Genomic DNA, 121896 nt, shown 5'->3' with positions numbered 1-121896 from the left:
GAAGCTGACTGCACGCCCCCCTGCGGGAGGCTTTACCCCTGCGGCATTGGGGTATCTGAGCTGGAGAAGCTGGGTTGCCCACAGCCTGTAGAGCAGCGAGGGGAAGGCGCAGGTTCCCCAACCCCCGTCCTACTTCTTCCAGACTGGAGCGGATCCTCCTGGGACCCCGCTGGGACGAAGGTCGGCTTCCCTTTGGGTGGACGGACGGCCGAGCCGGGTCTCTGGTCCTGGCGCCCGAGCCGGGATGCGCTCGGCAGGGCAGCGCGCGGAGGCGCAGCGGCGTCGGGGTGGGCGGGAGGGGGGGGACAGGCAGGGAGCAACGGTCCCCCCGGGGTTTCTCCCCAGCCAAGAGCGTGGGGCTCAGCGCCAGGGATCTGCCGAACTCCTCCAGTCGCTTGGAGCACGAAGGCGGACCTGGCTCCTGGGTGAGCGAGGTTTTCCTCTCCGTGCGTCCTCAACTCCAAGTTCGTGCAAATTCACAGGGACGCGCCTTTTCCGCGCTCACCTCCAACAAGAACCTCTAAACCAGCTGCGCATAGGCCTCTGGCTCTCTCTCTCTCTCTCTCTCTCTCTCTCCCCCCGGGGGATCCCCAACCCCACCCTGCCCGCTAAGCCCCCCTCTCCGGAGATGGGAAATGGAGGCCATGCTCCAATCACGCCCTCCACCTCCACTTTGCCAGGCCCCTTCTGGTGCACATTTCCCTGCAGGGCCCCCAGATGCGGGACAAATGACAATGCCAGGGAAAGAGGACCCGTTGTGGGTGTGAGACTAATGAAAGATTCCTTTTTCTTTCTCCTATCTTGCCCTCCCCTCAAACAGGCACTTTGGAAAATAATCCAGAATGTTCGAAGAATCAGGAGATTTGCTGAGGCATGGAGACCCAGAAGGGAACAAGCAATCCAACAGCTGGCTTTTTTTTTTTTTTTTCCCTTTCCATAGGAGCCCAGTCCCTCCATCAGATATGAATACAAATATTGTGCATCTTTCCGTGAAATATAAATTTCCCAGCCAGGCTGCAAGGAATATGAATTTTTATAGGTACACTGAGCCCTAAAACCACCCACAGGCCACAAGGGGGTCTATTCAGGCTACCTCCAAATACAACCAAATTACAACATGGAAACCAGAGATCTTGATTCAGATCTTTTATGTTTAAATAAAGAGGGGAAGGGGCGCCCGGGTGGCCCGGTCGGTTGAGCGTCCGACTTCGGCTCAGGTCATGGTCTCACGGTTCACGGGTTCGAGCCCCGCGTCGGGCTCTGTGCTGACAGCTCGGAGCCTGGAGCCTGCTTCGGATTCTGTGCCTCCCTCTCTCTCTGCTCCTCCCCTGCTCACACCCTGTCTCTCTCTCTCCCTCTCAAAAATAAACATTAAAAAAATGTTTTTAAATAAAGAAGGGAAAAACACTTTTGAAGTATCCAAATAATTGAAAATATGCATAAATATATTCATTTCACCGGGCCTCTGTTTGGTTGGTGGGAGTGGCAGACAGAATCAGGGATGTCAACTATTTTTCTGGTCTGAAAACCAAAATATCCTCCCCCCCCCCCACACACACACATACACACCTCCTTTGAGCCTCTGCTTCTCAGCTAGGAAATGGAAAGAACTCACGTCCCATTTAGACTGTGGGAACTGACATCAAGGGGTTCCGGGTGGAAAAGTGGGAACGCAGAGGAAATGGGAAATGCAACAGACGCGTTGTCAGAGGCCCGGAGCCCAAGTCCTGGCTCTGTGCCTTTGATGGCCCCTGGCCTCAGTGTTCTCATCTGCGAGATGGGGATACTACTGATCGCACAGGACCTCTGTGAAGGCTGTACAAAATAATACACGTGAAAAGCTTTATCATTATCAGACTTTTCTTGGCCCCTCCCAAGTTGAAAGGGGATCACGGCAAGGAAAACGAGGATCCAGCTTGGGCCCTCACCCAGAGATGGTATGAACGTCCGCAAGGCTACTTGATGTCCTGACACGTGACCCTGCTGGCTCCGTCTCACCTTCGGCCAGATCCCAGGGGAAGCGAGAGTCCGTCGCGGCAGGCCTGCCTCAGCCCCTGTTTGCTTTGGCCAGGTCGTGATGGCCCTGCTGGGTTTGCCAACAGGATCTGGGTGTTTGCTCTCCCGCCTGGCATGACTGCTGAGGCAGCTGGCATTCTGTTCCCAATTACCCCGCTAACCAGTGTTGCTCACGGCAAGCGGGATCTGTCTCAGCATTGCCTGCCTGACTTCCTGCTGCTTCCACTCCCCCCTTTGCAGATGGACGGGGGGCCCTTCTCATTCCTAAGACTCCTAGACTTGGGAAAGCAGGGTGGTGGAGAGACGGCATAGTCTTACGCCCCCCCCCCTTTTTTTTAAGTTTATTTATTTTTTTTTTTTTTTAATTTTTTTTTTTTTCAACGTTTACTTATTTTTGGGACAGAGAGAGACAGAGCATGAACGGGGGAGGGGCAGAGAGAGAGGGAGACACAGAATCAGAAACAGGCTCCAGGCTCTGAGCCATCAGCCCAGAGCCCGACGCGGGGCTCGAACTCACAGACCGCGAGATCGTGACCTGGCTGAAGTCGGACGCTTAACCGACTGCGCCACCCAGGCGCCCCTAAGTTTATTTTTTAAACTTTAAAGTATATTTGAGAGAGTGAGCAAACAGGGAAGGGGGAGAGGGAGAGGGAGGGAGAGAGAATCCCAAGGTGGCTCCATGCTCCACGCTGAGCGAGACACGGGGCTCGATCTGACGAGCCCCACAGTCTTTCCTTTACAATGGTTGTCTGGTGGGGGGGTGCCTGAGGTGGCTCAGTCAGTGAAGCATCTGACTCTTGATTTCTGCTCACGTCATGATCTCAGGGTTTGTGAGTTCAAGCCCCACGTCAGGCTGTCGCAGAGCCTGCTTGGGATTTCCTCTCCCTCTCTCTCTGCCCCTCCCCTGCTTGCTCACACATACACTCTCGCTCTAGCGCTCTCTCTCTCTCTCTCTCTCCCAAAAATAATAAAATAAAGGGCACCTGAGTGGCTCAGTCGGTTGAGTGTCCAATTCTTGATCTTGGCTCAAGTCACGATCTAATGGTTTGTGAGTTCAAGCCCTGCATCCGGCTCTGTGCTGACAGTGTGGAGCCTGCTTGGAATTCTTTCTCCCTCTCTCTCTGCCCCTACGCTACTCGTGCTCTCTCTCACTCTCTCAAAATAAATAAACTAAGAAAATACAATACAATAAAAACTTCAAATGGCGGCCCAGGAAGTACATTCTCAAGGATTGAGAGGAAATCAGGAAGTAAGCCAGGAAAAGAAATCAGGGGCACCTGGGTGGCTCAGTCGGTGAAATGTCCGACTTCGGCTCAGGTCATGGTCTCTGGGTTCATGGGTTCAAGGCCTGCATTGGGCTCTGTGCTGACAGCTCAGAGCCTGGAGCCTGCTTCCGATTCTGTGTCTCCCTCTCTCTCTGTCCTCCCCCGCTCACGCTCTGTTTCTCTCTCTGTCTCAAAAATAAACATTAAAGAAAGAAAGAAAGGACTTGTTTTGCTTCCCCCCATTCCTTTCCTTGTGTTCTCTGAGGATAGTAGACAGTTCCAGAGTAAAGAGGAAGGGGGACCCTTGCTGAAGGTCACCCGAGACCAGTCAGAGCCTCTGGAGAGTAGCGGCAGATAGCAAGTGGGTAGCAAGTACCTGATGGGGAGAACATCTGCTCAGAGCAGTCCCGATCCTCCCACCGCAAGGCAGCTCCTGGAGCCTCCAGCCACCTCCCCAGCCCGCAGGGCGCACGCAGGAGTCACAAAATAGCCTGGCCACGGGCGCACTGCCTGCTTGGCTTTCCCAGGCTGCTGGTTAATAACGTAGAGTCATGGCTGAAGAATGCAAAGTAATTGAAAGCAATGCTTCGTAAATTGCAGTTCCACGGGCTTCATTGCCTTCCTAACAATTTGCAAAACCCATTTCGTTGCTTTTTGCGATTCCTTGAATTGAAATGCCGCTGTGTGCTGTAATTAAACTAAGCGACACGCCAGCTGTAAAGACAAGGGTTGTGAATGATTACATTCGGCTCATGTAATCATCCAGTGCGGGTGGGGGAGGACGCTTGAGCCAGCTGCCAATCGGCCTGACTTCCAGTCCCTGCTAGGGTGGATGGAGAACTGCAATCTGCGGTTGCCCTCTTAAGGCTACGGAGAGGTTTCCCCGCCTGGCCTGTTGGAGGTGGGCTAGGGGTTGTCCAGTGTGGGGTGACCCAGAGAAGTGGTTCCCAAACACGCCGATGCATTAGAGCCCTCTGAGCGAGTTCTCTAATCCAGGTCAACACCCTCCAGGTCAACTGACTACTCTGGTTTTCGGGGGGGGGGGTGGTGGGAGCACACATATCTTGAAGCTGCCCCGGTGGTTTCTGAGCCTGGACAAGCTGCCCAGTCCAAGATGTCTATTTAAAAAAAAAATTTTTTTTTTAATGTTTATTTTTGAGAGAGAGACAGAGTGCAAGCAAGGGGAGAGAGAGAGAGAGAGAGAGAGAGGGAGACAAAGAATCCGAAGCAGGCTCCAGGCTCCGAGGGGTCAGCACAGAGCCGGACGCGGGGCTCGAACTCGTGGACCGTGAGATCATGACCTGAGCTGATCATGATCGGTTAAGGTCAGACCCTTAACCGACTGAGCCACCCAGGTGGCCCTACCCAGGATAACATTTTAGACCCTCAATATTCACCCATTCGACAAATATTTACTGAATTTTTAGTATGTCCTAGGCACTAGGCTAAAAGTATAAAGATGTAAAGATATGTAATCCCTTGGAGAGACAGCCATGGACACAAGTTCACTATCATGAGGAGAGTGATGCTAGTGATGGAAACAAGAGCCCCTGGATCTCCAATCTGGTCTCATAAACGATCTTTCCATTGTCACCTCCCACTTTCCCTTTCTGATGCAGCCAGATTGAACTAGACTTTACTTCTTTTTTTTTTTTTATTTTTTTTAACGTTTATTTATTTTTGAGACAGAGAGAGACAGAGCATGAACAGGGGAAGGGCAGAGAGAGAAGGAGACACAGAATCGGAAACAGGCTCCAGGCTCTGAGCTGTCAGCCCAGAGCCCGACGCGGGGCTCGAACTCACGGACTGCGAGATCATGACCTGAGCCGAAGTCGGACGCTCAACCGACTGAGCCACCCGGGCGCTCCTCAGCTCCACTTTTAAAAATTGTATTTATCTTCCCCCCCCCCTTAATTTTTTTTCTTTTTTTTTTTTCCCCTTAATTTTAAGTAGGCTCCACACTCACCGCGGGGCTTGAACTCACGACCCTGAGATGAAGAGTCGCATACTCTACCGACTGAGCCAGCCAGGCGCCCCAAAAACATCTTCATCTTTTCCTGCCATTTCAAATATCACCTCTTCCAAAGAAGGGGACTTGATCCTCCCTGCTGGGTGGGAGGGCATTTCCCCCTCTCATGTAACGACACTCTTTATTAGTGGCACTTAAGTCAGGCTAGCTATCTGTGGGCTTGTCTTCTTCCACTGCACACTCCACGGGGGCAACCTCTGCCACGAGCATTTTTTTTTGTCCCGCAGGAGCATTTGGCGGAAGGCTGTTCGGCAGGGGCCCTATGGGTGAACCGGCAGGAGTGGGTGGGGCCTGCCATTCTGCCTTCTCTTTGGATAACCCAGAGCTGTTGAAGTCTCTTAAGCAGGACTGGCTACATAACGTGGTGGGTGCAAAATGAAAATGCGGGCCTCCTTGTTCAAAAATATTCAGGGGCGTCTGGGTGGCTCCGGCGGTTAAGCGTCCAGCTCTTGATTTCAGCTTAGGTCACGATCTCACGGGTCATGGGTTTGAACCCCGCATTAGGCTCTGCATTGTTAGTGCGGAGCCTGTCTGAGGTTCTCTGTCTACCTCTCTCTCTGCCTCTCCCCTGCTCACTCTCTCTCTCTCTCAAAATAAATAAGCATTTTTTAAAAATAGAATTTCAGGGGCGCCTGGGTGGCTCAGTCGGTTGGGCGGCCGACTTTGGCTCAGGTCATGATCTCGAAGTCCGTGAGTTCGAGCCCCGCGTCAGGCTCTGTGCTGACAGCTCAGAGCCTGGAGCCTGTTTCGGATTCTGTGTCTCCCTCTCTCTGACCCTCCCCCGTTCGTGCTTTGTCTCTCCCTGTCTCAAAAATAAATAAAACGTTAAAAAAATTTAAAAAAAAATAGAATTTCAGGGGCACCTGGGTGGCTCAGTCTGTTAAGCGGCCGACTTCGGCTCAGGTCACGATCTCGCGGTCCGTGAGTTCGAGCCCCGCGTCGGGCTCTGGGCTGATGGCTCGGAGCCTGGAGCCTGCTTCCGATGCTGTGTCTCCCTCTCTCTCTGCCCCTCCCCCATTCATGCTCTGTCTCAAAAATAAATAAACGTTAAAAAAATTAAAAAAAAAATAGAATTTCAAGAGGGTGACAACAGAGCATCTAACCAAGTGCAAGGCCACGTGAGACAACACAGACTGCACGCCCATGAAGCTGAGCCCGTTTCTGGGATCAAAGGTGTGGGCACCAAATCGTCCCCTAGAAAGACAAATCGTTCTGACTTCACCTCATTAAAAGGCTTCCTTTTTATCAGCTCAGGAACCTTGACTGGCTGGGGCTGGTGACTAGGGAGAAAAGGGGAGAGATTGTAGACGTTCCAGAAAGCCCTATTTCAGCAGGCTTACATCTTCTGTGTGGGCCAGGCTATGATCCGTATAGCCTGAAAATTGACAATGGAAAAATTGGCCTTGAGTCCGTCTACTTGGAGGGTCCTCAATGGGATTGGGGAAGGGCAGGCCAAGGGGGTTTAATCTTTTTTTCAATATCTCTGTGCCCAGTGTGGGGCTCAAACTCACAACCTCGAGATCAAGAGTCGCATGCTCTTCTGAGTGAGCCCGCCAGGCGCCTAGGCGGGGATGGAGGTGTTGTGTATGTGTGTCCTTCACAGCCGGACCCAAATGGCTTCTCCATTCACTCCTTTGGGTAACTGAGTGAGGAGAGCTGTGTGTGCTTCAAGTATCCCAGAACCCCCTGGCATCCTTGAGGCCAGAAATTCGTGCCAGTAGGAATTCAAAAAGCAAAGCTGCATCAACATTGGGAGGCAGGTTCTTGACTTGGGACCTCACCCTTCTTCCACCGTTGCCCCAACCCCCCACCCCCGCCCCCCCTCCAAAGCTCCTCATTCCTGGGCTCTCACTCAGGAAAAACTTGGATCACATTCCTGGAGAGGGTAGAGAATGAACCGGCAGAATGAAATGTTACACCCGGAGTCTAGCCAGAACTGATGCTGGACAGGCACACGGCAGCCACCGTGACCCCCGCCCCCTGCGCAAAGGGCCACCTTGGGCACTAGCCTCCCAGCAAGGAGGGCAGGGCCTACCATTCATCCAAAGAGATTCTTCAAAGGCTCCTGATGCATTTTCAGTGAATTTGGAGCTTTCTTACCAAGGAGTTGCTTGCGAGAACGATCTCTCACCCTTCCCCCTTCCCATCCCCCCTCTGGATCAGGCTCACTACCCTGGCATTGAGCGTGGCAATTTATTAATGTACACTTGAGGGGAAGATGTGTCATTTCTGCAGGTTGACGGAAGAAACATTGCACGCTGGGCACTCTCGCCTCACTTCTTTCTCCATCAGCAGGGTCGATGTGGGCCGGTGAGGGAGGTGGCACAAAGGTGTTTGGGCACAGAGGTGGCTGGGGTGGGAGGAGGTCTGGTCTCAGGGCTCAGAATTCTCCATTCAGGCCTGGCCCTTTCTCTGTCTTTTCTCTTCGAGGTCGAAAGCCAACTGACACAGGCCTGTTGGTGGACTGGGGGCTTTGCATCCCTGGAAGCTTTGAGTCCTTCCCTGAAACATGCCTCCCTTCACACTGCTCTACCTGGGGGGGGGGGGGTGGGGTGGGGGGGTAGTGTTCTGGATGACGATGCCATCTGAGGGACCCGTAGGAATGCCACTGGTGGGGCAGCTGGGGTGGATCCTGGGGCAGCTCCAATACTTCTCATAAGTCACGGTCCTTCAGCACCGGAAGCTAACTGGGAGGGCACAAAAGGCAAGGCTGTTGGCCCAGTGATGTTAATGGGAGGCAGTTGTAAGACCAGGATATCTAGATGAGGAAATAAAACTTTCAGTTGATCCTATGGACGTTGTAGACACTTTAAGAAAAGATAAATCATTTCCTGGGAATACGACGTGGAAAGGGAAACAATGGCAGAGATCCGGTCTGATTCTGAAAAAAAAAAAAAAGATATATATATATATTTCCTTTAACTTTTTTTTTTTTTGAGACAGAGAGTGAGCAGGGGAGGGTGAGAGAGAGAGGGAGGGAGACACAGAATCGGAAAGGGGCTCCAGGCTCTGAGCTGTCAGCACAGAGCCCGATGCAGGGCTTGAACTCATGGACCACGAGATCATGACCTGAGCCGAAGTCGGATGCTCAACCGACTGAGCCACCCGGGTGCCCCTATGTGTTTCCTTTAAAATGGCCTCTAAAATATTCAAGTCAATTAACTCATCATCACCACGCCTACCCAGTAGCAGGTGAGTCACAGCCACAGTCACCAGAAACTGATTTCACCTGCACAACATTAAGCGTCCTGACAGCCCCACACATTTGATACGGGTCATTAAAGAGCAGCCAACGTGGCCGGTCAGAGAGACCGGTGGCTAAGCGCCCAGGCGTGGGAGCTCTGAGTGCCCTTGTGTAAGTTATTTAACCTCTCTGAACCTTGGCTTTCTCCTTTGAGAAAAGAGAGCCACGATGGTACTCACCACGGAGAGTTGCTTTGGCGATTGAGAAAATGTTTGCAAAGCAGTTAGTGCATCAGAGGCACGTGTGTCTTGGGCCTCGTCCCCATCAGCACGGTGTCATCATCATAATCCTACTCATGTCACCATCGTCGCTGCAGCCACCATTTATTCAGCGGGGTGCCGGGCACCCCAGGCTAGCAAGCTCTTAATCATCTTTTTTTTAAATTTTTTTTTTCAACGTTTATTTATTTTTGGGACAGAGAGAGACAGAGCATGAACGGGGCAGGGGCAGAGAGAGAGGGAGACACAGAATCGGAAACAGGCTCCAGGCTCTGAGCCATCAGCCCAGAGCCCGACGCGGGGCTCGAACTCACGGACCGTGAGATCGTGACCCGGCTGAAGTCGGACGCTTAACCGACTGCGCCACCCAGGCGCCCCGTTAATCATCTTTTTTTTTTTAATTTTTTTCTTAACGTTTTATTTATTTTTGAGACAGGGAGAGACAGAGCATGAACGGGGGAGGGTCAGAGAGAGGGAGACACAGAATCTGAAACAGGCTCCAGGCTCTGAGCTGTCAGCCCAGAGCCCGACGCGGGGCTCGAACTCACAGACTGCGAGATCATGACCTGAGCCGAAGTCGGACGCTCAACCGACTGAGCCACCCAGGCGCCCCGCTCATAATCATCTTAAAATCTACACAAGGGGCTACGTATCTCCCAAAAACTCAATGGTTGACACCTCTGAAGGCCTCGACTCAGTGACCCATCCACCGTGAAAGTGGCTCCAGAGGCAGGATGATGAGATCATAGTGATTTAAGTAGAAACACGGCAGGGCTCCTTTCTTCCCATGGGTCAAGATGGGCTCTACGTTCACAGCAGAGCGGTAGAGAGGAAGAAACAAGGGGTTATTTGTCCAGAACCCATCACTTGTGTGAGGTTGGGCGAGTCGTCTAATGTCCCCAAACCTTGATTCTCTTCATCTGCAAGTTGAGGACAAAGTAATGATGTCTTCGTGCCAACCTCGCAGCATGTGACCTGAGGATCACGTGAGATATGGTACATCGCCTTGACGTGTGGAAGGTATGACACTGACCAAAGAAAGCCCCAGAACTCGGACCTCTGCTCTAGTACGTATGTCTTTTATCACTCCGGCCGTCCACCTGCCCATCCGACATTCCAGAAATACGTACGTGTGGTGCCCGCCAATCAGCAAGCAAGCGAAGGGAATATGGGCGGACCTACCTAGTTCCGCTCACATCCTCTTGGGCCAGCGATCGGGCAGTGACTGTACGCTTCCCCCGTGGCTTCGGCCAGGCCTCGGATCCAGTCGGGCTGGGGTGGCGACCACCAGCAGATCCTTCAGAGAAACATTGTAGCTCGGACGATGGTGCAGGAGGACAAGGGAGGACACGTGCAGCCGCCTCTTCCTGCCAGAGCTTTGGCCGCCCCAGCAGCACTCCCAGGGCAGGGAGTGGTTTTCTGGAAAGGCAAAGTCATTGGCATCATCAACGTGTGCCGCTGGACTCGGCACACCTCCCACTAGGGTCCCCTGGCCTCAAACCGCCTGAGGTTCCTCAATCCGAATCAGCCACTGCTTCTCTCCTCCAAGTAGTTTCTCTTCCTGTTGCCAGACTGAATGCCCCTCACCCAATACCCTGTGACTCAGCTGGATGCAACTCACTTGAATGAGAAGCAGGAAATTGAACAGGGTACTTGTCAAAAGCATTCTATTGGTGGGGGGAGGGGGGAGCGGGGCACCTGGGTGGCTCAGTGGGTTGAGCATCCGGCTTCAGCTCAGGTCATGAGCTCTCGGTTCACGAGTTCGAGCCCCCTCATCGAGCTCGTTGCTGTCAGCCCAGACAGATCCTTGGTCTCCTTCTCTCTCTGCCCCTCCCCCGCTTGCTCTCTCTCTCTCTCTCTCTCTCTCTCTCTCTCAAAAATAAATAAGACATTAAAAGGAGAAAAAAAGATCTCAGGGCACTGGGTGGCTCAGTCGGTTAAGCATCAGACTCTTGATTTCAGCTCAGGTCATGATCTCACAGTTCATGGGGGTCTCTCTCTCTCTTCTCTCTCTTCCCCTCCCCCGCTCGCATTCTCCCTCCCTCTCTGTCCCTCTCTCAAAATAAATAAATGAACATTTAAAAGCAAAATTTTTTTTTTTTTTTTTTTTTTTTTTTTTGCTTTTTTTGTGTTTCTGGTAAGACTAGAGACTCCTTAAGGACATGGCTTATGTCTCCACCATCAGGCTGGGGTCTCCCATCTGCCTGAGGGCAGGGGCTGCATCCCCCACCCCAGAATGGCCACTCCTCAAAGATGAGGACTGGTTCCCTTGGTGGCTCCACCCCCTAGGCACATGCCATGCGCGCTGGCACTCACGTGACTTGTTACTCAGCACCAGCTTTGGGTTGTCGTGAGCTGGGAACAGGGAGAGCTTCTCCCTCAGGGGAACCTTGGTGAATAGCTCAGACATCAGACTCTGCTTCCTCGCGTCACTCTTCGGCGAAGCCCAGCTCTGGTTCAGATTTCCTAAGAAGCTCTGGGAATTTGTCGGCAGAGAAATTTTCGAGATTTTCCCCTGGAGGAGGTGCTGGGAGATGTGGTGCTGCCTGTATTTCAAGGAGACCGTCTTGGGGCTACTGCACTCAGAGCTGGTTTTCGCGGTCATGCTAGGCAGAGACTCTGGGGAGTCTGAGTCCTGGGTGGTGGAATCTGGGGAGGTTTCCACTGAGGTTAAGGGCTGGAAGAGAAAATAGCCCGAAATGAGACTGTTGAAGCCTAGGGCTCCTTCCTATGCCTTCTGGATTCCAACAAAGTAAGCCAAGCTCATCAGCAGCAAGAAAGATTAAGTCAAATGGTTTCCTCACCAGGAATTGGTTAAACAAACATTAGGGCAGAGGATCGGGGAGGGGGGGTGTCCACAGAACTTTCTTTGTTGTTGTTGTTTTTAATACAAGAGAGATTTTAAACACTCGAGATTGCTCATCCGAAAAATAGGTATTCAGGGACACTCAGGCACTGCCGATGAGAAGGTAGGCTGGTACGGCCATTTTGGTGAACCATCTAGAAACAGTTAATAAGGTTACAAATGCACTACGACTCAGCATTTCTGCTTCTAGGTATGCATACCGAATGAGTTATTAGAAAGCTCCTTTTCAAAAAAAGTGTATACGCCAATGTTCCCAGCAACATTATTCACACTAGCCAAAAGGTGGACATAACCCATTTGTCCACCAACAGAGGAAAGAAGAAACAGAATGTGGCACATGCATCCAATGGAATACGATTCGGCCTTAAAAAGGAAAGAAATTCTGATATATGTTGCAACATGCGCGGACTTTGAAAATGTGATGCGAAGTAAATAAGCCCAACACAACAGTATAAACGTTGTATGATTCTTCTTCTCTGAGGTACCTAGAGTGGTCATAGAGGCAGTAAAATAGAGAGGAATGAAATAAGGCAGAAGAAACATTTGAAGAACTAGTAGCCATAAACTTCTCGAACCTGGTGAAAGACAGCAATTTACAAGACCAATAAGCTCAAGACTCCTAAGTAGAACGAATACGAATAAAATGGCACCCAGATGGGGGCGCCTGGCTGGCTCAGTCAGAAGAGCACGCGACTCTTGATCTCGAGGTTGTGAGTTCAAGCCCCACACTGGGGGTGGAGATTTCTTTAAAAAAAAAAAGAAAAAAAAGAAACTCTTCCAAAAGGAAATGATACCCATAGACATCACAAAGAGCTGAAATCTGGAGATAAAGGGAACAGCCAGAGAAAAATGTATATACATTATATACAGCAGACAATATTATGGATACCGTTGACCTCTCATTAAAAAAAGAAAAAGAAGATGGGAAGATAATGGAACTTTGTTATTTAAGTCTTTCCTCTTAATTCTTTTAAATATTATGACTGTTTAAAGCAAAATTTAGGGGCGCTTGGCTGGCTCAGTCAGTGGATCATGGAACTCTTTTTTTTTTAATTTTTAAACGTTTATTTATTTAAAAAAATTTTTTTTAATGTTTATTTTTGAGACAGAGAGAGAGAAAGCATGAACGGGGAGGGTGGGGTCAGAGAGAGAGGGAGACACAGAATCTGAAACAGGCTCCAGGCTCTGAGCGGTCAGCACAGAGCCCGACGCGGGGCTCAAACTCACGGACCGCGAGATCATGACCTGAGCCGAAGTCGGCCGCCTAATGGACTGAGCCACCCAGGAGCCCCTAAACGTTTATTTTTTAGTGAGAGACACAGAGACACAGAGAATGAGCAGGGGAGGGGTAGTGAGATGGGGAGACACAGAATCTGAAGCAGGCTCCAGGTTCTGAGCTGTCAGCTCAGAGCCCAATGCAGGGCTCGAACTCACAAACCATGAGATCATGACCTGAGGTGAAGTCAGACACTTAACCAACTGAGCCACCCAGGTGATCGGAGCATGGAACTCTTAATCTCAGGGTTGAGTTCAAGCCCCACAGTGGGGGTAGGGATTACTTAAAAATAAAGTTTAGGGGCACCTGGGTGGCTCAGTCAGTTAAGCATCTGACTTCGGCTCAGGTCATGATCTCGCGGTTTGTGAGTTTGAGCCCCGCATCGGGCTCTGTGCTGACAGCTCAGAGCCTGGAGCCTGCTTCAGATTCTGTGTCTCCCTCTCTCTCTGCCCCTCCACTGCTCACATTGTCTTTCTCTCTCTCTCTCTCTCTCTCTCTCAAAAATAAGCAAAAACATAAAAAAAGTAAATAAACATTAAAAAATAATAAAAAATAATAAAAAATTAATTAAAAAAGTAAAGCTAAAAAAAGCAAAATTTATAACACCGTGTTGTGGGATTTATAATGTACATTAGCACAAAAGAGGGAATAATTTTCCTATATTCAGAATGAAATCCATTACCTCTTAAGTAGATTCTGACAGGCTGGAGATGCATTTTGCAATCCTTAGAACAACCACTAAAAAAATGCAAAAATTATCACTAACTAAATGAATGAATTAAAACTAACAAATATTCAGGGTTTTAATTTTAATTTTTTTTTTTTTGATGTTTCTTTTTGAAAGGGAGAGAGAGCACAAGCTGGGGAGGGGCAAAGTGAGAATGAGACACAGAATCCAAAGCAGCCTCCAGGCTCTGAGCAGTCAGCACAGAGCCCGACGCGGGGCTTGAACTCACAAACCGCGAAATCATGACCTGAGCGGAAGTCGGACGCTTAACCGACTGAGCCGCCCAGGCGCCCCATAAATATTCAGTTTTTTAAAGAAAACCTTTATTTGTTTTAAGTTTATTTGTTTTTGAGAGAGAGAGAAAGCATGATGGAGCAGCAGAAAGAGAGGGGGAGAGAGAGAGAGAGAGAGAGAGAGAGAGAGAGAGAGAATCCCAAGCAGGCTCCATGCTGTCAGCACAAAGCTTGACACAGGGCTCCAACTCACAAACCATGAGATCATGACCTGAGCCAAAACCAAGAGTAGGATGTCCAACTGACTGAGTCACCCAGGCAGCCCACAGAAATTCAATTTTCGACTAGCCCAAAAGAAGGCAGAAAAGGAGGAACACAAGGAAAAAAAGCAAAAACAGAAGAGATGAATAGGAAACAAACAACAAAAATTCAGCTCTAAATTCAATGGTACTAATAGCTGTATTAAATGAAAATGGAGTAAATGCCCTAATTAGAAAGCAGAGGTTATTATACCGGATAAAAAAAAAAAAAAAAAAAACGAGATCCGGGGCGCCTGGGTAGCTCAGTCAGTTAAACGTCTGACTTCAGCTCAGGTCATGATCTCATGGTCCGTGAGTTCGAGCCCAGCACAGGGCTCTGTACTTACAGCTCAGACCCTGCTTCAGATTCTGTCTCCCTCTCTCTCTCTGCCCCTCCCCCACTCACAGTATGTCTCTGTCTCTGAAAAATGAATAAACCTTAAAAAATTAAAAAAAGCAAGATCCACTTATGTCTGCCTATAAGAGATCCTCTTTAAATATAATGAGAAAAAAAAATGTTGAAAATAAGAAGATATACCATGCAAATACTAACCATAATCAGCTGAAGTGGTTATATTAATGTCAAACAAAATAGATCCTTACACAAGGAGTATTATCTGGGATAAGGAGGATTTTATCATTTCATGATTGAAAAAAGGGTCAGTATACCAAAAAGACAAAACAATTGCAAACGTGTGCCTAATAAAAGAGCACAGAGCCTGACACGGGGCTCGAATCCACAAATGGGGAAATCATGACCTGAGCCGAAGTCAGGTGCTTAACCGACTGAGCCACCCAGCCGCCCCACAGCAAAGTCTTTTCAATAAACAGTGTTAGAGGGGTGCCTGAGTGGTTCAGTTGGTTAAGTGTCTGACTCTTGATTTCGGCTCAGGTCATGATCTCACGGTCATGAGATCAAGTCCCACATCAGGCTGCACATTGGGCATGGAGGGTGCTTAAGATTCTCTCTCTCCTTCTTCCTCTGTCCTTCCCCTGCCTCCTCTCTTTCTCTCTCAAAAAAAAAAAAAAAAAAAAGTCTTTAAAAAAAATTTTTTTTTCAACGTTTATTTATTTTTTTTGGGACAGAGAGAGACAGAGCATGAACGGGGGAGGGGCAGAGAGAGAGGGAGACACAGAATCGGAAACAGGCTCCAGGCTCTGAGCCATCAGCCCAGAGCCTGACGCGGGGCTCGAACTCACGGACCGCGAGATCGTGACCTGGCTGAAGTCGGACGCTTAACCGACTGTGCCACCCAGGCGCCCCTAAAAATTTTTTGAAAATAGTGTTCAAAATAGCAACACATATGGGAAAAACAAACCCTGGTTCCCATCACCAAGCATACCCAAAAATTAATTTGAAATGGATCATGGACCTATACACAAAGCTAAAGCTGTAAAGCTTTTAGGAAAAAACTAAGAGAACATCTTTATGACCTGGAAGTACATGAAATTTCTTAAATAGGACACAGAAAGCAATAAGAGAAAAATTGATAAACTTCATCAAAATTAAAATTTTTCACTAATCAAAGGCACTAGTAAGAAAAAGAAGCCATGGAGCCCCTGGGGGGCTCAGTCAGCTAAGTGTCCGACTTTGGCTCAGGTTATGATATCGCAGTTCGTGAGTTTGAGCCCCGAGTCGGGCTCTGTGCTGACAGCTCAGAGCCTGGAGCCTGCTTCGGATTCTGTGTCTCCCTCTCTCTCTGACCCTCCCCCGTTCATGTTGTCTCTCTCTGTCTCAAACATAAAAATAAAACAAAATTTAAGGGGCGCCTGAGTGGCTCAGTCAGTTGAGCGTCCGACTTCGGCTCAGGTCATGATCTCACAGTCTGTGAGTTCGAGCCCCGCGTCGGGCTCTGTGCTGACAGCTTGGAACCTGGAGCCTGCTTCGGATTCTGTGTCTCCCTCTCTCTCTGCCCCTCCCCTGCTCGTGCTCTGTCCCTCTCTCTCTCTCAAAAATAAAGATTAAGGAAAAAAAAAACTTAAAAAAAAAAGGAAAGAAAAAGAATAAGCAGGTTTCCAGGATATACAAAGAATTCCTACAAGTCAATAAGAAAGAGATAAAAAATCCTAACTTTTAAAAGAGAGGGAAGCAAAAACTTGACAGACTCTTCACAAAGAAAGATAACACGAATGACCAACATGCACCTGACAAAGTCTCAAAACCGTTAACGACCAGGGAACTGCAAATTAAAACTACAAAGTGAAATCACAAATAGCCAGTAGAGTAGCTGAAATTTAAAAAGCAGATAACCCCAAACGTGGACAGAGGAACAAATGGAACTCTCATTCATTGTCAGTGGAAATGTACAAATGATACAATCACTTTAAATAAAGATTTTGGAGTTTCTTATAAAGTTCGACACAGATCTACCCTTTGACCTAGCAAACTTCTTCTAGGTAGTTACCCAAGGGAAATGAAAACATATGTCCACAAAGACTTGTACAGCAATGTTCATAGAAACTTTAATCACAGTAGCAATAAAAAAATAAAAACTGGGAACAACCCACATGTCCATCAACAGGAGAATGATAAACTGCAGTAGATTTGTACAATAGATTATAATTCAGCAATGAAGAACCAACTATTGATAGACCCAACAACATGAACGCACCTCAGATATAATATTCAGCTAAAGAAGACAGACACTGGGGCGCCTGGGTGGCTCACTCGGTTGAGCGTCCTACTTGAGCCCAGGTCATGATCTCACGGTCCGTGGGTTCGAGCCCCGCATCGGGCTCTGTGCTGACAGCTCAGAGCCCGGAGCCTGTTTCAGATTCTGTGTCCCCCTCTCTCTCTGACCCTCCCCTGTTCATGCTGTGTCTCCCTCTGTCTCAAAAATAAATAAACATTTAAAAAAATTAAAAAAAAAAAAAAGAAGACAGACACAAAGAGTATGTACTATTTTATTCCATTTATATAAGATTCTAGAATAGGCAAAATAGTCCAAGGTCAAAAAAGCCAGGGTCAGGATCCCTTGTCCTTGAATGATGGACACAGGGAACCGGGGGGGGGGGGTGAGGGGGACAATTGCCAGGAAAAGGGCAGGAGGGAATTTTCTGGAGATGTCAGAAACTTCTACACTGTGACAGGGATAGAGGTTACATAGATGTGTTTATTTGTCAGAATCGTACAGTTAAGATTTGAGCATTTCAGGGTGGCTGGCTGGCTCAGTCAGAACAGCATGTGACTCTGGATTCAAGTTCAAGCCTCACATTGGGTGGAGAGATTACTGAAGTACATAAACTTTTCAAAAAATTTTGAGCATTTCAATGCACCCAAATTTAATCTTAAAAAAAGAAAAGAAAAGAAAAAAAAAAAAAAACAGGGCTCAACAAGAAAAAGACTGGGTCATAGAATGAGATACATAACCCAATCACATTTAAATAAAGTTTAAGTGCATGCATTAAAAAAAAAAAAAAAAAATCTCTACTGGGGCATCTGGGTGGCTCAGTGGGTTAAGCATTGACTTCAGCTCAGGTCGTGATCTCGCGGTTCACGGGTTCGAGCCCTGCGTCGGGCTCTCTGCTGACCGCTCAGAGCCTGGAGCCTGCTTCAGATTCTGCGTCTCCCTCTCTCTTTGTCCCTCACCTGCTCACACTCTGTCTGTCTCTCTCTCAAAAATAAACATTAAAAAAATCTCTACTTTGCCAGGAAACACACTAACCAAACATGGTGGATAAGCATAGAGATAAAAGGAAAAAAATAAGTAAATGAAAGGCACAAAGGCTTTGAATGAACCAAGGATTTTTACTAATCAGCCCTCTGCATATGAAATCCAAAAAAGAAAAAAAAAGACAATAAAATGTTGTTGCCTTATTTTTTGAAAACCTCTTTAGAGTTAAGCAGTACCGCTTTAAGTCTTAATTAATTAATGAGTCATTAATTAATTAATGAGAAGAGAACAGAGGCAGTCTTAAGAAGTCACAGGAATATTGAAATAACAGCTAATGCTTCCGGAGTCCTGTGCAACAGGCACCACTCTAAACCTCTTTTTCCTTTTTTTTTTTTTTAAGTTTATTTATTTTGAGAGAGAGAACATGCACGCAAGAGCACTCGTGCGAGTTGGCGAGGGACAGAAAGAGAGGGAGGGAAAAGAGAGAATCCCAAGCAGGGACCGTGCGGTCAGCTCAGAGCCCGACGTGGGGCTGGATCCTATGAACCACGAGATCATGACCCGAGCCCAAATCAAGAGCCGGACACTTAACTGACTGAGCCACCCAGGTGCCCCTAAACATTTTCGTCAATCCTTTCATTTAACACTCAAAGTAATCCTCTGTAGTTATTATTATTAAATGACCATTTTTCTCAATGAGTAATCTAAGGCTTAGGGAGATAAGAGTGACTAGACAAAAGTCATATAGGAGACTCTAGGATCCAAGTATCCAAACAGAGGCAGCCAGATCCCAATGCATACTCTTTATTCTTTTTTTTTTTTTATTGCAGTAAAATAAACACACACACACACACACACACACACACACACACACACACAGATTTACCATCTTAACCTTTAAAAAAAATTTTTTTTTTTTTTAAATATTTTTTTCAATGTTTATTTATTTTTGGGACAGAGAGAGACAGAGCATGAACGGGGGAGGGGCAGAGAGAGAGGGAGATACAGAATCGGAAACAGGCTCCAGGCTCTGAGCCATCAGCCCAGAGCCCGACGCGGGGCTCGAACTCACGGACCGCGAGATCGTGACCTGGCTGAAGTCGGACGCTTAACCGACTGCGCCACCCAGGCGCCCCTAAAAAAATTTTTTTAACTTTTTAAAATTTTTTTTCTTAACATTTATTTATTTTTGAGACAGAGAGAGACAGAGCATGAACAGGGGAGGGTCAGACAGAGAGAGGGAGACACAGAATGTGAAACAGGCTCCAGGCTTTGAGCTGTCGGCACAGAGCCTGACGCGGGGCTCGAACTCACGGACCTCGAGATCATGACCTGAGCCGAAGTCGGACGCTCAACCGGCTGAGCCACCAGGCGCCCCTTTAATGTTTATTTTTGAGAGAGAGACAGAGCATGCACAAGGGAGGGGCGGAGGGAGGGAGACACAGAATCCGAAGCAGGCTCCAGGCTCTGAGCTGTCAGCACAGAGCCCGACGCGGGCCTCGAACTCACAAACTGCGAGATCATGACCTGAGACAAAGTCAGACGCCCAACCGACAGAGCCACCCAGGCGCCCCTTAAGATTTTACTTTTAAGTGATCTCTCCACCCAACGTGGGGCTCGAACTTACAACCCCAAGATCAAGAGTCGCTTGCTCCCCCGACTTAGCCAGCCAGGAGCCCCCCCCAAGCACTTTTCTGGAAAGTTTTTTTTCAGTGTGTGTCTACGTACGGATGAAATAAAATGGATTTCTACTGTGGGCTATGGTTAGAAACTTGAAAAACACTTACACCGCTCTATACTGCACTTGGACCGAGCCGAGGCCCAACAACGCTGAAGCTTTTCCAGTAGTTAGAGTACAGTCGTGACCCAGCACTTGGTGGGCCTGTGATTAACATTTGAAAAGCCCTAGAAGTAAGGGTCCGTTCTCCTAGCAGGTGTGCCATTCCACAACTCGGGCTTCCCAGGTGGGGAAATCGAGGCTTGAGCGGCTCACTCAGAGACGGACAGTGAAGACTCAGGGGTAGAGAAGGCACCAGAAAGCAAGACTCCTCCTACCACCGCCCCCTGAGCTCAGCCCTCTGGGGAGGTAGAGGACTCTACTCACCTCAGTGCTGGTGAATATGTTCACTGCGGAGGCGGACTTGACCTCCTTGATTCTGGAGAGGGGGTTACCGAGCTCCAGCCCCGGGCAGCCGAGAAGGCTCGAGTGCCTCAGGTCAGGTGCAGAGGTGTGCCGCCGTGCAGGGCCGGCCTCTTTTGTGGGGGCCTCCGGGGCGAGGCTGCTGTCTGTCTCATTTGTCTTTGCATCTCTGACACTCAAGAGCAACTCAGGTGTGCAGGACACTAACGTCAATGGCTGGAGATTCTGGGAAGGGAGGAAACCAAACACGGCCCGTGGGAACCCAGCTGTGTCCATTTCCAGATGCATCTGCACCCAGGGTAGGTGCCAAGGAGAAGAGAAGGAAAGCAGTTGGTCCCAAAGTGTCTCTAATCCGTGGTTCTAGAGGGCTCATGGATGGTTTCATGACATCTTCGAGCCACTTAAGACTGTAGTTTTTTTGTTTTAATTTTTTTTTAACGTTTATTTATTTTTGAGACAGGGAGAGACAGAGCATGAACGGGGGAGGGTCGGAGAGAGAGGGAGACACAGAATCTGAAACAGGCTCCAAGCTCTGAGCGGTCAGCACAGAGCCCGACGCGGGGCTCGAACTCACGGACCGCGAGATCATGACCTGAGCCGAAGTCGGCCGCTTAACCGACTGAGCCACCCAGGCGCCCCAAAGACTGCAGTTTTAAAACTGTACCTTTGTATACTTTCTGGCAAGAGGTTCCATAGCTTTTATCAGATTCTCGAAGGGCCTACGACCCTAACAAAGTTATAAAAAACACAGAAAAAAAAAAAAAAAAAAAAAAGATCCTGCTCTAATCTTGCCCCTTCAGGCGAGTGTTGGAGAAAAAGGAGATGGTCCAAAAAGCCAGCGTGAGTCCTTCCACCGAGCCAGAAGAGACAGTGTGGCAGAGGGGGGAATCCAAAGATTCAGACGATAGGACAACGGGACAGCTGGCCCACAGGCCGGGGCTGGGCCACACACTCTGAGCAGCGGGCAGGCTGGAAGGACCCAGCTGTGGTCAGTCACCCCATGTAATGGGGAGGGTCCTGCGTCCCTAATGTTCTTCTCTGCGCCCCACCCCCACCCCCACCCCAGCTGTGCCCCTGGCCTGCTGGAGGCGAGCATTCCAACCCAAGCTGGAGGTGGGACCTATGAGTACAAGTGGGCCCGGAGCCCGCGGCCTACATGGGGACCGTGCCTGGCCTCCTAGCTACTTTCACTCCCACTGGAGGGCTGGTGAGCGTCTGAAGGACGCCGGGCTCCTTGTGACTTCCAGGCCCCCCTCCCCTCCTGGGGCCCAGCCCTCCGTGCAGCCCCCCCGTTCCTTCAGTGCGTCAGGGCTCTGGGCAGGGGCCTCCTCAGCAGCCCCCCACGGACCGGCCCCAGCCGAGGAAGGGTGCTGGGCACACGGGCGCCCCTCCCCGCCGGGTTTACTTGTCTGGAGACGGGGGCCGTGGCCTTGTGTTCCTGCTGTGGTTTCTGTGGCCAGCTCCTCGCGCTCTTGCCCCTCGCTCGCTCGCCGGCCGACTCCCCCTGCGTCTCTGCCTTCTTCTCTTTCGTTTGGAAGGATTTTTTCTCCTGTTTGAGTCTCAGCTCCTGGATCAGCTGCCTGTCCGTGAGGAACAGCGAGCGTCAGGGAGGTGAGGGGTGGGCTGCAAATGCGGGCTATTGTCCCCCGAGGGGGGGGGATGAGACACGGCAAAAGAAGGGCAATGCTCCACATGTCCTTCCCCCAGCGTGTCCGGCCTGCATCCATGACATTGCAGGGCACAGAGCAGGAGGTGGGGGGAGGGGGGAGGCATTCCTCCCACCAGACCATTCCCAGCCTGGGGAACAGCATCAAGGGAGACACGCAAAGCAAGCGGCTCTACAGGGCTCCACCCCCTTGTCTCTGTCTCCACTTCCCAGCGGGCCAAAGGCCACGCGTGGCAGGTGCCGGGAAGAGGGTCGGGGTAGGCGGCCAAACCAAGGGGCCCCCGTGTTGGACCACTACACCTCTCTGGCCAATGACGTAGTGGGACTAACTCGGTCACCCGGGTCAGGAGACAGAGATTCCGATTTCTCTTTTGCCATCACCTGCTATGTGACCCCTTCTGGGCTCTGACCTCCCCTTCCATAAAATGAGTGATGGGTAGGGATTAGACGGGACAGGATGAGTCCCTTCCAGCTCTTAGGTTTCCTACCTGTGGGGATTCAGGAGTTCTGAGGGACTGGGGTTTCTGGAGAGGGGTGAGGGTGCCTCTCTCAGGGACGAGTTTCTAGAAACAGCCACATATCCACTTAAAGCCCCACACCGGGGTATCTTAGCATTCCTGGTCCTTGTGAGACCAAAGCGAATATATCCCTGGCAACTCCCAGGTTGGGGACTGAAGCTCAAAGACCCTTCTCGTGGGGCGCCTGGGTGGCTAAGTCAGTTAAGCGTCCAACTCTTGATTCCGGCTCAGGTCGTGATCTCGCAGTCTGTGGGCTGGAGCCCCGCATGGGGCTCCATGTGTGGACAGCGCAGAGCCTGCTTGGGATTCTCTCTCCCTCTCTCTCTGCCCCTCCTCCACTCGCTCTCTTACTCTCTCTCAAAAATAGATAAACTTTATAAAAAAAGGGGGGGGCTCCTGGGTGGCTCAGTCAGTTAAGCGTCCAACTTCAGCTCAGGTCATGATCTCACAGTCTGTGGGTTCGAGCCCCACATCGGGCTCTGGGCTGACAGCTCAGAGCCTGGAGCCTGCTTTGGATTCTGTGTCTCCCTCTCTCTCTCTGCCCCTCCCCTGCTCACGCTGTCTCTCTCTCTCTCAAAAATAAATAAACATTAAACAATTAAAAAAGTAAATAAATAAAAGACCCTCCTCGCTGTGCTAGGCCAGTCACCCTAAAGGTCAAGTATAATGTCCCCCCCACCCCGACACCCACCCACCTCACCCAGAGCCTTCCTACCGGGCATACACCTCCCGAGCCCTGGAGGCAACAGTATTCTGGAAGAGAGAGTTGTTTCCCTGGAAAAACTTCTCATACTTCTCCGCATTCAGAGTAGGATAAATCAGGCGGAACCCTCCACAGTTTTCCTTCTCGTACTTCTCAGTTTTCTCTAACCACACAGCCTGGAAACCCTTGACCTCCTCGATCCTGTTGGGGAACAGAATGCAAGGCTGCTGTAGATTTTCTAGGAAGGGACGTGCCAAGCTGGATGTTACCTGGGGCCAGGCGGAGGCCTCGCACACAACGGCGGTCAACCCGTATTTGCTAAATAAATGTGCAGGACTGATTCTAGCCCTCTCGGGACAGCCGTTGTCATGAGGCACTAAACGCTGGTTGGGACAGTCTTTCCGGCTGCTCACCAAGGTCTCTCGTCATACAAGATCCCAGTTTCCCCTTGGCTCGGGTCGGAGGAGGCGGACTGTGGCCACCTCCCCCTTTGCAGCCCTGATTTCCCTCCTCTGGAGAGGTTGCTAAATGTGAGAGCTTCTTTGGCTGAGCTTTTATGAGCTGCGATGATCTCATTCTCCCTCACAGCCCCTCGGGGAGCTGGAGGTCAGAGAGGGAGGAATGATGAGTCCCTTTTACAGCAGGGAAACCGGGAGCACGGAGCTTATCCGGGGGCCAAGCCATGACCAAGAGGATGATTCAGGGGAGACCCCGGCTCCTCCCTAAGGGAGGCTGCCTCCTCCTGGAGAAGTTGAGACAGAGCCGGCTCAGTGGAAGGCAGCCCGGAGCAGTCCCAAGCGGCACCCTCCCTGGGTTCTTGGCTCCAGACCTGTCACTTCCTGGCGGGGTGACCTCGTGCAAGTCAGTTCCCCTCCCAGACGCTTGGTCTCCTTAGCTCCAATGACAGGACCATATAACACCCCCCACTACCCACCTGTCTTCACAGGGAAGACGGGGCACCCGCAAAAGTGCCCTGAGAAACACAGTGCTGTCACAAAGTAGATGCTATTGCCTCCACGTCAGAAGCCCAACCCCCCCCCCGCCAAGGGTTGGTTCTGCTCATGGGAGGAGAGGGGCTTCAGGGGGATCTGAAAAGCCACAAAGGCATTTCTTCCACCAAGTTCAGGCTCTTCAGACACGAGAATCGCTCCACAGAATGAAGGCCCCTGTTTATTTTTTTTTTAATTTTTTTTTTTAACGTTTATTTATTTTCGAGACAGAGAGAGACAGAGCATGAACGGGGGAGGGGCAGAGAGAGAGGGAGACACAGAATCTGAAACAGGCTCCAGGCTCTGAGCTGTCAGCACAGGGCCGGACGTGGGACTCGAACTCACGAACTGTGAGATCATGACCTGAGCCGAAGTCGGGCGCCTAACCGACTGAGCCACCCAGGTGCCCCAATCTCCTATTTTTAAGTACAAAAAAAAAAAAAAAGAATGCTCACAGTAAAACAGTTCAAAAGGCCCCTTTCTGCACATATAAGCTAATTTTCCAAATAGGATTATCATTTGTTAGAATTGACTTCCCTCCCCACCAACTCGGGACAAGATTCTTTTTTTAAATGCAATTACTTGCTTTAATTGAGGTATCATTGACATATACCACCCTGTTAGTTTCTCGGGTGTACAACACAATTCGATATTGTTATATATCATGAAACGATCCCCACGATAAGTCTACTTAACATTTATCACCATACAGTTAACAAAAATGTTTTTCTTGTGATGAGAACATTTAAGATCTACTCTCTTAGCAACTTCCTTTATTTTTTTAACTTAAAAAAATGTTTATTTATTTTTGAGAGACAGAGCATGAGCAGGGGAGGGGCAGAGAGAGAGAGAGAGAGAGGGAAACACAGAATCGGAAGCAGGCTCCAGGCTCTGAGCTGTCAGCACAGAGCCCGACGTGGGGCTTGAACTCACAAACCGTGAGATCACGACCTGAGCCAAAGTCGGATGCTTAACCGACTGAGCCACCCAGGCGCTTCTCTTTGCAATTTTCAAACACGCAATACAGTCTTACTAACTATAGTCGCCATGCCCTACATCATATCCCCATGACTTATTTATTTGATAAGTGGAAGTTTGTAGCTTTTAACCCCCTTCACTCATTTTGCCTGCCCCCAGCAGGCAAGACTCCTCGCGGTCTCTAACACACCCTATCATGCCAGGCACTGTGATGAACCTTTATCTCATTTAATTCCACTTAGGTATCACTGGCTCCATTTCACAGAAAGAACACTGAGGCTCAGAGAAGTGACATGAAGACCACATAACCAGTAGGCTCGTTGACAACCAGGCCAGGCCAGTGTTACTGGGAGCAGGGAAGTCACAGAGAGTGGGGTCTCCAGGGTCTCGGGGCACCTCTGTACCTGGTCTGCCGAGAACGACATTTTTGCAGGAACTGCCCCCGTTGTCTCTCCTCCTCCAAGACTTTCTTTTTGTCACAGCTTCCCAGGTTGATCAGGACCAAAGTGTCATATAGCAGACTGTCTTTCACCTCTTTATCCAGCCAGGAGTCGGTGGAGAAGCTCGGAGAATGGTTGACCTGTGAAGGAACCGGGGGGAGGGGGAGGGCTGGGCTGTCCAGAGCGGAGGCAGGGAGTGAGGCCAAAATGCCACCTCCAGGGAGCAGCCTCAGCCCAGCTTGGGGCCCTGGCTACCAGGTGAGGGGGGAGAGACAGGGAGGGGGAGTCCGCACTGCAGCCAGAGTGAGAAACGGAGGAAGGAGAATATCCTCTGGTTTAACCAGCGTATATTTCAGCCCTTTCCTCTTTTTTTTTCTTTTATGATTTTTTAGAAGTTTATTTATTCTGAGGGGGGAGGGGAGGGACAGAGAGAGGAGAGAGAATCCCAAGCAGGCTCCTCACTGACTGTGCCTAGCCTGGTGCAGGGCTCCGTCCCCCGAACCCCGACCACAAGATCGCAACCTGAGCAGAAGTCTGACGCTGAACTGACTGAGCCACCCAGGCGCCCGTCACATCAGGCCTTTCCTCTCGAGAAGCATCAGGGGTGCCCCGTCTTTGGTCTCCCCTCCCCCTGGTGTGCGTGCTCTCTCAGGTACATGCCATCCCATAGGACAGATGGAAGGGTCTGGCTGGGAGACCAGCCAGAGGGTCTGGCTGACCCAGACCCAGTCCAAAGGGTCAGGCTGGGAGGTGGGGAAGAAACCAGAGCAATGCATTCGGGACCCTGAGCAGGACTGAGGGGGACAGAACTCATTCCTGCTCACGGAAAAGTCCGTCCTGTTTAGACGCCCTACGTAACGTGCTGCGGGGCACCCTGCCATGCGTCTGGGGGAGACAGGAAACTCGTTGAGCGGCTCTCCACCCACTCCCACGGCCACAGACACCAGCCCACTCTCTGTTGGTGCTTGGAACCGAGTGGCCCAACCCCCCGACAGCCAGGCCCGGCAGCTCCTGTCTGATCTCGAATATCATCACCCAGTTCTGATGAACCACACCCCCTCTCTGGGAGATGATTCTATTACAAAAGACAAAGCTGTCTTTGGAAGCTTTCTGCGCCTGAGATCAACGGTTTCCCCACCCCCGCTCTGGGTGGACTTCAAGAAGGCACAAGGAATTCGCTAATCCCTGGCCGTCTACCCCCTCTGGTGGCCACTTCTCAGCCCCAGGCAGCAAGCCCCGGGCAGATGAACTGGCTTGGCCGGGAGGTTGATTGCAAGGATCTGGCTGAGCGGAGGGGGGGATAACGGCATGAGCCTGACCCCCGCCGGCCCCAGTAAGAGCGGCCAGTGTTCGCCCCTCGCCCCAACCCCTCTACCTCCAGCAGCCAGGGCTTGAGTTTGTGGTCCAGCAAAATGTCAAAGCCCAGGATTTCAAAGCAGGCGCTGTTGAGTGTGTGGTTGGGGAAGCAGGTGTGGTAGTTATGCTTGATGATGGGGTGGGCGGAGATGATCGTCTTGATGATGACGTCCTCGATATCTCTCCAGACCTGCTCCGTGTTGTAGCCGTGGCTCTCCATGTACACACTGAAGGTGGAGAGCTTCCTGGAAGGAAACCACAGGCCGTGAGGCAAAAGCGGCCCCCCTCTGGTCAGCTTAGGCCATCTCACGCTGGCACCGAGAAACTTCTGGAGAGGTCCCGGGAGTTAACGGGGATGGACGCCCGGGGTGCAGGGCGACAACAGGGCTGTGTCAGCTCAGAAGGGGCCTGCAGGAGATATAGGGCCACAGTCCTCAAGCCTCTGCGGCCCTGAAGTGGGTGCAGGTAAAATGACACATAAGACCTGGCTTGGGCACTTTCACTGTGACCCAGAAAACACCCGTGAGGCCGGGGCAGGGACAAGGTATTCTGGGTGGAAAGCTTAATGGGTGCAAAAAAAAAAAAAAAAAAAAAAAGAAACCACCCAACATCCTACATTATGGTTTGGCTTTGATGGCAAATGGTTTCTCAGCCTTTGGTGTTCATTAGAAACACGTAGGGAGCCTTCTAAGAACACCAATACTTGGGTCCCACGCCAGCCATCTGAGGGGCTTCTGGGGACACTAGATTCACAGAAATTTTGCTTTAGGACTATCCACAGGGAAAAGGAAGCCCCAGGGCACCGCCACAGGGAGGGTTACCAACTGTCCCAGGCAAACTAGGACAGTCCTGATTCTAGAACTGAGAGTCTCACATCCCAGAAAACCCCTCAGTCACCCGCTGGTCACCCTATTACACAGATCAGAGGACATCTACCCCGTGTGGAGAGGTTCGTGAGGAAACGTCTGAAGGGGTGCTCTGGTCAGCTCTGAGCTGGGTAGTCCAGAGAAAGGGCACAGCTGACAGGTCTAAGAGGCGGCGGTGGGGACACACAGCCACCAGCTCACATGCACACGCATGCGCACACGGAGCTGACGTGGGAATGTGTGAGGGAGAGACACAGGGGCGGGAAGAGCAGAGGGGAAGACAAGACAAGAGACAGGGGCTCACAAGGCAGTGCAAAGAGCTCACGGGATCCCAGCCAATGGGGCCAAAAAGGAGGAAGCGGGGGCAGTCAGTCAACGCACATTTGCTGAGGGTCTGCTGAACATGCGAAACTCACGATCCCGCGGCCATGGGAAGCTAAGGACCATCTGGGGAGTCAACCCACATATGGAAACGACCAACCAAGGATGCATTCATGTAAAGACAGATTAGCAAAGGCCACTGAACACAGAAACCCACCTCCCCCCTGCCCCCGCCATTGTCAGGGTATAAAGTGTTGCCCATAAATGAATTTTCCAGATCGCTTGAAGCCAATCCATTCAAGTGCAAAAAAAAAAAAAAAAAAAAATGTATTTAATTTGCCTAATTGGGAAATAAATCTTCCCCAAATAGATTATACACTTCTTATAACAGACATTGCAAATCATGGCATAACCTCTTCTTGATGACTCAGGCACATCACAATGAATATCCATTATCGTGTAATTTCATAATGCCCAGTGGTTAGCCAATTCAATTTAACACACCAGCTATGTGCCAGGCACCTCGAAAGATGAAGAGGGCCTGGTCTCTGCGCCCCCCCAAGCCCTGCCAGGTTTCCCATTGTTCTGTCTTCCCCTCCACTGTTCCTGCTGAGTGTGCACCTGGTGGGGGACTTACCGGGGGTGCAGTTGGCCTCAAGCTGGGGACAGGGGAATTGGGGGCGGGTAAGGCAGTCAGCGTCAGAAGCAGATCACCTCAGAAGGCGGGGAAGAGGAAGAAGAGCGAAGGACAAAGGAGGGACAGAAGGAAAGAAGGACTCTGCCTGGCAACATGGGAGGTGCCCAGAAGGCCAGGGCATCGCTCTAACCCTCAGGGAACTTAAGTACAAGCAAGGACACAAGACAGACATGTGCACCAAACCCAGAGCAGTTACGGGCTATGGCTGATGTTGACCAGAGGGTTGTGGGGGTCCAGAAACGGAAAGGTGGGTGGCTTGACTCAGATCCCGTAGCACTGACAGTTGTGGGGCCTCCTCAGAGATGGAACCCAATCCTCTCATCTGATTAAATGAGGAAACAGAGGCCCATAGAGACGACTGATTTCACAGTGGTTAGTTATATGGCTGCACCAGAACCTAGAACCAGATCGGAGAAGGCAGTATGGAAGCTTAGCGAGCCCGAAGGGCCTTCGAGGATGTTCGCCCATGGTTTTGGTTGGAGCTGAGCAAAGATGGAGAAGTGGGAACGGGCAAGGCCTATATACGGAATATGAGCCAAAGAGCGTCCTGGTAGAACCCCATGGAGCGAATAGCACAGACCAGGGCCTAGGGGTTCAGGGTAGACACAGGAGTTTTACTCTGGCTCTACCATTTTCCAGTAATGAGTAGAGAAGTCCCCCCCCCCGCCACCCCGTTATCCACAGGGGATACATTCCCAGACCCCCAGGGGGTGCCTGAACCCGTGGAGAGCACCAGACCCTGCAGGTACTATGTTCTCCCCTCTGCAGACACATCCGTGATGAGGCTTAATTTCTAAATTAGGCACAGTGAGAGATGAACAACAACAAGGAAAAATAAAAGAGAACGATGATAACAATATACCATAATAAAAGTTGTGTGACTGTGGTCTCTCCTGCACGCTCTCAAAACACCTTCCTGCGCTCACCCGGCTTACGAAGCTGATGTGAGATACGATGCCTACCCCGATGAGACAAATGAGGTGAGTGACGCGGACGTTGTGACGCAACATTAGGCTGACCATCCTCCATCAGGAGGATCATCTGCTCCCAGGGCCACAGTTAACCGCGGGTAACTGAAACCGCGGAAAGGGAAACCACAGATAAGGGGGAGTACTGTATACAGAATACAGAATAACAGCACCCACCTGCGTGGGGGTTATTGTTTTTGAAGCTTATTCACATAGGTCATCTCAATAGGTCCTTGACGGCATATCTGAGGCTGGCCAGCCAGTATTCGTAGTTTCTATGTCGTTTTCTTTTTTATTTATTTATTTATTTATTTATTTATTTATTTATTTATTTTTAACGTTTATTTATTTTTGAGACAGAGAGAGAGAGAGCATGAACAGGGGAGGGTCAGAGAAAGAGGGAGACACAGAATCTGAAATAGGCTCCAGGCTCTGAGCTGTCAGCAGAGCCCGACGCGGGGCTCAAACCCACGGACTGCGAGATCATGACCTGAGCCGAAGTCAGCCGCTTAACCGACTGAGCCACCCAGGCGCCCCTATTTTTTATTTTTTTTAATGTGTATTTATTTTTGATACAGAGAGAGACAGAGTGCGAGCTGGGGAGGGGCAGAGAGAGGGAGGGGGAGTCACAGAATCGGAAGCAGGCTCCAGGCTCTGAGCTGTCTGCCCAGAGCCTGATGTGGGGCTCGAACCCGTGAACGTGGAGATCATGCCCTGAGCCGAAGTCGGACGCTCAATCAACTGAGCCAGCCAGGCGCCCTGATTACTAAATTATCTTAGAGATGAGAAAATGGAGGTACAGAGAGGTTAAAGTCTGGATTTAGGGTGAAGAGCCAGGGGGCTGAGCAGCCCTTGGGTCTAAGGTCTGGGTCTGGTGGAAAGGAAGGGACACAGGGACCTCTGAAGGAGGAATCTTCGGGATTCAAGGACACCAAGCTCCCTAATCCTGCAGGTCAGGAGGGAGAGATGGGGAAGCTGGGCAGGGGAACCATTCTGGAACGCTGGGGTGGGAGCGAGGGGTGAGGAAATGCTGAGTCGTAGGCAACAGGACATGTCCAGGTGCACTGGGGAGGGATGAGCCCGGAACTCAGGGAGAGAGGGCAGGGGGGAGGGCGGGGGAGCAGAGCAGAGGGGCGAGGCCTGGCTTGGGGGAAAGAGAGTTGAGGAAGCAGAGGAGGAAGGAGGAAGGGGGGTGCAAGGTGGCAGAACCATACCACACACTCTCCCCTTAGTCCCGGCACCCCCTGCCACCCCTCCGTCATGGCCCGAGGGCGCAAAGCCTATTGCCTTCTCATAAGAGGAGGGAAATGAGGGCCCTTAGGGAAAGTCACGGTGACCCTGAGCACTGTCCCACAGGTCATTTGAGTCTCATGGGGCATCTCCCTGCCCACATCTTACACGCCACGAAGCCGAGGCTCAAAGATCGCTGCCCACGCTGACTGAGCTGGCAAGACTCAGAGCCAGGACTGAAAGCCAGGCCTCACTGAGCACCGTCACTCAACCTGCAAGGGCGCCCAAGGCTGAGCTGACGTCCACGGTCAAGGTGGGGAGTGGGGGGGGGGGGGGAGCGCCCTCGGAAACAGGGGAGGCCTCCCCTTCGAGCAGGCTTCAGCTAGTGATTTTCCGTTTGCTTTTTGGAACTCTGCCACCAAGGGAGTTGTGAAATCTCACGTGCCTCCCTGAGGCTCCAAAGCCAAACAGATTGCGTGTTTATCAGCCCTTGGAAGCCTCAGGCAGGGGGCAGAGCACGCGCCTTGGAATCTCATCCTGTTCTAGCACTGACAGTTGTGGGGCCTTGGGCGGCTTAACCTCTCAGAGACCTCAGTTTCCTTGTCTGTAAAATGGACATAGTACCTAACTCATAGTTCTCCACCTACAAAGGGCAGATTATAACGCCTCTGTCGTAGTGCTCTGAAGATGCGTGGGGGGGGAAAACTGTAAACAAAGCCCCCCCCTGCCCGGCACGGCCCCCACCACACAGGAGGCACCACTCTCCCTTCCCCTTGTGCCTGGCAGGCTCCCTTCCTTCAGCTCCCCCTTTCTCCTAAAACTCCAATGAGACAGGATTAGCCGATCACATGAATGTAGTAACTGGGCATATACTCAGGCATTCCTCTCATTTCCCCGCTCCTGGGAGGTAGGGTGGGGAGGGGGGGGTTCTCAAAGCTGGCCAGCCACAGTCATGTCAACACATGCCACACACATCGTGACTTATCATTTGAGAATCTCTGTTGGAACAACACCCCAGGAAACCACAGGCCCAAGGACCATCTGCCTGACCTGTCCTTCTAGCGTGGCAGACCAGCGATCGATAAATATCTATTGGTTTGGAAATCTCAGAAGGGCCCAACGTACCAGGCGTATGTTTTGGCGTGCACGCGTGCATACGTGTGTGTGTGTGTGTGTGTGTGCGTGTGTGTGCATCCTGCTGGGGAAACAGTACGCGTTTCTCTCTCCTCCTCCCAACCTCCTAGGGTTTACGAGGTAGCCTGCTTTTAATGATTAACAGCCAGAGGGCAGAGACTACGGAGGCCAAGAAATAGCTTCTGAGACCATGTGACCCAAGATGGAACCACCAAGGGGGACTGACGGGGTTTGGGTAGAATCGCAGACTGTGGCTCCGAGCCTGGTGGGGCAAGACGAGAGAAGTGAAGGGGCTTCCTTACCTCTTGCTCCCGGCCTGAGCATCTCGAACAAAATTGGAGCTGTGCTTATTGATGGAATAGTTAGTCAGGTGCATGCAGATGTCATCCTGGGGAGAGAGAGAGAGAGAGAGAGAGAGACATGCAACTCTGTGGGGTCTCCCACTTCCTCTCCTTGCCCTCCCGGGGCCCCTAGGTCTTAAAGAAGAGACAGGGGAGGCCTTGGGCTTGCTTCAAGTGGCAAAACAGAGGAAGTCAAGTGGTATCCTGCAGCCTAGGGCAGAAGAGAGTCCAACCCCTCCTGCGTTTGGGTGGCTCACTGCCTGAGGGACATTTCAGGAGTCCTGGGGGGGGGGGGGGTCCTGAAGGTGTGGGCGGAGGCTCTCCCGCAGATCTGGAGCGCTAGCTTTGAAGCAGGGCAGCTCTGGCCACGGGTCCCAGCCTCCTCTCTTCCTCGTTCTGTGACCTCCGCCAAGTCCCTTACAACCCGAGTTTTCATTTCTGCGTTTGTGAAATGGAGAGATGGTAATCCCTTTTCCGAGGGCTCCTAACAGGGCCAGGTGAAGGGACGGATGCAACCCGGCACGTAGTAGGTGTTCAACAAATGACAGCCCGTAGCCACAGCGTCTTGAGGACGTGGGTTTAACTGGGGGCTTTTCGTCCCCCTAAGGAGGAGCGGGGGAGGAGGCACATCCCCTGAGCTCACCAGGTTGTCTGCGCAGGGGTGGGAGTAGGAAGTGGTGGCGAAGCGCGCTAGCCCTTCGTTGTACGCAAAAATCCGGAGGGGGTCACAGGACGTCATCAGCACGTAAATCCGCAGGTCAAACTTGAACCCATCAATGATAAAGGGCTGTGAGGAGGGAACAGGAGTCACACAGGCTTCAGAGGAGAGATGCAGACTTGAAGATCATCGCCAGGCACTAGGGAGTGCAGGCTTGGCCCGAGTTGGGGAGGAGGATGGGGGGGGGGGGGGGGGGGGGGGGAGGGGAGGGGGACTCGCCCTGTGGAAGTCACTAAACCACGCTGTGCCTCCGTTTTCTACAGCACAACTCACCACCTCCCGGAGATCTCCAGGCAACCAGACAAAGTGCCATTATAAAGTCCTGTGATGAGGGACATGCTGTCACCAATGTCACTTCTGCAAGAGTGCTTCCTGCACGGCTGGCCGGGCCTTCCCAATCCGCGCCCGCTCCCAGAGGGCTCCCTCCCTGCGGCGGGCTATACCACTGTGACCTCTGACCTCCAGCCATGGAGTAAAGCCGGTCACCATGATCTCTCCAGGACGATTCCCCTCTCCCAAATGAAGCGGGGCACCCACAGACCAAAGGTGCCCTCCAGCTGCCATCGGTTGGAGGACAAGGGCCAGCCTAGTAAGGCTAGACCAGCTACAGGGGCACAAGGGTGAGAGACGCTTGCCCAGACACACATCACATCCCTGGTCCGAAGGCCTGCTCTGACAACTTCCAGGGCAGAAGACATGACTCGGCTCGGCCCCCATCACCAGCCCCCGTCCCCTCATTTCCCACAGTCCAGTGAAGCTAGAGCATGAGGTTGCTGTAGCAAGAAATAAATAATCCCAAGGAAGAAGTACCTTTGAAATATAGAGTTGACAGATCATATCCTCGCCTGGCTTGATATCTTTCACCGTCCGGGTGATGAATATACCTCTCCCTTGGCAGCCCGAATCCGGCTTACAAATGTACGTCTTATTTTTTCTTGACCTGCTGTAGTTCTGCAAATCTCCCCAGCTACCAGAGCGGCAGAAAGGGAATGAAATACGCCTTTAGAGGGGGAGCAGTGCAAAGAAAGCCTAGCCCTTTATTAACAAAAAAAACATCAAAAGCCAAACCAAAACAGAAACACTAAAGCTCTCTAATGTGAAAAAGCCCTCGAGCTAACAGACGCACGTTACGAGACCTGGCAATAGGAGAGACGGCCGTGCACACGCGCACACGGTGGAGGGAGGGTGGGCTCTGGGGGGAACTTGGGTCGGGATTTAAACCCAGGCGACACCGCTCACAGCTGTGTAACCCTTCGCAAGGACTTGACCTCTTTAAGCCTTACTCCCATCACCTACACCGTGGGGTAACGACACCTGGCTTGTACGGTGGTTGATCACATGACAGGAGGCATGCAAGGCGTTAACACAGACTGCATGCCCCACGAAGGGAGCTGGGACCCGAGTGTCTTGGCCCTGCGGGTCTGCAGACAGGAGATGTGGCGTTCTGCATCTGGCTCAAGCCCTGACAAGTGTTGTGACCTCGGATCAACCCGTCTCCTTCCCTACTCTAGGTCCCAGCTCTTCCCGGATAACACCTCTCCTCCAGCCAGAGCACAAGGTGCAAACAGTATTCTCCGCTCTGAAGAAAGCGTATCCGGAAGAAAGAAGCCAATGTGATGCATTACAGATCTCAGTCCTGCTACACTTGTTCTGCATTTTAACTCATTTGCATTGTGACCACTAGAGAAGTCACTTGACTGCCAAGTTCCTTAGGGGCCATGAAATCTGGATGTGCCCGGTGGCTTAAAGGCAAACATGTTTCCTTCTGAGTTGTTACTAAGTCCCCAAAGTTGTTCCAGACAAGCTGAGGAAGTCTGGGAATCTTGGAGCTCCTGGTTTGGAAAAGCACTGGGAGGGTGCCGGGGTGGCTCAGTGGGTTAAGCGTCCGACTTCAGTTCAGGTCATGATCTCACAGTTCGTGAGTTCGAGCCCTGCATTCAGGCTCTCCGTTCTCGGTGCCGAGCCCACTTGGGATCTCTGCCTCCCTCTCTCTCTCTGCCCCTCCCCTGCTCATGCTCTCTCTCTCTCTCTCAAAAGTAAATAAACATTAAAAAAAAAAAAAAAAAGGAAAAGCACTGGGTGCAGAGGACAGAGTAGGATTCTTGCTGTGTGAATATAATTCCAATGGCAACGCTTCTCTGCCCCCTCCACCTCATCCCAAAGACCAGATGGTACCCAGGTCACATTTATGTCATCTCACATTTCTTCTGTTCCTTGGTGGTGTGGTCCAGAGCAATCTGTGTACCGAGAATGGATGCCCAGTTTCAAGATGGAGAAAGTGAGGTGGGGGATGGGGAAAGGCTGCCTGCCATCCATAGTCCTGCCGTGGGACAGAGGTCAGGCGTCCCTCCCTGCTCCCAACCTGGGCACTAACCATTATCTCACTCCCTCCAGAAGTGTTCATGGTCCTTCAAAATCCAGAAACCGCACACTTAAGAGGTTGGAACAAGTTTGGGGCGCCTGGGTGGCGCAGTCGGTTAAGCGTCCGACTTCAGCCAGGTCACGATCTCGCGGTCCGTGAGTTCGAGCCCCGCGTCAGGCTCTGGGCTGATGGCTCGGAGCCTGGAGCCTGTTTCCGATTCTGTGTCTCCCTCTCTCTCTGCCCCTCCCCCGTTCATGCTCTGTCTCTCTCTGTCCCAAAAATAAATGAAAACGTTGAAAAAAAAAAAAGAGGTTGGAACAAGTTCAAAATCAACAGCGTTCAGGGTCAGAACCCATTCTCATCCCAACTACAGGCACAAGCTCCAAGGCACCCAGCCCCGAGATGTCATCTAATTTTTTATAGCAGAGCTTTGTGTTTTCTCAACCTTGGACACACCCTTTATCCCTTCGCTTCCTGAAAAGGAGAGCGATAGATGGGGGATCCTTTGGGAAGGGAAAGTGGCACCAGGGAATCAAGAGCAAGACGGAAATGTAAATTGGGGGGTGGAGGGTGGAGAAGGGTGCACAGGTGGGCACTTACTCAGCAGGAAGACACCAGGTCCTAGGGAAGAAGAGGAAATCCTTAGGGAACATCTTTAACATGCGGCTCATATTTCTGGCCAGCAAGTCCTTTCGGCAGATTTCACTCATCCCAGGGAAGTGATTTATTTTCTGTGAAGGAAGCCAGAGTTCATGAATAATGGGGGCCACGGGAGAACCCATGAGATCCCCTTGGTGGACGGTCCTAAAAGTGGGAGCCCGCTGGAGAGATGCCACACTGATACTGAGGGCCAGCTCTGCCCCAGATACCTGGTAACTTTTCATTTCCATCACCCTCTCCAGCGACACTGAGTAGTCTGTCCAGTAGAGAGTCCAGTCATTGGTTTCCCCTCCCTCTCGAAGGCCATACCGCTGGGCAGCCCTACGCACTGCCATGGAGTTGGAGAAAGAAAGGCCTGTTAGCCCCGGAAGTGGGGAAGGAGCATGGGGTGGGGAGGCTATGTTTCTAGGTGGTCTCAGACCATGTCAGACCATGTGCTGAAGAGAGACACCTCAGCTCGTTGGAACTGGAAGCCATCTTGCCTGGTCTGGACATACCTTTGCCAAGAAAGAAACAGGGAGATCTACTGAGGAATACAGCCTATACCCGGTGAACCCCACAGAAGGTTATCTGGGAAGAATGTTTTACCTGCCCTGGCTTTCCCTTGCCAGGAAGTAGGCTTCTGGCCTTCCTCCAAACACTAAGTACTCTGTGTTCAGGGAATGTAAACTAATCCTTAACATTAGCCAGAGTCAAGCTTAAGTAGGAAGCTAACAGAAAAAAAAGTATACAGTGCATTTCAAAACCACATATAGGCTGGGGCCCCTGGGCGGTTCCGTCGGTTGAGCGTCCGACTTCAGCCAGGGTCATGATCTCGTGGCTCGTGAGCTCGAACCCCACATCGGGCTCTCTGCCGTCAGCTCGGAGCCTGCTTCGGATCCTCTGTCCGCCTCTCTCTCTGCCCCTCCCCTGCGGGTGCACGCTCTCCCAAAAATAAATAAAACATTAAAGAAAAACCCACACTTATATGCTATCACATCCTTCTTTCTCTGTCCCTGTTAGCATTTGGAACTGGGAGCTCACTCCAATGCAAACACACACAAAAAAAAAGGCCTGGAAAGGAAGAAGTGCCTGCAAGTGACCAGGAAAGGCAGGACCAGGCTGAAATTTATTCAAACTCGGAATTATATAATGACAACAACACTTCTCTATAGTCCAACGTGGGTCTGTAGGCTGCCAGTCTCTAACTTCTGCTCTAACAAGGACCAACCCCTGCCTTTTCTACGGATTCCCAAAGAATCCTACATCAGAACTACAGAGAACTGAAGTATGGCACCACCATGGTCAAAACCCACGTTTTCTTGGAGTGAGATTCCCTTCCTCGAATAGTTAACTGAGCTGGGTGAAGGAAACGTGAGGATTTGGAGACACCCCCTTTTCACCCCCAAAAAGATACAAGTGACCCTTCCCAACCCTTTGGGGGCAATCCACTGGGTCCCCATGGTGGATCCCTCGAATGCAGGCGCTCACCGCTCTCGTATCGGCAGGTGGAGAGATTGATCACCAATCATCTGGAAAAGAGAAGAAGGAAAGCAGCAAGACAGAGACAGACGCACTTGCCAGAACACGTGGCCGCACCCAGAAGCATCCCACCCCAGGCGGGTCCAAGCCTACTCAGTCGTACCCAGCCTGGTTTGACTACACCCCTACTGAAGACACGAATCCAAAGGATTGCAGAGAGGCAGAAAAAACACGGGCGCTACCATTACTCAGCCCACGAGGTCGAAATTCTGCATTGTGGTTGCAACGAATTCTGCTTTGGCTTCCTATGAACCTTGCCTCCTCAATCCTTTGACTCCAGCGGCCCATCAGGAGCAGGAAGTAAAAATCTTTTCGGCCAAATTACTTCATGGTCGCCCACCTCTTGCCTTCCCCCCTCCCCTGCCCCCACTAACGGAAGTTGTGAGTTAGAAAGTGGACAAGCTGTCACACATCAGTGAGTCTGAGGACTGATCCATTTTCCCCAAAAGAGGCGAAGCATGACAGAATATTAAATGGGAACGAGAACACAGAAGCCACAGTCGGATCCCAGAAATCGGCATCAGTCTTGTTATTTTTAAAATGTACTGGGGCACCCGAGGGGCTCAGTCGGTTAAGTGTCCGACTTCAGCTCAGGTCATGATCTCGCGGTTTGTGGGTTCGAGCCCCGACACCTCAGAGCCTGGAGCCTGCTTCCGATTCTGTGTCTCCCTCTGTCTCTGCCTCTCTCCCACTCGTGCTCTGTCTCTCCCTCTCTCTCAAAAATAAATACACCTTAAAATTTTCTTTAAATGTACTAAGTTCCCAAGGCAAGAAGCACTTCCTTAAAACAAGGAAACTGACTCTCTCCGCACAATTAAAAAAAAAAAAAAAAAAAAAGGCATGCTAAACAACAAACAGAATGACGATTAGGACAAAGTGTGGTTAAGATTACAAACACCATCGTTTGGTTCTATGAAACAGGTCATCACGTGGATCCTTTCCATCTGAACCGAAAGGGGTGCGATTTTGACAGCGTCTTTTACCCTCTCATTAGCGGCCAAGGCCCCCTTCCTTCCAGGTCCCCTCTGCTCCCAACAACACGGACCCCCATTCCCCATCTTTTGGTCCTAACCTTTTTTTCTTCCTCTTCTTCTTGCCTTGCTGCGGGGCATTCTGAAGCCTCTCTGGTACCCCAGCGTTCTCGCTCATGAAAACCAGGGTGACGATTTCTTTCGACTCTTCTGGGGAGCTGTCCTCCTGCTCTTCTGAGTCTGCCCCTTCCTCGGCCTCCAAAGGCAGGCACCGGAGCATCTCCCCAGCCTGGGAGGAGGCTGGGGGCAAATCCCGGCCCACCCTGGAGAGAGGGCAGAAGGAGCGGCAGTTACTTGAATCCACCTGCAGGGGGACCCCCTCCCTTGCTCATGCGGGTGGGAGACCCACTCAGAGACCAGGGGACAGACTGCAGTTTATAAAATGCCACCCCACCTCCACGGTGGGTGCCAGCTCAGGGAGAGAGCCGATTCCACCTTTTGCCACTGACGCTGACCTTGGGGACTCGCTCAGCCAATCCTGGCTTTGGTTTTGCCCTCCTGGGATTTTTCAGGAGTAGGCTGAGAAGCTATGCGTGGCACCTGGTAAACAATCTTATTAAAGTGAGCGAGTGCCTGGAGACAGCCTCGGAACCAAGGCCTAAGCCTTCCTAGCTGAGGGAGTTAGTCCCAGTGGGTGTAGATGAGGCGCTCTGAGGAGGTCCGTTAACTGGCTCCCCACGACACTGAACGTCCCAAGCCCAACCTGCTGCCTGACTGTGAATGCAAAGGGAGAGGAGCACAGGGTCAATTTGTAGCTGACTGAGCACATACCAAGCTCAGGGCCAGAGGGAACCCTTCCGAGATCCCAACCACAGAAAAGGCTACAGTGTCTCCGGCCCCCTGCGATTCAACGTAAAAACAAGACCAAACGGTAAAATATCACTAAGGAAGTCCAACAGAGCTCTTGTCCCTCCTCCTTCCCCATGATGACTTCTTCGTTGTTTGCTGGGAATTTCAATATTTTTTAATGTTATTTTTTAATTATTTATTTTTAGGAGAGAGAGAGAGACACGGAGACAGAGCACAAGCAGGGGAGGGTCAGAGAGAGAGGGAGACACAGAATCTGAAGCAGCTCCAGGCTCTGAGCTGTCGGCACAGAGCCCGACGCAGGGCTCGAACTCACGAACTGCGAGATCATGACCTGGGCCGAAATCGGACACTTAACCGACTGAGCTACCCAGGCGCCCCAAGGTTTTCAAATGATTTTTAATGCCTTTGTTTCAATAATCCTTAGGAATGTGCTTAGTTTGCTTGGGGTGACCCAGAACAGCCCAGATCCAATGAACGGATTCATCACCTTCACCTCCAAGATTTCTATGACCATAAAGCCAATCTTCTGGGGCCCTTCCCCTCTTTACCTCCAAATCCCTGCCAACCTTCTCACCATTGCAACCCCTGTCCTTTGATGCCCTTCCTACCTACCACCTGTTCTTCCCTCATAAACGCTTTGGTTTTTAAAAAATGTATTAATGTGTTTATTATAACTTATTATAACATATTATTAGTAATGACATAATATAACATTAAAGGAAGTTTAGAAAAGGACACGGTAAGGTATATATCTGGAGCCAGGATTACTAGGTTAATATAGAAATTAGCTTCTAGTTTTGTTTTTTTTTTAATTTTTTTTTCAACGTTTTTTATTTATTTTTGGGACAGAGAGAGACAGAGCATGAACAGGGGAGGGGCAGAAAGAGAGGGAGACACAGAATCGGAAAGCTTCTAGTTTTATTTTATCTGTCTACCTATCTATCTTCCATGTTGTTTCCCAGAGGGACTCCCAACAATTTGGCCTACCTCCAGCAATATACCATAACAGCTGGCTCACCAACTCACATAATCTCATGGGAATCACTTTCCCTCCATACCCAAACTTGCTAATTCTAGACAATTTTTTGTACCTGTCGCCACATTTTTAACATTACTGCATCCTTCTGTGTCTCTCTGCCCCTTTCCCACACCAAAATTGGGGAGTAGAGGGCTCTAACTTGGAGGCTGCGTATGAATAACTCAGTAATAAAGCCGCCCTCCTGGGTGGCTCCGTCGGTTGAGTGTCGGACTTCGGCTCAAGTCATGATCTCGCGGTTTGTGGGTTCGAGCCCCGCCGTCGGGCTCTGTGCTGATGGCTCGGAGCCTGGCGCCTGCTTCCGATTCTGTGTCTCCCTCTCTCTCTGCCTCTCCCCCACTCGTGCTCTGTCTCTCCCTCTCTCTCAAAAATAAATAAACGTTAAAAAATTAAAAAAAAAAGCCTCCCTTATATGTGTGTACTTCTTTAGTGTTTTCAGAGAATCATCACACCCACCATCACACTGAAAGCTCACAGCCGTCGCCAAAAGGAAGGGCAGAATTATTAAGTCAGCCAGGGACTGCCCCTGGTTTCTCTCTTGCCGAAGGGGGGCTGTCACTTATTCCCAAGCCCAGTTATGGTGACACCTGAAAAGGGGAGACAGAGTTGTACTCGGCACAACCACCCGACGAAACCTGGGCCTTGTGAGCCCGTGTTGCCCAGTGGACAGGCACATTCTTGGCAAAGTCCAAGAGGACCGAGGTATGTGAAATATTGACCTGGGGCTGCTCCCTTGATTTCAGATAAACGGCCCGTTCCGCTCCCCTAGCCCTCCGCAACGGCTTCTGTTTACCAAGCCGTGGAGGAGTGGCTCCGTTTACCCAAAGGTTAATGTTAACTCGAGGAGACAAAACTGACCCTGAACGTGGCCTCTGGAGTCGCGAGTTGTCTCTGCTGTCTTTCGAGTCCTTGCCCAAGTGGTAAGAACAAGTCATGGCTGCTGCTGTCTGCCTGCCTCAAAGAGAAAAACAACAACAACAACAACAAGATCAAATTCTGTTTCCTCTTGTCCCAGAGGGCCTCAGGCACATGGACCAGGGAACCGAACCCTTGCACTTGTCAGGGAACTGATCGCCACCGCATTGGTTCCCACCTGCCTTTCCCCTGTATTCTAGGCTATCTATGACCCGAGAGCCAGTTGAATGGTGCTTGAGTCAGGTGCAAGGTGGCGGAGAGCAGTCGATGCCCCACGTGTCTATTTTTGCTTTGCCTTTGGTCTCCCAGCTTCCTCCTCCCCCAGCCCTCTCCGTCCTGTTTCCTCCCCAAGGCTAAATCCCGCTGACTTCTCTCAAAGGTTCCTGATAGAGAATACGGTGCTCAAAGTTTGCCAGGGGGAGGAAGGGGGGGGGCGGGGGGGGGGGTGCCTGGAGTCACATGCTGAATCCACCTGCAGAAATGTTTACTTGGCCCACCACAGTGTGTAGTTGTTATAGTTTTAAATAGAAGTAGGGGCGCCTGGGTGGCTCAGTCGGTTAGGCGTCCGACTTCAACTCAGGTCACGATCTCTCGGTCCGTGAGTTCGAGCCCCGCGTCGGGCTCTGGGCTGATGGCTCAGAGCCTGGAGCCTGCTTCCGATTCTGTGTCTCCCTCTCTCTCTGCCCCTCCCCCGTTCATGCTCTGTCTCTCTGTCTCAAAAATAAATAAACGTTAAAAAAAATTTTTTTTAAATAGAAGTCGTTGCTGGGGTGCCTGGTGACTCAGCCAGTTAGGCGTCCAGCTCTTGGTGTGTCGGCTCAGGTCCTGACGTCACGGTTCATGAACTCGACCGTGGCACCAGGCTCTGCCCTAACAGCCTGACAGAGCGGAGCCTGCTTGGGATTCTCTTTCCCTCTCTCTCTCTCTCTCTCTCTCTCTCTGCCCCTCCCCTGCAGGCGCGCATGCGCGCGCTCTCAAAACAAATAAGTAAAACTTAGCAAGAACAGGTACATAAAGGAGTTGCCAATACGTAGGAAATGTGGATTTCTCCTAAAAATCCAGATTTCTGTCGCTTTTGGAAAAGTAGGTCCCCAGTGCTTCATGCCAGAAATCCGCCAGAGCCAAATAATGCCTCCCTCATTAGCTATTTTTCGACCTGCCCCAGTCCCGTCCCTGTGGTCTCCGTGACACCAGAGTCACAAAACAGCTGCGCCTGTGCTGTTATTTTTCTCACAGTAGCATGAAGAGAGAGGAAACATTTTCGTACGTCCAGGTCATTTCTCTCCGGGCCGCAAGCCGGGCGCCCTTGACATCTGGATTTGCCTGCCCTCTTCTGGCATCTCTCTGGCCCCCAAGCAGCTGTGAGTTAGAACAGAAGCTGCTGGGGCGCCTGGGTGGCGCAGTCGGTTAAGCGTCCGACTTCAGCTCAGGTCACGATCTCGCGGTCCGGGAGTTCGAGCCCCGCGTCAGGCTCTGGGCTGATGGCTCAGAGCCTGGAGCCTGTTTCCGATTCTGTGTCTCCCTCTCTCTGCCCCTCCCCCGTTCATGCTCTGTCTCTCTCTGTCCCAAAAATAAATAAACGTTGGAAAAAAAAAAAAAAAGAACAGAAGCTGCTTCCTCCAGAGAGTCTCAGGTCTTACTGGACTCTACCAGTCTCCTCTTACCCAGTGCCAGCAGCCACTCCCTTCTCTCCTGCCCAACAATTTGGGTGTCAAAAGGAGTCTCGCAGTCTGGTGGAACTAGAGAAGGAGAGGCAGCAAATTCGAAGGACGGGGCTAAGGAGAATAGAAAAGGGTGAAGGGGAGCTGCTGGCATCCCGAGATATACGTACATCCTGGCGTGAGGGCCGCTGCAGTGAGAGACGTGACTTTAAGTCACCTGCTAAGAGAAGTCGCTGAGAACTCAGATTCTGGAGCCTGTCTGCCTGGATTGAAATCCCGGCTCTGCCACGTTCTAGTCGCGTGACCTCGGGCAATGTATTTCATTTCCCCTTCTGCCTTAGTTTCCCCATCTGTAAAATGGTTTGCCCCAGCCAGTTACGGAAATTAAAAGGAGTTAATACAATACAAAGTGTGGGGCGCCTGGGTGGCGCAGTCGGTTAAGCGTCCGGCTTCAGCCAGGTCACGATCTCTCGGTCCGTGAGTTTGAGCCCCGCGTCAGGCTCTGGGCTGATGGCTCGGAGCCTGGAGCCTGCTTCCGATTCTGTGTCTCCCTCTCTCTCTGCCCCTCCCCCATTCATGCTCTGTCTCTCTCTGTCCCCAAAATAAATAAAAACGTTGAAAAAAAAATACAATACAAAGTGCTTAGGACAGTGCCAGGCGCAGAGTAAGTGCTCACTAAAGGCTACCTGTCAGCACCAGCTATGTGGCCCTGGACTGTGACCTCCCTGATGGAAAAGACCGTGTCTGTGAATGCTCAACTCCTACTACCGGGTCTGGCAGATACCAGAGGGTTATAAGCTTCCCGAATGATCAGACTGGAAGAATGAATAGATTCATGGACTCATTTAGCTTACCGTTCGTTTTCCTCATCTATATAATAGAAGCGCTGTTGTGAGCATTAGATAAATAGCAGTTTTTCAAGCACTGGCCTTGGGTTGAAGAGGGCACTTACAACACTTCGTGTCACTCATGCGTAACCGTAGCTACTTTTACAACCTACTTACCACGTAACTAAGCATTTACATTGTACTGAAGCATTTTCTATCCATATGTACTGTCTCAGCAGACCATCAGGTCATAGATATTCTCTTGCCTCCATTACAGATGAGAAGATTGAGGCACAGAGGGGCAAAGGCAGGAGACATAGCTGGGGTTCCACAGCCTATCTCTCTTCTACACGCCACACGCCGCCTTTCCCTCTCAGCTGATCACTCATAAACGGTGTGACCGGAAAGTGAAGCGACTGGTCTCCCAGCTCCCAGAAGCGGTTTTGGTGACCTCAGTCCCTTAACAATCAGTTGGTCCCATTTTCCTTAAAGCCAACTGCTTCCAAATTCCCACCTCCATTAAGGGCCTGGATCTCCCCAGATTTGCCATAACCTGGGAACAAGTCTACTGTTTCGAGTTTGTATTTATTTTCTCTGTTTCCTGCCCTTCTCGTCACCAAAGTCCACGTTGTACGTGGGCTCTTATTTGGGCTGTAATTATTACTTTTTTTTTTTTTTTTTAAAGTAGCCTCACACCCAGTGCAGAGCCCGACACAGGGCTTGAACTCATGACGCTGAGATCAAGACCTGAGCTGAGATCAAGAGCCAGACACTTCACCAAAAAAATAGAATAAGCAGCTCTTCCCGCCCATGGGTCCTGTCCCCATGCTTTAATAAAATCACCTTTTTGCACCAAAAAAAAAAAAAAAAAAAAAAGTCATACACTTCTCTCGACAATAGCCAAAGTATGGAAAGAGCCCAAACGTGCATTGGCAGATGAATGGATAAAGAAGATGTGGTATATATAGACAATGGAGTATTGCTCAGCAATCAAAAAGAATGAAATCTCGCCATTTGCAACTGTGTGGATGGAACTGGAAGTCGTGAGGCTAAGCGAAATCAGTCAGTCAGAGAAAGACAAATATCATATGACTTCACTCGTATGAGGAATTTAAGATACAAAACAGATGAATATAAGGGAAGGGAAGCAAAAATAATATAAAAACAGGGAGGGAGACAAAACAGAAGAGACTCATAAATATGGTGAACAAACAGAGGGTTACTGGAGAGGTTGTGGGAGGGGAGATGGGCTAAATGGATAAGGGGCATTAAGGAATCTACTCCTGAAATCATGGTTGCACCATATGCTAACTAACTTGGAGGTAAATTAATTAAATAACTAAAAAAAAAAAAAAAAAAAAAAGAGTCAGACGCTTAACCGACTGAGCCACCCAGGCACCCCTGGAACACTTTCTCAGCTCTTACTGAATTCCTCAATATTACAGCTGGGAGGGACCATGAGAATACCTAGTTGAAACTGTTTGCTTTTTGGAAGTTTGGAAATGCCCCTGCCAGCTAGAGGAGGGGACTTGCACAAAGCCAGAGAGCGAGTCAGAAGGGCCAGGACCAAAGCCCTGGCTACTGAACCCTCTGCTCATCTTTCCATTACGCCAGGTGAATGGACAGGCAATGCGGACTAAGCGCTTTGGAGAACGTTTAAGGCAACTGACTTGTGCTAACGTAGCAAACAGAGTAAATACCATCTTCGGTTTTACATAATGACGCAAGAAACATTTAGTTCACCTTTCCAAAGAGGACAGTTAAGACCATTTACAAACAGTGATGTTTCCTCTCATTTTAGTGTGGGGTTTGATCTTGGAGAAGCTTCCACGCCAGGCAAAGCCGACCAAATCTGGCTAGACAGCATGAAAATGCCCTTCATTGGCCACCAGGGGGAGGGAATGAGCCCTGGGATGGCTTCATGCAAACACATTGCAGATTATTTGGAAAAATCTCACAGCAAGGGAGCGTTTCCACTTCTGAAAGACTATACATGCTGACTCCTCTTCTTCCCCCTAGAGGTGCACGGAAAATATCTAGCACTTTCTTTGGCAAGGCGGAATTAATATGGGTGTCAATACATTGGAGAAAAGAATTATTTGGTGGTTACGAACAGATCATGGAGCATGTTTAAAGTTGTAACTAAGTTTTTTCATCCCGACCTTCAGAGTCTGGACTTTACTTTGTCTGTAAAATTACATATGGCACTGAAGGGCCATCCTGCTGTGTCTGCCGGATGACTACCTTCTCTTCTCCCAAATAATATGTTTCCTGCACCTCCTCCCTTTTACAACTTTGAGTCCTCATTCCTCTACCAGAAGCATTGGAAAAGGTTGAAAGTAGGTTGGGGAAGATGGGGAGGTTAGATCTCTGGATCTTGCTTTCAGCTTTGCCTCTTTGATTTTGTATGTCATAAGAAGCCAGGTAATATCGCCTCCCTCATTCCTTTTATTTTTTTTTTTTATTTTTTTTTTTTTTAGTGTCATTGACACACAATGTTACATTGCTTTCAGGTTCACCTTCATTCCCTATCTTTTATTCCCTATCTTTTCTGTGATTACCGGACCACCAGAATATAAAAACTTCACATCTAGAAAAGTGCTTTGGGGTGCCTGGGTGGCGCAGTCAGTTAAGTATCCAAGTTCAGCTCAGGTCATGATCTCACGGTTTGTGGGTTCGAGCCCCGCGTCCAACTCTGTGCTGACAGCTGAGAGCCTGGAGCCTGCTTCGGATTCTGTGTCTCCCTCTCTCTCTGCCCTTCCCCCACTCACACACTCTCTCTCAAAGATAAATAAATATATATTTTAAAAAGAAAAGTGCGGGCCGCCTGGGTGGCTCAGTCAGTTGAGCGCCGATTTCAGCTCAGGTCATGATCTCATTGCTTGTGGGTTCGAGCCCCGCGTCGGGCTCTGTGCTGACAGCTCAGAGCCTGGAGCCTGCTTCGGATTCTGTGTCTCCCTGTCTCTCTGCCCTTCTCCTGCTTGTGCTCTGTCTCTCTCTTTCTCAAAAATAAAATAAACATTAAAAACAATTTTTAAGTGCTTTGAGCTTTGATGCAGGCAGAATAAATTGAGATGCTTTTTATGAACTTTTGCCTTTTCATTCTAGCCACCCTTGGAATTTCAGCCCAGGGACTAAATGGGTTCTCAGCAAGATGTGGATTAACAAGGGAGGGATGGGGGCACTCAACTGCGTAAGGGCTGTGCCAGTAAGAAGTGCTGAGAGTGACCAGCCATATTCTCTGGAAACACTCAGAATCTTGCTGACTCAGATTCCATTTTTTGCTCTGCCAGAAACTGGGGGGAAGATGCATTGTTCAGGGCAGGCTCACGCCCAGCCATTTTCTGCACAATACTCTGCATCACCAGCAAAGACAGATGGATCTGGATCCAGACCCCAGCTCTACTTCCTAGTGGGTGACTGTGGGTGAGAAACTGAGTTTCTTTGTACCTCAGTTTCCTCATGAGGAAAATAATATCTATCTTGGGGCGTTATTTAAAGATGAAATGAGTAGGGGCACCTGGGTGGCGCAGTCGGTTAAGCGTCCGACTTCAGCCAGGTCACGATCTCGCGGTCCGTGAGTTCGAGCCCCGCGTCAGGCTCTGGGCTGATGGCTCAGAGCCTGGAGCCTGTTTCCGATTCTGTGTCTCCCTCTCTCTCTGCCCCTCCCCCGTTCATGCTCTGTCTCTCTCTGTCCCAAAAATAAATAAACGTTGGAAAAAAAAAATTTAAAGATGAAATGAGTTAACATTTATAATGCTCTTAAAGCAGTGCTTGGCTTAAAATAAAAGCTATGTAAAATGAAAATATAACAGCAGGATTGGTGTATCTATTAAATAACTTACTGAATGAAGAGCCTGGTACATACCGGTGCTTAGTAAAGGTGAGCTCCCTTCCCATGTCATTCCCAAATGTGAGTTACATCTTTCCTAGGGTTCAAATCCCAAAGGAGAACATTCCTCAAGCCTAGAAGAATTCTCCCTCGGGAGGTGAGAAATAGGAACTGGAAAGGGGGGAGCTGAAAAGGAGGGACAGGGGCATTTGTTGAGGGCTGTGCTGGCTATCCAAAACAGAAGTGTCTTTCTGGAAGGTTTCTCCAGGCAAAGGAAGAAAGGTGACCAGGAGAAAGGCCCAGCGATGGGGCAGGAGGAGGCAGAGAAAGTTTGGCGATTCCCAGGGATCTCCGATATCTAAGGGACAGCTCCCTGGGCGGGGTTTGGGAAATCCAGGGCAGGAAGTGAGGGTGCCCCAGGTTCGGGTGAGAAGCGGGGACAGGAAGGGGGTATGGAGCTAGAAAAGGAAGAGAGTGAGGGCAAGGTCCTGGCATCGGGGTCTTGAGGATGAGAAAGGGAGCGAGGGTATTTCCGGGGTGAACGCCAGTACGGAGCTGGGAAGAGATGAGCTGCGGCGCCAAGGGGGGGCAGGGACTGGGAGGGCGAGTGGCGTTGGCCATAGAGAGCCACCAGGAAGGACAGAAGGAGTAACCCTGGTGAACTGGGCACCGAGGGGGACTTCGGGGGTATGAAGAACCAGGTTTTCCGTGGGGAGGCCGCGATCTAGGGCCAGCATCGGGTTTGGGGGGCTCTTACCCGCAATTCCTATCTCCCCGTCTTGCCCCCGCTCTGCTGCGCGTATCGTTCGCAGCCACACTTTCGGGCCCCCTCCTCAAAAGACTTAAGGAGACAAGGTCCCATTGGCTGCCCCACAACCCTTAAGCCCAACCCGCGCTCCTCCTAACTTGGGGTGCGCCCAGCCCGCATATATTTGCATATAGGGCTTTCCAGGTCTTCGATTGGCCCCAGCGGCAGGCGGCCGTGCCCCCACCCCCCCCAATCCAATTAACCGCCCCTTTGCTCTGAGAGGCCAGCGCCCGAGGTCGTCCCGGGAGACGCGGAGGACGCTTGGGCCGCGCTCCTCGCGCTCGGGGCGGCTCCACTGCTAGCCCTGCGCGGGTCCCCGCCCTCCCCCGCCCGCGCCGTCGGGGCGTCGGGGCTTCGTGCGCAGGCGCAGCTGGAGCCTCGGGGCCGAGCGGATCCGAATTGTCTGCCTCGGAAGCTCCAGCTGCCCGGGAGGGGGAGGGGGAGGGGGCGAGTGGGGTGCACCGAGGGGGGCGGTCTCGTCCTCTGGCGCTCTGGGAGGGGTGAATAGCCGAAGCCGGGACCAGAGGGGAGCCGCGCAGACAGCATTGGATTGAGACCCAAGTCAAGATCTCAGGCATGTGTAATCATGGGCAGTTGACATCATCTCTCCGGGTTTAGCTTCTCCAACAGTAGAAACCGCAAACCTGCAAGGAACCGCTCTGGCTTACTGAATCATGACATCTCAGAGAGTGGGGGGGTCGTGGCCCTTCTACCGAACGAGCCCCTGGCCGAGAGAGGCGGCTGCGCAGGGCTCCGGGGTCTGGGCTTCGCACAGCTACATTCTGACTGTCCTCTGGCAGGCGGGGGAATCAGAGTAATGACTGGATTCACATGATCGTGGTTTCCTTCCGTTTCCGCCTGTGTCAGCCCAGACTCCTGCGGGCCTGGAAAGGGTTGGCGGCCAGTAGAGCTCTGTTTCTACCTGGGTTCGTTCAGGATTGGGGAAAGACCAAAGGATCGATTTAAAACTCCTGAAGGGGGCGGGGGGGGGGGGGCGTGGGTCAGTTGGTCGGCTCAGGTCATGACCTCACGGGCGGTGAGTTCGAGCCCCAAATGGGGCTCTCCGCTGTCAGCATGGAGCCCACCTGGGATTCTCTCTCTCCCTCTTTCTCTCTGTCCCTCCCCCGCTTGCTCTGTCTCGTGCGCGCTCTCTCTCGACATGAATGAATAAACTTTAAAAAGCACTTTTAAAAAAAATAAATAAAATTCCTGAACCACAGTGTTCTTAGGAAACTCCCTTATGGATGGCGCCGGGGATTTCTTGTTGCCTATATCCATTGTTCTTCATTCTGCAGACTTCCAGATGCTTGAGTTGATGTTCCTGAAATGTAGCTGCTCCTGCGGGAAAGGATTGTTCAGTCCCAAGGAGTAAGACTTAGGTAAGACTCTGCAACATTGACTCTCACGCTGAGGATAGAGTTCTCTTCCCTCGGTTGAGGGGAGACAGAGGAGACACAGGCCCTTCCCAGAGAAGCCGTAATCAAAAGGACTAGTGGAAGAGGCAAGATCCTCCTCGCTGCTGTGGAGGATGTGGAGTTAGTCCCGGAGAGTTTCCGAGAGGATGAAGGTTTTAGCAGATTCATTGGGAACATTGTGTCCAATCCATGCGCCTGAGACTTCGTGCTGCCCTCTGATCCCTTATCTGAATAAAGCAGAGCTTTACAACAGTCCGTTGCCCCTCTCCCTGACACGCCCCCTATGTCCCCAGGGAGGCTCTGTTCCTGGACACTTGGACATTCCAAAAATTGTGTAAACAAGCCTCATCAGAAGCCCATTTTGAAGCCCTAATCACCCCCCCAACCCCCTCCCTTATAAAACTGATACATAATAAACCTTTACGCCTAGCTGTTTGTACAGTTACTCCCGACCGAGTGCTCTCATATGCCTGTAAATAAACTGTTAACCTTTTGACCTAAGTTGCTGGAGGAAGTTTTCCTCCGGCACAGGACCCTGTCCCTTTACCAGCTGATCTGCCCAGGCAGGAGCCTAGAGGCAAAGGCATGGCTTAGCCCCAAGTGGACAATGAAAGCCTGGTCAGTGATGCTTAAATTCACGCTGGAGGGCCTGAGGTGAAACCAGGGGCCCATCTGCTGCTCTTCCAGAAACCTCCCTGCCATCCTATCCTCTACCTCTTCCCTGGGTCCCCCTTCCCTCCAGGTGGCCCTGGGCTATCGCGCCCCTCCCCACCTCCAGGGCCCTGGAGGCCCAGGTGACCAGTCATCAACTGGCCAAGAGCAGATGCTTCCCTAAGACCAACCGCCCCGGCTCTGTTTCCCTCCCCCTTCCGGCCTCTTTCTTTCCCCCAGTGTCCCACCAATCTACTCTGCCAAGCTCGGGCTTTGGTCTGAGGTCCCTCTGGAGTGATATTGTGATGGAAGTGAGGGAAAGGATGCGGGAGGGAGCGGCAAAGATTTACAACTTCCAGAGGGTTTCCATTAAAATCCCTGACAACTGGTTATTTACGAGAGGGTTGGCCACAGTGGGAGCTAATAGGCCAGAGCCTGGCACCCCTGTCCTTTCAGGGGTGCTGACAAGGGGGTGAAACAGTAGAAGTGCCCCCACTGTAGAGCAAAGCATCCCCTCCAGGGCTGGAGGGACGGCCAGGAAATCAGAAAGCATCCGTGATTTGTGCCAGGCAAACCCCAAACAGAAAGATCCCTGAGGCAAACACCGAGGGTTTTTCTGGGCCTGGGTGTGAAAGGTTGAAGCAGCGTGTTGAGCCTCCTTCAGTCGTCGGAAAAGTTGGACCGCGTCCCCTCCCCTGAAACTCAAACTCAGAGGCAGAAGTGCCCAAGGGAGAGACTGCAGGCACAGGTATGAAATTTGTTTTCACGGTCTTTTTGTTCCCAAGGCACCCACCTGACTAAATAGTAAGACAGTTGCCCCTCAAAATGGTGTCTGCTCTCCAGTTGACACACAGGCTCCTTCTCAGTTTGGGACTCTTCCTCTCAGTAGTTGATGGGGGAACAAAGAAAGTCCTGCTTCTGCCTGTACCAGTCAAAGGAAGTCTTGGTATGGGACACCTGGGGGGCTCAGTCGGTGAAGCGACCGACTTTGGCCCAGGTCATGATCTCACAGTTTGTGAGTTCGAGCCCCGCGTCCGGCTCTGTGCCGACAGCCCAGAGCCTGGAGCCTGCTCCAGATTCTGTGTCTCCCTCTCTCTCTCTGCCCCTCCCCCGCTCACTCTTTGTCTCTCGTTCTCTCAACAGAGCAAAACAAACAAAATAAAAAACTTAAAAACACACACACACACACACACACACACAACCACAAAGCAAGTCTTGGTATCTGTACCAGGGACGATGGCGTCGGGAGTGGAAATGAGACAAAGATTCTTAGAAAACCTTTTTTTTTTTTCTCATACCCCAGGTTTTGGTTTTGGTTCTGTTCTGTTTTTTTGCTTTAAGTCTGCAAGGTCTGAGAGTCACAGAATCAGAGTTCTTTTTCAATCAGAAGAGATCTTACAGGCCACCCGGTATTTCTCTTGTGTTTAGAAGACGAAATTGAAAGGCGCCCGGGGGTGGAGGGGGCTCAGTCCGTTAAGCATCTGACTCTTGGTTTCGGCTCAGGTCACGATCTCATGGTTCATGAGATCGAGCCCCGCGTCGGGCTCTGTGCTGGCAGTGCAGAGCCTGCTTAGGATTCTCTCTCTCCCTTTCTCTGCCCCTCCTCTGCTTGCTCTCTCTCTCTCTCAAAATAAATAAAATACACTTAAAAAAAAAAAAGAATTAGAAGAGGAAATCGAGGCCCAGAAAAATGTAGTGGGACTTACAAGCAGTTATGGTCACGCAGAATCTTTGCTTTTTATTTATCTTTTAATTAAAAAAAATTTTTTTTTAATGTGTATTTATTTTTGAGACACACACACACACACACACACACACACACACACACAGCATGAGCAAGGGAGGGGCAGCGAGAGAGGGGGACACAGAATCCAAAGCAGGCTCCAGGCTCCGAGGCGTCAGCACAGAGCCTGACGCGGGGCTCAAACTCACGGACCAGGAGAACGTGACCTGACACTTAACTGACTGAGCCACCCAGGTGCCCCTTGAATCTTTGCTTTTTACAAAATTGTTTAATGATTGACTTAAATATTCAATGAGTATAGAATGGTGAAGTAAATTATGGTAGAATCACTTATTACAACAAAAAGGAAACCAATAATCATATGGTTTATAGCAATATAAAACGGTGTTTGGGGGCGCCTGGGTGGCTCAGTCGGTTGAACATCTGACTTCAGCTCGGATCATGATCTCTCACGGCTTGTGAGTTCGAGCCCCACATTGGGCTCTGTGCTGACAGCTCGGAGCCTGGAGCCTGCCTCTGATTCTGTATCTCCCTCTCTCTCTGCCCCTCCCCTGCTCACACTCTGTCTCTCTCTCCCTCAAAAATAAATAAACATTAAAAAAAATGGTGTTTAACCCAACAGTAGTAAGCAACAACAACAAAAAATTGCAAAGGCTATGACTATAATCGTGTCAAACGTGCATTTGTATGCATAAAAAACTGAAAGAAATGTTAAGAGAATTTTCTAAGGAAAGGAAAAGCATGAGTCTCCTACAGATATAAAAATGAACGCATGTTGGGGCGCCTGGGTGGCGCAGTCGGTTAAGCGTCAGACTTCAGCCAGGTTATGATCTCGCGGTCCGTGAGTTCGAGCCCCGCGTCAGGCTCTGGGCTGATGGCTCGGAGCCTGGAGCCTGTTTCCGATTCTGTGTCTCCCTCTCTCTCTGCCCCTCCCCCGTTCATGCTCTGTCTCTCTCTGTCCCAAAAATAAATAAAAAACGTTGAAAAAAAAATTAAAAAAAAAAAAAATGAACGCATGTTAAAGATTTTATGTCACTCAGTAGGGAGCCAGTCAGTCAGATGGTTCAGCTGGTTCCAAAAAAACAGCACAATTTGTCTGATAAAAAAGAACGTTGAAAGAAATTGCAAATGGACGCAAAACTGCTTTTTCTTCCACAAGGAAAGGAGGCAAAATAGTCCAACCTCTATCAGATCAGACAGAAATTCCTTGCCAATCAGTTACCTACAATTTACGGAGTTGTAAAATACTTCCCATGGAATCAGTTCAAATTGGCTAATTCAGGGAAGGGTGTCCAACAGAGAGATTTTTCTCTACAGACAACAGTCTTGAAAATATGTGTAGGATTATGAAATGTCTCTTTCTTTTTAGTTTATTTAATGTAACTTTTTAAAACAAAGATATGCCTCCCAAGTTCTTACAGGGACCATATAATATCCCCTGAAATGTTCAATAGGTGATTTGGTTTGCCCACACATTCTAGAAACACAGGGTTAATGTGAGGCATACCTGGCTCCTGTTTCTCCAAAAGTTTATAAAACAGCACACCCGGGGTGCCTGGGTGGCTCAGTCGGTTGAGCGTCCAACTTCGGCTCAGGTCATCATCTCGCAGTTCGTGAGTTTGAGCCCTGCATCGGACTCTGCGCTGACAGCTTGGAGCCCGGAGCCTGCTTCGGATTCTGTGTCTCCCCCTCTCTCTCTGCCCCTTCCTCGCTCATGCTCTCTCTCTGTCTCTCTTAAAAAAAAAATTAAAAAAAAAAAACAAAGCAGCACACCCAACCTGCATTCGTTGAAAGCCTAATGGTATCCCAACCTAATTAGTAGTCTCCTTCTTGCCATTGGTTATTCAATTCTTCTCTTTCTCAAAGCCGGGCGTAGAAACTCTCTGTACTTGGGAATGCAAGCTGGTGCAGCCACTCTGGAAAACAGTATGGAGGTTCCTCAAAAAACTAAAAAGAGAACTACCCTACGACCCAGCAATTGCACTACTAGGCATTTATCCATGGGCTACAGGTGCTGTTTCGAAGGGACACATGCACCCCCATGTTTATAGCAGCACTATCAACGATAGCCAAAGTATGGAAAGAGCCCAAATGTCCATCGATGGATGAATGGATAAAGAAGATGTGCGGGGCGCCTGGGTGGCGCAGTCGGTTAAGCGTCCGACTTCAGCCAGGTCACGATCTCGCGGTCCGTGAGTTCGAGCCCCGCGTCACGCTCTGGGCTGATGGCTCAGAGCCTGGAGCCTGTTTCCGATTCTGTGTCTCCCTCTCTCTCTGCCCCTCCCCCGTTCATGCTCTGTCTCTCTCTGTCCCAAAAATAAATAAACATTGAAAAAAAAAATTAAAAAAAAAAAAAAAGAAGATGTGGTCTATCTATACAATGGAGTATTACTCGGCAACCAAAAAGAATGAAATCTTGCCATTTGCAACTATGTGGATGGAACTGGAGGGTATTATGCTAAGTGAAATTAGTCAGTCAGAGAAAGACAAATATCATATGACTTCACTCATATGAGGACTTTAAGAGACAAAACAGATGAACATAAGGGAAGGGAAGCAAAAATAATATAAAAACAGGGAGGGGGACAAAACAGAAGAGACTCATAAATATGGAGAATAAACAGGGTCACTGGAGGGGTTGTGGGAGGGGGCATGGGCTAAATGGGTAAGGGGCACTAAGGAATCTACTCCTGAAATCATTGTTGCACTGTATGCTGACTAATTTGGATGTAAATTTTAAAAAATAAAGTTAAAATTAAAAAAGAAACTCTCTGTACTCTGTAAGGCATCCAATTGCAGAGTCTTAGGTGGTTACAGAGCCGGAGAGCTTCAAGGGATAAAATTCCTCTCACTGTCTTTTTCCAGGGAGTGGAGAGTCTAAACGCCAGAGTCATTGCCACGGGATACAGCTGGGCAGGGCTGGAGCGAGCCCAGGGGTAAAAGTGAGCCGCTGCTTGGACATCTTGTAGGCTGCCTCCTGCCTCTCCTTCCCATAGTCCACACCCCTGTCGCCCAGATACTGTAGCTTTGCACCAGCCAGGACAGTGCTGACACATATCTATTTAAATTTCAATTTGATAGGGAATTTCCATGTCTGTGTGGGTTCCCCATACGTACCTGCATATGCTATTAAATTTGATTTTCTCCAAATAAATAAGTAAATACTCCATATAAAACCCAGTTCCCAGGTGCACTAGCCACATTTTAAGTGCTCGACAGCTACATGCGGTCAGCACAGGTACTGAGCACTGCCTTCGTTGCGGAGAATCCTACTGGAGACACCACTGGGGAGGACTATTCCCTCTCTCTACGTCGTTTCTCCTCCATCCCTTTTCCTGCGGGCCAAGCTTGTTATTCAAAATAAATCAAATGTCACCTTTGACCAAGACTCTTTGACCAAACTTTGGTTGGGCTCCTCTGAGCCCTCTTGACGCGGCTTCAACCTTGGGCTTCTACGTCTGCCTTTGCCAAGTCCACAGCTGGGGTGCAGGGGTGCCAGGGCACCTGGCTCTGGGTGAGGGGGTGAGGGGGGGGGCAAACAGACCAGGTTCAGCCACTCACCGCTGACAAAATGCAAAGACAGGTGGCGGAACAAGGAAGGAATTTATTTCAGGGAAGGGCAACACCGGGAAGACAGTGGACCCTCTGAAATACAATCTCCAAAGTGCCGAAAATACTCCTGGGTTTTGTAAGGAAAATGTGGGACAGAGGTCAGAGAGTACTGCAGGTGGAAAGCGAAGGTCAGGTCATTGTTGTCTTGAGGTCACGTGGGGTCTTGCTGGCTCAGGGCAGTCGTTGTTGCTTGAGGGGGGTAGTTTTGGTTCCCATCACGATGATTTGCCTGCGGGTTCTTTTGCCTGAATTAAGAGATAAGCAGGAAAAAGAAAACTTTACTTAGAAAGTACAGACTGAGGTCAAAATGGAGGTAGTTGAGGTCCTCTTTCAAGTCCGGTTTCAGCAAAAATCTTAAATCAGCTTAGAGAGAATCCTTACTCTTCCTATCTGATCAATTCCTAGCCTGCCTTCAGCAAGAATCCTATTAAATCAGTTTAGCAAGAACCCCGCATTCTTGATGTCTTCTCCTCTTAGTAACTTTCCACCACTGACTCCCTCCCTCATTCTGCTTGATTGGCTGCAAATCCCCACTTGTCCTTACTGTTTTTGGAACTGGGTACAATCTCTCTCTGTTTGTAATGCTCCTATTACAACCGTCCCAAATAAAGTTTTCCTTTCTGTTTTAATAGGCCTCAGAATAATTTTTTCTTTACCACTTTTTCTATGAAACCTTCTTTCTTGCCCCTAGGAAGAATGAATTCTATGCTACCTTAGCACTATGTAAATTCCTCTTCTAAAGCCACTACCATGGGGTATCATACTCATTTATGCATTTGTCTGCCCGTATGGATTACCGAACTCTCATGAAGAATAAATATGGTGAGAGTCATGATTAAGAGCACAGTCATTTATTTGAGTCAGAATGCTCAGTTCAAAGTCTTCTGATGGCACTTACTGTCTGGGTGAGCTTGCACAAGTAACTTTACGTCTCGAAGCCTCAACTGTCTCATCTGTGAAAAGGGTATAATAAAAAGTGCTTCCCTTGTAAGGATTCAATGAGAAAACCCACTGTGTCAGGCAGAGTAACTACCCCCATCCCCAGTCTTCATCTCCATTCCTAACACTTGAAGATAGGAGAGGAGGATTTTCTCTGTAGGTCTGAATATTGATTCCCATGCCTTCAATATCCAGTTATAAAGGGTTCCACTTGCAGCCTTCCCTTGACACTTCTATTGGAAATAAATCACAAACTAATCAATGTTTTTTATTCCACGCTATCGAACTTAGCTTCCCAAAATGTCAACAAAACAACCTGTTGATAAGACAAAACTGAGATCATTCTTACCTTACTGAGAAAGAAGACAGTCTTTTTTTTTTTTTTTCTTTTAAGTAGGCTTTTTGCCCAGCACAGGGCCCTACGTGGGGCTTGAACTCACAACCCTGAGCTCAAGACCTCAGCTGAATCAAGAGTCAGACGCTTAACTGACTGAGCCACTCAGGCACCCCACAAGGATACTTTCTTGCCAAAGTTGTAGCAGCAGCACAGAGGCAGAAGGACAAAATAGTGGTGTTTATTGAGACTCTGAAGTTGGTTTGGGGAAGGGGTGGGTGGATTTTTCAATGCAAAGATAGAGGCAAAAGTTGATTAGGGTAGGGTAAGGGTCATGATATCATAGTTTAGTATGGGTGGACACAGCCAAGCAAGGATTTTGAGGCCAAGGGCTCTTAGAGTCTATCATCATGTGATGCTTTCTCTTAAAGAATCAGTGGTTCTTTTAGGCAGTTCCTAAAATGCACAATGGATTCATTTGCATTTTTAACCTCCCCACAAGAGTGTCATGAAATAGTTGTGTTAATATAGACATTAAGGTATGTAGGGGTAGGAGATTTCAGTTCCAAGGGCTTTTTAGAAAGCCACTAAGTAAAATTAAGGGAGATGTATCCAGGATACTGAGGGCACTATCCCTGTAGACAGAGTTTAAAATGGAAAAGCAGGGGCGCCTGGGTGGCTCAGTCGATTGAGCGCCGACTTTGGCTCAGGTCACGATCTCGCGGTCTGTGAGTTCGTGCCCCGCATCGGGCCCCTGTGCTGACAGCTCAGAGCCCGGAGCCTGTTTCAGATTCTGTGTCTCCCTCTCGCTGACCCTCCCCCGTTCATGCTCTGTCTCTCTCTGTCTCAAAAATAAATAAATAAACGTTAAAAAAAAATTTTAAAAAAAAATGGAAAAGCATAATCTCGGTCACTCAGAAGGTGATTTGAACTTTCAAAAGAAGCCCCAGTCCCTGATTTACTCATTATTCCCCACCATGCATTCATCTCGGTTGAATGCCACCAGTCTTGAGAGAAGACACAATAAGGAATGCTCATGCCCCTATCTGAAATGTAAAGTGGTTTCAGGGACATCAATCCCCCCGCGTTAGACTGCACAGAAAAGTTTCTGTCCAGATTTAGATGGATGCCACTCCTTACAGAAGAGGCACTTCTCAATTTACCTGTCCAAAGAAAAGCATGTGCAGTGTTAAAGAAATAATTATTCTGACATTTGTTAAACCCGTAAGAGAGACATTATCCAGGACTATTGCCACAGGGACCGTTACAATAGAGGAGACATATGGTGCTCAATTCCAAATACGATAAGGACAAGTGCATGAAAAATTACTAAAGGGAGACATCAAGGGTGGGAGGGGATTCCTGTTGAAGTGCCTTAGCAGCATTCTTGCTGAAGGCAGGCCGTCGATCAGCTATCAAGGGTGAGAATTTCCAAGTTGACTTTGCAGGATTCTGAGTTTATGCTTAGTAAGAACTACCTTGACAGAGTTAACACTAAAAAATAATTTCATTATAGAAAGGGAATGATGAGACACAGGAAGTGGGGCACATAGGGAGATTGCTGGATCTCCTTTATTTAGGGGCAGGCGGGAGGCATGATTAAATGCCAAAGGGGGTCTCATCTATAAGACTCTTAGGGAAGTGTGATATGGGGGCCGGAGAAAAATGAAGATGACTTCTCGATGGCCCTTTCTCGTTCAGGACTGGAAGAAGTAAAGTTTTGGGCTTTTTTTTTTTAAAGGTAAGTAAACAGCTCATTCTAAGGGAAAAATAGGCTCCTTGGGGTGAGAATGCTGTTTGGGATGGGCGAAAAGCACAAAGAGCCGCAGAGCGCCCCTGGGGCTCAGTCACCTGAGCACTACAAGTCCCAGCAAACATCGCGGCGAGGGCGGAGCTTGGTAGCCGTTGTGACGTGGTGGGCGGGATCAGACGGGATCTGCCGTCCCAGGAGTTTTTAGCCCCGCCCCTGTCCCTTGCCCTGCCCTGTTGCTGTTGTGCCGACGCCGGCTGCTACCCCCGGTGAGTCCCTGGAGTGAAAGGAGGGCAATTAGGGGCAGTTGGGCCTTCGGGTTCCCCAAATTCAGACTTCCACTCTTGAGGAGGCACCTTGGGCAGGCAGAGATGTGGCTAGTTTCGGTTTTCACCAGCTTCCATCTTTCTAGGGTGACAGTAAGTGTGAGTGGCGTCATGGAGCCCCTGGAGCCCCTCCCGTGGCCTTGGAGGGTTGAGGGGCAGTTTTCTCCCGAGGAGGGCCGAGCTTCAGTGCTTGTGGCCGGGTGGCAGGCTCCTTGAGCAGAAGGGACCCCTCTGACGGCGAGTCAGGGTCTTGACGTCACAGCGTCATCTACCCCGCCCCCCACCCCCCAGTGGGCTGAGGTCTTGGCAGTTCCTCAATCCCTATCCTTGACATCAGCATTGCTGTTTGCTTCGAGGCCGCGGCGGCGCTCTGCCCGGTCACCCTAGGCAAGTTACTTTCTCTTTGGGCCTCAGTTTCCCTGTCCGTGATCCCCAAAGCCCCTTTCCTTCAGATGAGGCCTTCTGTAATTGGAGATATTCTAGGCAGCCGAGAAGAAAGAGCGTAGTGACCTGCTTTTTTACGGTTGATCTCCTGTAGCCCCTCCTCACCACTACCTTCACCCCAATTCAGTGTAGGTGCTAATGTTCCCCGTTAGGATTTCAACCCCTCCCAGGCGTGTTAACTTTTCCGGATCACTTGGATTCTTTGTTCCTGATGCAAGCCAACAAGTGGCCTTTGCTGGAGCTGAGTAGAATAACACAGATGCTATGTATTATAACTTAACTTCCCCTGTTGGCAAAAACCGTTTCAAACAAAAGACTTTTAATGCAGTCGGTCTTTGTAGATTAGGGAGAGTACATGACTAGGAACTATCCAGGTGACTCACTTTCACGGGTATTTTCAAAGGGCCTCTACCTGAAACTCGACCCTTGAGCAGGTATGACAGCTGTGGAGTGGAAAGGACCCCGAGAGAGACAGTGAGAGTTACTTAGTGTCGACAAGCTGTATTATCTTTCAAGTCAGGTGGTACATCCAGGGCTCTTTAAAAACTTTGTGCTTGTCGATATCATACCATGGTTCCTTCTTTCCTTGGATGACAAGAGAGGCCGTGTAGATGACCTCTTTCGCTTTCTTTTTCTTTCACTTAGGATCACCACGATCGCTGGGAAGTTTCTTAGAGATTTTCTAGCCTGATCCATGCGTTTTACTGATGAGGATCCTGAGGCCTAAAAGGAGGGAGTGTGAGTTGGTTAAGATCGCAGAGCAGGGGCGCCTGGGTGGCGCAGTCAGTTAAGCGTCCGACTTCAGCCAGGTCACGATCTCGCGGTCCGTGACTTCGAGCCCCGCGTCAGGCTCTGGGCTGATGGCTCAGAGCCTGGAGCCTGTTTCCGATTCTGTGTCTCCCTCTCTCTCTGCCCCTCCCCCGTTCATGGTCTGTCTCTCTCTGTCCCAAAAATAAATAAACGTTGAAAAAAAAAAATTTAAAGATCGCAGAGCTAGGACAGGAACCCAGGCCCCTTGGCTCCTAGCCTCGCTCCCTTCCCACTCACTACACTTGAAACGCTGTCCCCACCCATGTCATTTCAGGGGTCAGCACGGTCACCCCTTTCAAGGAAAAAGTGTACCATCTCGTTAAGTTAGAGGTGGAGGACACGGCTTTGAGCCTCTCAAACCGTTTCTTCTGGTTGCCTGCATCTCCTGTCCCAGAACGATTTTTCTTTTCTTCCCTGGTACCGTTGCCTCTGCTGGTGTGGGGTGTGGCGGAGGGCCTGCTTAGCACAAGCTGGGCAGCCAATCCCAACCGTTGTTAAGGAGGAATATTAAAAGCCTCCTGGAGGTCCACAAGTTTTCTAAGGTACTCTGAAAGATTTTAGGTAAAGAACTAGAATGAGGGGCGCCTGGGTGGCTCAGTCGGTTAAGCGCCCGCCTCTTGATCTCGGCTGGGGTCTTGATCTCAGGGTTCATGAGCACGAGCCCCGAATAGGGACCCGTGCTGCTGGCCGGGAGCCTGCTTGGGATTCTGTCTCTCCTTTCCGCCCCTCCCCTGCTGGTGCACACATGTGTGTGTCCTCTCTTTTTGTCTCTCTCTCTCTCTCTCTCTCTCAAAATAAACGAACTTTAAAAAAAAAAAAAGAACTAGAACGATCTTGGAAATTTTGTTTTGTTTTTTTAATAGTCTTTTTTTTTTTTTTCAGTTTGTTTATTTTGAGAGAGAGAGAGTGCAAGCACGCAGGGGGCAGAGAGAGATAGACAGAAGATCTGAAGCAGGCTCCGTGCTGTCAGCGCAGAGCCTGACATGGGGCTCAAACTCAGGAACCCTATGAGATCATGACCTGAGCCAAAGTCAAGAGTCAGATGCTTAACCAGTGGAGCCACCCAGGTGCCCCTGAACTTGGAAATTTTGGATTCCAACAAGTGGCTCAATAGTTTGAAGACCAGTGACTGTGTGTCTTTGCTTTTGCTCATGGCCATCCTTACACCCAGAGTGGCTACTGTCCATGTTCTCTAAGGGTAGTTTTGAGTACGTATCTCTTCTTGGGCCTGGGAGGAGTGGGATTCAAATCCGTTCATGCATTTTGCTAATTGTTACTAGTTTAGAAAGTTGCATAAGCAGAATGAAGGAATTAGAGTAAATGTGGTTTGGTTTTTTTGCTTATCTTTGTTTTTACTGTTCCCAAATGAAGAATTGGTTTGCATTTCTCTCTTCGCTGTGGAAACATTTGGTTTCCTTCTGGGCACTAATCCAGAGACACTACTGATAGTCTTTATTTCTCTAAACATGTGGCCACTGGTATGAAAGGCTGATGCAAAAATGTTGGGCATACTCTATGACAGAACTTCGGTTATTTTTTTTTTTTTTTTAGTTATTTTTATTTTTAAGATTATTTCTTCTTCCTGGTTAGGCATACACGGGGAGAATCTTTAGAAAAACTGGTGAGTTGATTTGGTTGAGTATTTGCATTGTTAGAATCTGAACCAGGAAGCTTTGCAGTATTTTTAGATTTTTCTGCTAAAAAGCATATCCGTGTCCTTTATGAATTCACTCAGAGCCGAAGTAGCATTAGCTGTTCCTTTTCAGGAGAGCATAACAGAATCTATGCCCTCATGGAACGGTCCTGAGAGTAGTAAATTAGGCTTGAAAAGCTCATTAGATGAAAATGTGTCAGGTTTTCTTAGAAGCCAGAAGCCAGTTCAGGGGACTCATTTGAAAATCCATTGCCTGTTATTGCATACATCCTCTGAGAACCCGAATCCTTTCGGAAACTGAGCTGAAAAATCACAGTCCAAGTAAAGTGCCTCTGACGGTTTGTTGAATCTCTGCGTTATCTTCCCACACTCGACCGTTTGCTTGTAGACATCCCTTCTTGGCCTTGGTCACTCCTTATGTGGCTAGTCTTTGGTGTGAGGGTAGGAAGAAGGAGTTAAGTGGAATACCAGCCCGTGATTTCTAGGGGACCTAATTTCATCCCACTGCTTTTTCATGACTCAGTAGCTCTCCAGGCTTCTACATTTTTGTTTGTTTATTTGTTTACTTTGACAGAGAACGAGCTGGGGAAGGGCAGACAGAGAGGGAGAGACAGAGAATCCCAAGTAGGCTTCTCGCTGTCACCCCAGAGCCTGATGGGGGTGGGGCTCGAACTCAAAAACCACAAGATCACAACCTGAGCTGAAATCCAGAGTTGGATGTTTAACCATCTGAGCCACCCAGGCGCCCCCAGTCTTCTACGTTTAACTTTTACGTTTTTTTTTTTTTTGTTTTTTCTCCTTCCCTCCCTGGATATGATCAGAATTAGAAATGATGGTGGACATCATTAGACATGATGGTGGTTCTATGGGGGAAGAGTGGTTAAGGAAGGGGAAGTCGGGGGCGCCTGGGTGGCTCAGTCGGTTGAGCGTCCGACTTCGGCTCAGGTCATGATCTCACAGTTCATGAGTTTGAGCCCCGTGTTGGGTTCTGTGCTGACGGCTCAGAGCCCGGAGCCTGCTTCAGGTTCTGTGTCTCCCTCTCTCTCTGCCCCTCCTCCACTCACACCCTGTCTCTCTCTCTCTCTCTCTCTCTCTCAAAATAAATAAACTTAAAAAAAATTTTTTTTAATAAAAAAAAAGGGGGGAAGTTGATGCTTAAATCCTTCCACTTTTCCTTCCGTTGCTTAAATCATTCTACTTTTCCTTCCATATCCTCTCTGCCCCTTCTATAAACAGTCATTTCCGGACTACTTTGTCAGAAAGGTAATTTCCCCAGCCATTATCAGAGCCCATTTCTCCCAGGGAACTTAATCACGGGAGGGGGGGGGCCTGGAGGAAGGGTTCAAGGATCACTGACTTTGGGGCTCCTGGGTGGCTCAGTTGGTTGAGCATCCAACTCTTGGTTTCTGCTCAGGTCATGATCTCATGGTTCGCGGGTTCGACCCCGGCATCGGGCTCTGTGCTGACCCTGCAGAGCCTGCTTGAGATTCTCTCTTTCCCTCTCTCTGCTCCTCCCCTGCTCGCACTGTCTCTGTCTCTCTCAAAATAAACTTTAAAAAAAAAAAAAATCACTGACCTTAAAAATTAGTGGTAGATACCCTCCTTCCAGGAAAAATTCAACGAGCGACCTCTTTACTGACCCAGTTCAGATTGGCATGGTTACGCTCTAGATTTACCCATGGCCTTTTCTGTCCTCAGCTTTGGCCTCAACAGAGCCATTGCTGTTCTCCAGTCTGCCTGCCTCCTCAACCCCTTTCTCAGTCTCGGTGGAGGAGAGTTTTCTATTTCAAGAACAACTGAGTTCCAAATGCCTAGAGAGCCATAGGTGCCCTCTGAGTCATCTTGGGAAGGTGATGAGATCTCTGAAATGGGAAACTTCACGGGGTCTTACATTTTTGAGAAGCAAGGAGCCAAGACTGTTGGACTTTTCCAGGCAGATGATTAGATGTTCAGATGAATGTTAAGAGAGAGTTTCCACCGGCTGTACGCTCAAGCCTCAGAACATGAGCTCGTGTGTGTGTGTGTGTGTGTGTGTGTGTGTGTGTGTGCGCGCTCGCGCTGTCCTTTCTTCAGTGTTCTGTTCACGAGCTCATTGATTGATTGTTTTCTCGAGTAAAGAAAGAGATCGCACGAAGCCCTCTTACCCTTGGCTGGTCTTGCCTTTCAGAGTAACATCCATTTGCAAAACAGCTTGCCAGAGTTTGAGTGTGTAGAAGGTGGGTAATGGAGTGTGAATTTTATGGGTCCTGAAGGAAATCAAATCTGTGCCTTTTGTTTTTTTGGCTCTTGAACCAGCTAGGCCAGCTGAACCAGCCATACCGAGAATTGACATAGCACTTGGAGATAATCATCTCTTCACCCTGTTTCAGAAAAGGGAAAGCTGAGAAACAGCAGCCTCTCTAAGGGTCTCCAACAAAATTAAGAGCAGGGCTTCAAAAAAAATGAGCCGCATCGTCATTCACACCATTGTTTGCCTACAAAGCGCCTTCCTTTCATTTTTTGATGAATCTCATGCATTTCATTCATTCAGTGAATACTTAATCAGCAATTGCTATGGGCTAGGCATTATGTGATGTACATTGGGGTGATAGTGTTAGGAAGTAAAAGAAGAGGGAGTTGGGTACTCAGGTTAATTGAGAGACAGGCCCTGAAGCCACTCTTACCCGCGTGTTCTTTATGATCCACAGATCACAGATTAGGTCGTTTTACAAGCTCAGATAAACGTTCCAGGCCGAGGACAGAGGGAATATGCTGACCTCAGTATGACTCGAGACCCCTAGGAAAGAGAGAGGTCCGCAAGCAGAGAAGCCCTCCGTGGCCACCCTCCCGTAGCACCCAAGAGATCACACAGGCAGCCGCTTATCGTAAAGGAACCGGTTCTGACCTAGACGGGGACGTGACCTCCCCCTTCCTCAGAAAAACTGATCTGAGGTTTGAGGTTGCGGATGTGGCTAAACTGTGTCACAAACCAGAAAGCCAATACATGTCTCAGTTCCTTAGCTCAATCCCAAGACTAGGCAGTTCAGTGCCATCAAAGTCCTCTCGCCTTCTCTGTGAAAAATTGCCTACTGGAGGAGTTGAAAGAAGGGGCCTCGTTGTTTAGAGTCCAAAATAAAACCAGGAAATAAATAGGGTCAGGCAGGGCTAGAAGAGCTATGTTTTTTGGTTATTTTACTTATTTTTACAAATTGTGCGTATATGGGGCGCCTGGGTGGCTCAGTTAAGCGTCCGACTTCGGCTCAGGTCGTGATCTCATGGTCTGTGAGTTCAAGCCCCGCGTCAGGCTCTGTGCTGACCTCTCAGAGCCTGGAGCCTGCTTTGGTTTCTGTCTCTCTGTCTCTGTCTCTCTCTCTCTCTCTGCCCCTCCCCTGCACGTGCGCGCTCTCTCTCTTTCTCTCTCAAGAACAAACACTAAAATAAATAAAAAGAAGTTGAGTGTATACAATCTTCCAGCATGTTCCAGCAGCCAAATTTGTAATGTATTGCATTCCCGTGGATTCAGCTCTCCTTCATGTGCTGTGTCAGCTGAATATGTTTCCATCGCCCAGTGAAACCCTGGGTTGAGGACCATGGATAGACTCACTAAATGTTAGACCAGGGTGGCATTTAGAAGAAAGAGCAGGCGACTTTTGAGAGGCAGGAAATAGCCGGTCTCAACAATTCAAAAGACTCTGTTTCTTTTATATACTGTTTTACTTCCCAAATACTTTCTAATCCTGGAGTACATCTTTATCTGTACTGTGACCTGCGAAGGTGATGTACAGGTTTTATCCCCAATTTTATAGATAGGGATCCAACTCGCTTGCCGTCCTCCAAACGGGGGCAGCATTTCTCTGTTTCGTTGCTTTTATGCGTGCCATTTCACTTATCTGGAGTTTTCTCACCCCCAAACCCGCTTGTCAAAACGTTCATCTTCCTTGAGGGATCATCCAGGACTCTACTCACTGCTCAAAGCCTTTCTTCTTCTCTCTAACCATTGGCATCTCTCCCTCTTGTTTTTTGTTGTTGTTGTTGTTGTTGTTTTAATGTTTTTATTTATTTTTGCGACAGAGAGAGACAGAACATGGGCAGGGGAGGGGCAGAGAGAGAGGGAGACACAGAATCGGAAGCAGGCTCCAGGCTCTGAGCTGTCAGCACAGAGCCCGATGCGGGGCTCGAACCCACAGACTGTGAGATCATGACCCGAGCCGAAGTCAGACGCTTAACCGACAAGCCACCCAGGCGCCCCTGTTGTTGTTGTTTTAAGATAACTTGGGTGGGTTTTGTTTTGTTTTGTTTTGTTTTGTTTTGTTTTGTTTTGAGTTTATTTATTTTGAGATAGAGAGTGTGCACGCGTAGGAGGAAGAGAATCCCAAGCAGGCCCCACACTGTCAGCACAGAGCCTCATGCGGGGCTTGATCTCACGAACCATGAGATCGTGACCTGAGCCGATCGTGATTGAGAGTCAGATGTTTCACCAACTGAGCCACCCAGGCACCCCGTCCTTTTTTTTTTTCTTTTTTTTTTTTTAAGTTTATTTATCTCCTGGGGAATCTGGGTGGCTCAGTTGGTTAAGTGTCCGACTTCAGCTCAGGTCATGATCTCATTCACAAGTTTGAGCCTTGCGTCGGGCTCTGTGCTGACAGCTCAGAGCCTGGAGCCTGCTTCTGATTCTGACTCCCCACCCCCGCCCCTCCCCCACTCATTCTCTCTCCCCCCCTCTCAAAAATAAATAAACATTAAACAAAAATGTTAAGTTTATTTATCTCCCTCTTTTGAACCCAAGACCATTTTGCACGGATTCTGTCCATTTGGCAGTGAGGTAGATGTTATTAGCCCCGTTTTACAGGTGAGGAAACAGGCCTAGGGCCCAACTGATGAAGTGAATTGCTCAAGCTCACGCATTTAATCGGTGGCGAGGCTGGAATTTGAACTTCATTTCAGAACCCATGTTTGTCTCCTTGCATGTCAAATAACCCCCTGCTCTCAACCCTATCTTTCTTCCTGCACCTCTGCCCAGCTCCTAGCAGAGTGAATACATGCAAAGACTCACTAATTATAGGATAAATGCAACTGAATGGAGAAGCTGACAGCTTAAGAAACCGACATTCTGGAAGTCACGGGACTTGCTGCGATGAAAAATCTAAACTCTAGGTCTTATAGTTCCCAGCTCAGGTTATTTTCCTCTAGGCTGCCTTACTTATTTAAGGCATTTAGAAGTAGAACAAGCTAGGTGGCTCAGTTGGCTGAGCATCTGACTTCGGCTCAGGTCATGATCTTGTAGTTTGGGGGTTCAAGCCCCGCATCGGGCTCTGTGCTACCAGCTCAGTGCCTCGAGCCTGCTTCACATTCTGTGTCGCTCCCTCCCTCTGTCTCTCCACCACTCATGCTCTCTGTCACTCAAAAATAAGTAAAAATTAAAAAAAAAAAAAGTAGAACAAGCTAGCTATGAGCGGAGAATAAAGGTACGTGAGGGTGGTGGAGAGCAAAGACATTCATACGAAGTTCTAGCATAGGAAGCTCTGAATGCAAAATGGCTCAAAGTGAAACAGAAAACAAGTTGTATGATCTCAGTCCTTGTCAGGCTTTTGCTTTTCCTGACTTGCCTCGAATGGAATGTTCCTAGAAATCTCTCACAAATTTCAGACAACCGTTTCTGAGCCGTATTCTATCCCCTGTCTCATAACAGGACGCCCACCATGGAAGAAACCGTAGAAGATCCCCCCACATCCGCTGTCTTGCTGGATCATTGTCATTTCTCTCAGGTCATCTTTAACAGCGTGGAGAAGTTCTACGTCCCTGGAGGGGACGTCACATGCTATTATACACTCACCCAACAGTTCATTCCCCGTCGAAAGGATTGGATTGGCATCTTTAGAGTAAGTGCTCAAAAACCAAATGTAAATGTTTTATTGATTTATTTTTATTTTTTAAAAATTTTTTTAACATTTTTATTTATTTTTGAGACAGAGAGAGAGAGAGCATGAACGGGGGAAGGGCAGAAAGAGAGAGGGAGACACAGAATCGGAAGCAGGCTCCAGGCTCTGAGCCATCAGCCCAGAGCCCGACGCGGGGCTCGAACTCAAGGACTGTGAGATCGTGACCTGAGCTGAAGTCGGACGCTTAACCGACTGAGCCACCCAGGCGCCCCTTGATTTATTTTTAAATGTTTATTTGTTTTTGAGAGAGAGAGAGAGAGAGAGAGGGACAGAAAAGGATCTGTGCTGACAGCTCAGAGCCCAACGCGGGGCTCAAAGTCATGGATCGTGAGATCATGACCCAAGCCGAAGTCTGATGCTTAACCGACTGACCAACCCAGGCGCCCCCAAATGTAAATGTTTTAAAATTAATCCTATTTTGAAATGTCCACCTGTGAGTTGACTGGGATGAGTGGCCCCTTACGTAATTTCCGTGACCTTAAATATTGCTTTCCAACTTAGTAGAGTGTTTTAATATGAGTATTAGGGATCTGAAAAGGATGTTGAGAAGTTACCCAGTTTGACATCCTGCACCCGAGAAGTTTGTTCCTGAATAAATACATCTTCTTTGTAAAGATTTCCAGGGAGAGGAATTTTTCTGAGGTCCCTCAGGGACCTCTTCTAGTGTCTAATTACCCTGCGGGTTCAAGTACAGAAGTGGTACTTTTTTATTATAGTCCACTCACTCTCTGCCTCCCATTCTCCCCACCCCCATCTGTATCTCTGTCTCTCACATCACATACACACACACACACACACACACACACACACATCATAATGACAGATCTTCCTATTATATCCAGAGACAGGAGCTAAAGGTCAAATTTTAAGTAATTTACACCGCTGAGTTCCAACGTCAGTGACCTTTGTTTTGACATCTCAGTATGTCATGTGCTTGTTTGCCAGTGTTCGTCCTGAAATCCAACATCCTGCTCGACAACACAGGGAAGGAGCTGGCGCTTGTTCGCATCCCACGTGGAGCCACTTTTCCTTAATTGTTTGGAATTCCAAGCTAACTGATGGAGCCATGGAAGCTGGTGTTTAGAGGCAGGGATAGTAGACAACCAGAGAGACCCTGGCAAGCATCATGGCACCTCCTGAGACCGAAGGATATTGAGCTGTTAGACTCAAGGATGTTCTGGGGGCGCCTGCGTGGCTTAGTTGGTTGAACGTCCGACTCTTGACTTGAGCTCAGGTCATGATCTCACGGTTTGTGAGTTTGAGCCCCGAGTCGGGCTCCACACTGAAAGTGCAGGGCCTGCTTGGGAGTCTCTCTCTCTCTCTCTCTCTCTCTCTCTCTCTCTTTCTCCTTCCCCTATGCTCTCTCTCTCTCTCTCTCTCTCTCTCAAAATAAATAAATAAACTTCAAAAAAAGAATACAGGATGTTCAGAAAACTGACACATCAGAGTGTTTCCCATTTTGAAAAGAAGTTAGTAGTTGTTTTTTTCTTCCCTGTATGTAGCAAAGCTGGCCAGTAGAACTTTCTACAAGGGAGCTATACCTTCAGCTACACGTTCACCGTCTAGGACAATGACCTTTAGCCCCATGTGGCTGTCAAGCACTTAAGATATGACTAGTGAATTAATTAAAAGTTAATTAATTGAAATTTGAATGGCCTCCTGTGGCTAGTGGCTATCATACTGGACAATGCAGACATCGGCAATAAAAAAATTAGCCTTTGAAATGCGATCTGTAACTTTTTTTGCAACAGGGTCATACTTCTGTTTTGCTTAGATTGATTATATTTCCCAAGCACTTAGCAACTTCCAGTGAGTTACTTAACCATAAGCCAAGTGAAAATCTTATGCTTTTTTAAAAACGAATGTTTAAAGGCATATTTTTAATGCATCTATATTTGGAATGCTTCATGCATCTCAGAGGTATTGCCATGACCCCATGAAGAAAGCATGGTTAATCAAAGAATGGCTTCTAATATTCATTGTTCATAAAGCTGTTGATTTGAACAGCTACCCAGGAGCCTGAAAGGTTTTTTTTATTATTACTGAGAGAGAGCAGGAATGCAAGTGAACGAGGGCAGAGAGAGAGAATCCCATGAGGGGCAGAGAGAGAAGTGGAGCTCACCCGATGCGGGACTCGAACTCACAGACCATGAGATCATGGCCTGAGCTGAAGTCAGATGCTTAACCAACTGAGCCACCCAGGCGCCCCTGGAAAGACAGCTGTAAGGCTCATAAGGAGAACACAAATTTCTTGAGAACATACAGTGTGCTATGTCTCTGATGAGGTTTTTTTGTTTTTGTGTTTATTTATTTTTGAGAGGGAGGGAGCACACAAGCGGGGGTAGGGGGGAGGGGAGAGAGAGAGGGAGACACAGAATCCGAAGCAGGCTCCAGGCTCTGAGTTGTCAGCCCAGAGCCCAACGTGGGGCTCAAAGCCACAGACTGCGAGATCATGACCTGAGCTGAAGTTGGGCGCTACACCGGCTGAGCCCCCCAGGGGCCCCTGATGAGGTCTCGTGCATGGGGGCACATGCGTGTGCATGCATGTGCGTGTGCTCTTTGATCCTGACAGCACAGCTGCACCCTCAGGTGGGCGTGTTCCCTCTTGTGCACAGGTGAATAAAATGAATAGACTCAAGACCGTGACCTTCCTGAGGTCTCCCAGTGAGTGAGTGGGGAGCAAGTGTGTTAGACGCCTAAACCTTTGCGCTATTCTGCTGAGTTCACACGAACAGCAGAAGGTATATTAGAGAGCGAAGAGCTGCCTGTAGAGTGTCATCCCTCACCTCTCCCTCGGAAAGCCCTCCCGGTGTTTGTTCTTGCAACGAGGTCTTTCTGAAGGAAACCCCACGCCGCATGGGCTCAGACTCACAACCTCGGGGTCAAGAGTCGCATGTTCCACCGACTGAGCCTTCTTGCGGCGTAGTCTCGACCATAGTCCTCAGCTCCTCCCCAGCCCTGACCCTGGGCCTTCCTGGAACGGCGCGGACGCTCGCGAACTGGTTTTCAGCGTCCACTATGCTTCGTCTTCTCAATAAAGCAAAAGCTGCCCACACCGATAGAGCCTCAAGCAGGTGGTAGCTTTCCTGCCTTCAGCGCGTGGCCCTGTGCTCCGGGCTGTCCTTTATCTGGGCGTTTACGTGTGCCCAAGGTCTCCGAGAGGGGACAGGTCCGAGAAGCGTGCCCGGACCAGCGCGACTCAGGTGGGGGACCCAAGGCCAGAAATCACAGGCGGCCAGAAGTTGTCTCCTGGTTCCAAGACCACAGTAATTCTTAGGCCTTCCCAGATATTTTGGTCACAGTGCATTAAGAAACTCCAGGATGTGAATGAAGACTCCATAAAATTCCTGCTTCCTGTACCAACCGCAGGCCGCGCTGGCTCCGGGCTGCTTCCAGCGATGGGGTGCGTGTTAATGAGACACTAAAACATGCCCTGGTACGTTCTGATGAGCGTTCAGAGTCGCCTTTGCAACCCTGCACTGATTCCTTCATATATAAAAATGGAATTTTATTTTTAGTTCTTCTTCTTCCCACTGGGCTCAGGCAGGGTCAAAATACGGCAATAGATGTAATTTTGCTTCTCATTTGCTGAGTGTTCTCCCCTTGAAGACACAATGGCTCCCTTTCTATTCTCCGGTGTGCCCTTACCGTCTCGATATGATTTGAGCCATCTTTTACCCTCCTTCGACTTTACTGAGAATATTTTCCACTTAACCGGCTTCCTGCTCTGAGGCATATTTTACAGTATCCGTATATCATGACTTAATGCTTTCAATACCTGGAAGGGGCCTTTATGACTACCAGAAGCACCAAAGGGCCTTCCTTAAGCACGTGTTAAGAAAAACACTGAAGAAAGAAAATTCTATAGACTGGGCTCAGTTTCCTGGGGCCTCATCACCTCAGAACCCTTTGGCCCCTCTACTCCGCTGCAACATGCACATTATTCAAAAAGCGCATGTTAAAGATGTGCTAGTCTAACCAGGTCAGTATGGGTGACGAGACTGGACTGGACACAGGAGAGGACTGACCAGTGGAGAAGGCAGATCAGAAGGGCTTTCTGATTAAGAAGTTCTACGAAGCGTTGTAAGAAGACAGCGGGATCAAGAGTCACAACCCCAGATTTTCCCCAGTCACTCACCGTTCTCTGTCTGACTTGGTGTTAGTAATTTTTGGAACTCTTTTCCTGGGTGTGGAGTGGCCGGTTTACATTTCCTTCTGAGATAGGTATTCTGGACTGTGCGGGCGTGCAGGCCAGTTTCTAGTTGTATCAGACCTTGTACCACATATAGTTGTCATGAGTCAAAAAGCAAGATCTGGGGGTGCCTGGGTGGCCCAGTCGGTTAAGTGTCCGACTTAGGCTCAGGTCATGATCTCACGGTTCGTGGGTTCGAGCCCCGCGTCGGGCTTTGTGCCGACAGCTTGGAGCCCGGAGCCTGCTTCGGATTCTGTGTCTCCCTCTCTCTCTGCCCCTCCCCCGGCTCGCACACTCTCTCTCTCTCAAAAATAAATATTAAAAAAAACTTACTAATAAAAAGATCTGATCCAATGGTGGGTGGATCTTATCATACAGAATTCATTTTACTTTCAACATAAATCAAAAGCAAGTGTATTTTGAGAAGACATAGCCCAAATCAGGACTCTCCCCTGAGCAGTTTGAGATGCTGAACGAGAACCTTTTGTCATTTCAGGTGGGTTGGAAGACGACCCGGGAGTATTACACCTTCATGTGGGTTTCTTTGCCCGTCGACCTAAACAGCGACTCAGCCAAACAGCAGGAGGTCCAGTTCAAAGGTAAGGAAAATAAATACCGGATCAAAGGTGTTGAAGACCGCGGCCAACACGGATTCCCTTGAGCTTAATTAAGCTTTCTGGGGCAGATAAAAAGACTTCCAGATTTTCAGCTTTCTTACTAGACCTAATTTTGGATTAAAAATGATGTTGCGTCTTCAGCTTATTACCTGCCCAAGGATGATGAGTATTACCAGTTCTGCTATGTGGATCAGGACGGCGTGGTCCGGGGAGCAAGTATCCCTTTCCAGTTCCGTCCAGAAAATGAAGAGGACATCCTGGTTGTTACCACTCAGGTCTGTAAATCTCACCTCGAGCCCTTCCCGCCATTAAGAGTAGCGATTTCACAGGACACCTGGCTGGCTCAGCTGGTGGAGCATGTGACTCTTTTTTTTTTTTTTTTTTTAATTTTTTTTAACGTTTTATTTATTTTTGAGATAGAGACAGAGCGTGAGCAGGAGAGGGGCAGAGAGAGAGCAAGGCACAGAATCCAAAGCAGGCTCCAGGCTCCAAGCTGTCAGCAGCACAGAGCCCGACGCGGGGCTCGAACTCACAAACAGTGAGATCATGACCTGAGCCGAAGTCAGAGGCTTAACTGACTGAGCCACCCAGGAGCCCCTGGAGCATGTGACTCTTGATCTCAGGGTCAGGAGTTCAAGCCCCACATTGAGCATGGAGCCTACTTTAATTAAAAAAAAAAAAAAAAAAAAATCGTAATTTCAGGATAGGGTAGAATTTGAACCAAAAAAATAAGCCTTTACTGAATGCCTTAACAGATGCTGTTGGGAGAAATGTATCCTGTACCCACTCAGACCAGTCAGGAATGACGTAGAAACACTGAACAGAATCACAAGAAGTGATTTCTCCTTTCTCTAAAACTTCTGTAACTCCGTTGGCGTTCAGTTACTCCCTTCACTTTTCCAATCGCTTAATTTTTGTCATCACATCTTAGCACCACAGTAAATGTATCTGCTCCTCTGAGGAGGCACACACCAAATATTCTTTGTGTCTCTTAGTTCTGGCCCAGGGCCAGGTACACATGAGTATTAGATTCATTTACTCACCCACTTATTTCATAGGATGCCCTCTTTCCATCCAGCCCCGTGGCAGGCAGGGAAGAATGGATTAAATCACTTACTGTCCCGAAGCTCGTCCAATAGGAGAGACAAACGATACTAAGCATTTGCGAGAAGAATCCACATTCTTCTGTCATTCCCCCTTTTAACGTTTTTTTTTTTTTTTTTAAGTAGAAATATATTTTGGGGTTCATAAAAAAATATTTTCAAAAGTCATTACAGTGAATCGCTTCTCACTTAAAAATAAACTCTTGAAACGTATTTAACTTGTTTTCTTACTGAAGCCTTAACCACTTTCCAACCCCATGTATCTTGGTTATAATCCTAAACTTTCTTGAGCAGTTTCTTGGGCAAGCACCTTACAGTCCATGTACCTTTCCTAATAGATCTAGTCCAGACTTTTAATAATTCTGGGGAGACCTCTCCAAGTCCTTGTGTTGGTCTCCATATCTCTTAGTCCGGTGACGTCACATTGGATGGGCTGGGACACACTCAGGCGGAGGAGTGGTCAAGCGTATCTTCACCCATGGGGTCAGCGGAACGTAAACATAAACCAGTTACTGAGATGGCATCTTTATTGATATGGATTCTTCGCACCCCATATCCTGTCCCAGCCTTGAGACGGATTCACACGTGTTGTTAGTGGGTCTTGACATCTGTTTGTTTAATCTCCCTCTCTCTGGGCTTCCTGACTGGGTCCCCAGTCCCTGCTGGGTCACTGCCATTATTCCCTCATCCCCTCACACATTCCCAAGGAGCCCACCAAGGGAAGCCCAGCCTGTCACCTTTGCCGAGTGGCCGTGGAGAGCAGTGATGGCAGTGGGAAAGGCACGCAGAGACAAACACGGGGATGCGGTCGGAGCCAACCCTCCACCCCAGAAAGATGAGCCACTTTTTTGCTTTTTATGGTCTTCATTTTGTTTGCCTGCCTTTCTTGGTAACGGCGGGCTCCGTGTTGCAATTATCCAGACATGCCTACACGGCCCCCTTCCCCTCCCAACTGAGGAGGTGTTCCCATTCGAGGTTCACAGATGCCCTAATAGTGAGTGGGAAGCCAGCAGACCCTCAGCATCCCAGCCTGTGGGAACGTTCCGCCAGAGGCACTTGACTATCCGTCGAGCTACAAAAGGTCGAATACAAATTGATGGAATGCTCTTTCGTAGGGTGAGGTGGAGGAAATCGAGCAGCGCAATAAGGAGCTTTGCAAAGAAAACCAGGAGCTGAAGGACACCTGTGTCAGCCTCCAGAAGCAGAACTCAGACACGCAGGCTGAGCTCCACAAGACGCAGGTATGGCCGCTGGTTCACCATGAACCTGCACACCAACTCAACAAACAAGCAAAACGTGAAATGAACCTGGAGTACAGAGGTCAGAGGCGGGTGGTGTCTCTTCTCCAGCACCACTTTCTCTCTGGCCTGTGATCTCACTCCCTCACACTCATATTTTTGAATAGGCACAGCGTTGAAAGTTTTCTGTGGATTACTTTATTGCAACTCTGGAATAGGTACTGTTATTACCCCGAGTTTACAGATGAGTAACCTGAGGCCTGAAGGGCAAGTGCTCCCTTCTACAGCTAATCAGTGATGGTGGAGCCAGGATTCAAACTCAGGCGGTGTGACGTCTTCCTAGTTCGTACGTATCATATAAAGTATTTTCTCTGATTAGCTAGATCCGGACATCGAGGGAGAAGAGAGGATGAAGGCAAGGTTGCAAGTTCTCCTAAGTCCTTGCTGCTTCTGTTTTGAAACATCCTTCAAAACAGCAGGTGGTAAATGAGAGTTGAGCATGCAAGGAGCTAAAGAGGAGAATCTTCTCTAAAGACTATAAACTAATTACCCTGAGGTCATGCCTTAGAAGTTTCCAGAACACGCAGACGTTGGCAGTCACCATCTGTAGAGCCCTTGATCTACAGGTGAGGAACCCGAGGCCCAAAGGAGAGAGGAAGAGGTCAATTTAGTGATCCCACTGGGTTAGGACCCACTTCTCTTCGCTCCCAGACAGACTGTTCTTTATAGCTCGCTGTCACACAAGTGCCCATGATGTCCTCGCCCCTGGGCTGCTATAGAAGTGTGGATGACAGGTCCAAGATACAGATCTGGCCAATCGTAGGCAGTGAGGTAACAGGGGTGGCGTAGGTATATAACTCACAAGCTCTCTTTCGACCATCAGTGTCTGGCCAGGAGCTCACCTGCCAGGTTCTAGCCAAGGAATCAGAAGGTCTGGGTTCTTGGGTTAGCTCGCCTACCTACTTGCTACCAGTTGTAATGATAACACAAGCCAATATTCAGCACCTACTGTGTGCCACTGTAATTAAGCCTATCGCTTCACTTACTCCTTAAAATGACCCGGCAGCTCAGGGGCGTGTGAGTGTGGATCAGTCAGTTAAGCGTCCAGCCCTTGATTTCGGCTCAGGTCATGATCTCACAGTTCGTGAGATCGAGCCCTGCACTGGGCTCTGTGCTGTTAGGAGAGTCTCTGCTTGGGATTCTTCTCTCTCTCTCTCTTTCTCTTTCTTTCTTTCTCTGCCCCTCCCCCACTTGCATGCACTCACGCTCTCTCAAAATAAGTGAATAAAACATTAAAAAAAGGGGCGCCTGGGTGGCACAGTCGGTTAAGCGTCTGACTTCAGCCAGGTCACGATCTCGCGGTCCGTGAGTTCGAGCCCCGCGTCGGGCTCTGGGTTGATGGCTCAGAGCCTGGAGCCTGTTTCCGATTCTCTGTCCCTCTCTCTCTGCCCCTCCCCCGTTCATGCTCTGTCTCTCTCTGTCCCAAAAATAAATAAACGTTGAAAAAAAAAAAATTAAAAAAAAAAAATGGGGCGCCTGGGTGGCTCAGTCAGTTAAGTGTCCGACTTCAGCTCAGGTCATGATCTCAGTTCATGGGTTCAAGCCCCGTGTCGGGCTCTGTGCTGACAGCTCGGAGCCTGGAGCCTGCTTCAGATTCTGTGTCGTCCTCTCTCGCTGCCCCTCCCCTGCTCCTGCTCTGTCTGCCTCTCTTTCTCAAAAATAGATAATAAACATAAATTATTTTTTAAAAGACTATGCATTTGTAAGTCTTGGAGCTAAAAGCAGCGAGTCAAAAAATTAATTAAAAAAATAAAAGCAGCGAGTTATTATTGATACGCTGGCTTGGCTTCAGTGCAAAATGAAGTTGGGGAAGAAAAAACAAATGGCTGGGACCAGTACGGTGGCCACTAGCCGCAGGTGGCTATTGAACACTTGAAACAGGGCATATTGTGATACTCCGGCAGCATAGAGTGTATAACAGATTTTGAAGGCTCTGTATGAAAAAAAAGTAAAATATTTCCTTTTTATTTACATATTGAAACAGCATTTTAGACATGTTGGGTTAAATATGCTGTTAATAAAATTAATTGTATCTGTTTCTTTTTACTTTTTTGAATGTGGCTACTTGACTTTTAATTACGTGCGCAGCATTCATGAATGTATTGCATAGCACCTTTCAAAGAGAAAAGCCACTTTATTTCACCCACTGCTGTGTCCGCAGTGCAGGAACAGTGCTTCCTAGGCAGTCACTGAACATTTGCTTAATGAATTAATGGACAGATACAAGCTCCAGGGGAAGAGAAGTTAAGGTGCGTACGTTTTGGGGAAAGAACAGATTGAGAACATGTTAATACAGAAATCCCCTTACTCAGACGTTTCATTCACTGTTGTGTCATGACACATAGCAAGTGCCTAACACGTAGTAAGTGTTCTGTGAATATTTGTTGGATGCCTGAGATACTAAAAAATGGCTTAGAAATGGTCGGTTCCTTTGACGTTCTGCAGGAGGAGCTAGAAATTCTAAAGAGCACCGCTCAGAAGCTGGAACAGGAAGCGAAGGTGCAGAAGGACGGCTGGGAGACGGAGCTGCTTCAGTAAGTGTGGTTCCCGGCCGGGAGGAGCTGCGTGTTGTAGACACCCTTGGCCGGGCTCTGATCAGTTCTCCAGAACTCCCTAGAAAACAGTCCTGCTATCAGGACAGTGATAGGAATGATTCTAGGTTAGACAGTTAGGATCTGAATGGTAAGGAGACACGACCTGAAGTCCAGTATTAACGTCAAGTTGTCGAATGCAGGCAGTTGGAGGTCAGAAAGCAGAAACGGGACGGAAGAGGAGTGGATTTTAAACTCACTCTGCGGCCCTAGGGCCAAGGCGGCCTTAAATCATTGAAGGCCTGGGGGATCTGACCCGCAATCAGCGTGTTTTTCACCTCCACAGACTGAAAGAACAAAACCAGAAGATGTCCTCAGAAAACGAGAAGATGGGAGTCAGGGTGGAGCAGCTCCAGGTAGGTGATGCCGGACCTTTGCCAGAGTGCGTCGTCCTCCCCTTGCCACCATGCCTGCCTGGTGGCCCAGAGAGAGAAAGCTACGTTGCACCGTAGTGAGTGCCCGAAGCGTGCCTTTCAAAACATCAGACTAGGGGCGCCTGGATGGCTTAGTCTTAGGTTAAGCGTCCAGCTTCAGCTCAGGTCATGATCTCACAGTTCGTGAGTTCGAGCCCTGCTTCGGCCTCTGTGCTGACAGCTCAGAGCCTGGAGCCTGCTTCAGATTTTGTGTCTCCCTCTCTTTCTGCCCCTCCCCTGCTCACGTGTGCTCTCTCTCTCTCTCTGTCTCAAAAATAAACGTTAAAAAAAAAAACTGGGGGGTGCCTGGGTGGCTTAGTCATTTAAGCATCCAACTTCGGCTCGGGTCATGATCTCGCAGTGTGTGGGTTCGAGCCCCGCGTCGGGCTCTGTGCTGACAGCTCGGAGCCTGGAGCCTGCTTCGGATTCTGTGTCTCCTTCTCTCTCTGCCCCTTCCCCTCTTGTGCTCTGTCTTTCTGTCTCTCAAAAATAAACAAATGTAAAAAAAAAAAAAAAAAAATCTTTTTTTAAAGATGGGGGACTGTCAGCTCTCCCAGTGGTTTCCAGGCTTTTTTCTTTTAGCTGTAAAATCCCTGCAAGCCAAGTCTTTCTCAAAAGCCTAGAACGTAAAGCAGATAGCAGCTGAATCACTCTTGTTTTGAGGAAGCTGTACCTTAAAGAGCAGCTGGTTGGGGCGCCTGGGTGGCGCAGTCGGTTGAGCGTCCGACTTCAGCCAGGTCACGATCTCGCGGGGTCCGTGAGTTTGAGCCCCGCGTCGGGCTCTGGGCTGATGGCTCGGAGCCTGGAGCCTGTTTCCGATTCTGTGTCTCCCTCTCTCTCTGCCCCTCCCCCGTTCATGCTCTGTCTCTCTCTGTCCCAAAAATAAATAAACGTTGAAAAGAAAAAAAAATTAAAAAAAAAAAAAAAAGAGCGGCTGGTTGAATTGTCCTCATTCGAGTCTCGGCTACTGAGGGTGTAAGGTAGAGCTGAAGAGAAAACGTTCCAGGGGTGTCTGGCTGGCAGTTGGGAGTCGCTAGGGAACACACACCGCTTTGTGTTAGCGTTCATTAAATAGCACTGTCTCCCTCTTCAGTGGTCCCTTCATATCTTGGTTATATACACTCATCTTGCTTTAGGCCCAGCTGTCAACTCGAGAGAAGGAAATGGAGAAGCTCGTTCAGGGAGATCAAGATAAGACAGAGCAGTTGGAGCGACTGAACAAGGAAAACAGCCAGCTTCTTCTCACTCTAACCCAGCAGGTAGAGTCACGGACGAAACTAACATCTTTAGGCCCTTGCGGGAAAGTGTATGTTGTTCTTTCTTTACTCTGTCGTGTACCTGGGTTATCGCCGGCTCCGGGAAAGGCCTCAGAGGAAGCCACCTGAAATGAGGGGCCTCGTGGCTGTTCTCAGAAGCCAGCAAGGGTAGACTCACCTCTGTCTCTGCATCCTGGCTCGCTCATCAGCTCAGCGGGGCCCTTCCCCAGTGCGCGTGTGCCCGTGTTTCCGCAGCGGCAGTACTGAAATCTATTTCCGTGCAGAAGGAGCGCCAGAAGAAGCTGGAGCAGACAGTAGAGGAGATGCTGAAGCAGGAAGAAACAACCACCCTGAAGAAACAGCAAGCGTTAAAGGCATGTCTGTCTTCGGATGGCTTTTGGGGGAGGGAGCCTACGGGAAGGAAGGGGAAGGGTCTGTTTTCAGGTGACGGAAAGGATAAAAAAGACAGATGGGGATAGCGTTCCCCTCCGGACGTTTTGCTCTCGACCCAGAAGAGGACAGAGAATCTGTCGTTTACAAAACGTCTCAGGTGGCCGTTTCTGCCGTGTGGTGAATGGCAGAGCGATACCGAAAGTGAAACCACATGACAGGTTGTGGTAAACACAACCTTGGACTAGGTTACGACCCAGAGTAACCCGACTCCCTCCTTAAAGAGTTCTTATGGGGGCAGACAAATTAACAATTGTAGCGCTAAGCTGTACGGTTAGAGAATATGGCAGTAGTCAAAACAGATTTTGTTGTAACTACTATAATATTAGCAATTAGCATTCTAAATTATTCTGAGCTATAATAATATAGTAATGAAAGCCTAACCGTCTGATCTTTTCCTATAGTAGAATAGAATGTTGGAAAAGAGGCCTCGTGGTGATGACAGGTAGCAAGAAGCCCCATTTTCTGAATTGATAGAAGGGTATGAGAAACCCTGATGTCTGGAGGGTATCCAGCTGCTGGGTTTATAAATCCTATCACATAGGCATCATGCATTCACTCAGTCATTACTCGGTCAACTATGGAGTCCCAGTATATATGAGAGACCATATATTTTCGCATGCTAAGGAGGAAAACAAAGTTCTCTGAACTCTGTTTCCGAACCAAATCGGCCGCCCAGAGAAATGTTTTATTTGGCCACACTGATGTTTTTCAGAAATTGAATTGGTGACCAACCACTAAACATGGGAATATTTCCCACTCACAAAAAAATTTTTTAACGCTTATTTATTGTTGAGAGACAGAGAGAGACAGAGCATGAGCATGGGAGGGGCAGAGAGAGGAGGAGACAACAGAATATAAAGCAGGCTCCAGGCTCTGAGCACAGAGCCCGACGCAGGGCTCGAACTCACGAACCGCGAGATCATGACCTGAGCCGAAGTCGGACGCCCAACCGACTGAGCCACCCAGGCGCCCCAGGAATCGCTCGTTTAAACGACCTGTGGCCATTCAGGGGTCTGAACGTCCTTGTGGCGGGTGTGGGTTCCCTGGGTTTTCGTGGAGTGTTTTCCAAGACCCAGGCGCCCCATTCTTCATTCCCCACCTATCCCAAGGAACCCTAACTATGAGGACCGTGTATCTCATGCTTCAGGAGCCTAGGAACAAGACAACGGCAGTGGAGGAGCAGTTAGTACAAGAGGTGGAGCGCCTCCAGGCAAAGGTAGAGGCCGGGAAAGCCTGTTTCTTAGAGAAGCACAAAGAGTGTCAACGACTCCACAAACAGATCAGGCAACTCAGGGCTGCTGCGCTGGTAGGTGACGGAAATAAGGGGCCCAGGCAGCAAGGGGTGTGAAGGTTTGTGGTGCTTAGACCAAGCCCAGAGGACTGTCCACCCTTGTTCAGGAGAGACGTTTCTAAAAAAAAAAAAAAAAAAAAAAATCTCCTGCTAAAAAGAGGCGGGATGGCGTGGACGGCCAGAAACCAGTCTGGCCCCCCCCCCCCCGAAATCTCGGCCCCCAGCTCCACCACAGATCTCAGGGAAGGATTTTGTAACCACCGAGCAGGTGTCTGCGTAGACTCAGATAGTCCTTTCTTATTTCTGCCTTTTGAGGAAGTGAAGCAGGACCAGAAGAGCCAGCAAGAGCCCATGGGGATGGGGAGCCAGGAGCCAGCAGTGAGCACTGTCGTCGGGTAGTCCCTCCCGCATTACTACCTCAGGGCCGGCTAGAAGCACGCGGCAGTCCGGGCGCCAGCATTCAAATAAAAAAATCTTGGAAAAAAAAAAACCAAAACCAAAAACAAAAACGCAACTGCTAGGACTAGCTTAAGTGTCTTTGTGAGGCGTGTGCATGTGTGTGTGTGTGGAGGCAGGAGGTGGGAGCAAGCCTACCCGTTGTGGGGTGTTTGAACATAGGTCATCATACTGGGAAGCCCAGGACCTCAGCCTGGGTTCCCGGTGGCCGCGGAGGAATGCCTTCCAGGGTTCCTTCGTCCTCCGTGTTACTTGGGCCCAGAGGCCCGTCCTCCCTGGGAGGGGGCCGCGCCAGCCTAAGCGCCCCGCGCCGCCTTGAGTGAGATGTTCATTCGAGACAGAGATGCTCATATCCGTGGCTGGGTGCGGTCGAACAAGGTTCCATTTAGCCCTAATCCTGATAAGTCCATCTGGAGGCTCTTCCCAAGCTTATCACCCTTTCCATCTTTGGTCGCTTACACTGCCACTAACCCAAAAGAAATCGGCATCTCGATGCCGGCCCAGGCCTCCCAGCATCTTGTTAAGTCACTTCTCTGTAAGTCGACATCGCCTGCGTCTCCTCCTCTGCGCCCCAGCTCCCTTGCCCCCCCACCCGTGAGTCCCACCAGTTTGGGAAAGCAGGTCCTCTACAGGCCCCTCGCTTTCCCCCACTTGGGATCCAGATGACAGTATGTGATCCTAACCCTAATTGTTTTTTATTATCGATAGGACGAGAACGCTGGCCTGTCAAGAAAACTGAGTGAGAACAAGATTATATATGATGCTCTGCAGAAAGAGAAAGAGAGATTGGAAAGAGAAAATGATGTGAGTGTGTACGGAGGGCGAAAACCTCAAGGTTTTAAGGGGAGGGAGCAGGGTGACCTGGAGATGTGGTGACCAAGAGGTAAATAAAGGAGCCCTTTCTGGGACAGTGGGTGAGACCATTGCTCCTGAGAGCAAATTTAATCTGGTTTCCTCACCTCCCATGAACTCTCTCTTGGTTCCTCAATCGAAACTTGCTTGGTGTGGCAGGAATCAACAAGAAAGGAACAGCCTTGATTAAGATCTAAATTAATTTTACTCTTAACTTCATACCTATTGTAGGTATTGTTTTTGGGGAATCATATCCTACGTCCTTTTTGTGCTAGTTGAGGGACCCCTTTCCTTCAGCACAACTTTCTCCTTTTTTTCTGCCACTAAACCAGGGCAGAAGTGATGGTCTGTACTATCGCTGGACCCTTGGTGGGCCCTTAAGAAAATGCTGTGCATTCATTCGTGCCCTCATTCATTCATTCATTCATTCATTCATTCAACCAACATTTATTTTCTGCTGTGAGTTAAACACAAGTTATTGTTGATTGAGGATGATGGCCCTAAATAAAGAAACTGCACTTGGGGGCGCCTGGATGTCTCAGTCGGAGGAGCATGGGACTCGTGATCTCGGGGTTGTGAGTTCGAGCCCCACCTTAGGTGGAGAGATTATTAAGCACAATAAGTTAAAACTTTTTTTTATTAAAAAAAAAATTTTTTTAATGTTTATTTTTGACAGAGAGAGACAGAGCATGAGCGGGGGAGGGGCAGGGAGAGAGGGAGACACAGAATCCGAAACAGGCTCCAGGCTCTGAGCCATCAGCCCAGAGCCCGACGCGGGGCTCGAACCCACAGACCGCGAGATCATGACCTGAGCCGAAGTCGGACGCTCAACCGACTGAGCCACCCAGGCGCCCCAAAACTTTTTTTTTTTTTTTTTAAAGAAGCTGCACACAAAGGCACTTTCCTGCTCTTGCATCAAAGGTGTCTGTGCATTCTGGCTTCTGCTCCTGGATCCACACCTCCCGTGGTTCTCCATCTTTCCCCTGTCCGAAACCCTCCCGGGCTGTGCCTCCAAGTGATCTTTTCTGGCTTTGATTACGCCATTTATGCCCCTTTCAGTACTGTAGGGACCTTTGGAGTCTGTTTCCAGTCTTGTTATTCTCATCCTCTTGATTTAGATGAATACACCTTGACTTTGCAGTCTCTGTTTTCCCATGTAGGCTCTTGGGAAGGAGGGAGGACACACAATTTGCAACAGGGAAAAAGATCTGATTTTTTTTTTCTTTTAAGATTTTTTTTTTTTTTAAGTAATCTCTTCCCCCATTGTGGGGCTCGAACCCGCAACCCTGAGATCAAGAGTCCTGTGCTCTTCCAACTGAGCCAGCCAGGCACCCCAAGATCTGATATTTGAAAGTTTGGTTAAGAACCGATAGTAAAGCCCTTTTAAGATGTCAAGGGGCAGTTTACTAATTATAAGAGCTTTAAACGCTGTCTGTCCTCCTCGTAGCTGCTTCTCTCTCATTCTTCCCATTATTCCCTCCCTCCCTCCCTCCCTCCCTCCCATCCTTCTTTCTCTCTCTCTATTGGTGTATCCGTCTGAAAGGATAAAACATGAAGACGGGAAAGTCCTATCAGATGAGTATTCACACTGTGTAAGAAAATCGTTCTGGGAAGGTGGGACGGAGACCAAAAGAACCATTTTACCCTCAATAGCATCCAACAGCTCCAACCTTAATATAGCTCCTGCCGCCCTCCTGTAGGCACCCAACTTTTGTACCCCACCTCAGCTGGTATGTGATTTAGAAGCTTAAAATTCTTTTTTTGAGTTCATCTAAACAAAATGCAGCGTATATTTCAATTCAGGTCTAAAGAACTGAGATCTTCGGGGTGTTGAGGCCGCTGCTTTCTCTGGAGAAGAATTACAAATGATCATTTCCCGGGACCCCCCAGTGCCCCGCTGTTCATCGAGAGCTACCTCTTTCCCACCTTCCCGCCTTGCCAAGCGGGCAATCCCCTCTCCACTTGCTTGTGGCCATTCTTTGTCGTCGTCTTTCTTTTTTTTTTTAATTTTCAACGTTTTTTATTTATTTTTGGGACAGAGAGAGACAGAGCATGAACGGGGGAGGGGCAGAGAGAGAGGGAGACACAGAATCGGAAACAGGCTCCAGGCTCTGAGCCATCAGCCCAGAGCCCGACGCGGGGCTCCAACTCACGGACCGCGAGATCGTGACCTGGCTGAAGTCGGACGCTTAACCGACTGCGCCACCCAGGCGCCCCTGTCGTCGTCTTTCAATATGTCTCTCTATCCAACGTTCTGTCCCTAGCTTTTGAAGAGGGAGAACAGCAGATTGCTGAGTTACATGGGTCTGGATTTTGACTCCTTGCCATACCAAGTGCCGACTTCAGATCAAGGAGGTGCAGGACAAAACCCGGCCCTTGTCTATGGAAACCCCTATTCCGGTAAGAGACAACTGCCGTTTGAGCCCGAAGGCCCCTGCCCGCATCCTTTTCCCCCCACTAAAATTCTTTTTGGCCTGCGATGCTAATTAAGACCAGTCTCATTGTTAAGACTTGCTGGGCAGAAGCTGAGGACCCAATAGAAGGATTGCCAGGCGAGAAGTGTTAATTGAGAAATAAATCTGAATCTAGAAGACGCAAATCAGATCATTCGCCTAGAGGCAGCAGACACAAATTGAGTCCCGTGGCTATATTCCAAATATATAAATCAGAGAAATGTCTCTGTGTAGAAGATATACACACACAAAGCTGAGGAAGCTAATTAAGGTTTGGAAATGGAAGCACATGAGGTGGGGTATGCCACCCAGGAATGGGCAGTTATGGCGGCCACCTCGATGGCCTGACCGAGGGTAACGTTCCTGTTACCCTCTGTTACCACAGAGACCCCGGGGTGGTTTGGAGGACAGAAGTGGGGGTGAAAACCAGTCTTGTCACTCAAGGACTGAGGGGTCAGAGTGCCCTTGCCAGGCACGAGGGAACAGGGAACTTCTCCTCCTTTGTCTCCAAAAGCAATAGAAGACCTCCTTGCCTTTTCTTGGGCAGTTTAAAGCAGTCGTGTTCTCTTAAGAGCCCCAGTCAAATCTTTACAGCAGGCAGGGGTATACCTTTGTTTTCCTCTTTAAAAACTGTTCTCGAAGCCTTTCCTTTAAAAATACCTGTTTGCACGGATTCAGTCTTCAAATCCATTCTCAAGTTGTTTCCTTACTAAATCGTGGCTGTTTTTATTAAAATCTCGTGTTTCCCCTACTGAGGTTTATTTGTTTTTTTTCCGACTGTATAGCAATATGCATGGCTATCCCAAATGCCACTTCATTATTTTTTCCTCTTTTCCCTTTATCATCGACCTAGATCCCCTCTGTCAGAAGTTAATGGTACATGGGCGAGAGAAAGAGACGCAGTGGGGAGAAAGGGGAGCAAAGAGAGTTACAGAAAACAGCTGCTGCATCACGGTTGGGGAACCTGGGGATGGTATTTCTTTCACTGAATGAAATCTTTGTTATTATCCTCAGGTATCCAGGAAAGTTCTGCCCCAAGCCTGGTAAGTACGTGAATCATGAGAGTGCCCACATCGAACCCTTGAGAAATGTCCCTTCCTGCTCAAGTTCATGGGAGAAGCGTAGGGAGCCTGGTTCGTTTTGATAATTCCGGAAGTCAGCTGGATCGATTGGGTCAAAACCCGAAGCTGAGTGAGCCTGTGGAGGCAGGGAGAAGAAAGCCCGGTTCGTCCACCAGCTTTCTGGCGGGTAGATCTCCACCCGTGAGCGGAGGTACTAGAACTAGGGAGGAGATGCAAACAAGGCAGCCGGTGCAACAGGGCATGTCCCGTGTCCCTTCTGGGCTGGAAGCTCTTTGACCGCTTTAGCACTAGTGGGTCCTTTCACCCCTGGGGTAGAGAAAGCCCCAGGGAGGGCCTCCAAACGTGAATCGGTTCGTTCGTCGTCCGTTTCCTGAGCACCTGCCGTGGGCCAAGCATTATGCTCCGTGCTGAGAATCTAGTAGAACACGGGACGTGGCGCCTGTTACCTAGAGCTTGCCTCTGTGCTGACCTCTTTGCCCTTCCTCCCAGCTCGCCGTCAAGAAGTGCCCCACCTGCAAATCCGACTTCGCTGGCGACATTCTTGATTTCACCTCGGAGCAGCAACGCCCACAGCCCCTCTGTTTGAGTTGTCCGATTTGTGACAAGACCTTCCCAGCAAAAGAGAAGCAGATCTTCGAAGACCATGTGTTCTGCCACAGTCTCTAAGTGTTCCGGCCTCTTGGATCTATACCGTACATAGATTTTGATAGAGTAGAACCTATAGCTTCTACTTGGAGTTATGACCCAAGACCCTGCCTAACGTGAAATTATTAGGGATTTACTCAGTCCTGCTGCCCTAAGGGTGGAGTCATGCTGATTATGTGGTGAGGGCTGTTACTTCCATCCTTGTGGGTTACTACTACCTTTTAAATCCCATAACTAGCCGTGGCCTGCTCTCCCCTCTGGTGCCCAGCCTTCCGAGGGTCTCCAGCACAAGGGACCTGGGACGGAACTGACCGGCTTGACTCGAGTACTAAGTGATTGATTTTCTGAGTTGTGCCAGCGCCCTTCAAGGTCAGGCCTCGAGTGGTTTTGCACTCAGTTCTGAGTCTTAAGCCTGCGGCTGGTGATTGAGCAGAGGTTGAGAATTTCTTCCTCCTCCTCCTCCTCCTCCTCCTCCTCCTCAGGTCCCTTCTTCCCACTGATGGCATTAAACTGGGCAAAAATGTCACTGCAGAGAACTCGGTCATCCAATTTGGAGACCAAAGGTTTCACAGCTCCCAGCAGAAGCATCTTATTCCTGAACCCTGGACACAAAATACTATTTCAATCACAGGCCTTCTTTCTCTCTGGATACCTCTGGCATTTTCTACTCTTCGATCTTTCCTATGCACGTAACTTTTATTGTTGTAAGTCCTTTCGTAATGATTAGTAGGACCTGTTAGAAACTGGGTTTGCAACTTTCTGAGCAGGTGAGTTTTGAATATGGGGAAGTCAGAATAATGAGAGCTATTAATCTCTTTAATACTAAAAATAAACTAGTCCTCTGTTTCAGGGACGTGGGTAACTTCAATTTGGTCATTTGAGTTTGTGGTCTTTTATTTCTAAGCTTAGGAGAAAAGGGTGACCAAGAGGCCTATGGGACTTATAGGCCCCAGCAGTGATTTCTCTTCCATTTGTCTGAACTCGTCAACAAAAGCGTCCCGGCCCTTGTCTTGAGACGGAGAGCAAGGTGACGGAGCATTAGTTTGAGAAATCTAGGGCTCTGACGTCTTGTTCCAGCTTTCCGTGCACTTTTTGAAAGGGAACAGTGTGGACTCGGGCACTCTTCGCGAACCAGGTTCTAGTCCCTCCATCCAGATTTGCCTAATTGAACTACAAGAAAGCAATTCCATTTTCTCTCCCCCTCCAGGGACGGAACAAATGGAAAGGACTCTCAGGCAGGCCACCAGCGGGTCACCATAGAGACTTGTACAAAAACCTCAGAATGATGGAGGACATGATGTCACGAGTGAGGTTGAGCCAGCCTCCTTCCGGGGTTTTCCCTACGTGATTGGAGTTCGGCCCTAGACCAGCTGTATTGCCCCGGTCACCGCTCCTTGTCTGTATTTCTCCTTTGATAAAACGAACATGAAACTGTACTCCTGCTTCTCCTCCTCCCCTATCAGCATTTCAACGAGCTGTCTCTTGGACGCCCAGCCTTTCGCCCCTTAAGGTTCCAATGTGACATTAAGAGGAACTCTGGCAGAGAAACGTAACGGGGAGGTGGTAACACCGTTTTCCCGGTAGATCCCTTTCCTCGCTGCAGAAAATCTGCCGCTCCCCAGATAGTTCCAGCGGAGAGCTGCAATTTCCTTTATTTTGCACTCATCAGCTCTTAATTAAGCACATGAATGGCGAAGAGCAGTGGTGCACATGATCCAAATCAGTGACTACCAAAAAAAAAAAAAAAAAAAAAGGTGCTAATGATCCTTTTTGCTGGACGTAAAACAAAGCATCTTTAACCACTGTTCGTTATCCCCAGCTGCTCTTACCAAGGATTTGAAGGGGAAATTAGGCTGCAGGCGGCTCCTGGTGAAAGGAAACAATCATTCTCCTATAACCCACTCCTTACCCCAGCCTTTCCCCTCTCACCTCCTTGCACCCACTCGTTTTAGAGCCGTAACATACCCCGCCAAAAAATAGCAGGAAGTTAACGGGGGGCAAACGGTATTTAGAGACCAACTGGGTTTTAGAAGCGTCGTACCCATCATGGCAACCAGTTTCCCCTCCTAACTCACTTGCTCTTGGTCTTAATACGAAGGTGTTTTTGCACTATTTAGCACACTCCCGGCACCCGGCACACGTGTGTGCGAGAGCGTGGTAAGAGAAAGCTAATGAAAATCCGGGACGTGAGTGTTGGCGAGGCCGTCCGAGAGCCTGGGGCCCTAAGAACACCTGTAGCTTCAGCCCTGTGCCCTGGGATGAAATGAAACTGCCCTGATGTTTAAATATCATTCTATGATTTCGGGTGGTTTTCTTGCAGTGGCCGTGGGACTGCACCGAGCCCTGCCCGCTCTAAGCTGGTCTCCTAGCAACAAATGGCAATGCGATGAGCCGCCCCGGCTGAGCGATTGCAGTCCCCCGAGTAGAAAAAAAAAAAAGACGCAAAGTGGACTCTCCGTGGGGATCAAACCCAAAGAGACACTCACCTAATTCCCCTGAGGTGACCCACAGGGGGCCACACACTCGGGGAAGTCAGGCGAGCCCCAGCGCTCTCCTTAGTTGACCTCCTATAAATATTAATCTAATTGTCTTTACCTGCATGTAGCGCTTTATCGTTTGGGCCGCGTTCGTGTATTCCACGCATGCTTTCAGTAATCTCTGAAACGGCTCTGAACTCCCGTTTTTGTAGAGGAAGAAGCTGAAACGTGGAGCAATAACTTGCCCAAGTGGAAACAACCCAAATGCCCATCGGTTGATGAGTGAGCGAATGAAATAACGACCTATCTAGAGGACGAGATATTATTTGGTAGCAAAAAGGAATTGAGGGGCACCTGGCTGGCTCAGTCGGTAAAGCACGCGATTCTGGATCTCGGGGTTGGAAGCTTGAGCCCCGCATTGAGTATAGAGATTACTTAAAAATAAAATTTAAAGGGCGCCTGGGGGTGGGGCTCAGGCGGTTGAGCGACCGACTTTGGCTCAGGTCGTCATCTCACAGTTCGTGAGTTCGAGCCCCGCATCGGACTCTGTGCTGACAGCTCAGAGCCTGAAGCCTGCTTCGGATTCTGTGTCTCCCTCTCTCTCTCTGACCCTCCCCCGTTCATGCTGTCTCTCTCTGTCTCAAACATAAAAATAAACATTAAAATTAATTAATTAAAATAAAATTTAAGGGGCGCCTGGGTGGCTCAGTCGGTTGAGCGTCGCGCTGTTGATTTCAGCTCAGGTCATGATCCCAGCATCACGAGATCAAGCCCCCACGTCGGGCTCTGTGCTGAGTGTGGAGCCTGCTTGGGATCCTTTCTCTCCCTCTCCTCCTGCCCGTCTCCCCTGCACTCTCTCCCTCTCTCTGAAATAATACAATTTATTGTGCAGATAGTGGCACAATTACATACTTTATTTTATTGAATTACTTCATTTTTTTTTTAATGTTTATTTTTTAAGAGAGAGAGAAAGACAGAATGAGAGTAGGGGAGGGGCAGAGAGAGCGAGAGGGAGACCCAGAATCCGAAGCAGGCTCCAGGCTCCAGGCTCCGAGCGGTCAGCCCAGAGCCCGACGCGGGGCCCGAACCCACGAACCGTGAGATCATGACCTGAGCCGAAGTCGGACGCTTCACCGACCGAGCCACCCAGGCGCCCCTGAATTACACACTCTAAATGGGTGAATGGTGTGCTCTACGAATTCTGTCTCAAGCTGTTGTATTCTTAAAAGGTTAAAAAGCTTGCGAAGGTCGTCCGCGGGTTCATAGTAGAATATCTTGAGTACAGAGAGGGAGCTGGGTCCACATTATTGAACTTGGTTCGAAGTATGCTTATTTCGGTACCACCCACTGCCACAACGGTATTGGGTTCTCCCCCCACCTTGGGCTGGAGGCAGGCGGCAGCTTTGGTGGTGATGGAATCAAGATGAACGGGGTCAGGGCATTTAATAGTAGCCCACCATTTGGCCGGCAGCATTAGTGGTCTCTGGGAATATCTATTCTGTGGAGATGAATGTCCCCAATAAAGTTGGGGGAGAGAGTCACCAGCCACAAATTTCAGATAATCATATTAAGGGATCCAGCCTGCTCTGCCTAATGTTATTACTTTCTCCCTGTGGAAAGAAAGCATATGGCACTCTGGGGACTCAGTCTATTGTTGACTCAGTCAATCAACATTTATTGAGCACCCACGGTGGGCAGAACTAGCACAGGGCCAGGATTTTAAAAAATAGAAAAGTTCTTCCCTTGAGGTATCTACGAGATTAATGAAGACATTCCCTCTGTCCTCGGGGAACCCTTTCAACTGCTGGCGGAGGGTCTCAGGTTTCGGGGGTCTCCTAATCTGACGGGGAAAAGAGACGGCCACCCCCGAAAGCAATTTCAGGACAGAGAAAAAGGGAAGCCGTCGCACCAACGTAAGGACATAAGTAAGGGCTGCGGGACCAGAGTGTTCATGAAGGGGTGATCGAAGCCTAAGTTAGTGATGTCTTCTAAGAGGTTGAGGGACAGAAGTGGCAGGCAAAAACCGGATTGTATTCTGAGGGTCTCTAAACAGGGCGAGGGAGAAGGGAAGTCAGAGAAGGGGCCCAGAATGCAAAGGACTCTGAACCAAAAGCACTAGAATATAAAAAGGGACCAGCCTCTGTCCCAGAAGACTGTAATCTAGGTGGATCATGTCTAACACGCTCATCGGAGCTCAGGAGGAAGGAGTGAGGGTAGACGGGAGCAAGGTAGGTATAGGAGTGTCTCAGAATCCCAGGCTTCCGGGACTCCCAGCATCCGGGGCTGGAGCTCTAGGCGGCCCAGAACTAACTTCCCTTATCGGCTCATCCTGCTCCTCTGCCTCTGACTCCACACTTCTCGTTCATTCTAGAAGCTGACTCTGCCGCCCGGACCGCATAATGTAGAATGGTGGCTATCTGCAGGCCTGGGTTTTTCAGCTACTCTGTTATTTTTTTTTTTTTAATTTTTATTATTCTTTTTAATCTCTATTTTTGAAGGAGACCACCCACCGCAGTGGTTCAAGAGAGCAGCCAAGGCCCGGACCAGATTGGAGATAGACATGGGAGGAAAAAAAAAAAAAAACAGAACTATTTTTTTTTTAATGTTTTATTTATTTTTGAGACAGAGACAGAGCACAAGCGGGGAGGGGCAGAGAAAGAGGGAGACACAGAATCGGAAGCAGGCTCCAGGCTCCGAGCCGTCTGCACCGAGCCCGACGCGGGGCTCGAACTCACAAACGGCGAGATCATGACCCGATATGAAATCAGATGCTTAACCCACTGAGCCACCCAGGCGCCCCCCAAACTAGAGCTATTTAAGGAGTTGAAACCAGCAGGATTTTTGTGACCCATTAGATGCCAAAGAATGAGGGCCTATTAATTTGCTAGGGCCGCCGTAACAAATGAACGCGAATCGGGTGCCTTCAAGCAACAGAAAGTTATTCTCTCACAGTTCAGGTTCTGGAAGCCCTCAGATGTGCAAACCCAAGGTGGTGTGGGCAGGGCCACGCTCCTCCCAGAGGCTGTAGGAGACAGTCCGTTCTTTCAGTGGCTGTTGGCATTCCTTGACTTGTGGCTTCACTCCAATCTCTGCCTCCATGTTCACAATACCTCCTCAGTGTGTGTTCTCTGCCCGTCTCTTAAGGACACTTGTCACTGGATTTAGGGGGCACCTGGATAATCCAAGATAAAAGATAATCACATCTTTTGTCATATAAGGCGGTGCTCTCTAGCTATATAAGGTAACGGTCACAGGTTCTGGGCCATGGACGTCTCTTTTCGGGGGAGGGGGCACCATTCAACCCACTCCCGGAAGGTAGGGAAGGATAAATACTAGGGTTCTGACCCAGGCCACCAAGGTAGACAACACAGAAGAAAGAGGGGCTTGCGGGGAGGGAATTTCAGCTTTAAGCATGCTGACTCTGAGGGACTCGTGGGGACAGTCAGTAGGCAGTGGGAGAAATGTGTCGGCAAAGGGCTGGGCCGGAGACGAAAGTCATTGTTGACATAGGGCAGTCTCGCTGAAACCGCACGGCGAGGGCACTAGCCTGGGCAGGGGAGATGGAAACGGTGGGGACAGACCCCGAAAAACATCAACCGTAGGGGGTGGGCAGTCATCCAAGACGGGAAGAAAAGCCAGGAGAGGAGTGGCAGGCTGAAAGGCCAGCGAGAAAACAGCTTCAGAAAAGGAATTCACCCAATAGGGTCAAATACTAGGAGGGTAGGGCTGGAAAGACACCTTTGGGAGTTGAACAGACATGCAAACACGTCAACTTTCTCCCGTTTAAAAAACCCACATATGCTCTGGGCCGCCTGGGTGGCTCAGTCGGTTGAGTGTCCGACTTCGGCTCAGGGCATGATCCCCCAGTTCGTGGGTTCGAGCCCCGCGTCGGGCTCTGTGCTGACCGCTCGGAGCCTGGAGCCTGCTTCCGACTCTGTGTCTCCCTCTCTCTCTGCCCCTCCCCGGCTCGCACTCTGTCTCCCTCTCAAAAATAAAATAAACATTTAAAAAAAATTTTTTTTAACAAATAAACATAAAAAATCACATTTTAAGAAGTTCAAGTATAGTTCTATGAAGCAAACACAATCACTCACATTTCCATCCGGTTTTTTCCATGAGCTTAAAAAAAAAAAAAAAAAAAAAAAAAGACTGTTAATTCACATGTGTGTCCACATGGATGCGTGTAGGCACCTGCCTTGATTCCCGTCGTAAGCATCCTTCTCCCAGTCCTCCCTGAGGGCCTGTCCCCAGCTGGGGGGCCTGAGTTCCGGACCTCGGTGAGGCTACCACCCTCCCACCACCCCCCCCCCACCGCCCCCTGCAAGCCTGTGGGAGTGTGACCCTCCTGACCAGGGACACTTTTCCTCACCTCCTCCCACGGAAGCTGCTGCACCTGTTTGACCTGAACAAACACCAGGCGCTTTTCCCCGGGTCAATATTTCACATCCATTGTCATCCATCCTCAACATCTGCTCCGGGAGGGAGGTGTCTCTGCCCTCCCACTTCGGACCGCCTCATGGTCTCCCCCCACCCACCCATGCCCCCCCAAAAGAGGCTCTCTACAAGCCCCCAGGGCAGAGGCGCTTCCTCCTCAATGCTGCTCAGCATGTGTCCTCTTTTCCTTTTTAAATCCTCTAGCTTCTGCCTGACCTAATAAACTCTCTTAAATTACAAGGAGAACCGCCTCCATCTGGAAGCCTTCCCGGATTGCTGAACACTCGGGTACCCGGTCAACGCTGGCCGCCTCGCGTTGAATTCAGTGATCCTGCCCAGGCTTCAGCCAGCACAATCCAATCCCTGCGGGTCCCTCTGTGCTTTTGGATGTAAATGGTCAATTCCCCCGGTATCCGCCAATGGGCCCAGAGTCTAGCCAAATGTCTGGCTTGCCCCCCTCTGCTTCCCGACTAGCTGCTTCCCACCGTCACCATGAAGGAGCCCTGGGAGACACATCTTCATCTGAACAGCATCTCAAAATAGATGAGGAAGAGAAAAACCAATGCAGAAATGTGACGAAATACAGTGCAAAGCCTAACTAGGAATCCTTCCCAATATTTGTGTTTTTGCTCCCCACATTGGCTGGCAAAGGCATTTTCAAATTGCCCTAATCAGCTTCCAAGAACAGGGACAGACTCTGCCAGTCTGTTCTTTCCCCTCTGTGCTAATCTGTGACCCCAGGACGCCTCGTTTATTATTATGACATTATTTAAAACCGACACACATTGAGTGTTTCCTGTAAGTCAGTCCTGTAAGCCCTTTTTATCTTAGAGTTTATTTATTTTGAGAGGGGGGAAGGGGAGGGGCAGAGAGAGAGAGGGCGCAAGAGAATCCCAAGCAGGCTCTGTGCGGTCAGCGCAGAACCAGACGCTGGGCTCGAACTCGTGACCCTGGGATCACGACCTGAGCGGAAATCAGTAGTCTGAACGCTCAACCGACTGAGCTGCCCAGATGCCTCTATCTATCCCTTCTTATAGCGGAGGGAGCCAAGGCTTAATGAGGATGAGGATTGGGTGGGGGGGAAGGTGACACAGCAGGGGGGGGGGGCGAGGGCGGGGCTGGAACCAGGGTTTAGGTTTGTAACACTATCCTGTTTGGGGAAACAGCAAATCCCTGCTGTAGGAGAGGGGGAGGGCTGGGTGTGGAGCTGAGCCTAACTTCCTCTCACCAGCCATTCTGTCCTCTCTGCAATAAAAGTTCATAGTCCAGGAAATTCCCTGCAAATGACAATGACCCTGAAACTTTCCCAAAGATAAGAACTGCTTGGCCGGGCTGGGGGGGGGGGGGCGCTCCCCCCACCACGTCTCTCCCCCCCCCCCCCCCCCCCCACGCTCCCCGCCCCGTAACTCTTTCTTTGCCAGGCTTTCCAGCCTACCTTCAAGTCGGGACAAATCCTCCTACAGCCGCCCAGATCCGGGTCCACCATCCCCATGGGGGGGGGGGGGACCCGTCCTGCCGTCCCACCCAACCCCACCTCTCCCTTCCTTCCCATCTGCCTTCTGGGAGTTTTTGCAGCTCACAGCCTCCACTCGGCCCCAGAAAATCAACTGTTACTGTTAAGCAGTGGGGAGACTTAGGCAGGGCGACAAAGAGTACTTGTAAAACAGAAACGTACTCGGGTCTAGGAAACTGCTATAAATGGGCATCTTGGCAAGGCCAGCGCTCCGTCTCCTGCGTGTAAACCCCGGGGCGATTGCCAAACGGAGCGTCTGTTTATCAACTGCCGCGGATTCAGGAAGCGCCCGTCACCAGGGCAACCCCTCCAGGCCCCGGCCTCCAGAAGTGACCACCCCTGAGATGAAAAATCGCCCTTGGGAAGAAACTAAGGAGCTTTTACTGTTTGCTCGGGGCTTCACATCCTTTGTTGTTGGGAAATTCCTCCTGTAGCCGACATCCGTCTCTGTTAATACATCCCGCACAATGGGGCTGTTTTTGTTGTTGTTCCCCATCTACCGCATAATATTTCCTTTTGATTTGAACAAAATCGTGGGCTTCGAATGCGTGTATGGTAAGCACTGTGTTGAGCACTTTGTATTTGGTCGTTTCAATCCCCACAACAAACCATGAATCGTTAACGTATGAACAATTAATGATTAAAGAGATCATTAATGTACCCATTTTACAGACGGGACATCCAGGCTGAGAGAGGTTGAGTCAATTGCCCAAGGTCATACAGTAACGGAGTTGGGATCTGAGTTCAGACAGTCCAACTTGAGAGCCCCCATGCTTAATTATTAACGCTTTGCGTCTCCCTGCAGTTTTCACCTCCATAAACCCGCCTTTATTCCCCTTTGACCCAGGAAACCTACAACGGGTCCCAAAGAACCCAAACACATATTTTAGAGCCAGAGCCAAGGAAGGTTTCCTTCCCATCACACAATTCAATCTCTGACCGCGTCCACACCAGCCACTGCCCCTGGACAGCCCTGCCCTGCTCTCGTCCCTCTCAACAAAGAGGTTTCTTAACCGGAACTGGGGGACCGTGAGAGCCATTCAGGAAAGCTCCAGAGAACCAGCAGCCCTGGTCCCAAGGGAAAAAGGAGCCCCTCTTTCGGACGAGATCTGGCACGTTTAGGGTGGTGTGGCCCTAGACATAGGAGCCCCTATTTCAACGTGGCTGTATTTGCTAATTAAAAAGCACTTCAACAAAACGCCTTTATTTTTATTTTTATTTTTTTTTGAGAGCGAGAGAGAGAGCAGGGGAGAGGGGCAGAAAGAGAGGGAGACAGAGGGTCCCAAGCAGGCTGCACGCCATCACCACAGAGCCTGACGCGGGGCTCGAGCCCACGAACCTCGAGATCGTGACCTGAGCGGAAAGGAGAAGTCAGACATTCGACAGACGGACGGAGCCACCCAGATGCTCCAGCAAAAGACCTTTTAAGGAAGAGATATTTGGGAGGAATTATGCATTCAGTAGTGTTGATGGGAACTCAGCGTTGAATTCCTAGCGAGCAAACCGCAGAGGAAAACACCTCGTGTCTCCTGTGGTCGGTCTGTCCTTCCGCTCCTACCTCCCCTCCCTGCCTCCCACACGGCCACATCTGTCCCGCCCCTTCTCTACCCCACGGGGTCTGTCACTGGCCCTGAGTTTTGACAACCCTATACCTGTGTCTCCAGAGAGCACTCGGGCCAGCAGAGCTTCGTGGTCCAGAGCCCAGACCCTGGAACCAGACCTCCCGGCCACAGTCTTAGGCAAGTTACCTTGGTGTCCCCCTTTGGCAATGGTCGTGACAGTCTTTGCTTCAGCTCGATGAGTTGACATGTGTAAAGCATTTAGAACATAAAGAGCATGGGTTTGAAGTCAGCATTGAATCCTGACGTTCAGCAACTTCCTTAACCTCTCTGAACTTCAGTTTCCCTGTCTGTAAAACGAATCCAATAACATCTCCCTCTCATTAGGGTTCTTGAGAGGATTAAATGAGACAATATGGGTAAGGGACTCAGCACAGGGTGTCATTGGAGGTGAACGCTCAGTAAGTGGCCCTTGTGGGGGCACCTGGGTGGCTCAGTCAGTTACGCATCCCACTTGGGCTCAGGTCATGATCTTGCGGTTCACGAGTTCAAGCCTCACGTCGGGCTCTGTGCTGACAGCCCAGAGCCTGGACGCTGCTTCGGATTCCGTGTCTCCCTCCCTCTCTGCCCCTCCCCTGCCACCCTGCAACCACTCTCTCTGTCAAAAATACACGAAGTCCCCTCGTGTATAAATTGGAGACCAAAACACCGCAGGAATTCTGTAAGGCCCGAAGGACATGCCTTGGGGTTTCCCTTTCCCTCCGTCCTGCTCCATCCCACCTACTGCCTGTGGGATGCTGACTCGGCCGGCAAGGCCCACTCAAAATGCTGCCTCTTCCCAGAAGCCTACCTGTATCCCCTACCCAACGCCGACCGGTTCGGACTCGAATTCCTAGACCCTCAGTTCTGTTCTTGTCTCCTGTCCCTTCTGCCCCTTGAAGGCTGAAGGGACAGCACCTCTTCCTGTTCGGCATCTCCCCAGCGGAAGAACTTTTAAGTGCAGGAAATACCACCCCTCTTAAATCTTAACTCAAAATCAAGCAAGATGGGAGTGGGGGGCAGCCGTTGTTCCTGACCCTTATCTTCCGGGGCTTGGCGGTAGAGCCCTCGCAGGAAGAGGGGACCCCGGCCAGGCCGGCCACTCGGCGGCTGAGCTCACGAGCAGCCCCCGGAGCCCTCTGGCGGGCAGTCTGGGCCTCCGCAGAACATTCCGTTGGGTTTACTCCCTCCCCGGGGCCTTTTCGAGGGCATGGAGGGAGGGCCCTTGACACTTCAGGAGCGCCTCCCTCATGTCAAGAATATTAAGATGCCCTCACACATCCCACGTGAGATGTGTTTATCTCCACACTCTGTACAAGTGGGGTTGCAGTTGATCGGTTGGTGTTCTGTGGCCACTTGTTTGGCAGCCATTTACTTAACTATTTATGAGTTTCCGTTTTGCAATTTCCTCTTTTCATTTTGAAATCAATCGCATTTTCCCGTGCTTTACCCCTAGTCAGTGCCTAAACCGGGTTGGTTAGATCCTGGGTCCCAGAGCTTGTCAACTAGAGAGCCCATCTGGACCACATGCGTCTTATCGGTCTTTCTATCTATCTATGTATCTATTTATCTATCATCTATCTATCTATCATCTATCTGTCTATCATCTATCTATCTATCTATCTATCTATCTATCTATCTATCTATCTCCAGGTTTCTCCCCACTATCCAAAAGTGGAACGATCCTATGAAACCTTCTGTAAGCCAAAATGGCATAAAGGGAAGAAGCCCTTAGCAGTAATTTATATGGAGAATTTCCGCCTTTCTGATACCTTAGGGCACTTCTTGCAAATGGAGGCACAAAACAAATGGAGATAAAGCGCAGATGCCCACAGTCAAGGCAGAGCGCTGGAGGCTTGGTGTTGGGACGCTGAGGGTGGTTGGGAGGGACCGGGGAGCTCGGCGGGGCCACTCTGCTGCTGGGGGTGCTCACTGCCTCGACAGACTTCTCAGCTCACCGCAAAACTAACGCTGGGCGAGTGCTGTTTTCACTTGTTTTCATAAAAGCAAAGATACCCTTTGGGCTTCTCTCAGTGAGTGAAAACAGGTACTTCTAAAGGTCTTTTGTAAGAGCAAAGTGGCCTGATGGCTTTGGACAAGCGGTGGGCACCTGCGCCTGTCCAGTTGCCAAGGATGGGAAGGCAGCCGTTGGGCAGGGGCTGGAGAAGCGGCGCGTGGTGTGAGACTGCCCTCTAGAGGTTGTGCCCGGAAGGTGCAGGTGGGGAGGCCCCTGCCTGGGCGATTAGCCACCCCACGGCTCCTTCACTGGCATTGACTGAGCCCCCACCTGTCCCAGACACCATGCACACGCTCTCGGAACAAAGGGTGACACAAAGAGGGTACAAATGGGCAACCCCCATTTTGGAGCGGCTGCTGCACACACGTAACACGCAATTACAGCTGGGGGCAATGACTACCCTAATAGCTGTGCGTACCGACTTCTGTGGGAGCACAGGGGGAACGGGAAGAAGTCTGGAACCACAGGGGAAGGCATCACAGGTGAGGTGACATTTACCTTGGGCCTTGAAGGGTGAGCAAGAGGTTTCCAGGCAGCACCGGGAGGAAAGGAATTCTGGGCGCATGAGCAAAGGGCGAACAGCCCAAGACCCATCTGGAGAGGCAGGTGGGGCAGATGGCGAAGAAACTCCCATTCGAAAAACAAAAATGTGATGCTCTGGCCAAACCAGAGGGAGGCCTGACCCAGCCGCACAAACGGCCCCAACGTCCAGGGGAGTCAGACATACCCAGGACCATGAGATCAGATACTTAGACACAGCAGCTGTGTCTCAAAGGGACGGCGCTGAGCCAATGGAAGGGGCGAGGTCCAGGGGAGCAGGGGTGAGACAAGGAAAGCAGAGCCCCTCTGTCCCCTGGGCACCTCCCACCTAAGTGTAATTTGTGTGTAAACTACGTACAAAGGGACTGGCAGGTGATCAGTTCTGCCACCAGGTTGTTTCGAGACTTCGAGCAAGTCACTTAATGAGGCAGAACCCGTGTGCTCATCCTGAAAAGGGGACTATGATAATAACACCCGTATCAGGGTATGATTAATGCCACATATCATAACAATACCACCTACTGGGGTTGTTTGAGGATTAAAGGAGATGAAAGCATAAAAAGGACGTCCTTAACTTGGTGCCTGGCACCCGGCAGAAACTCAGTAAAGGTCAGCGAGTTCCCACAATTCCACCCTTTTTTTTAAAGTGCATTTATTGGGGCGCCTGGGTGGCGCAGTCGGTTAAGCGTCCGACTTCAGCCAGGTCACGATCTCGCGGTCCGTGAGTTCGAGCCCCACGTCGGGCTCTGGGCTGATGGCTCGGAGCCTGGAGCCTGTTTCCGATTCTGTGTCTCCCTCTCTCTCTGCCCCTCGCCCGTTCATGCTCTGTCTCTCTCTGTCCCAAAAATAAATAAACGTTGAAAAAAAAATTAAAAAAAAATAAAGTGCATTTATTTATTTTGAGAGAGAAAGAGACAACAAGGAGGGGAAGAGTAGAGAGAGAATCCCAAGCAGACTCCCAGGCTCAGAGCTCAACCCAGGACTCGAGCTCACGAACTGTGCGATCATGACCTGAGCCAACATCAAGAGTTGGATTCTTAACTGACTGAGCCACCCAATTGCCCCTCCCACAATTCCATTCTTGACCGACTTTTCTTCTTCTTCTTCTTCTTCTTCTTCTTCTTCTTCTTCTTCTTCTTCTTCTCCTTCTTCTTCTCCTTCTTCTTCTCCTTCTTCTTCTCCTTCTTCTTCTTCTTCTTCTTCTTCTTCTTCTTCTTCTTCTTTTCAGGAATAGAATTTACTGATTCATCACTTACTTATTACACCCAGTGCTCATCCCAACAAAGGCCCTCCTGTCGCCAATGGCCCATTTAGCCCATCCCCCCCCACAACAACCCTCAGCTTATGCTCTGTATTTCAGAGTCTCTTAGGTATGGTTTGTCTCCCTCTCTCTCTTTTTTTTTAAATTAATTTTGCTTCCCTTCCCTTATGTTCATCTGTTGTGTACCTTGAGTTCCACATATGAGCGAAGTCACAAGATATTTGTTTTTCTCTGACTTATTTCGCTTAGGATAACATACTCTAGTTCCATCCACGTGTGGCAAACGGCAAGATTTCATTCTTTTTCACTGCCAAGTAGTATTCCATTGTGTATATATACCACATCTTCTTTATCCATTCATCCATTGATGGACATTTGGGCTCTTTCCATACTTTGGCTATTGTTGATAGTGCTGCTACAAACATGGGGGTGCACGTGTCCCTTCGAAACAGCACATCTGTATCCCGTGGATAAATGCCTAGTAGTGCAATTGCTGGGTCGTAGGGTAGTTCTATTTTTAGTTTTTTGAGTAGCCTCCATACTGTTTTCCAGAGCGGCTGCCCCAGCTTGCATTACCACCAACGATGCAAAAGGCATCCTCTTTCTCCGCATCCTCGCCAACATCTGTTGTTGCCTGAGTTGTTAATGTGAGCCATTCTGACAGGTGCGAGGTGGTATCTCATTGTGGTTTTGATTTGTATTTTCCCTGATGATGAGTGATGTTGAACATCTTTTCATGTGTCTGTTAGTCATCCGGATGTCTTCTTTGGAGAAGTGTCTGTTCATGCCTTTTGCCCATTTCTCCACTGGATTATTTGTTTTTTGGGTGTTGAGTTTGATAAGTTCTTTATAGATTTTGGATACTAACCCTTTATCTGATATGTCATTTGCAAATATCTTCTCCCATTCTGTTGGTTGCCTTTTAGTTCGGCTGATTGTTTCCTTTGCTGTGCAGAAGCTTTTTATTTTGGTTTTTTTTTTTAATTTTTTTTTTAATTTTTTTTTTCAACGTTTATTTATTTTTGGGACAGAGAGAGACAGAGCATGAACGGGGGAGGGGCAGAGAGAGAGGGAGACACAGAATCGGAAACAGGCTCCAGGCTCCGAGCCATCAGCCCAGAGCGTGACGCGGGGCTCGAACTCACGGACCGCGAGATCGTGACCTGGCTGAAGTCGGACGCTTAACCGACTGCGCCACCCAGGCGCCCCTTTTTTTAATTTTTTTTTAATGTTTATTTATTTTTGAGACAGAGAGAGACAGAGCATGAATGGGGGAGGGTCAGAGAGAGGTAGACACAGAATCTGAAACAGGCTCCAGGCTCTGAGCGGTCAGCCCAGAGCCCAACGCGGGGCTCGAACTCACGGACCGCGAAATCATGACCTGGGCCGAAGTCGGCCACTTAACCGACTGAGCCACCCAGGCGCCCCAGAAGCTTTTTATTTTGATGAGGTCCCAAGAGTTCACTTTTTTCTTTTTTTAATGTTTATTTATTTATTTTGAGAGAGAGAGAGCAAGTGCACACGTGTGAGCTGAGGAGGGGCAGAGAGAGAGAATCTTAAGCAGCCTTCATGCTGTCACCCGACTTGGGGCTCGATCCCATGAACTGCAAGATCATGACCTGAACCGAAACCAAGAGTCAGATGCTTAACTGGCTGAGCCGCCAACTAAGCCACCCACGCGCCCCTCCTACAATTCCATTCTTGACCCTCTCAACTTCCACATTAACTCCCACTTCTTAGTCGTGGCTCTCCCCCATGCCCCATGCCTCCCAAATCTGCCTCTAGACCTCTCTCGTCTGAGCTTCACAAGCTCACACACAGCTGCCCATGAGGCACCTGCACCCAGAGGTGCTTCAGGAGCCTAAATCCAGCACCCCAAAAAGAATGTCTTCTCTGCTCCACCCTGGCATCCCTTCTCTCTAACTTGACTGATGACACCGTCCAACCCACCCAGGAAACCCAAAGCCCACCCTAGACTTCTCTCCACTTCCTTGTGACCTGTCACTTCCCAAATTCCCAAACATCCCTAGAATCTGCTGCCTCCTCCCACTCTTAAGGTCTCGCACGGGCCTCCTTATTTCTCCTCTCCTCCGCCTGCTACCTAAGGATGCTTCTAAGTCACGGGGCTGCTCCTGGCTTCCCCCAGCCCAGATCACTTCATGGCACATCAACATGCACGAGCCAAAGGCCAGACCCCCAGCCTCACACACAAGGAGGCGAGCTCTGGATCTTGCAAGTATCGAGGACCTGAGCCACACTGAAGTTATTTGGGTAGTGGGGGTTATTACAAGGACGCACAGGGAAGGGAGGAGGACAGGAGTCTCAGCCACCAAACAGCCAGGCCGTGTGGGAACTGGAAGGTGACTGAGTGGTCCATAAGACAGCGCCTCTGCGGGAAGGCAGTCCTTTACTGGGAAACACGACAACATTTCCGCAAAAGTGTATGAGTGTCATATGTCTGAACGTTGAAAAACAGATTTATGTGGTAGAGGAAAGGCAATTCTGGTCTCGGGAAGCAAAACAAGGTCTCGAAATACCTAAACATGATCCAGAAAGCAGAATAAAATAGCGACTTAAGAGTATTGCTCAGAAACAGGCTGCCCTGGCTCCCTCATTATTGCTGGGAGATTCCAGACAAATTAACTGACTGCTCTCTACCCCAGTTTCCTTTCTATAATAATAGCATGCTAGTCATTTCATGTAGCAGGGGGCAGATTAAGAAGGAGAGAGAGAGAAAGAAATGATCTTGGTCTGACCACACTGCTATGCTGTGGGCCTCTTTGTTAAAGCAGCTGAGCGTGTACCTTTAACAAAGACAGCGTCTTTTTTTTTTACTGTAATTTATTGTCAAATTGGCTTCCATACAACACCCAGTGTTCATCCCAACAAGTGCCCTCCTCAATGCCCATCACCCACTTTCCCCTCTCCTCCACCCCCCATCAACCCTCAGTTTGTTCTCTGTATTTAAGAGTCTCTTATGGTTTGCCTCCCTCCCTCTCTCTTTGTAACTATTTTTTTCCCCTTCCCTCCCCCCATGGTCTTCTGTTAAGTTTCTCAAGATCCACATATGATATCTGTCCTTCTCTGACTGACGTATTTCACTTAGCATAATACCCTCCAGTTTCATCCACGTTGCTACAAATGGCCGGATTTCATTCTTTCTCATTGCCAAGTAGTATTCCATTGTGTATATAAACCACATTTTCTTTCTCCATTCATCACTTGATGGGCATTTAAGGCTCTTTCCATAATTTGGCTCTTGTTGAAAGTGCTGCTATAAACATTAGGGTACATGGGCCCCTAGACAGCATCTTTTTCTGCCACGATCCTTCCCTGTTAGAAAAGCTCACTGGGAATGCAAGCTGGTGCAGCCACTCTGGAAAACAGTACAGAGGTGCCTCAAAGAACTAAAAATAGAACTACCCTACGACCCAGCAATAGCACTACTAGGCACTTATCCATGGGATACAGGTGTGCTGATTCGAAGGGACACATGCCCCCCCATGTTTATAGCAGCACTATCAACAATAGCCAAAGTATGGAAAGAGCCCAAATGTCCATCGATGGATGAATGGATAAGGAAGGTATATATATATACAATGGAGTATTACTCAGCAATCAAAAAGAATGAAATCTTGCCATGTGCAACTGCGTGGATGGAACCAGAGGGTATTATGCTGAGCGAAATTAGTCAGTGAGAGAAAGACAAAAATCATATGACTTCACCCGTATGCGGACTTTAAGAGACAAAACAGAGGAACATAAGGGAAGGGAAACAAAAATCATATAAAAACAGGGAGGGGGACAAAACAGAAGAGACTCATAAATATGGAGAACAGACAGAGGGTTCCTGGAGGGGGTGTGGGAGGGGGGATGGGCTACATGGGGAAGAGGCATTAAGGAATCTACTCCTGAAATCATTGTGGCATGATATGCTAATTTGGATGTAAATTTTTAAAAATTAAAATTAAAACTAAAAAAAAAAAAAAAGAAAAGAAAAGCGCACAAAGGCACGAGGACACGCTTGACTCACACACCGAAAAGGATCTGCAAATGGCCTTTAAAGATCTGAAAATACGTTCAATCCACGCATTGAGAAATGCAAATTAAACCCACGCCGTCATCATAGTTCTCATTTATCAGACTGGCAGAAATTCAAAGGCTTGACCCGTAGTCTGTTGGCGAGGCTCTGCGGGAAGGAAACAGGTCCTCTCACACGTGGCTGATGTGACATAATGAGAAATATATATTTGGTCTCTGCCGCAGGTTCTGAACCCTGAGCTCCTAAAACCCTAGGAATTTCCTGAGCGGGAGGTGTGAAAGGAGTTTGTGCTGAGTTTATGCTGATGAGGTGACTCTTGGGAGGATGGGATTGACTGTCAGAGGGACCAACCTCAGGATGGAATCCCACCCACCCCTACGTCTGGGGAGAGAGCCTAGTGTGGGGATTAAATTAATCACCAATGGCCCGCGATTTAACGGACGGTGCCTATGTAACGGAAGCTGCATTAAAACCCTAAGCAGAGGGGTTTGGGGAACTTCCAGGTTGGTGAACACACGGAGGGGCCGGCTGAGCCTGGAGAGGGTGTGGAAGCTTCACCCCTCTTCCCACATGCTTTGCCCCGTACCCCCCATCTAACCGCTCCTGCGTTGTATCCTTCATAATAAACCAGCGGTACAAAGGGTTGTGTTTCCCTGAGTTCTATGAAATTATCAAACCCTTCTAGGAAATTATCAAACCTGAGGCCCGGGAATCCCCAATATACAGCTGGCTGGGTCAGAAGGGTGGGAGGCCTGGACTAGGGATGGGTGTCTGAAGGGGGGGGCTAGTTTTGTGGGACCGAGCCCTCAACCCGTGGGGTCCGCACGAACTGGGGAGTTGGGGCCAGAACAGATGTGAGTGGTAGGACACTTCGTCGGTGAACAGAGACTTGGAGAATTGGTTGCTGTGGGGAACATTCCAGCACGTTTGGGGTCAGAAGTGAGTAAAGTTTTCCCCTAGCTGTTGGAAGTCCAAAACGGCCCCTGTGTTGAAGGACTGGGAAATGCCCAACAAACAAGACCTGGCAATCCCACTTCTAGAATTTCCCCCGAATATCACCCTCCCCAACAATATGGGAAAAAACATACACACAAGGCTCTCCGGCATCATTTATAGTAGCAAAGTTTTAGAAACAACGTAAATGCCCAAACACCGGAGACTGGCTAAAGAAATCACAGAACAGGGGCACCCGGGGGTCTCAATCGGTTAAGCATCGGGCTCTTGATTTCGGCTCAGGTCAACGTCTCACGGTGGTGGGATCGAGCTCCAAGTCGGGCTCTGCTCTAGGCATGGAGCCTGCTTAAGATTCTCTCTCTCTCCCTCTGCCCCTCTCCCCTGCTCGTGCTCTCTCTCTCTGTCTCAAAAACAAAAACAGGGAAATCACAGCACATCCATAACAGTGGAATCCTGTGTAGCGGTAACAAAAGACAGAGGACGTTTGCGCTGAACTGATACACAGCAACGGCCAGGACGTAGTCAGTGAGAAAAGCAAAGCGCAAAAGAGTGTGTACGTGTAAAAACCTTCCTTTTGGGTAAGGGAAATACTCTGCCGCAAAGAGGAGCAGGGGGCGGGGCGTTCCACACAGGAGAGTGACACAGGAGAGTGAAGACGACAGTGTGACAGCAGAGCCCCCCCGGCTAGATGCAGCAGTCAGGTGAAGGGCATCTGGGAGGACAGGATTGCCCTTGGGGAGAAGCACAATGAAGAGTCATTGGAGGGGAGGGAAGGGTTAGTCGCAGCTACAAAGAAAATGAAACAAGTGAAGAAGTGAGACGATTAATTCCAGGCAACACAGAAAATTGCAGGAGAAAAGAAATGTCATCCTAAGAAACTACATGGCTCAGCTGGGAGTCATAGTTATTTGTCACAAACTGTAAACGTTGGGGCGTCTGGCTGGCTCAGATCTCAGAGCATGTGACGCTTGATCTCGGGGTTGTAAGTTCGAGCCCCGTGTTGGGTGTAGAGATTACTTAAAAAAAAAAAAAAATCCTGGGACACCTGGGGGGCTCAGTTGGTTAAGTGACCGAGTTTGGCTCAGGTCATGATCTCACGGTGTGTGGGTTCTCGGCTGTCAGCGCAGAGCCTGCTTCGGATCGTCCGTCCCCCTCTCTCTCTGCCCCTCCCCTGCTTGTATGCACACTCTCTCTCAAAAGTAAAGAAACATCTTAAAGAAACTTTTTAAATCGTTGGGGTGCCTGGGCGGCTCAGTCGGTGGAGGGTCTGATTCTTGATTTCAGCTCAGGTCATGATCGAGGGATGGAGCCCTGCGTTGGGCCCTGGGTTGACAGCGTGGAGCCTGCTTGGGATTCTCTCTCTCCCGCTCCCTCTGCCCCTCCCCTACTCACGCTCTGCCTTTCTCTGTCTCTCAAAAATAAATAAACATTACAGTTTTTTTTAATAAAATAAACCAAAAATAAAATAAAATAAACCAAAAATAAAATAAAATAAACCAAGTAAATTTGAAGGTCTAGTTGACTTTGTTAAACGATTCACGATTGTGCCAGGATCCACCTCGCCAGGAGGGGGCCACTCCAAACAGCGGTACAAAATCGAAGGTCTTTATAGAAGGAGGGCGGGGCGAGGAAGGTACAAGCAAAAGCAAAAAAAAAAAAAAAAAAAAGGGACCGTTCCAGGGCAAGGTCACTTTCCCTCAGTGGGAAGCACAAAGGGTCTTATGCACATGACTTTCTCTTCCTCTGGGGGATGGGGAAGGCCCATCCGTACCAGATGACCTCATGGGTGCTATCAGAAAATTCCTGACTGACATTTCTGAGGGAGGTTGAAGCTGCCACGAGACTAACTATGAAGGCCTGGGTTGGTGACTCGGCTTGGCCCAAGGAACGCCATTTTGGGCCTATGGTTTTTCTTTGAACGGCGCCGTGAACCCAACAGGCACACCAAGGTCCCCGCCCTCGAGGAGCTCCAACCGTAGGAAGGTGAGAGGCGATAAACAGGAAACAGCACAAACAACTCGCTGTTTGTTACCACGACGGCTACAATTCGTTGCGGTCAGAATAGAACAGTGTGTCAGAAGGTGCTGAGTCCTATAAAGGAACTAACGGAACCAGGTAAGGAGTTTGGGGAGATTGGGAAGTAAGGGTTGCAATTTTCAATGGGATGCTCAGGGCAAGAGTCACGGAAAAGGCAAGCTTGGAACAGAGACGCGGAAAACAAAACACCAGGGAGCGAGCTCCGTGGACATAACGGGGCAGAGCAAGAACGTGCCCAGGATGGTCGAGCAACAGGAGGGAAGCGCTAGGGGGAGAGTCGTAGGAGAGGTCAGGCAGGTTATGGCGGACCAAGTTCTGAAAGAAATGGGAAGCCATCGTGGGATTTTGAGCAGAGGAGTGACATAATGAACCTGTATCTTGAAAGGATCTCTGGGGCTGCTGGGGCTGCTGGGGGGGGCGGGGGATTTATGATAAGGGAGCAAGGAAAAGCAGAGCAAGTGTTAGGGGTTGTCTGCAGTGATCCAGACGAGAAAATGGAGAGGGCTGGGGCCAGAGCAGTAGCCCTGTTGGTGTGGAGAAGTAGCCAGACCCTGGATGTAGTCTGGAGGCAGAACCAGCCTCGTTTCCTGGGATTGAATGTAGGGTGTTAGAGAAACCAGCTTTGTTGAAGAAATGGAAATGGGGGGGGGGGGGGGGTAGGGGGGTGCGCCTGGGTGGTTCAGTCGGTGAAGCGTCCGACTTCGGCTCAGGTCATGATCTCACGGTTCATGGGTTCCAGCTCCACCTCGGGGTCTATGCTGACAGCTCAGAGCCCGGAGCCTGCTTCGGATTGTGTGTCTCCTTCTCTCTCTGCCCCTCCCGTGCTCGCTCTCTCCCTCTCTCTCTCTCAAAAAGAAATAATAAAGATTTTTTAAAAATTAAAAAAAAAAAAAAAAGAAATAGAAACAGGAGTGCCTGGGTGACTCGGTTAGTTAAGCAGCGGACTCGTGGTTTGGGTTCAGGTCATGATCTCACAGTTTGTGGGATCAAGCCCCATGTCCGGACCTGAGCTGACAGCTCAGAGCCTGCTTGGGATCCTCTCCCTCTCGCTCTCTATCTCTTGCTCTCAAAAATAAATAAATAAGTATTAAAAAAAAAACAAAAAAGCAAAAAAAAAAACCCCAAACCTCAGGTCTCTCTGAAGTATCTTCCATTGAGCCCCCTCTGCTGGACAGATGTGAAATTGCCTCCCTTTTAGTCCTTTTTTTTTTTTTTTTTTTTTTAGTTTAGTTTATTTATTTGGAGAGAGAGCAAGCAGGGCAGAGAAAGGCAGAGGAATAGAAAGACAGAGAGAGTGAATCCCAAGCAGGCTCCGTACTAACGGCGCTGTGAGCACGGAGCCCAACATGGGGCTCGATCCCATGAACCAGGAGATCACGAGCTGAGCGGAAATCCAGAGTTGGACGCTTAGCCAACTGAGCTAACCAGGCGCTCCTGAAATTGCCTCCTTTTTAAAAGGCCACAGAGGGGTGCCTGGGTGGTTCAGTCGGTTAAGCGTCCGACTTCGGCTCAGCTCACGATCTCGCGGTTCATGAATTCGAGCCCCGCCTTGGGGTCTATGCTGACAGCTCAGAGCTTGGAGCCTGCTTTGGATTCTGTGTCTCCCTCTCTCTCTCTCTCTCTCTCTCTGCCCCTCCCCTGCTCATGCTTTGTCTCTCTCTCTCTCTCTCAAAAAAAAAATAAATAAATAAATAAACACTTAAAAAATTGTAAAGGCCACAGAGCTGTGGAATGCAAAAGCGCAGGGTTAACCTTCCAAGGCCGATTGGATGAGCAGTGCTCCCATCAGGCCCTCCCACCCCCCACTATTCACCGTTCACGTCCTGGCGCCAAGACCCTTAACTGGAGAGGAACTGAAATAGATGAGCAGAGCACCCGAGGCAAGCCTAGTCCTGACTCTTTACCAGGCCTGGGAATAGTCAAAGAAAGATAAGATTTCTGGTTTGGGCTTCATATCAGACACCCACAAATAGGATGCTCGGGCCAGCAAGGTTTCTATGCGAATTGTAGCACCAGAAAAAATATATCATTCTGGCAAACAGAGACCTGAGATCTTCCTAAACCAATGTTGCTGGAAGGCTCCATCCACGTAAAAAGGGTACCGGCAATACTAGGATGTGGAGGGCTCAGTCTGAACAAATCCCCGTAAACCAATGTTTACGTAGGAGCCCCTACCCATTGGTCTTCTTTGGGACAGGACGCCGGCTGTACAAGAGCAGTCATCCAAGCAGGTAGATCACAGGGACCGAGGAATTCACTCCACTGCCCAGAGAGTTAGTTACACGACGGCACCCGTGAGATTTGCTGGTTCCGTCATTTGCCTGTATGGACTCGTTCAGCAAGATACAGCACAGCCTCTGGACCAATGGCCAAGTACGGTGCTTTCATAGACCCTTCCCACGAAACGCTTTCCCAAAGTGTAGGTGTTATTCTCTCTCTCAAAATAAATAAATACACTAAAAAATGGTTAAGATGGTAAACTTTTTTAAGTTTTATTTTATTTTGAGAGAGAGAGAGATGCAGCCACAGGAGGGGCAGAGAAAGAGAGAGAGAGAAAGAGAGAGAGAATCCCAAGCAGACTCCACACTCCAGGAGGAGCCCCAAGTGGGGCTCAATCTCACAACCATGAGATCATGACCTCAGCCGAAATCAAGAGGCAGACGTTTAACTGACTGAGCCACCAGGCGCCCCAACGTGGTAAATTTTATGTTACACGTATTTTAACACAGTAAATTCTTTTCAAAAAAATCAGATGAACGTGTCTTCATCAGCCACATGCTGGGAGAGGCAAAACTGAGTTAAAAAGTTTTTTTGTAATGTTTTTATTTATTTTTGAGAGAGAGGGCACGAGCGGGCAGAGAGAGAGGGAGACACAGAACCGGAAGCAGGTTCCAGGCTCCGAGCTATCAGCACAGAGCCCGACGTGGGGCTGGAACCCACTGTCCGTGAGACCATGATCTGAGCGGAAGTCGGACACTCAACCGACTGAGCCACCCAGGCGCTCCGGAGATGCAAAACTGATTTAGACATAGATTGTACCATCTGACCTTTTTTAAATCGTAAGAGAGGGAGGAACTGGGCTGGAACTCGGAAGAAGTCTCCGCAAAGGTAATGACTGATGAAGAGGGAAGTTGTGGCTAAAACAAAATACAATAAAGCCAGGTGCTCCAAAAGGTCTTGGCACTATGGCTGCACAAATGAACCAAGTGTCCATGAGTCTGTCCTGATCCTTGCGCCAGGGGAGAGCCTCACTGCACGGAAGGAAGCCCAAGTGGATGTCCAAGAGCAAGAATTCTTGTCCCCTTCAAGCGTCCCTCTAGCTGGACTAAGAATCAAATTGACATGAGACAGATTAAGAGGAGAAAAGCAAGTTTGGCAGGGTATGCGTGGGGAATCCACACAGACATGGAGATTCCAAAGAAAGTCAGGCAAAGTGAGGTATATATGTAACTCCAAACCAAGGGGAAGGGGTGAGGATCTGGGACTTCCCGGGAAGGTAAAGAAAGGTAAATGCTTGGTAAACAAATGTTTGCCCTGCCAGACAGATGGGTTCCTCAGATAACATTCATCTCTGCTAATAGCCCTGATCCTGGGAAAGATCCCCAGTTTAGATTCTTCTAGGGTCGTTAAGGGAGGGGCAAAGTTTTCCTGGGGGCATAGCTGCCTCACGGTGTTGCTTTGCAAATTACCTGGATGTGGATGATTGTAACTTTGGGAAAATGCTAAGTTGCAGTTGTCCTTGACAGGATGGGGGTCATGCTCAGTGGCCTCATCTCAAGCTATACTGGGAGAAAGATGTGTGTGTGTGTTCGCGCAAAAATGCACACATGCCCTAGACAACGTGGCCTGGAATAGAGTGGAGCCCGTTGGGGGTGTCGTCCTGGTTATGGGTGTTCTCTTACCCTTTTCTAGATGCTACCCTTTAATTCTTGGTATGACTCCAAGTCATATTTGAGAGTGGCGGGTTTTTTTTTTAATGTCTACATGCATAGATTTTAATGTCTTGACTTCTTATTTAATTACACTGCGGTCTGAGAATGTGGTCTGTGTGATATTGACTCTTTGGTATTTTATGGAAGCTTATTTTGTGGCTCAGTAGGGGGTCGAATTTTATAAGTTTTCCACGCGTGCTCGCTAAGAATGCATGCTCTCTGATCACTGAGGGCAGAGTTCTTTGTAAATTGAATAACTGAAGGCAGTTAATCGTGCATTCAAACCTTCTTATCCTTAGTTGATTATGGGTCTGTTAGATGTGTCTGTTACAGAGATGTGGTAAGTCCCCCACCGTACTGATGAATTTCTGAGCTTCTCCCTATAATTCTGTCAGTGGTCACATTACCTGCATATTATTAGATGCATACAGTTTGTTTTCTCTTTTAAATGTTTGTTTATTGATTTTGAGAGAAAGAGAGAGAGAAAGACCGTGAGCTGGGGAGGGGCAGAGGGAGAGGGTGAGGGAATCCCAAGCAGACTTCACACGGTCAGCGCAGAGCCCCATGCGGGGCTCGAACTCACAAACCGTGAGTTCATGACCTGAGCTGAAATCAAGAATCGGACGCTTAACTGACTGAGCCACCCAGGCGCCCCATCATCAAAAAAAAATTTTTTTTTTTTTTTGCATCTCTGTTGGTTTATTCCAATCAGCATAAAGCCATGGTGCTATTTTTTCTATCTTAAAAAAAAATTTTTTTTAATCTTTATTTTTAAGAGAGAGAGAGAGACAGAATGCGAGTAGGGGAGGGGCAGAGAGAGAGGGAGACACAGAATCTGAAGCTGGTTCCAGGCTCTGAGCTGTCAGCACAGAGCCCGACGCAGGGCTCGAACCCACGAACCATGAGATCATGACCTGAGCCGAAACCGGACGCTTAACCGACTGAGCCACCCGGGCGTCCCTGCTATTTTTTCTATCTTAAAGAAAAATTCAGTTGGCCTCACTTCTTCCACTAGCTGCAGCCTCATTTCTCTCTTCCCTTTTCCGGTAAAAAAAAAAGGGTATGTAGTCCTCTCTCCCCATTCACTTATTTTTCTCATTTTCAATTTTTTTGGTGTTTTATGTTCAGTGTTATGTTTTAAAATAACCTGCTCCTATTTCAAAAGACGCACATGAGCATTGCAGAAAATTAGAAAATGTAGGTAAGCAAAAATAATAAAATGGAGGACACCTGGGTGGCTCCGTGGGTTGGGCGTCCAACTCTTGGTTTCGCCTAGGGTCATGATCTCACGGTTCATGAGATTGAGCCCCACGACCCCAGTCTGGACTCCGCCCTAACAGAGAGAAGGGGATGTTCTCTCTCTCTCTCCTTCTCTGTCTGCCCCTGCCACTCTCGCTCAAAAATGGACGAATACACTTCAAAAAGTAATAATAGTACAAAATGGAAACCTACTCTAACCACACTGAGAGTACCCGTGTTAATCATTTGGTACTCCAGTATACCTGGATCTTTTATTTTTTTATTATTTTTAAAAAAAATTTTTTTTTCAACGTTTATTTATTTTTGGGACAGAGAGAGACAGAGCATGAACGGGGGAGGGGCAGAGAGAGAGGGAGACACAGAATCGGAAACAGGCTCCAGGCTCTGAGCCATCAGCCCAGAGCCGACGCGGGGCTCGAACTCCTGGACCGCGAGATCGTGACCTGGCTGAAGTCGGACGCTTAACCGACTGCGCCACCCAGGCGCCCCCTGGATCTTTTAGATACATATATATTTTTTTAATGTATGGGTTTGTTAATCAACATGAGATCATACCATACATACTATTTTATAACCTCTTTTTTTATTAATCAGTCCTCTCTGCCTTTCCAAATCAAAAATTTTTCATCCCACCTCATAGCTAAACCATAATAAAAAAATTTCCAATAATCCCCCAAACGCCTTTTATTTTTAAAAAATTTTTTCAAAGATTTCTTTTCCATGTTTATTTTATTTATTTTATTTTTTTAATATATTTTTTTTAACATTTATTTATTTTTGAGACAGAGAGAGACAGAGCATGAAGGGGGGAGGGTCACAGAGAGAGGGAGACACAGAATCTGAAACAGGCTCCAGGCTCTGAGCTGTCAGCACAGAGCCCGACGCGGGGCTCGAACCCACAGACCGTGAGATCATGACCTGAGCCGAAGTCGGATGCTTAACCGACCAAGCCACCCAGGCGCCCCTCCATGTTTATTTTAGAGACAGAGCAGAGGAGGGGCAGAGAGAGGAGGACAGAGTATCTGAAGCGGACTCCGTGCTGACAGCAGCGAGCCTGACCTGGGACTTGAACTCACGAACTGAGAGATCATGACCTGAGCTGAAGTCGGACACTCAACTGAGCCCCCCAGGCAGCCCGCAAAACGCCTCTTATACCTGGTGTGTCCATATCAGGATTCAAACCATGGCCACACGTTGCATCTGCTCTACCAGCACAATCTCCCTTTTTCAGGACACTAACTTGTTGAAGGCATTAGCCCACAGGTCCTGTCTTCTGGTACTTTTTAATTCGTTCCTCTATCACCCAGATTTCTTATAAACCGAAAGTTAGAGGTAAAGACTTAACGGTTTCCAGATAAATGACTCTGAGTAGATACATGATCAATGACGTATACTCCATACTGAGTCTCATCTCACACAGCCTCTGGGGACACCACTTATGACAACACTGTTGGACCCAGGGTCAAGGTGAGGACAGCATGATCTGTCCCTTGTAAATAACACTCCCCTCTTGTGCCTGGAAAGTAATCTATCATTATGTTGTGGCTTTGGCACTACGTGAATGTTCGATTTCCTGTCTTCTGGTTCTCCCGATGGTTTCAAACCAATCCTTGCTTGAATCTTAATTTCAGAGAATTTGCAAAGTGATGATGTTCAAGTTCTAGGTTATTCAATAAAGTTTTTCCTTATCAGCTGGTCTGTTTGACTCTCCTAAAATACATTTCCTACTTGAAAGACAAGATAAATGCCCATTTATTTTTCTTTCATTACCAATTTTCAAAGCAAGTTTTAGTTAAACAGCCAGATGAAACGGTGACAAAGCACTATGTTCTTAAACCCGCCTCCCCCCCCCCCCCGTCAGCTTTCACACCCGGGGATCCGCTGAATTTCTCTTGCAAAATTCACCAATGGCCTGTAGGCTGCTACATTCAGAAGTCAAGTCTGGGAAGTCAAGTCTAGGGGTGTCTGGGTAGTTTAGCGGGTTAAACATTCGACTCTTGATCTCAGCGCATGTCTTGATCTCAGAGTTCAAGCTCGGCACCGGGCTCGGTGCTTGGGTGTGACGCCTACTGAAATAAAAAAAAAAAAGTCAAGTCTAGAACCCACCTAGTTTGATCACTCCCTCCTTGAAACCCTTTCTTCGTTTGACTTTCAAGACAACGCTTTGCTTTAATTATCCTACTTCACTAGCCATTCCTTGTCCTTCGTCTTTGTAAGTTCTCATTTCTCTGGACTCTCGATACTGGAGTGGCTCAACCTCCCTCCATGAATTTCTCAGTCTACACTCATTCTTTTTTCAACGTTTATTTATTTTTGGGACAGAGAGAGACAGAGCATGAACGGGGGAGGGGCAGAGAGAGAGGGAGACACAGAATCGGAAACAGGCTCCAGGCTCTGAGCCATCAGCCCAGAGCCCGACGCGGGGCTCGAACTCACGGACCGTGAGATCGTGACCTGGTTGAAGTCGGACGCTTAACCGACTGCGCCACCCAGGCGCCCCAATAGTTTCTTTTTTTAATGTTTATTTATTTATTTTGAGAGAGAGAGAATGGGGGGTGGGAGGGGCCAGAAAGAGAGAGACAGAGAGAATCCCAAGCAGGCTCTGCCCTGTCAGCACAGAGCCTGATGCAGGTCTCAAGCTCACAAACTGTGAGATCATGGCCTGAGCCCAAATCGAGCGTTGGATGCTTAACCGACTGAGGCACCCAGGTGCCCTTCTTTTGCCTATGTTTAATTTGGCTTCATTTTTATTACTGAGTTATAAGAGTTGTTCATATATTTTGACATAAGTCCCTTATTAAACATATATGACTTGCAAACATTTTCTTGCACTCTGTGGGTTGTCCTCTCACCATCATTTGTGTGTGTGTGTGTGAGCTCTATGCCCAATGTGGCTCGAACTCACCACCCCGAGATCAAGAGCCACATGCTCTACTGTCTGGGCCAGCTGGGTGCCCCGGGTTGTCCTCTCACTGTCTTGATGGTATCCTTTGAAACACAAAAGGTTTTAATGTTAATTACATCCAATTTATCTAACTTTTTATTTTGTCACTAGTGTTTTTGGTGTCCTAAGAAAATATGGTGTATCCAAGGTCAAGAAGATTTATACCTATTTTTCTTATTCTCAGAATTATTGCAGTTTTAGCTGTTACGTTTAGATCTGTTATGCATTTCAAACTAATTTTTGTAGCCGGTGTGAGGTAGGGGTCCAGCTTTATCCTTTAGGATGTGGATACTGTTTCCCCAGCACCCGTTTGTTGACACTGGTATTCTTTCCTCCGTTGAGTCGTCTTCAAACCCTTGTTGAAAATGAATCGACTGTAAATGTAAGGATTTAGTTCTGGACTCTTACTTCTTTTACATTGATCTGTCATCTATCCTTATGCTAGTACCGTACTGTCCTGAGTATTGTAGTTTGTAGCAACTTTTTAAATTAGGAGGTATGAGTCTTCCACCTTTGTTCTTCTTTTTCAAGATTGTTTTTGCTGTTGTGGGTGCCTTGCATTTGCATTCGAATTTTGGCATCAACTCTTCAATTTCTGCAAAGAAGTCAGCTGGGATTTGGATAGGGATTGCGCTGAATCTGTAGATCAACTTGGGAGCATTGTCCTCTTAACAATGTTAAGTTTTCCAATCCCATAAGCCTGGAATACCTTTCCACTTATGTAAGTCTTTAATTTCTTTCTAATTTCTTTCAATAACTTTTGTACTTTTCAGTGTACAAGTCTTATACTTAATTTGTTAAGTTTATTCTCAGTAACTTTATTCTTTTGGATGCTATTACAAATGCAATTGTTTTCTTTTTTTTTTTTTAACATTTATTTATTTTTGGGACAGAGAGAGACAGAGCATGAACGGGGGAGGGGCAGAGAGAGAGGGAGACACAGAATTGGAAACAGGCTCCAGGCTCTGAGCCATCAGCCCAGAGCCCGACGCGGGGCTTGAACTCACGGAAGGCGAGATCGTGACCTGGCTGAAGTCGGATGCTTAACCGACTGCGCCACCCAGGCGCCCCGCAATTGTTTTCTTAATTTCATTTTTTAGATTGTTCATTGCTAGTGTATGGAAAGACAATTAATTTTTGTATATTTATCTTGTGTTCTGCCACCTTGCTGAACTTATTCTAGTAGATTCAGGAGAATTCTTCAAGAATATAAAAGACCATGTCAGGGGCTCCTAGGTGATTCAGTTGGCTGAGTGTCCAACTCCTGATTTCAGCTCAGGTCATGATCCCAGGGTCATGGGATTGAGACTGTGTTGGGCTCTGCACTGAACACGGACACTGCTTCAGATCCTCTCTCCCCCTCTCTCTCTCCCTCCCCCCATTTGCTCTCTCTCTGTCAAATAAAATAAAAACTTTAAAAAAATTTTATAGGCAGCTCTTTCTGCCCATGGTCCTGCCCCCGTGCTTTAAAAAAAAAAAAAAAAAAACACCTTTTAGCACTGAAAAAAAAAGTTTATAAAAAAGAAAAATAAGGGGCGCCTGGGTGGCGCAGTCGGTTAAGTGTCCGACTTCAGCCAGGTCACGATCTCGCGGTCCGTGAGTTCGAGCCCCGCGTCGGGCTCTGGGCTGACGTCTCAGAGCCTGGAGCCTGTTTCCAATTCTATGTCTCCCTCTCTCTCTGCCCCTCCCCCGTTCATGCTCTGTCTCTCTCTGACCCAAAAATAAATAAACGTTGAAAAATAAAAATAAAAAATCATGTCAGGGTGCCTGGTCAGCTCAGTCCAGAAAGTGTGTGACTCTTGATCTCAGGGTCATGAGTTCGAGCCCCGTATTGGATGCAGAGATCAGATAGATAGATAGATAGATAGATAGATAGATAGATAGATAGATAAGTCACCTGCAAATAGAGATAGTTTTACTTTTTACTTTTTTTTGTTGTTTGTTTGTTTTGTTTTAATGCTTATTTATTTTTGAGACACAGAAAGAGAGCTTGAGGGACCGGGGAGGGGGTGCGGTGGGCAGAGAGACGGAGACAGAGGATCTGAAGCAGGCTCTGCACTAACCTCAGAGAGCCCAACGTGGGGCTTGAAACCATGAACCAAGAGACCATGACCTGAGCTGAAGTCGGACGCTTAACCTACTGAGCCACCCAGGTGCCCCACTTCTTCCTTCCTCATATGAATGTCTTTTATTTCTTTTTCATTCCTAATTTCCCTGGCTATACCCTCCAACCACAATATTGAATAGAAGTGGTGAAAGCAGAAATCTTTGTCCTGTTTCCGTTCTTGGGGGGAAAGCACCAGTCCTTCACCATTAAGTATGATGTTGGCTGTGAGTTTTTCATAGATAGGCTTTATCAAGCTGATGAAATTCCCTTCTATTCTAGTTTACTGAATGTGTTTATCGTGGAAGTATGTTGCATTTTGTCAATGCTGCTTCTGTATCTATGGAGATGGTTGTGGGGTTTTTGATCTTTACTCTATTAACATGCTATACGCATTGTTGGGGTTTTTTAAAATGTTTTATTTATTTTTGAGAGGGAGAGAAAGAGACCACGAGTGAGGGAGGGGCAGAGAGAGAGGGAGACACAGAATCCGAAGCAGGCTCCAGGCTCCGAGCTGTCAGCACAGAGCCTGATGCGAGGCTCAAACTCACGAGCTGTGACATCATGACCTGAGCCAAAGTCGGACATTTCACTGACTGAGCCACCCAGGCGCCCCTACGTTGTTTTTGTACCTTAGACCAACCTTACATTTCTAGTGTAAAACCCATTCACTTATGGCATATAATCCTGTTTAAATGTTGCTGGATATGGTTTGTTAGTATTTTGTTGAGGCCCCTTGCATCCAAAAGATATTTGGTGTGTAGTTTTCTTCTCTTGTGATCTTTTTATCTGGTTTTGGAATCAGGGTAATACCGGTTTCATAGAACGATTGAGAAGGGCTGCTTCTTAAGCTCTTCTATATTTTATTTTATTTTTTTAATGTTTTATTTATTTTTGAGACTGAGAGAGACAGAGCATGAACGGGGGAGGGTCAGAGAGAGAGGGAGACACAGAATCCAAAGCAGGCTCCAGGCTCTGAGCTGTCAGCACAGAGCCTGACGTGGGGCTCGATCCCACGGACCGTGAGATCATGACCTGAGCCGAAGTTGGATGCTTAACCAACTGAGCCACCCAGGCGCCCCAAGCTCTTCTATATTTTAAAGAGTTTGTAAAGGAAGGGCACCCTGGCTGGCTCAGTCTGTAGAGCATGTAACTCTTGATCTTGGGGTCATGAGCTCGAGCCCCATGTTGGGCAGAGAGTTTACTTTAAAAAAGGAGTTTGTGGGCACCCAGGTGGCTCAGTGGGTGAAACATCCAACGCTTGATTTGGGCTCAAGTCATGATCTCACAGTTCATGAGTTCAAGCCCCACATCCAATTCTCTGCTGTCAGAGTGGATCCTCTGTCTCCCTCTCTCTCTGCCCCTACTCCACTCATTCTCTCTCTCTCTCTCTCTCTCTCTCAAAAATAAATAAACATTAGGGGTGCCGGGGTGGCTCAGCCAGCTGAGCATCCGACTTCGGCTCAGGTCTGATCTCACATTCTGTGAGTTCAAGCCCCATGTTGGGCTCTGTGCTGACAGCTCAGCCTGGAGTCTGCTTGAAATTCTGTGTCTCCCTCTCTCTCTGCCCCACCCCTGCTGCTCTCTGTCTCTCAAAAATGAATAAACGTTAAAAAAATTTTTAATAAATAAAAATACATACATACATAAAGAGTTTGTAGAGAATTAATATTAGTTCTTTAAGTGTTTGGTAGAATTCACTGGTGAAGCCATCTGGACCTGAGCTGCTCTTTTGGGGAGTTTTTAAATTATGGATTCAATCTCTTGTTATAGATCTGTTGAGATTTTCTATTTCTTCTTAAGTCAGTTTCAGTAGTTTGTGTCTTTCTAGGAATTTGCCCATGTCATCTAAGTCCTGTAATTTGTTGGAATATAACTGTTCATAGTATTTCCTTGTAATCCGTTTTATTTCTATATTGTCAATCTTGTCAAAGAATCAATTTTTAGTTTTGTTGATTTTATTTACCATCTATTTCCCATTTCATTTATTTTCATGTTATCTTCATTATTTCCTTCCTTATGCCTGCTCTGGGTTTAGTTTTCTTCTCTTTTCTAGTTTCTTAAGGTGGAATAGCAGGTTATTGACTGGAGATCTTGCCTCTTTTTTAAATATAGGTGTTTACAGGTATAAAGTTACCCATAAGTACAGCCTTAAGCTGCATCCTATAAAATTTGGTACATTATGTTTTCATTTTCATTCATCTTACAGTAGTTTTTAATTTCCCTCATGATTTCTTCTTTGATACATTGGTTATTTAGGAGCATGTGTTTAATTCCCACATATTTGTGATTTTTTTGTGTGTGTGTCAAGTAGATATTTCTAGTATGTGATTTTATTTTATTTTTTTTTAAGTTTATCGTTCATTTTGAGAGAGAAAGAGAGAGAGAGAGAGTGAGAGCAGGGGAGGGGGAGAGAGAGATAGAGAGAGAGAGAATCTCAAGCAGGCTCTTAGCCACAAGTGCAGAGCCCAATTTAGGGCTCAAACTCACAAACCATGAGATTATGACCTGAGCCGAAACTAGGAGTCAGACACTTAACCAACTGAGCCACCCAGGCACCCCTCTCGTATATCATTTTAATTCTCTTGTTTCTTATACTGTATTTTTTGAGTTATTACTTAGTGGCTGCCCTAGGGATTACAATTAACAGCTTAATTTAAAATAGTCTACTCCAGGGGCGCCTGGGTGGCTCAGTAGGTTAAGTGTCCAACTTTGGCTCAGGTCATGGTCTTGTGGTTCGGAACTCAAGCCCCATGTTGGGCTCTGCTATGAGCAGAGCCTGCTTTGGATCCTCTGTCCCCCCTCTCTCTCTGCCCCTCCCCCTGCTTGCATTCTCTCACGCTCATTCAAAAATAAACATTCTTTAAAAATTAAAAAAAAAGCAATATAGTTCATATTAATACAAACTTAATTTCGATTGTATACAAAACCTTTACTCAAATATAGCTTCATTCCCCCCACTCTCCTTTTTACTATTATTGTTATACAAATTACATCTTTAGATATTATAAACCCCGCTAACACAGCTTTATAATTATTGCTTTATGTAATTGCCTTTTAAATCAGATAGAAGAGAAAAGAGTTATAAACAAAAACATATTTATATTGTCTTTTATAATTACTAGTGTGTTGACATTTGCTAGAACTCTCTATTCCTTCCTGTGAATCTGGTTACTGTCTAGTGTCCTACCATTTCAGCCGGAAGGACTCCCTATAATATTGCTTGTAGGGCAGTTCTGCTAGTGATCAATTGACTCAATTTTTGTTTATCTGGGAATGCCTCAATTTCTCCTATGGTTGTTGAAGGATAGTTGTTGTTTTTTGTTTTTTTTTTTTTTTAACGTTTATTTATTTTTGAGACAGAGAGAGACAGAGCATGAACAGGGGAGGGGCAGAGAGAGAGGGAGACACAGAATCAGAAGCAGGCTCCAGGCTCTGAGCCATCAGCCCAGAGCCCAACGCGGGGCTCGAACTCACGGACCGCGAGATCGTGACCTGAGCTGAAGTTGGACGCTTAACCAACTGAGCCACCCAGGCGCCCCGAAGGATAGTTTTGCTAGATACAGAATTCTTGGCTGACGGTCCTTTTCTTTCAGTGCTTTGAATATGTCATCCCACTGTCTTCTGGCCTCAATAGTTTCAGGTGAGAAATCAGCTGTAAATCTTATTGGGGACTCTTACCCATGATGCGTTGCTTTCCTCTTGCTGTTTTCAAGATTCTCTCTTTGTCTAGGTCTTTTCACAGTTTCGCTATGATACTTCCAGGTGCGATACATTCTTTCTTTGATGATCTCATCCAGTCTCAGGATGTTAAATGCCAACTATTTACTGATGACTCCCAGATCGATATTTCAAACCCAGACTCCTTCAGGATTCCAGACTCATATAGTCAAAAGCCTACTCGTCGTCTTCACTGGAATCATTACCTCAAACTTAATAGGGTAAAATGGAGATCCTAATCCTGCTTTCAAAAAAAACAAATGCTCTGATCACAGTCAAAACTTACCCCATTTGATGGCAAATCCATCACCCCAGCTGTTCAGGCTAGAAAGCACGGAGTCTTTAACCACAGGGCTGTTGCACTTGTTTTTTACACTTGGAACACTTATTCCCCAGATATCCTTATATCTTACTCTTCTCCTTCAAATCTTTGTTCACATGTTACCTTC

At 48.9% G+C, this 121896-nt stretch overlaps 2 protein-coding genes and 2 long non-coding RNA genes across 8 annotated transcripts; 2 read left to right on the top strand and 2 right to left on the bottom strand.

Moving 5' to 3' along the window:
- Window positions 1-7489: 7489 nt before the first annotated feature.
- TTLL6 (tubulin tyrosine ligase like 6) lies at window positions 7490-37718 on the bottom strand. Its single transcript, XM_086687079.1, has 14 exons — window positions 37345-37718; window positions 36084-36202; window positions 35815-35945; window positions 33663-33819; window positions 32778-32921; window positions 32096-32181; window positions 26597-26822; window positions 25186-25361; window positions 22827-23015; window positions 21333-21507; window positions 19892-20152; window positions 11089-11449; window positions 9955-10191; window positions 7490-8191 (listed from the first exon to the last, which is right to left on the bottom strand). Exons 2-13 carry the CDS (start codon window positions 36102-36104, stop codon window positions 9965-9967), a joined length of 2154 nt encoding a protein of 717 aa, XP_086543205.1. The 5' UTR covers window positions 36105-36202; window positions 37345-37718; the 3' UTR covers window positions 7490-8191; window positions 9955-9964.
- An 11889-nt stretch (window positions 37719-49607) lies between these two features.
- On the top strand, window positions 49608-50159 carry LOC147574297 (uncharacterized). Its single transcript, XR_015243726.1, has 2 exons — window positions 49608-49694; window positions 50024-50159. It is a non-coding gene; the product is annotated as an uncharacterized LOC147574297 (long non-coding RNA).
- Window positions 50160-55709: 5550 nt separating this feature from the next.
- On the bottom strand, window positions 55710-59780 carry LOC147574296 (uncharacterized). Its single transcript, XR_015244095.1, has 2 exons — window positions 59117-59780; window positions 55710-55982 (listed from the first exon to the last, which is right to left on the bottom strand). It is a non-coding gene; the product is annotated as an uncharacterized LOC147574296 (long non-coding RNA).
- On the top strand, window positions 58924-87482 carry CALCOCO2 (calcium binding and coiled-coil domain 2). 5 transcript variants are annotated; one of them, XM_086687078.1, is made up of 14 exons: window positions 58924-59029; window positions 67663-67852; window positions 72601-72703; window positions 72863-72996; window positions 74940-75065; window positions 77568-77656; window positions 78000-78069; window positions 79263-79385; window positions 79667-79756; window positions 80983-81141; window positions 82291-82386; window positions 84699-84834; window positions 85902-85930; window positions 86459-87482. In XM_086687078.1, exons 2-14 carry the CDS (start codon window positions 67673-67675, stop codon window positions 86633-86635), a joined length of 1512 nt encoding a protein of 503 aa, XP_086543204.1. In that variant the 5' UTR covers window positions 58924-59029; window positions 67663-67672; the 3' UTR covers window positions 86636-87482. The 5 variants fall into 5 exon arrangements, with proteins under 5 accessions (XP_086543204.1, XP_086543200.1, XP_086543203.1 ...); XM_086687075.1 differs by lacking the exon at window positions 80983-81141 and adding an exon at window positions 60176-60268 and having other exon boundaries at window positions 59010-59029; XM_086687074.1 differs by lacking the exon at window positions 80983-81141.
- The last annotated feature ends 34414 nt before the right edge of the window (window positions 87483-121896 follow it).

This window comes from Puma concolor, chromosome E1 (genome assembly GCF_028749965.1).
Source record: "Puma concolor isolate L17-30 chromosome E1, mPumCon1.1.hap2, whole genome shotgun sequence".
NCBI classification, from domain to species: domain Eukaryota; kingdom Metazoa; phylum Chordata; class Mammalia; order Carnivora; family Felidae; genus Puma; species Puma concolor.
Note: the sequence above shows the minus strand (reverse complement) of the source record. Positions and strands in the feature narration are given on the sequence as shown.

What these genes read in the sequence shown, in the direction of transcription:
- CALCOCO2 (XM_086687078.1), top strand. Translation starts at nt 67,673, where the DNA reads ATGGAAGAAACCGTAGAAGATCCCCCCACATCCGCTGTCTTGCTGGAT. An exon ending in TCCTGGTTGTTACCACTCAG is followed by an intron (nt 72,997 to 74,939) that starts GTCTGTAAATCT and finishes GCTCTTTCGTAG; the next exon opens with GGTGAGGTGGAGGAAATCGA. An exon ending in AACTCAGGGCTGCTGCGCTG is followed by an intron (nt 81,142 to 82,290) that starts GTAGGTGACGGA and finishes TATTATCGATAG; the next exon opens with GACGAGAACGCTGGCCTGTC.
- TTLL6 (XM_086687079.1), bottom strand. Translation starts at nt 36,104, where the DNA reads ATGGAAATGAAAAGTTACCAG. An exon ending in ACCCCTGCGCAGACAACCTG is followed by an intron (nt 32,182 to 32,777) that starts GTGAGCTCAGGG and finishes CTCTCTCCCCAG; the next exon opens with GATGACATCTGCATGCACCT. An exon ending in CGGCCCCCGTCTCCAGACAA is followed by an intron (nt 20,153 to 21,332) that starts GTAAACCCGGCG and finishes CTCCCTTCCCAG; the next exon opens with AATCTCCAGCCATTGACGTT.